Source organism: Eucyclogobius newberryi, unplaced genomic scaffold (assembly GCF_026437365.1).
Source record: "Eucyclogobius newberryi isolate DKJ021-1_F unplaced genomic scaffold, fEucNew1.0.hap1 SCAF_7, whole genome shotgun sequence".
In the NCBI taxonomy this organism is placed as follows: Eukaryota; Metazoa; Chordata; class Actinopteri; order Gobiiformes; family Gobiidae; genus Eucyclogobius; species Eucyclogobius newberryi.
Window position 1 is genome coordinate 12,356,964 of NW_027316389.1, and position 144,179 is coordinate 12,501,142.

Consider the following 144,179-nt stretch of genomic DNA (forward strand, 5'->3'; position numbering starts at 1 on the left):
AAGACTACACAGCGGTTGAATTCGCCTGATCCTTCACAGCATAAAGCGAGAAATCAAGTGCTGTAGGAACATGTCGGTGTAATCCCTCATTCGTCCAGGCGTGTTCCATAGTAGAAAAAGCTTCAGTTGTAGTCATCTGGACTCAGTTTGAAAAAGTAGACGTTTCGACTCTCATCCAAGAGTCATTGTCAATAACAGAATTTAGGTCGAGAACTCCGATATTAATACTGTTCTGTGGTAAGACCCGCCCATTGGGAGGAGCCTTCCTGAAGTAGAAAGAGTTGTTGGTTTCAACAGAAACTCCCCCCTTGTATCTACCGAGCTAGCCTATTATAGGTCAGGTACTCAGGGTGGTTGAGCCAGGGTCTCACTAAGACAAAGAGGTTTTAACAGCCCATTAAGATTCTGAATAGGCTAGCTCGGTAGATACAAGGGGGGAGTTTCTGTTGAAACCAACAACTCTTTCTACTTCAGGAAGGCTCCTCCCAATGGGCGGGTCTTACCACAGAACAGTATTAATATCGGAGTTCTCGATCTAAATTCTTTTATTGACAATGACTCTTGGATGAGAGTCGAAACCTCTACTTTTTCAAACTGAGTCCAGATGACTACAACTGAAGCTTTTTCTACTGCTGTAGGAACAGTTTAGAGACCATAGAGTTGTTCTACAAAGCCCCAAGCTTTAGTTACTTTTTATCTCTTGATAATTTGCCTCATTTGCGTTGTTAGATGTGAATACATAAATGCCTGCGAGTGTAGTTGTAATTATGGCACTAAAATATTTAAAGACAGCGTAGAATATAAAGGGCATGTGAAAGCTTCTTTAGTGTCTCAAACTTCGAATGACAATAGAGTTTTATTTAACTGCAGTTTTCTGGAGCCATAACTGCATTAATCAGATTTTTTATTTTTATCTCAAAGAAGTAAAAAAAAAAATAGAAATGTGGTCTGTTCTATTTTTTTTAATGGTGGAGGAGGACCACAAAATCCATCCTCAGAAAATGTGTATTGCTAAAGTGAATAAAATCTAAATTAATTTTGTTTATTGTGAAGAGCATTAATCAAAGAAAACATTGAAAATATGTTTTGTACCAGACTATTGCTCTCAGAGATAATGTCTTTCTCCAGTCCCTGCACTTTGGGCATGAAATGACATAACACATGGACTAATAATAGTAGTATAGTTGGCCCTCCCAGACCCTCCTAATCACTCAATGCCACACTCAACATTTAATCTAGTAGTTTTTTGGCCTCCAGTTCTGTTCTGGTTGTGACGAACAACTGCTACTGTACAGATTCAATTAAAGCTATAATTATATCTAATGTTATTGGAAATTATTTTTGTTATTATTGTGAATGATCTCAGTTTAAGAATAATGCCAATGTAAACTAAAAAGGCACGTGACAGGCGCACACCTGTCACAAGCTGAAGCTTCAACCCCCACAGTCTCACTGAAACCTGTGGGAAACACTTCAAGATAGTGTTCTTTTTATTAAGGTACACTTTATTTTATCTGTAGGGAAATTTGTTTAATGTCATTTTTTGTATTAACAGCACCCATTGCATTTCTACCATTTGTTCCTGTTGGAGGGTCGCGGGTGACTGGAGCCTATCCCAATGACTTTGGACCTTGGGCGGGGTACAACCTGGACAGGGGCCAGCTCGTCGCAGGGTTAACACAGAGACATAGACACAGAGACACTGACACAGAGACACTGACACAGAGACATAGACACAGAGACATAGACACAGAGACATAGACACAGAGACATAGACACAGATACACTGACACAGAGACATACACACAGAGACACAGAGACATAGACACAGAGATACTGACACAGAGACACAGACACAGAGACACGGACACAGAGACATAGACACAGAGACATAGACACATAGACACAGAGACATACACACAGAGACACAGAGACATAGACACGGAGACACTGACACAGAGACATACACACAGAGACATAGACATAGACACAGAGACATAGACATAGAGACACAGAGACATAGACACATAGACACATAGACACAGAGACATAGACACAGAGACATAGACACAGAGACAGAGACACAGAGACATAGACATAGACACATAGACATAGACACAGAGACATAGACACAGAGACATAGACACAGAGACATAGACACAGAGACATAGACATAGAGACATAGACCTAGACACAGAGACATAGACACAGAGACATAGACATAGGGACATAGACATAGACACAGAGACATAGACATAGACATAGAGACATAGACACAGAGACATAGACACAGAGACATAGACACAGAGACATAGACACAGAGACATAGACACAGAGACATAGACATAGAGACATAGACATAGACACATAGACATAGACACAGAGACATAGACATAGACACAGAGACATAGACACAGAGACATAGAGACATAGACACAGAGACACAGAGACACAGAGACATAGACATAGAGACATAGACACAGAGACATAGACACAGAGACATAGAGACATAGACATAGACACAGAGACATAGACACAGAGACATAGAGACATAGACATAGACACAGAGACATAGACACAGAGACATATAGACATAGACACAGAGACACAGAGACATAGACATAGAGACACAGAGACACAGAGACATAGACATAGACATAGAGACACAGAGACATATAGACATAGACACAGAGACACAGAGACATAGACATAGAGACACAGAGACACAGAGACATAGACATAGACATAGAGACACAGAGACATAGAGACATAGACACAGAGACACAGAGACATAGACATAGACATAGAGACACAGAGACACAGAGACATAGACATAGAGACACAGAGACATAGAGACATAGACATAGACACAGAGACATAGACACAGAGACATATAGACATAGACACAGAGACACAGAGACATAGACATAGAGACACAGAGACACAGAGACATAGACATAGAGACATAGACCTAGACACAGAGACATAGACACAGAGACATAGACATAGGGACATAGACATAGACACAGAGACATAGACACAGAGACATATAGACATAGACACAGAGACACAGAGACATAGACATAGAGACACAGAGACACAGAGACATAGACACAGTGAGATTCACTGCTAGTGAAGCACTGACTCAGATTTACAAATGCAAATTAACCCAAAAAAGCACCTTAAACATAATTGGATTGACAACAGACAATGAGTTATGCTATATATTTCATATCAGCATTCTTTACACAAACATGTGACACATTTACATATCTTTTATTTAAGGTCAAAATGAATTCCGGTTGAGCATATTTCAAGCCAAAATAAATACAAATGTATTGTCTTAACTTTACATTTTGATAAGCCGGATTGTGCATAAGAAATACCGAGTTCAAGAACAAAGAAAATAGCACAACAATCCATATTGGATTCAAAGAGAAATGGGATTTGTAATACATACCAGATGACAAATATTGAAATGTATTATATTTTATAATCAGGTTCCCCCCCCCAAGATTGACAGGTGCGGCTCTGCCTCCCCTGAATGCACGTCACTGCATAGACAATCAGACAACCATTCACAACTTTTGAGTTGCCAATTTACCTAACACATGCATGTCTTTGGACGGAGAGATTATGTGGTGTTGGCCCCATAATATCCTCTAACTGCTCTGCCACCGCGCACCCTAACAACAGTTAACAGAACAGTAATGATAAGAAAATTGCCAGCCCATCTCATAAACTGCAATGTGAAATTTTAATTATATCCTGTACCTTTGAATCATTTAAAGGCCTTGTGGATACTCTGAATAATTCAAAATACTACAAGTATCCAAAGCATCACAGACATATTTACCCTTGTCGTTGTACTCATTCATACAACGACTTTACACAGCACATTTCAAACATCCACATCATTTTTGCACCACACAATTCTGATACATGGATTCAGTCATGACCTACAAAAAAAGTTTAAATTTCTTGATGCCCACACAGTCCAGCAACTGCGGTTCTGCATGAATGTGTAAAAATGTGTCCAGCTATCCTGCCGGGATAGGAGCTGGTCTAACTGTTAGAGGTTTAGCAGTGTAATGCGAAACAATGCAAAGGTGGAAATGTAAAATAGTTTTCACACACCGCAGGACGTCTTTCTGCTCAGGGCTTTTAGTGTAATCATTAATCATACTTTTCTTCTGTCAGATCGCACAGAACATGGGCTTGGGCGGCATTCAAGCCAATATTGATTTATTGTACAGGTAACACACAAATAAAGTAAATCATCTATTACACAAGGCCAGATTGTTCTCCAAAGAAAGTAAATGTTGTCTTTCTTTCCCAAACAAGTTAGCAAAAAACATTCTTAACATTCTGAATACTGTCTGACTTTTACTTGTGTGTTTCTGGTCAAGATCTGGAGAAAGGAACTTGATATTGAAGGATCACATTTACAAAACAAATGTCCCTTTCAGGTTCTTCACATTCACTTTTAAATCGAAAGAATGCACTAATCCAGCAGCTTTCCTGACAGAGAATAAAATGTCTGCATGTAGCAAATGTGGCAAAGTCTATATTGAGCTAAGTGCAAGTAAGTAAAGTATTTTAAAGGAGACATCAGACAAAGGAGTAAAATTGATCTAAAACAGCTTAATAATTGAAACGGGTCCATTGACTGCAGAACTGATATGCACTGCCTCTTCATACGAGCTCTCCAACGTGTAAGAATCAATCAAACCATAAATATGAGGAAAATGATTACGAGGAAACAGGTTAAAAAGGTTAACATATCATAAAACTTGACTTTGCATAATATGTCACATCGCAATAAGTGCAATTTGCTTCTATCCTGTATCTATCATAGCACTTTTTAATGTTAAAATACACGCAAAGAATTCAGGGATGGCAAATCATACATTTTGTCAATGACGTTCACAATATACTGATTATGTAATCATAATCATCTCTTGATTCATGCTTGGCTGAAGTCGTGCCTCCTTCTCCCACTCCACCCTTTCATCTGCAGACAACTTCCTATATGTGTGTCAGCCTGCAGTCTTCTTCTACATTATCTTAAACAGCTGAGGAGAAAGTGTTCTTAGGTGAATTATTTTTACAAGGCGTGCCAAAAGTGGCCTAGAATCAGACAAAGATTTCATTCTTTCCGAGCCCTGTGGGCCAGAGGAAACCTTGGCTGAAACATACTCACAGATTAGCTTGGATCAAAGAGGAGATTAAGCAGGATGAACGAACACATTGATGCACCTAATTATTAGGCCCATGAAATTTGATTAATTGTTTTAGATACCACTGTCATCTGTAGTGCAGTTTGCCGAATGTGACTTTGTCCTGCGTTAGTGTGGCATTAGGTGTGTTTAAAGGTGCCATAACATGCTTTTTTTCACGTTTCGTAGTCTATCCTAAGTGTATAATTGATAATAATAATAAGGGTTGTGCAACACCCTTAACATAATAGTTAAGAAATATCACCCAGACCTTGGACCCCCTCACCAACCCGGAAATGCAAACGGCTTGGTTTGATATTCGCCCCCACCCTTGCGAAGAGCGATCTGGCTCCCCCGCCCAACCCGTGACGTAGTCTCAGAGAGCGTGTGTGCCACGCCCACCCATGACGTAGTCTCAGCAAGAGCGTGTGTCCCCCACACCGTGAGGGGGGATGATGACGCGTGCCTGTGGTTATGACGCAGTCTTGCACCCACCGCCCGTCAGTTTGGAGATTCGAGGAAAGGAGATAGTCTGTAATATAGCTAAAAACTGCGGGAATCAATCAAAAAAACCACTTGGGGTACATATATGAAGCACAATTAGCAATGTAAGAAGGTTAAAAGCTCTGAAAAGTCGATTTTGCATGTTATGGGACCTTTAAGGAAAAAACACCTTTCTTTCATTGTATTATTATTTGTTTTCTTTATTTTTTAAGTTTTTGGAGAAAAAAACAACACAAAAAGAACATACGAACATGTTACATAGTCCTAAACATGTAGTCCAGTGTAATTTTCCCTTTTGATCAACATCTATATATTTATCCTTTTTGAAATTAAGTTTTTTTGTTTTGTTTTTCATTTAGCAAATGCCAATTAATATGTGGGTCCAAGTTTTGACGCCCAGATACATAATAGTTCCGCACGAATATTGAACTACATTTTAATTATCCAGTGTTATTAAATGTACTATTGCGCTACTCATCTGCAAAAGCTTTGCACGTTAAATAATCACTAATATGCCATGACAGAGGATTCGTAACTTTATGTTGTAAACTGGGTTAAAGTGTGGCATTATTCGCGGCGCAGGGGAAAGCAGGGCACATCAAACACTCACCACTCTCTCTGTACAACCGAAGGTGACAGTGAAAGAACTGGAGCTGAATGAGAAATATCAGAGAGTGACACAGGAGCACACCACCAGTCTTAGTCCGTTGTTAATGTCCCACTACTACACCTAAAGACTGTCCTGGACGCTGGGGGCTCGGCAGAGAACACCAGCGGCATCAACCATGACTGCTCCCAGCTCGACAACTTCATGCATAATGAATGTCAGATCTGAAAAAAAAATAACACACATTATTAATATATTCAAAGCCTCTTTTTAAAAGGGGAAGCTGTAATACAGTGGGTGCCCATTTAAATTCCGAGCAGATGATTTTAGCTGTGTTTGTGGGAAGCAGCAGAGGAAGTGGCACTGTTTGTTTAACTGTGATGAGGATGATCGCAGACATACAAGAAAAAGAGAAGCTCAGTTTAATCTTCGGTGCAAACTGCTCATTGGAACATCTGCACAGTGTTTTTGCCATTATCTAATTCATATGTTATTTCAAGCATTGCTATGCTATTTTCACAGTAAACTGTTCATGTCTGCTATGCCGTTTGCCTGGTTGATATGAAACAAATAGATCTATGCTCCGACTATCTGCACATAATCCAACATACCCTCCTTACTTTAATTGTTTAATTCAATCTTGACAAAGTTCTGAGAGACATGCACATTTGACCAATCACAGTGAACAGTGAAGTAGAATGCTTTAGTTACATTCAAATGTCTTTAGTGCCATTTAAATGACTTTTAAATCACATTATCATATTATCACTAGACATTTTTTCCATGTTGCCCACCTTATTTTTTTTAACAATTTTGTATTTATTTTATTTTTTCCAAGTTTAAATCTATTTAAAATTCATATTTATGATGTTCTAATTATTACTTTGTTTGGTGGGCTAGTACAGAATATTTATCATAATTTTACATCAGTTGGGTGAACAAATGGCCAAACCAATGAAAAAAATACATTGAAAAGATTAAAAATAATATGCCCCACATACTACTTTCACAAAATGCTAGTGTGTGCCTTTCCATCCTGCCATGCGCTCTAAATGGAATACTCAACCGGATTATAACACAATCTGATTGCCGCCAAACATATGTATTATTCAGACCTTGACAGGGCTATATTATGTGAGGGAAATGAGCCGATGTGAGCACCTTAAGCCTTTTTGAGTAGCACTTTGCTGTCTCATCCTGTCAAAACACCATCTTCCCGCGCCTGCTAATAATAAAGATCATGAGAACCCAGAACGCTCTGTGCTTCTGCCGTGTCAGTAATTCCTATTGTTAACGTCAACCAGTCATTTTTTACCAAAACTAGTTACCCACAAAGTAGAGGTATTTCCTATGTATGCTCTTCAGTGCCACTCCAAGGATAACTAGTCTCTTGAGTGCTTTCTGTATTTGTGCCCTTTTGGGGACAAGGTCAGACTGTTTACAATAGCATTGTGACATCTCTCTAATGCTTCCCAAGGACACACTGATCTTTGCTATGACATTTAAGCAGGATTCTGGACGCATGTTGTAAAAACGTAACTTTAGCGGCTGTAATGGTAGATAATGAACTTTACATTTATGACAAGCTGGTGGAAGATGTCTAGTTTTGACATTTTAAAGTTTTGAGTTCTAGGACATGGGGCGTCTTCTCTCCAAAGTGACGTAAATACGGGCCATGGATGCGGAGATTCCCTGTGCAGCAAATAATAAAAGAAGAGTGCTCACTAGAGCTCCATAGACGCCAAGCTTATTGCGTAAAAGCTTTAAATCACAGCCATTAGCAGAGGCAACATGACACACATTATTAGAGTGATATTTCTGCATTATACGCAGTTGCTTTTATAGTGAATTCATTGCCTGTGTCAGGCAATTGTTATTATGAGCGCTATTTGCTGAACTCACCGAGCTAAGAGTAGACACGTGCAGGTGGTGTTCAGAAAGTGCTGTGACAGAAAGCAGGATTTTAAACATTTTTTATGAAACATCCAAAACCTGCTAATGTTATTGCTTTAGCTAGAATACTCCATAGAATGTAAAAAATAAATAAATAAGGGGTCTTTCTTGTGCTCCTGACTCAGCAGGTTGCACTTGTTAGTTTGTAAGTAATGCGCGCATGAGTTTGTAAGTTGTATGAGTTTGTAAGTTGTACTCACAAGTTTGTGCATGTGCATCATCTCAGCTCATGCTGCAGAACGTCTGATCTGAAGTGTGGTTAACATGAGTCCCTTTAAAATATATGAAATCTCAAATAGTTTGCTCCCTGTTTATGTCAAACTGTTTGTAAGTCTGTCTTTTAAATGGCTAGAGATAATAAAGCATGAGGCAAAAACATGGTGCGTAATCTTCTCATTGTATCCCATGTATTATTCAGACCTTGACAGGGCTACATTATGTGAGGGAAATGAGCCGATGTGAGCACCTTAAGCCTTTTTGAATGGCACTTTGCTGTCTCATCCTGTCAAAACACCATCTTCCCGCGCCTGCTAATAATAAAGATCATGAGAACCCAGAACGCTCTGTGCTTCTGCCGTGTCAGTAATTCCTATTGTTAACGTCAACCAGTCATTTTTTACCAAAACTAGTTACCCACAAAGTAGAGGTATTTCCTATGTATGCTCTTCAGTGCCACTCCAAGGATAACTAGTCTCTTGAGTGCTTTCTGTATTTGTGCCCTTTTGGATACAAGGTCAGACTGTTTACAATAGCATTGTGACATCTCTCTAATGCTTCCCAAGGACACACTGATCTTTGCTATGACATTTAAGCAGGATTCTGGACGCATGTTGTAAAAACGTAACTTTAGCAGATGTAATGCTAGATAATGAACTTTACATTCATGACAAGCTGGTGGAAGATGTGGCGTCTACTCTCCAAAGTGACGTAAATACGGGCCATGGATGCGGAGATTCCCTGTGCAGCAGATAAGAAAAGAAGAGTGCTCACTAGAGCTCCATAGACGCCAAGCTTAAGGCGTAAAAGCTTTAAATCACAACCATTAGCAGAGGCGACATGACACAAAATGACATTTCTGCATTATGTGGTTGCTTTTATAGTGAATGAATTGCTTCTGTCAGGCAATTGTTATCATGAGCGCTATTTGCCGAACTCAGCAAACTAAGAGTAGACACGGTGGTGTTCAGAAAGTACTGTGACATTGTATTAAATGTGAAGGATTCAGAACCTGCTAATGTTACTGCTTTAGCTGGAATACACCACAGTATGTAAAAAATACATATAAATAAACAAGGGGTATTTCTCGTGCTTCAGTAATTCACGCTCCAGAGTTGTTGCTCGTGCATCTTCTCAGCTCGTGCAGTCTGTTCTGAAGTGTGGTTAACATGAATTGTTTGCACCCTGTTTATGTCCAACTGTTTGTAACTGTCCACAGAGCAGCACAACAGTGACCATTGACCTAACTGTTTCTCTATAGTTGCTCTTTAGTCAGAGCAGGGCGGAAAACGATTAATATCTGTCTAGTTCTGATATTGGTGCATGCTGGACCTATATGTAGCGCTGGATCTTTATCTTCAACCTCCTATCCAAGAGCGCACAAGACACTGGTGGGCACCATTACTCCCAGCACCCCAGTCTAATGCCAACACCACTGTTATGACTATAAAAATGTGTCCAGTCAATAAAGCGTAATGTCACACTCATTCCTCTTTCTGCTCAGTATTGACCCAGCCATCTCATTCACAGGCCTGATTGGGGCACGTATTTTACCTTTCCAATGTAAAAACGTTGCCAACAACAACCAACCAGATACCCCCCGGTGCGAAAATCCAAGACCGAAATAATATTCTATAATTGTTGTTTAATTGCCATATCCCAGTCTAATAGCCTCTTCTACTAGTAATGATCCTTCTACACCGAAAGAAAATACATTACATGCTATCCCAAAGATCCAATAATATCCCTTAAAGAGTTCTAATACATCTTGAAGCTTTTCACACATGAACGGCACAATTCCGCGGCGCAGCTAAATCAATACGATATAAAGGACTTGTTCTTGAGTTGAGAAACCAGTGGAAGGCTATATTATTGAACAGGGTTACATGATAAGAGCAGCGGGGAGTGAAAGGTGAAAATGCACCCGAATAAGAGCAGTTATTTAAGGTTTCACTGAGAGAAGACGCAAATAGGGCAACGCTCTCTACCACCCCAGAATATGCCAGACACACGGAGGAGCGGACAAGTCGACAGTTATGAAGACTGATGAATGATGCAATGCCCCGGGCGGCGGAGGAAGATGAGTTGCAATTTTGACAGCTAGATGGACCAAAATGCCCTCGTCTGGCACCCAAATGTTGTCTTGTATCTTCATTTACCAGTCCATGGGAGATGCATTTGAAGTGTGCATTCAACCTGCTTCTACGGAAATGTATCCTCCCCATCTCCGAGCACAAAACACGTGTGCATCTGCTAGCCACAGATAACACTGTCCGAAAACTTTTCAGATGATGCACAATAAACAGATAAATCAATCTCGCCTGAGCTTAAAGGAAACATCAAATGAGGTAAAAGCTGAATATTGGACAATCTAAAAAAAAGATGGAGAATAAAAAGAATCATCCTTTTGTTGAATTATTTAAAATATTTATAACAGAAATTCTGCGGTTACAATGTGCTTACAATTGGCCAACAAAATACTTTGGAAACCCTTACTTCGAATTGTACAGCTTTAAAAAATATGAATATATACGAGAATAACTTGCATTGTATTTTTGTTGTTATTACACCATTTTTTTTTTAATAGTTATGAATGCATGTTCTCTCGTGAAAATGTATACTAAATCTAGGTATATTTACGTTATTCTTAATATACATAAATCTAATACTTAACTAATATTTTACAATGTCTTATCTGGTGCAGAATTCAAAACAATGTATAGGCATAAAAAGCATAAGCTACACTTGGTCATGGACTATTTTATGTTTTGATTTGTTAATGTAATGTGTCCAGTGGCCCAAATACCGGTAATACATGAAATTAAATGAATTTGTGATCAATAAAGTGATATATCATCACAACTAATCTCTTAGTTTATACCATGTGTTCCAGACTTGGCAAGAGCTGCCTAACTGCTACCACTTGTAGGAGTCTTACGCAGAGCTTTGCCTTTATTGACCTCCTTTTAGGGTGAGTGGCAGCATTCCTTTGGGTGCTGTTAGCGTATCATCATTGATTGGATGGGACTTGTATTGCCTCTGCGGAGAGATCTACTGTGTAGTTCTGATTCAGAGCTTGGCCTCCTTGTGTTAACATGGTGCTTCCATAATCCACATACTATTGATACATTACATGGAATGGTCACGTGTTTCTATAGCAGACTTTACATTTTAGTACTCGTTCCATGTTTTTAATTTGGAATTAGATTTCTCTGAGTGAATTCAGTAAATGACCCTGAGCTATATTTATACCCCAGCAGTATATTTGGAGCCACTGGTTGTTCTGGCAGTGTCTCCCGTTCCAGCCAATGCCATAACCTCACAACACAGTGTTTACTTTTCACCCCTATAAAACAACAGAGCACCTCTCTTAAATGGCACCCCTGAGCATTTTAATCCGCACTTTGTCTCCATCTTCAATCAAATTGAAACGTCGTGTCATGGGACATTGCCACTATGCGACAATCAGCTCGAGGCCACTATCACTGATTCTTTCGGCCCGCTCCGGTCCTGCGCGGGAGGTCGGTAGGTGGCAGTCGTGTCCTACTCGCATGGGAGGAATCTCTCTCTAAATCTCACACTGATGCACAGACGCGCGCTCCTGGCAAAGATTTCGATTATATTTTCTCGCTATTAATCAAACCGTGTATAAAAGGGAAAATATGTACATTTCACGTGATGCTGGGGCTTTGGAGAGAAGTTGAAGACGGAGGGGAAAGGCGCGTGAAGAGTTGCCTCCATCCCACTGCAGTGAGTGACGGACCGGTCTGACTCCGGGAGAGATGCTTGTCAGTGGGAGGTAACCTACATGATGGTCCCTTCTTGCACTTATCAATTCCGTGTCCATCCTGTCTTGCTGCCGGGGCTTTTAAGTGTCTATAGAAGCGGGGCACTGCGCGCAGAGGCTGCTCCGTAACGCGCACCGGAGGATGGTGTCCGTGCGTTGGACACAAGAAGGTAATTCGTGATCACATCGCAGTTGAAGCGGTTTGAACACACACTGCGGACGACTGGAGGGAAGGTAAACGGCGCTTCTTCTCCGTCTTTGTGGATAGAAACAGCTTTACCACCGGCAGCCGCGCTGGATGATGCGGGCATCGGGAGCGCACCGGCGATGAGACGTGATCTGTACCGTCCATACGAGGAGACGTGTAACAATTAAACCCTGCTTTGAGGCTTTTGGGGGATCTGCATTGGATTTTTCAACTCCTCCAACCTTTTTTTTTTACATGGCTTGGACGAAAGAAGGAAATTAACCACAACTTTATTTCCATATTTGAAGCATCAGATAGTGGATGTTTTACGCACAGACTTTTACAGGTAAAGGGAAAGCTATTTGTGGTGCGCACTCGGGTTGTGACGTGAAATCTAATCACTGATGAAATGGGGGGGGAAAAGTTGTACATTGCAAAGACCTGGTCGCTAACATAATGTCTTTCTGTTAGTCTCATTATAACTTTGCTTGAGCTGGCTGTCTGCTGCTTCCTCTGCTCAAAAAAGGACGTTGCATTCTGACACCATCAAATTATATTCCTTATTTTGGCTCGAAGCCTCGTCGGTTTTGGACAGTTTTTCACCCCCTTCACCGTGTGGCACTTGTGGGTTCCTCCCGTGAAAAGCGAGATGCGTCGTGATTTGTGAGAGTTCTTAGCCTACTATCCAAACTGATGTGTGGATTAAAAAAAAAAAAACGATGCATTTGACGAAAAACTATCGCTACGGATTCAGCGAAATTGCCTGAGATATGCGGATGTCTTTTTCTTCTTTTTTTCTTCAATGCCTTTTTTGGGGGGGAGGAGAAGGAGAGTGATCGTTCTCCGTCTCAAAAACCGGATCCTGCTCACGTCCCCGTCTCCATGAACAAGTAAGTTAGTGTTTAAATGTCTTGTGGAGCCACTCTAACAATTTTCTAAGGAAATCTTGTATTTTTTTTTTTTTCATTTGGTTTTAACCCCATCGTGTAAATGAAGTACATGTTGCTTTTGGGTTTTGCCGTGTCTTTCTTTGGTCCTTAACTGAAATAGCCTTGGCCAAATTACGCATGGTTTTAAAGAGAAGGGAGACGCGCGCGCTCGTGTGGTTCTTCTTGCCTTTGCCGCGAGCCCTTGAGAGCCCGGGCATCAGGCTTAATATCAGAGAGAGAGAGAGAGAGAGAGAGTATATTCCTTCTTTATCCTCTCCAAATATAGTTGTAAGGCTTTCATGTGTGAGACCTTCAACAGCTATACGGTTTTGAGTGCACACATCCACAATCTTTGAATCAGCCATATTCAGCGCGGTGCACCTGTTTGCTGTAGTAATGTTTCAGTAATATTTGATGGGAATTATTAAATATTTAGACAAATAATTTAGAATTCAAGGATGCCACTGCCGTCCCAGGCACCCACAGTGTCAGACTGTGTGTGTGTGTGTGTGTGTGTGTTTATATATAGTCCTTAGTTCCCACAGAAGCCGCTTGTACTCTGGCTCTGTAGCCTTGAAGGGAGCTGTCCTTTTGATGTAGTTCTGAAATGGAAATGTGCTCTTTTTGCACTGCTTTGCTCAGTCCTAAAACGGTAAAAGGACCTCCCACTAAAATGCAGTTTGTTTGTCAGTGTCAAAGCAACTGTTGAGGCAATGATAGCCAACAGTTATACGTGTGCATTTTACTTTTGATATAAGAATGTATTCTGGAATGATGAATAATTGCCATCTGGAAAACATTTGAGAACATGCAAATGACCAGTATGCTTATTGTGACTTTGGTCAGTTCATTTAACTATGTTGCTGTGGGTCATTTTCTTGAGATTCAATGGAATTAACTTTAATTAAAAAACACTCATGTCAACACTTTGTTACCTTCATATTTGTAAAAGACGCATTGAGAACATTTGTACGCACGTTTGGTAGGACTACTCATGTGTCTTGCTGGCTATATATTTAGTGAAAAATGTGATGCCAACATTAAAAAAATATATTTTAGGTATCCAGGGTAATGCATTTTTTATATTTATATATATATATATATATATATATATATATATATATATATATATATATATATATATATATATATATATATATATATATATATATAAGAATCCATCACTTATACTTGGTTGCAAAGGTTATTGCAAACTTGTCATCATTGCTTCTGATGTCAGTGCCAGGTGAACTTCTTAAAAACATCAAAATCATGATGTACCTCCATTGGCGGTGCAAACATAAATACAACTTGCTGCCACTCTAACGGTAAAATCCAAATAAATCACCTTCCCTACCAGTAATAGTGAAAATGCTGGCATCCTTCCTTCCTGAGGGAAAAAGCTGTGTGCATGATGGAGTCACATCACCTTGGGGAGACAAATTTGACTGCTGATTTTATGTTTTGGCCTCGCTGTGATAGATCCTCCCTACATATCCCCATGATTGCAGTTGTTTGTTGGCAAGCAGTGGATTGATTCATTGTAATAAGCCCAGGGACTGTTCAACCTCCTTGTTCCGACACAAAGCGCTCCATATGGACAGTTGTTCTTTGACAAGGGTGCTGCCACTGCGACTTATAAAAAAATCAATCAGTGCATCAGCATTTGTTTATTCCAGTGTGCTAGACTGACAATAGTTTGCCCCCTGGTGTGCCCCTATTGGTTTCCTCTGTAGATTTGAGGACGCGCCATGGAACTTGCTTTCTGCCGCTCACACAAAGCCCAAACCCCAACTCTTCAAACAGTAGGCGTCCGTCTTACGTCCATTTTTGCCAGCCATTGTTGGCAATCTACTGAAAATCAACCACAGCCACCATGAAGGAAGATTAATGAAGTTGTCAGATGGAAAAGGGCAGTGGTGCGATGGGGTGCCAGGGTCTTGTAAGGCGACAGCCTGTATATCTCCGGTCTCTCGTCTCTCCAAAAGCTTTTGTCAGTCCCATCAGGCTCAGTTCGGATCAGGGACAGATCTTTGGGGCATATAATAAAATGTTCTTTTTTTTTTTTAATCAGATTTATTTAGGACAGTATTAGCAGTCATTTCTTTCTTTCACCAGCACGGACTTGTATCAATAATAGAGCGAGCCTGAACTTTTTCATCTTCTCTGGGGTATTAGCTATCCTAAGGGGTTTCATTCAATGGAACGGAGAACAGTTAGAGTGATCTTTTATCTGGTCCCCCGGCTTTTGTGTTGGGAACTAGCAGTGCAATGTCGTAGGTCTAAAACATGAATCAGTGATATGGATAAATAGAAATAAAAATAAATACAAACCACTCACATAGGTGCAGAAGTAATTGGAGAGGTTCTTTAATTTGAAACATAAAAATAGACTAAATAGAATAGAAAGCGAAATAGACTGGCCACAGGTTTAGCCACTGAGAACGGGACTCTATAGGTTGATGTAAGCGTTTAAGATAGTCTATTTGACTGTTTTCAGCACACTTAAAGATGTTTTTGGCAATATAGTACTAGAACTGTTCATTTTATTTGTTTCAAGTGTTAGCAGTAATATCACTTGCATATCTTTTACAAGGTAGAAGGAATTCCTTTTAATCTCTATGTTTGGTATTTATAATTAATTCAATATCTTTAATTTAGTTTAGAAGGTGGCAGAATATAACCTTTTTTCAGCTTACTGCCAAAGATCCATAAATGTTTTATAAAAGTTACATGACTTAAAAGGATGAACTAAAACTATTATATAATTACACATCTCAAAACTGCTGATTATTTATGCATTTATTTTTGGATCCCCATTTTTTTGTAGTTTTTCCTGGCCGAGAAGGTGAGTCTAAGGACAGAGGACCCTGGGACATCGTCCCTCGCCACCACAGACATTGTCTGACTTCATCGCCACCACAGACATTGTCTGACTTCATCGCCACCACAGACATTGTCTGACTTCATCGCCACCACAGACATTGTTGATTAATTTCTCCCTGTGGCCCTCAGAGGCAACTGTTGTTGTGATTTTGGGCCTTACAAAAATAAATTGATTTGATTTGATTTGATTTAGTTATTACAACAGCAATAACTATGCTTCCTGGATTCTGACTCTGAAAAGAGGTTGTAAAGAGCAAAAGTCTAATTGCTTGCTTTGTTCTGTAGCACATGCAATCACAGGCTGAATGGGGTTCTTGGTAAATGCATACATGCCAATAATAGTAAAATGTACTTGAAACCATTATAAAAGGCCTGACAGATAAAAGGTCAATAGTTTGTTCATATAAATGCTTACAATTCACACCCAATACAATAAGTGGGTCCAGAGGAAGGGAATGCAATGTCAGATTCCCTGTTTATTGAGTCTTTTTTTTTTTTTTTGTGTGTCTTGTCACAATTCCTTAATGTCATTAATGTCAAAGCAGCTCATGAAAGGTGCACTGCCACTCTCTAACATGGGTTAGTAATGTGCTGATTAATTATACATGTATGCAGCGGTAGGGTTAAACAGTCACCTTGGGAAAAGGGCTTGAGTAAAACAGATGTTAGTAATCTCCTTTTTTTGAAACGTATTTGCAACAGATGATCTGAAGGCTGAGCAGTTTTAATGTTGAAGAACAGATTGAACATATTCTTGTGTGTATTGACTTGGCAGTACTACGACCCTCACTGGGTGGAAAAGTTTACAGCTACATTTAGCGTTTTATAAGGTTCTCAGTCACTATTTTGTTCTGGTCAAGGTTTCCCACCGTTGAGTGATGTCACATAAAAGGACTGAGGAAAAGCATGTAGTGGTCCTTTACCTAGAGACTACAGTTATTGTGTTCTTTGTGTTGGAAACTAGTTGTGAAACGCTGGAGCTTTAAAGCAAGAGTCACTGAAAGAGATTCATTAAATGTCTATATTCTTATTTATGTGTATTGTAGTTATGTGTACAAATTAATATCTAGTTTTGACAGTGATTTTTGAGTTTTAGAATCAAGTAGTAAAGAAGTACGTTTTTTGACAACCTCAGTCTTCATTTAGTCTCATTATAATCCTTGTTTACTGACGGATTACTTTCCTTACTTCAGAAAATACAGTATTTGTTGTCATTGTCATGTACTATTATGCATACTGTACTGCAAAACAAGGTTGTGTTATATGGTGACAGCTTGCTGTTGGACAGAAATGATTTACACCACAAATCAATGACTAACAACGACATACAATTTTTCTTCACAACGTAAATGTAGTCACTTCTTGACATGAATGCACTGTTCCGCCGCTACACCAGTTTGAAGGATCGTCCAAAACCTCCGGATCGTTCAATCTATTCTACTCTATCAACAAGACATGAGCAGCCAACATCTTAAGAAGAACATACACAAATGAATTCTATCTGCGCTCGCCCCTCTCATTAGTCATCCTGTGGCGCACGTCTGTCTTAACGTCGTGTCCGGTGAAGGAACAGCTGAGCAGGATGACCCCGGTGCATTCCCCAACTCAATGGATTAATCACGTTCCAGCTTCAACCCATCGATCTCAGGGAATAATCTGGAGGACATCATAAAAGTGCCATTCTGTCATTCCAGAGGCCACAGAGCATTGCTTATTCACTCAAATGCCTTTTCTCCATCTCGGGAGAGGGAGCAGACATTAAGAGCAAGCGGTATGAATTGACAAGAACAAGGAGGAGAAATACTAGCAATGTCATCGTCAGACATCTGATGATTTTGCGCTTTACGAGGAACGGGAGAAGATAAAACGGGTGATGAATGTATTCTTAGATTTTCTTTCCATACATTTGGCCACACATGGGGAAATTTCATTATTGTAACGCAGGTAGATACAGAGGAAAAGGACAGATAACATAGGAAGTTTAAAAAACACTCTTAATAGAAGAACTCTTATAAAAAAAAAAAAAAATGAGTTAATATTGAATCGACAAAGATTTACTCTTCATTATCACTTATCTATTTTTTACTATCTGCTGCATTCTTACTTTTATGTATTTATTTTCCCCGTGACCTCAGCAGAATGTCAGATGCTGCTAAAACTGGCAGTCGCAGCACCTGGGGCGGAGGCCTGACGTGATGGCACTATTAGTAACAGCTCATTTGAGAGACTGGCTCTGCACTTTCAAACTAATTCTTAGCTGTGTGCAGACACTTGCTGGAGGAGGACGCAGAATTCTTACATATGCAGTTGAGAGGAGTCATTCTCTGTACCTCGCGGCGATCACTGGGCCTGTGTGTGCGTAAAGTGATACTGGGCCCTGGAAACACATTAATTCCTGCTGCTAATTTAAAAGGTTAATGGGCTGGCATAGAGGGGCATGCTATCTCTCGCTGCCTCGCTGTATTTATCCAAAGTGTGCCCTCTGGAGGTGTGGATCTTAGTGCAAAAAGACAATATGGATTCAAAGAAGAGAAATGCTGTTTTGTTGTAAGGTAAAACCAGCTCAGTCCTGATATTCTCTCAAGTAAAAAGAGGGGAAAAGACACATTTGAATTGGAGAGATGACCTTTATGTTTTTGAACGGTCGCTTAGCAACAAAGCCTTGACTTGTGCATCTCCAGGCAGCACATAATCCATTTGCTAAGTTGTGGACACAAACCGTTATCAGCCGTCCTTGTCCAATTGTGGGCCAGTTTGTCAGTTTTGTTTGATAAATAAGAAAATGTCCAATACACAAAAATAATATCTTATGTCAAATTCTTGCTGAGAAAATACCAAAACAATGACAGAATGTTAGTGATGTCGGCAAACGAATGCACAAATTTAACAAAGTGAATTAAATAGTCAAATGTTAATGTGCAGTTTATACATTCTGACTGGGGGGATTTTCATCGACAACTTCCAAACCCAGATATTAATCGACACAAAAACTACTAACAAAATATTAACGTGAATAAGTATATACATACTTACATATTCAGATTTAATTTTTTCAGGCCAACAATGTAAATATAGACTGCCAAAGAGCTTTAGTCATCTTAACATGTGTTGCGTGCACTGCTTTTACCTTTTAACTTGCGCTGTGCTTTGGAGATGAAAAGAAAATAGCCTGTAGCTGTAACAGATACTTGACCTCCTTGTGCTTCTCCTTGTGGATAACAAAGCATTCTTTTCATATTGGGTTTTGTCCATAACAAATGGGAGAGTCTTACCTTGAGGGGAAAAGTTGCACGGATTAAGTCCCACACAATTGCCAACTAAGTAAAGTATTGAACAGAAATAGCCTTTCACTTTTTTCAAAATGTCTGATTTTAAGTTTAAAAATAAAAATAATACTAATATGTTCATCTAGAATTGAAAGTGTTCCACTTCCTTGGCAGTTTAGGAGCATCTGAATCTACAGGTAAGGGCCATGAGATGGGGCATCTAAGGTGCAGTCAGCACTGGAGAAGCATCAGCCGTGTCTGGAACAGTACCACTCCCCGAGGGGAGAAGGAGAAAAACATGTGAACAGCAGTGAACAGACTACAGGTGAACTCAAATATGAAATATTGCTGATATGAAATGTTGGAGGAAGCAGATGATAGTCCTCAAGCTGCCATATTCCCCCAGCATAGTTGCTCCCAGGCATATATATATTATTTGCAAAGCTTTTTTAAATATAAAACACAAAACATGGAACAAACGCAGAACACAACTAGAGAGTGAAATTCAAAATAAAAATACAAATAGAAATTAACTAGACAATAACAAAATTAAATCAATATTAATGTCATAATGGTCCAAAGTCAGTCAAATTGTCATCAAAAAGTGGAACTTTGAAAATAAAGTATTTCAAAGTGGAACGTTTTAAGCCTGGTCTTAAATGAAGAGACTGTGTCGGCCTCTTTAACATGGACAGGAGCTGATTCCATAACACGGGAGCTTGGAAGCTAAACACTCTACCTCCTACTGTGCTTTTAGAGACTCTTGGCACCACCAGAAGGCCAGCATTTTGAGAGCGAAGAGCTCTGTTTGGATGAAATGGTGCTATAGCATCTTTGAGGTAGGATGGGGCCATGTCATTTAAGGCTTTGTAAGTCAGGAGGATGATTTAAATTAGATTTTAAACTTGACAGGAGCCGGTGAAGGGACTCGAGCACTGGCGTAATGTGCTCTCTTCTTTTAGTTCCTGTTAGTAATCTTGCTGCTGCATTTTGAACCAGTTGAAAGCTTTTCAGAGAGCTTTTAAGAAATGCTGCCAGCAGTGAGTTACAGTAGCCTTATTTTTTTTAAAGTGTCATCCAGGTTTTTACACAAGCACTAAATCTGTCTACTTGATCGCTCTGATCGGGTTTCATTGATAAATACAGCTGTGCATCATCTGCAGTGGCAGTTAATGCCATGCTTTCTGATAATGTTACCCAACGGCAGCATGAAGAGTAAACAGAATTGGACCGAGCACTGAACCCTGCGGCATGGTGTAAGTTACTTTAGAACAAGGTGAGGAGCTCTGGTTTACATGAACAAACTAATACCTATCCCTCCGACACCTACATCACATTCTAACTTCTGCAGTAGAATGTTGAGACCAGTCCATCGACTTCAAATTCATTCAAATAAGTTATTGTCCTTTAGAAGGCGACAAAGCTGTTTAACTAAAACGCTTTCAAGGATTTTTGAGACTAAGGAAAGATTTGAAATAGGTCTATAGTTTGCCAACAGGTCAGGATCAACATTAGGCTTCTTGAGTGGTTTAATGACTGTATGTTTGAAGCACTGTGGAACATAATCGCTTTCTAATAAGGTATTTATTATATTAAAGGCGCAATGGATGATTTTTCAGCGATTTGAGAACGCAGGCAGAAGTGCACATGCGCACTCCCCCGTGTGGACTGATACAACACACACGTGCGTTTGTTTATTAGTGCGACGGATCGCATCGCATCTCTCGTCTCCCATAGATTTCCGTCCACTTCTGAATCAGCTCGAACTGTCTTTCTCTGTCTTCATTTTGCCCCGTACACTGAGGGAACTATATTATGATAGATCAATTAGCTCAATTCCGCTTAGACACGCGGAAATGTGGGACAATCCGCACGCAGCTGCGGGTGAGCGATAGGTGCGTTTTATGATTGATACGTGGCAGGACTAATCGGCCGTCCACGCCACGAGGAAATAAGACTCAGATTTATGCCAAAAAAATCGTCCATTCAACCTTTAAGTATGGAGTGTAAAATTAAGGGGAGAATGTTTTTCAGGAGTCTGCTTAGAATTGGGTCTAGGATACAATTTGACGTTTTAGAAGACATAAAGGGTGAATGTATAGCTTAAGTTTAACGTACACTTTATTGTCTCCGTAGGGAAATCTGTCTTCTGCATTTGACCCAACAGCTTGATCAGCAGCAGTGAACCTTTCTAGTGTTAGGAAATCATCAGAGCAGAGAGGAGCTGGAATTGAGGGCTCTACTGCTCTGTGACAGTTTGTTAGACTGGCTACAGTGCGGAAAATAAATCTAGTTTTATGTTTGTTAACTTCTATTCAATTTGAATAGTATCTGGTTTGGGCCTTAGTGGTCTCATATCATGCTTTTCAGAGCTTTTAACCTTCTTACTGTGCTATTGGTACCTCATATATTATGCCCAAAGTGTTTTTTGGATTGATTCCTGCAGTTTTTAGCTGTAGAACAACATCTCTCCCTTTCCTCGGATGTACAGACGGCCCTTTCTCCAGGAAGCACTCTGTACCTGTACCACGCCCCCATCCCCCCGGCCCCCGCGCTCGAGAGGAACCGCGGCAATTTAGGCTCAGTTAGCTTCAAACGCTACTTCTTTTGTTGCAACGCTGCTGCTGACATGTGCCGCTGTGTCATGCGCTGTGTAGGGCGCACGCCTCGGCTTCTGTTTACATTCCCACCTTCTCCACGCTAGGCTACGTTCCCCGCCCCTACGTCGATGGGCGGGGAAGGCGCACTCTTGCCAAGACTACGTCACGCGTTGGACGGGGGAGGCAGATCGCTCTTCGTAAGGGTGGGGGCGAATCTCAGACTAAGCCGTCTGCATTTACGGGTTTGTGAGAGATATTTTATAACTATTATTTTATAGGTGTTGCACATTATCAAATATACCTTTAGGTATAAATAGCATGATATGGGATCTTTAAGCAGAGCCGCTTATAGAAGAATAGGCAGATGTTCCATGCTTTAAGAGATTCTTCCGTGAGGGAGCGATGGAATAGAATCTCTAATTTTCTAACTCTTTGTTTATGTGAATGCAGTGTACCACGGGGAGGCTCCTTTTGGCCTAATGACCTTCTATTTTTATGGAGCTGCACCATCAAGAGCAGATTTCAGAGAATTCCTGGTCATCTCAACAAATTGATCTCTAAAGCTGGATAGCATTACATGTCACTGAATATAGACTATATTATTTCTTTGAACTTTGAAATAGATTTTCAGATATTGTCCTTTTTATTAAGGTTTTATTCTGTGCGGTTGAATACTCTTTAAGAGTAAACTATATGGTCACATTCTACCTCCAAGGCACTCAAACCGCTTTACATCAAGGAACCACTCACCCATTCACACACACTTTCACACACCAGTGTGCTCAGACACTGAGGGGTTTGCCTAAGGCAAGTGTCTTGCCTAAGGACACCATACTTGCCTAAGTATTCACCAGAGGCAGCTGCGATTGTACCGTCAACCTGTCGGTCAAAGGATCTGACCACTCTTCCTGCTTAGGGCAGCAGTAGCTAAGCTAAACTGAAATCTATGTGTAAAAAAAGTTTAGCAGTCCACATTTTACATGCTTATGTATTTGTTTATTTGTATCATCTGTAGTGACATCTGAAATATTTGTATCTGAAATTTGACTCTTAGACATTATTTGCACAAGGGATACACACAGTCTCTATTTGCCTTGAATCTGAACACTCAATTTGTGACAGTGCAGGCCAGAGCTTAGCGACAGTAACAGAGGCGCGTCGTACACTGCTGCTCCCCGCCCGGGGCTTTTCTCTGGCTGGTCACTTTGGCCGACTAAGACTATCGGTCAAATTTCGAAGTGAAAGGGATGTACCCTTTGAAGTCATATTGATGCCATCCCGTCAATATGACTTTCCTCAAAATCACACTGCAGTTGTCAAAAAGACTATGTTGTTTTCTTTCATGTTTCAAATTAAACAAGACAAACAGTTCTGTATTTACATACTGGTTAGATAATTGTAGAAAAAAGATTCTGCTGTAGTCATCTGGACTCTGTTTTTGGAAAAAAACGTTCCTCTGCAGATTTCAGATCGCTGCAGATCAATCTGCAGATTGAGAATGACTCTTGGGCTGGAGTCGACATGTCTTGTTTTTTTTCAGTCCAGATGATACAACTGAATCTTTTTTCTACAATGAAACACTCCTGGAGAAATGAAGGATTACACCGTCACTGGTTAGATAACTGGTACAATTTTATACATTCAAAATACATATGTTAAATGGCACACTGTGGAATATTCCAGGCAGATAACTTGTCTCCATGGAGACAAGTGGCGGAAACCTCTGCCAGAAAAGTTACAGTACTTTTTTAGATGATGATTCCAGTTTAATTAAATCAATATATAGTTCATAGTTAAGTTAACCACATTCTTTGCCAAGAGAGGAATTACAAAATGCATAACAACCGTGAAAAGAAAGCAGTTAGGTGAAACAGGATGAAACATGTACTTGTGATAATTCAATTCAATTTATTTTTGTAACGCCCAAAATCACAACAGCAGTTGCCTCGGAGGGCAACAAGATTGTACAAAGTTGAGATAAGAAAACTAAATGTTTTTTCTTTGTTTGTCCAACATTGTTTCAAAACCTGTGTAGCATACATATACATTTGCATATTCAAAACGGTTTCAGCATATTCCCCAGGAGGTCATGGCAGCAGACTGGATGGGGAAATTTAAATTTTCTGCTGCTTTCTTCAAAGACAAAATCATTTTGAGACATCAAGGCATAACATGATATCAGTTATTATTTTATTTCAGTTTCATTCTTTTGTTGATATTTTTTCTTGCATGTTTTTCTGATTATAAAAATAGCATTATAATAGTCAGTGATATTCAGTAGTGGTAGACTGCATAATATCACCATAGAAAACACTTGACATTTGAAGTTCCATATGTGAGCCCCATTCTGGAAAATCATGAACAATACAATCATAATTTAATGTATAGCTATTCGCATTTGCACACGGCCTTGTGCAGCGGAACTGCATCTCTTGTGCAGTGTTGTGGAGGGTGCAGACTTTCTGGAAATGAGCATTTCAGTCTAACTGCACAATCTGTCTCTAGATTTGCTCTTTAACTCCTAAATCCTGTCAGATGGTGAGGCGGCTCTCTTTCTCAGTGGGAGCTTGGTTGTCCGACAAGAGCCCCCTCTGCAGCACGAACACAGGAAGCAGACAGTAAGGCTATTAAAGATTGACACTCCCTAAGAATGGATAACAATTTACTGAATTCAATTGTTTGTATTAAATATTATACATATTAATTGTGTACATATTATGGTTACTCACATTGTTGATTCATATTCTATAAAGTCTGCAGTTGACAGAAGTAAGTGTTAATATAATGTTGAGAACATAAGAGATCTGGCCTGGTTCCTGATATGATATAAAGCAGTAGCTTGCAGTGACTTTTATGGATGGGCAAGTCGACTTGGGGTGTTATATATATTTAGTGGCTAACACCTACCTAAAACGTACTTAAAAGGATCATATTATTTTTACAATTATTCCATGATATTAGCTTTTATTATTGTACCATGTTCTACAGTTCCTGGTGCTTCTTTAGTCCCAGTCCCCATGTGATGCATGTTCACACAGAGTAGGGATTTGGGACTGGGACCAGACTTTGGGGACTTTTTTGGCTCCTGATCAGAGACAGATACAGTGAGGGAAATAAGTATTTTCACACCTTGCGATTTTGCAAGCTCTCTAACTTAGAAATGATGGAGAGGTCTGACATTTTCATTGTCGATACAGGTGATACAACGACTGCATCACTGCAGACACTGCACGATCTGCCTTTCAATCTCACGCTCCATCTTTCCCTCACTCGAGAACAAGACACTGAGATACTTAAACTCCTCCCCAGGAGAGGGACAGCCTTTTCAGTTCTAGAAGCATGGTTTCTAATTTTGAGGTGCTGATCCCAGGGGTTTCACATTGGCTGCAAGCCGACCCAGTCCATGTTGCAGGTTCAGGTTTGATGAAGCCACCAGGGCAACATAAACAGCAGAGATGAAATCCTGTGGTCCCCAAACTGGACACCCCCAACCCCTGACTGCACCTAGAAATTCTTCCCATAAAAATAATAAACAGAACTGCTGACAAAGGGTAGACCTTATGAAGTCCAACATGCACTGGGAAAAGGTCTGACTTGCTGCCAGCAACGCAAACAGGGTTCCTGCTCTGGTCATACAGGGACCGGACAGCCCCGAACGAAGGCCCTTGACAGCATACTACCAGAAGCACCCCACAAAGGACACCACGAGGGACATGGTTTAAAGCTTTCTCCAGATCCAGCACATGTGGACTGGTTGGGCAAACTTCCATGAAAGCTTGAGCACTCGGAGTGTATAGAGCTTGTCCAGTGTTCCATGGCCAGGACAAAAACCACACTCCTCCTGAACCCGCCGAGGTTGGACTATCGGTCGGACTCTCCTTTCCAGTACCCTAGAGTTGACCTTACCAGGGAGGCTGATTAGTGTGATCCCTTAGTCTGGCTTGTCACTTTGTTTGCCATGGGAGACCTTACAAGGGGCATAACAACAGCACAGCACCCAGGATCATCCGAGCATTCAAACCCCTCTACTACAGGAGGCGGTTCAAGGAGAGGCTAAGGATGATGATGATGAGGATGATGATGATGATGAGGATGATGATGATAAACTAAATATAGATAATTTGTTTTTGGTACTGCTATGTGTGAAAACACCTGCAGCGTAGGCTACACCTAAGTTAGATTATTAGCTACATGTAGCCTGATACTTAAAATGTGTTTTTATTGATTTTATTTTAAATGTTTAAGCTTGTTCACTGAAAATCACTAATCCTACACAAGTTTACACAAAGCTATAAGTTGAAAATAAGTGTTCTTCACTTAGTTCCACTGGTGTTCTCTACCGATACTCACATAATTCCAATGGAAAGAGTTGCCTTGTTCCACAGCACATCTCGTGGCCCATCCAATCCTCCTGTTAGACTCTGACCCTAATGTGTCACTCATCCTGGCACCTGCATGTGGCCTACAATGCCCTACTATGATCGTTTCGATCTGACAAGGATAGATTTACACTTGATTTAATCCACGTGTCCCTGTGGGGTCTGCTGCAGTTCCAGTCTGTTCCTCTGCTCGGGTCAGGGTCTGTGACAGTCATGATCAGTCCCTCTCTTTGTTCCAAATGAACAAAGACAAAAACATTTAGGATGGAAAATAGCTGTTTGAATCCCAGAAGATCAAGGCACATTCATTCAACGCTACAAACTGCAAAGTCATTGGGATTTTTTTTTTCAGAATTATTCTAGTCTGGTAAGGTACTCCATATGACATCTCATCAACAGAATCACTTTTTTTAAACTGTTTTAACATAGATCTTAGCTTTAGCCCCACTTGAGTAATAATAGCTCCGGAGTTAGAGGAATGGAGTTTGAATCCTGTTTTCCTCAAGTCATATTGTGTCTTTGGGTAAGTAATTTCATCAAGCTTACCTGTGTTAGAGTATTTTGTGATCAGAGTAGTAAAACATGTAAAAAATAGTATGAACAAATACATTTATTCAATTGCATTGTGCTGTTTTCTTGTGCCTTTTATGTTGCAAACCACTCGTGTGTAATGCTCAAATGTAAGCTATTTAAAAGCTTCACAATTTTAAGTTAAAATATCCATTGAAAATGCCATAAGGAAGTAAGGTCACAATAAAGACAAGCTAAACATAAACTTAAAGTGCTAAATAATATAAAGTGCTAATTATATATAAAATGTATATATATATATATATATATATATATATATATATATATATATATATATAATGATGAATCTCAGGCGTTAGCAGGGGAATTAGAGATGTAGCCAATCATGTTTGATGGGAGTGGGGGAGGAGGTGTGGTTAGCCTCCTGCAGCCTGTACAGACTCATCAGTATTAGGCTGCTGCACGTCTATCACGAAAGGAACACGCTGCATCATGTTTTTGTAAAGAGTGTTTCTTTTCAACTGTTTCTTGACTGAATGGCTGCATTTTAAATAACATATTTTATGTTTATTAGATTATATTAGATTAACTTCATTTTCCCCTAGGGGAAATTTGTTCTCTGCATTTGACCTATGCTTCAATACTGCTGGGGCATGTCAGGAGCAGTGGTTGCAGTGGGCAGCACCTGGGGAACCAGCTCCAGACTTTGAGCTTGACTTGGTCAGGACTACTGCAGCTGGAGGATTTTACCTATTGTGCATGTTTTGGGTTGAAGTGGGAAACCAGACCACCCAAGGAAACCCATCCTGACACAGGGAAAAACATGAAAACTCAACACAGAAAGAAGACCCAGGAGGTGAAGCCGCCAATTTCTTGCTGTGAGGTGGGAGTGCTGCTCTGCCGTCTTTATATTCTGGAAATAATAATAATAATAATAATAATAATAACTTTTATTTATATAGCGCTTTTCAGTGACCCAAAGACGCTGAACATAATAAAAAGGGGGGGGGGGGGTATTTACAGACAGGCGGGGACAACACGTACAATACACATTAATATACAGATAAAATGAACAAGACAGAAGAAGTAGAGAGAAAAAGATGGGGATGTAACAGGGGGTAGAAGAGTAGGCAATGGGGTAGAGGAGGCTAGGGGAGGGGGAGGTCATAAGCTTGGGTGAAGAGGTATGTTTTTAGGTGGGATTTGAATGTTGTGAGTGAGGGAGAGTGGCGGACAGGTTGGGGGAGGGAGTTCCAGAAATGCACCTGACTACTCATTGTCTTTCTTCATTTTTGATCCAATGAAGTACTCACACTCTGTATCCAAATATTCTACATAGTAGATATAGAACTTGTCTGTAGCATTTTTATGTTTTATCTAGTTGCTGTGCCTACACTGTAAAGAGTTTGCAAAGAGCAATGTTATAGCTGCACATGGGGAAAATATGTTTCAATGTACATGCTCCTAGAGGGGTGATACCTTCACGTTCATCATCATTTAAATATTGTATGCATGGCCTATCTATGGTATGAATGTGCCAATTAAGTCAACACTCATTTCAGTGCAAAATACACTGAACAAAAATATATTTTTTTTATGAGCTGAACTCAAAGATATTAAACTTTTTTCTTTATGCACAAAGGACCCATTTCTCCATTTTGTCTCTCAAATTTCAATTTTGTCTTGCTGAGCAATTCATATTAATAATTCATCTCAAGATGCTGATGAGACAGCATGAGTATTGCACAGGTGCCTTAGATTGGCCACAGTAAAAGGCCATTCTGAAATGCAACCATCACCTCATGTTGCAGCATGAAGGATCGGCATATACATACACTGTTTTTTGACCACCTCCACCAGACCCCACAAATAAAGCAAAACCAAGCATTTCAGAGTGGCTTTTTAGTGGACTTGTGTTGTTAAAATGTTGTGGTATGTTAACTGACACCTTTAAATCTTTCAAAATGAAGTCTTCTTAATGGTTCTTTGTTTTAAGTATGTAATGTGTGAATGTGAGCAACACACTATAATTTCCCTTGGGATCAATACAGTACATTTATCCATCTATAAATCTATCTTTCTACTGTATCCATCTCTCATGCATGTTCAATGACGTGCATGTTTTAGGTGAATTGGCAACTCTAAATTGCTCCTAGTGAATGAATGTCATGAATGAGTGAAAGGTCGTCTGTCTGTCTATGTCTCCGTTAACCTTGCAACAATCTTTATTTATTTTTCACATTGTTATATGCATGATCTTGAACTAAAATGTTACACACCACACAAATACAAATATACCACAACTGCATGATTCTATCTTTAGAAAAGTCCTTGATATGCCTCATGTGCTGTCTGAGGTCCCATGTTTTATGCTGGCCTGCCCTGGGATGTCCCTCTGTGATACAGTGATTATGTATAGTAACAGGGATGGAACGTACTTGCTTTATGTTGACTGCTAATTGGGCTCCTGTGTAACGACAGTGTCATATTAACGACCCACATCCAACTCATTGTAATATTCATGAGCTTCGAGCCTTGCAATTTTTCTGTGGGAGGATGTGATATTTTATAGGCTCAATCTGCTATGCCCCTTCAGTCTACCTAAAAACATGCCATGTTTTTTTGTTTCCAACTCATACTAGCATTAAAAAAATGTTATCCCTAATTGGCGCTGACGACAAGGATGTATTCTTTTCTGTGCTTTGTGGACAGTTTAAAGCAGTATATTTGTGTTTCATAAAACAGGTGGGACCCCCACGGTGACTGGCACAGGGTGCTTTTTTCTCTTCCCTCCCTCTGCCGTCTCTCTTATTTGCACAACACTAATGTGAGTATAAAAGCCAGTGAGGGATTCTTCCTGTACTCATTAGCTTCATCTCTAGGTGTCCTTTATTCTTTAAAATCCATGTTCTGTCCGTCAAGGAGCATATTTTCTTTCTGCTTTAAGGCACGAATGTGCTATTTTTCTTTCCGTACCGTGCTTGGATTGTAATGTAAATTCACGGTAAAAGGGGTCGTTTGAATGTGAGCTGTCCCTTTGGGCGAAATGGCGTTTGAAATCAAAAGAGGCAGAATAGAATTATGTTCATTGTATTGTGGACAAGTCAGATCACAGGAAGATATGGTTGGCTAACTCATGAGGCAAGGTGTTTTGAAGAGCAAACGGGCATTAGCCTGTGGGTCATTGGAGGTAGAACTGCTGCCAAGTGATTTTCTTATCTTGTGAATTAAGCACAATTGCCCTGCTTTTGAACTCCATCCTGCAAGTTTTCCAGTTCATTTCAGTTTTGAAGAGGAAGCCTTGAAGTAAATAATGCATAAAATCATGTTATAATATTACAATTGCAAACAAGAACTACTCAGATGATAACTGGTGAAGAAATTATTTTACTTTTACTACAATTGTTCTTCCTCAATAACCTTATCCCTTGAGAAGAAAATATATACATATATACTTGTATATTCCTTTTAAAGCGATGGCTTAATTCATTCTTAATTTTATTTTATCTTTACTTAAACAGGAAACGTCTCATTGGGATTAAAATCTCTTTTTCAAGAACGTCCTGGCCAAAAGTCCACAATTGTTACAGATTCAAATTCAAATTGTAAGCACACAGTCATATACATAATATGCCAAAATATTGATCAGTTAAAACAATTACATACTGATGATTCTAGTTCCTTGTTGTTTAAGATTAGACTGAAAGATTCAAGACAGTGAATCAAATCAATTCTCACACCATGTGTCCAACTTATGCACCGGTATTTTACGGGTGAAAAACTGTTCACTGTGAGACACTTTCACAATGATCAATATTTAAGTACAATTCAATTTACTGTATATTGTTTGACTGATATGTTAGTGCAATCTGCTGAAAAATATAAAATCATTATTTGTATTAATGAATCTTGATACCGCAATATATAGTCTCATTGTAGAATACGTTTCAGGTGCTGGCCTTTGTGCTGAACTCCTGTGTGTAAAAGGAACAAAAGCAAATATACATACTGTTTTATTTTCAAATCATATTTAATTTCTCACGCCATATATCCTGAGCGTAATCCAGTTTGTGCTGTGATGAGCAATTCATTATAGCCAGTTAAGATGACAGCTATCAATCACTAAATGAGCCGTATGTCATACAAAATGAATTGGAGAACAAATGTGAGATGGCTACTTATGGCTGTCAAAAATTCAAATAAGCTGAATGGATGTGTGTAAGGGGAGGAAGAGGTATAGCCGGCTAGATCCGCTTATTCAACACGCCGGAGAAAAGGAGATTCTTTGACTTAGGGGAAATCCGGTGTTCTTTGAGCGGAAATGGGAAGACAAATCTTCATCCATTTGTGTTCTCATTTGTCTGAACATCAAAAGGATCGGCTGTGGGATGATTGCGCTAGTCGTGGACGGTAACCCAAATGATTTGATAGCTCCATGCTAGAACACGCTTAGCACAAATGGGTCAGAAATCACAAGGTTTTATTGAAATTGATGCGTGGAGAAACTTTATGAACATCTTAAAAGACTCTTGATGTGATAGAAAATGTACAGTAATGAGTGTGCTGTGAAATAATAATAATAATTGGAAGACTTGAATGTGAATGTGCCTCAACGTTTTCATGTTTTAATCGTGCTGAATAAACGTGTGTCTGATTAACAGCTACATTCTATCATTTGAGGTTGGATTTGTAAACACATGCTAGAGTGTAATTACTGTTTTTTTGTCTGCCACATTGACTGTAATTAGAGATCCCTTGGGTACTATACATGCATAGTAAGTGGAAGGTATTGATGTTTGTGGTAACTTCACTTTTCACTCCACCAGACACAAGAATATATGCAAGAATATCAATGTAGATGTAAGTCTCCAAGTATTTCCTCATGCATTTTTAAATTCTGTGTGCAGACCTTTGTGAATTGACTCAAACCTTTGCACAGTCTTTATCTAATTACACGGCTAATCTATTGCAAACTTTTAATAAAGAGCCATGTGAGTCATTATGACACTAGGGATGTAATTTTTATTTGGTTAATCGATAATAGTGATTATCCAGGTCAAAATATAATTGTAAGAACTAAAAACTAATAATCATGACCGTTTTAGAACGAAAATTAAGTCATTTCAATTGTGATCAAAAAAGTACATATAAATGTATAGCACCACAATAACATTAAGATTGAATTCAAAACTTCAACCGCTTTCTTAAATTACTTTTTATTTCAACATGCATGGTCAAAATGGTGGCATATTACAGCGTTTTTGTTCAATTGCTTATGTTTTACTGTATTATTACAAGGCCCCCGGGGTTCCAGTTTGTGCCATCTTGCAGCAGATTTCAAAATGACATGGTATATAGTGCTCCATGACTTCAGAAATCAACTCTTCACCCTTGCTGTAGTAGACCATCTTCTGTCATCCACTGTTGCCCCATTATCACTTCTACTTTATTGGCTAATGCTTGACCCATTTGGTTTAAAGACAAATCTCACCTTGAAAGTGTTGAAGTGAGCCAAGAAAAGTGCCCTCCTGCACGCAGACTGTGGATTTCAAGATGTTAGTCCAGTCCATGGGCCCCTGCTGCAAGTTAATGCCCTCTTTACAGATGCCAACTGACGCTTTGCCATGTGCGACATTGGACTCTCGCTATCTTAACTGTGCCTTTGCTTGTCAAACAACTTGGTGGGATTGTAACACCTCTTTCTGCCTCTAATGTCTCTTGCCAGCTTATTTTGGGATTTTGAGCATATTTATTGTTGAATAATCAAAAGGTGCAGATGGAGAAAACACACATGTAGGAATAGGAAAATCTTTGGGGAGTATGGAGAATTAAAGGATTACTCTTTGACACACCGTAGGGAAGTGCCTCCCTCCTCGCCGCAGCTGAGGTCCAGTGTAATTTGCTGTGTTTTAAGCTCAACGCCCAAGGGTGTTGCAGGATTTAACGACCTAACAAAATGTGAAAGACTGCCTACTTATCAGGGAAACAGGGGTGTCATAAGAGGGGCTATGTGAAGAAGAAAAAAAGAAGATCTACTGCCCGGAAGATATGTCAAAAGAAATAGCTGAAGGGTTGTGTATTATTGACTGGAATAATAGTTTAGCTTTAGCTGCAGATAAACAATAGTCAAGAGCACTCAACTTACAAGCATATTGTCATTAGCATTCAGATAAACCAGTCATAAAGGTTCTTGACTCTAATAAAACACTTTAAACATGGACGTATAATTGTTTTATATATATATATGTATGTAGTTTAGAGATTGCTGTGTATACTGTAGGTATTGTTAGGTATGTATGGAGGTCAAGCGAAAGTAAAGAATGCAAAAAGAATTCCTCCTTGAATGTATTTTGCGAGGTTGTTACAGTGAAATGTTTGATTTGGAAGATTGAATGCTAGATGCCTTTCTGTCACACCCAACCTTGTACTATGACCGCACTGAGCGATGTGTGCGTATTGGATCATACAGACGCACATCAAAAATAGTGCAGTGTTGTTCCTTCAGTCAAGAGTGAAAGCTATCCCAAATATATTCCTCCACTGTTACTAATGTTGCTATTTTTACAACTTCTGACTCAAGCAAATATTACTCATCAAAGACATTTTCCTCTGCAAGAAATTATTTTTCTAAAGCATTGTTTATTATTTAACAGTGTACCACAGATCTGTAATCAAAAGAAATTACCAAGGCACTTTTCAGATTGTCTCTTTTGTCTTAAAATTTCTTGAGTTTCTTTTTTTGGCCAGACTTTCTTTTGCAACTCTCCCCGTCTCCACTCTGTTAAACACTAAGTACTGCCTCTTCATCTCTCATCTTCTCCCTCCTGCTTCACTTTTGGCACTAATCTCTATGCCCTCCATGCAAAGTAATTGGTCTTAGTGAACTGTTTATCCACATCCTTCACATTCTGGCAGCTTGTGTGTGATGCTGAATCCTGCATAACCTGTGGACTTTCAATCACACACCCTTTTCCGGCATTAGCCACAATACCCCGGTTGATTTTGGCTTTACTGTTCCCTGGATAATGATGAAAGATAAAGACTGAGCTGGCTGCATGGAGTATCGCACAAACAAGGCAGGCACAAGAGTTAGTGAAGAAATGAAGGCTTTTCTTTCTTTTTCCCCCCACAGAATGCAGCAGCATCAGCGCCTATTGTTAGCACATAGCGGGAGATAAGCGCTGATGTGTGAGTTAGCAGGCTTGGCTGGTATTCTGTGTGGCATGCTAACCCAGCCCACCCCTGCTTCCACCCGCCGCCGCCACCGTGTCACAATTAGCCAAAATAGCAGCAGACGTGATTACCGGCCCTGGTGGCAACGCAGTCAATCCATCTCCAATCACAGCAATATCCCGACTCCAGATCATTATCAGCATAATGAATATGGCACTCGCTTTGACTTAGTAGATTATGTACTTTGCCGGAATCCGTAGATAAATTGTGCATCACTTTGAATTAAGAGGCTAACAAGCTCATAGTGGCAGTTCAGGGAAGGCGGAAGAGACATTTTATGGGGAGGCTAAACTTAGCTACACATACAGTAGTGGCTGATTATGAGATTAGAGCGCCTGGTGTGTGGTAGACTTTACAAGGGTTCAATTCAGTTCCTTCCTATTAATATCTCACCTTCCTATTAATTTCTAATGTTTATTCATATAACCTCCCCGTTTATCATAACAAGAATATATGACGTGGTGCATAGCAATGCCTGGAGCAGTGAATATGTTGACCTGCAGATGACTGAATGAATGTTGCCATGGTGACCAGAATGCGTGCGTAAGATTGTACCATGGTACTGGAGATTTATGACATCTCTGCAGGAGCAGAGACAGAGACACACACTTTGAACGTTGGGAATAACTTTTTTTTTTTATCAAATTACTTCTTTGGGTTTAAAATTAACTCACAAAGCCTCTCTCAAGACAAATGCTAAAAAGACAATGCGGTTTTAGTAAACAACCATCTGATTATAGACTTTGTCCACAAGATAAACTTACTGTACAAAATGTTATTGTGTTCTGCAGGTTCATTTAACTGTTTTATAACTCATCTTGTGAATAATATTACCTCTGTAACTATGTGGCCTAATGTTAATGCTAAACAATGGCTGCATTATTCCGGATCATTCTCTGATCAGTGCCGACTCAGCACGCGTGCTGATTGGTTGAACAATGGCGCTAAAAACCAACCCCCACTATGGTCAAGACCAACTCAGTTCTATCAGGTCTTCAAGAAAGGAATGACCTCAACTCGAGAGATTAGGGCTCATCTCTGGCCTAGCAATGCTAAGCTAACCCACAGAACAAAGAACATTCCGGAGAGACATGCCTGCGAAATCTAACTTTTCTCTCCAATAAATAATTACTCTGTGCCCATTTTTTAGACGTAATTTAAACCGCATCATGTAAACTCAAGCAAAATACCCTTTTGCAACTTTTCAGGTCTGCAGCAAAACTTGGATCCAGGACAGTCTCTTCAGACCAGCTTAATCGGTGAATCAGTGAAACAGCTCTTTTTATCTGAGGAACGCCTCAGGGCCAAGGAGAAAGATGATCACAGCACCTGATCCAGTGCTTCTTCCACCATATAGAGTGGACATGCCCTGCCCAGCGAGTGGACCGAGCTGCCGCAGTCTCTCTCAGCGTGACCCCTGAAGGAACTCTGGAGGCATCACATGGACACAGCTCCCTGAACATGGACACACAGGCCCATCTGGATCAGGCTTCTTCTGGTTCTAGTCATTTGAATGCATTTCACAGCTGATAATGTCATCTTAGAATTAACTCACGCAACTAGATAGATCTAGAACAATCATGTCAAGCGTCTCCATCGTTATCGACTTATTTGCATATTCCGAATTCATATTTATCTGTTTAATTATTTGGTCAATAAATCATTATAACACGCTTGGTAAAGTGTTAATTCATTTCCAGAAAAGGGGTCAATGTCACGGTTACGTTCTCACAAACCTTCGGATCAACGAGCAAAATACATTTTTTAATAAATAAATAAATTTAGATATTTACTTTTGAATTGTTAAATGCCTAATCAATGGCTGATGCCCCAAATGGTTCTAAAAATATTAAAACAAACATACCCACACTTATGCAGTGTGTCATGTTTGAATGTCACCTTCTCTCATAAGTGGGAGGACATGAATAATCTTACAGAACTTGTACTATTAAGAATCCCCCACAAGAATAATCTATCATTTATAAAAAAATGTTTCATCTTCGCAGAATTTACATTTTACAGTCTAGTACTAACACAAATACAATAGGTGTACTTAAGTACATTTGAGCTTTTTATTATAGTACATTGTTTGAGTCTTGTGTGACGGTCAGAGATGTTTTCCGTGTTCCTCTTTAGCCTTTGGAAATGCTCATGCAGTGGGTGCACTGTGAACCATCTTTGTGACTGCACAGCATCCTGCTCTTGCTCTGCAGTAAAGGAAGCTTCAGCGCTGAGCTTTCCTCTGGAGATCTTCAGGGCCCTCTTTTGTACCCCCTGCAGCTGTGCAAACTGGTTTTATTACAGGCCACCAGGAGGACCCTATTTTCTAGACCAGGGGCCTTATAAAGCTTGCTTGCACACTCCGCATTGCTTAGGCCACCCTCTGCACCATTTTGGGGTATTTATAAAACCTCCACTAAGCGCAGGATTTTGCTTATCTCCATGAGAGCCTCCTTTAAGCTCTAGGCAAAGTCTGGAGACATGGGGAAGAGACAACACTCATTGAGAAGAGAAGAAGCGAAGAGAGTTTGAGGAAGTGTTTGATTCTGAAAATCATCAGAAAATGCTTTGAGATTATCGCATTAAACAGTAATATATATATATATATATATATATATATATATATACATATATATATATATATTAGTGGTGGTTGACAAGGGGCAGAGGAAAGCCGTTGTGGTGGACATTGCAGTACCATGGGATGGTAACATCTCGAAAAAGGAGCATGAGAAACTAGAGAATTATCAAGGCCTCAGAGAGGAGCTGGAGAAGGTGAAATTGAGAAGGTGAAATTGGTGGTGCCCGTAGTGATCGTAGCACTTGGGGCAGTGACCCCCAAACTGGAGGAAAGGCTTGAACAGATCCCAGGAAAAACATCAGACCTCTCGGTCCAGAAAAGTGCAGTGCTAGGAACAGCAAAGATACTGCGCAGAACCCTCAAGCTCCCAGGCCCCTGGTATAGGACCCGAGCTTGAAGGGAGATAGAGAGATCGCCCGCGGATTGGGAGGAAGAATTCTTTTTTTTTTCTTTTTTTTTTAAACCTATATGAGTTTTAGATTCATTCATGTCTTATAGAATCCCAGGGCCACACTAACATGAAGCAAACCTGTAACATCATACATATGTAATGTTTACCTGTCTCTCAACATGATCCGAACAGGCTCCATCCCACATTTACAGTAAATTATGTTCTCTGCTGTGGACTGATTGCACCTCTCTAATTAGCAGGCAGCTTGCTAAATGGCGGAAGACATGGCTTGATGTTCCGACAGTAAAATGTAGACTCCCTGCAGGGTATAATAATGTCCTTTATGCCCTCTTCTCTCCTCCTCCTCCTCCTCCCATTTCTTTTGCCCACTCTTTCTATATTAAGCCTTCTAGGTTAATCATTCTTAGAGGATGGTGGCAGTGCAGTGCCATAAGTGGCCCAAAACAGCAAGAGACTTTATGTTAGTATAGTATAATTTAGTGTGCTGCTTATCTATTATCTTTTGTTGGTGGAAAATATGGAGAAAATACCAATAAACACACCAATAGACAAAATTACCTGAATTGAAATTGAATCAAGTCTTAACCATCTAAACCCATTATATACAAGGAATAAACTGAATGCATCAGCAAGCCTATGGAAATCTTTCATGATTCATTGTTTGATCTTATCATTTTCTGTTGTTTAAAGGCGTAATGGACGATTTTTCGCCAATTTGAGAACTCCAGCGGAAGTGCACATGCACAGTCCCCCCGTGCAGAAGCACACAACAGCCTCGCTGCTACACATGCGTTTGTTTATTAGCGCGATGGATCGCATCGCATCTCTCGTCTCCGTAGATTTCCGTCTCTTCTGAGTCAGCTCGAACTGTCTTTCTCTGTCTTAATTTTGTCCTGTACACTGAGGAAACTATATTATGATAGATCCATGCGCTTAGACACAGGGAAACATGCTGCTCTCCTGGGGACGAGCTGACGAGGCTGCAGGTGAGCGGTAGGTGTGTTCTATGATTGATATGTGGCAGGACTAATCGGCAGTCCACGCCACGAGGAAATGAGAAGGAAGATTTGGGCAAAAAAATTGTCCATTCCACCTTTAACTAAACAATTTTGTGAAGCCTTGTTAAGAGACTACTGTCCAAGGGATTTCACTGAACTAAACTAGGTTTGAACTGCATCTAATTAATATGCTTTTGGATTTTGAGGCATCGCTCCTTTTAATTGAGCCTCAAATTCAGTTTTACTTCAGGAATTGCCTTAATGCTGCTCTAAGTATTCTGGTGGCTGTTTGGTCAGCTGCTTGTCTCAAGAAAATGTTATTGCTTAACTTGTTGTGTTCCACACTATGGTATAAACATATATGTCTTCAATTTATGTAACTACACACTTCTCTATAGAGATGGATTTTGTGGAACCATCAAGGCAAAACAGCATGAATCGTTTTAGGCCTGACCCCTAAAAGTGTCCATAGTGCCCCTTTGAATTCCCAGTTGAGTTGGAGAACTGGAGGAGAAACAAATTCAATTTCCAAGTTCTGGTTCACAACCCTTTAAATACCTCAGTCTTCATGGGTTGCATTTTGTCCAGTTATATTTAATTTATACTGTACATATGAATACATTCACACCCAACCTGCTTTCATTTTCACTTTTCCTTATTCCCTTCAACACCATATGCATGCATCCCTTAAATAAGCACTAAAAGTCAAATCAAATCAAATCAAATCAATTTATTTTTGTAAGGCCCAAAATCACAACAACAGTTGCCTCTGAGAGCCACAGGGAGAAATTAATCAACAATGTCTGTGGTGGCGATGAAGTCAGACAATGTCTGTGGTGGCGATGAAGTCAGACAATGTCTGTGGTGGCGAGGGACGATGTCCCAGGGTCCTCTGTCCTTAGACTCTCCTTCTCGGCCAGGAAAAACTACAAAAAAACCTCTTTGGGAAAAAAGCGTAGAAACCTGGAGGAGTTCCAGTGAAGGAGAGATCCGACTCTCACAGACGGACAGAAGGACACAAGGAGACTGGAGCTGGACCCACTCTTCAGGCAGAAGAGGGACCGTCTGAGTCGAGCTGGACCCACTCTTCAGGCAGATGAGGGACCGTCTGAGTCGAGCTGGACCCACTCTTCAGGCAGAAGAGGGACCGTCTGAGTCGAGCTGGACCCACTCTTCAGGCAGAAGAGGGACCGTCTGAGTCGAGCTGGACCCACTCTTCAGGCAGAAGAGGGACCGTCTGAGTCGAGCTGGACCCACTCTTCAGGCAGAAGAGGGACCGTCGGAGGCGAGCTGGACCCACTCTTCAGGCAGATGAGGGACCGTCGGAGGCGAGCTGGACCCACTCTTCAGGCAGATGAGGGACCGTCCACACAGGGCAGGGACCACTTCACCAGGGGAGGGGCATCTGGGTCCACAGGTCCTCAGGAGTGAGAGAAAGAAAAGAAGGCGGTGAACAGTTTGCAAGTGGAATCAAAAAATAAATATTGTTTGATAGCATAAGTAGTCAGAAGAAGAGGATAGTGCTCAAGCTGTCATACTTCCCCCAGCATAGTTACTCCTAGGGCAGCGTAGCTGAAGCTGTGGGTTTATCTTTCTGTTCCTAACTACTCTGACCATAAGCGATTTCGAAGAGGAACGTTTTAAGCCTGGACTTAAATGAAGAGACTGTGTCAGCATATTTAACATGGGTCGGGAGCTGATTCCATAACACAGGAGCTTGGTAGCTAAACGCTCTACCTCCTACAGTACTTTTAGAGACTCTTGGCACCACCAGAAGGCCAGCATTCTGAGAGCGAAGAGCTCTGTTTGGATGATATGGTTCTATAGCATCTTTGAGGTAGGATGGGGCCATGTCATTTATGGCTTTGTAGGTCAAGAGTAGAATTTTAAATTTGATTCTAAACTCGACGGGGAGCCAGTGAAGAGACTTCAGCACTGGCGTAATGTGCTCTCTTCTTTTTGTTCCTGTTAGTAATCTTGCTGCTGCATTTTGAACCAGTTGAAAGCTTTTTATGGAGCTTTTAGGACACGCTGCAAGCAGGGAGTTACAGTAGTCTAATCTAGTCGTTACAAATGCATGGATAAGTTTTTCGGCATCACTTTTAGGCAGGATTCTTCTGATTTTGGCGATGTTGCGCAAATGGAAATAGGCTGTTTTACAAGCTTGATTTATATGAGCTTTAAATGAGAGCTCCTGGTCAAATAAGACTCCAAGGTTTCTTACAGTAGAACTGGAGGCTACACTGACATTGTCCAGTGTGACTATCTGCTCAGATAGAGCGTCTCGTAGATGCTTAGGGCCAAGCACAATGACCTCGGTTTTTTCAGGGTTAAGAAGCAGGTAGTTTAGTGTCATCCAGGTTTTTATCTCCTTCACACAAGTACTAAGTCTGTCTACTTGATCGCTCTGATCAGGTTTCATTGATAAATACAGCTGAGTGTCATCTGCATAGCAGTGGAAGTTAATGCCATGCTTTCTGATAATGTTGCCTAATGGTAGCATATAAAGAGTAAACAGAATTGGACCGAGTACCGAACCCTGTGGCACACCGTAAATTACTTTAGAGCTTGGTGAGGAGCTCTGGTTTACATTAACAAATTGGAACCTATCAGATAGATAGGATTTAAACCAGCTGAGGGCTGTTCCTCCAACACCTACATCACATTCTAACCTCTGCAGTAGAATGTTGTGGCCCTTCTAATCTTAATTTCCAAAGTATTTCTTAACCTTTCCTAATATGTTTGCACCCTGTTTTGTTCTGTTGTACTTCATCCTGATGGGGAGGCTGGTGCTCCACTTCATTTGTTTGCATATAGGCAATATGTCCAGATCTGATGGATGGCTTCGGCTCTTTGCAGTCCCACAGTCACTCCGGGTTTACAACAGAATGTGCTTTGAGGGTCTCTCCAAGGACCGCATCCTCAAATAGAGAGAGATAAATAAAACGCCCCCACACACCACAAGCTACATACAACCCACTGACATGTAATTCCCTTATTCACGTGCAACACTTGCAAAGGACTGATTACATGTCTACCCACGGATAATGGCCATATGTGGGCCATTATACAGCAGAGTGTGCATATTTGGACTCCAATTAACAATTAAGAGAAGAAAATACAGCTTGAAAACAGAAGAGGATTGTAATTTCTGATCAGTGCAATCAGGGCTGTATTTTTGGCGTGAGCTATTATTATTTATAAAACATTAATTTGTAGGTTGATGAAAAGATTATTTGCTCCAGCACAAGAGCTTCATTGGAGCACTTTATTTCGATCATTTCAGACGGCCGGTACCTTGATGAAGTTCTGAATGCTAATTGTGCAAAGACCAATGCGAATCCTTTCCAAAAATCTTAACAAAACACTTACATTTCAGAATTGTTACCTGAGAGAAATAAGGATAATATAAGGATAGTTCTGCTAATAGAAATCTGGATTCCCAAGAAAGCCCTTTGGCAGTGCCACCGCTCCCATTGTACACATAACATGCAGTGGGAGTAAAGTGCTCGAGGGGCACCAACCTGACCAGGCAGTTTGGATTGAATGACATAATGGCTATTTGTGCAGCTTCAGCAGGTCTACTCTGTTTTTAGTTCTTTATCAATTAAAATTAGGACTTAAGTGTCGCCTCTCTCCATAGCGAGTTTGAGATATGCAGGGTCAGTTATACAAGCCTCAGTTTAAACAGATCAGGGGCACAGCTGGGAACAGTTTTGATCTGCATATGTATTCCATGAACCACAATGAGCCAAATGGTCTTTAAATAATGAACATTTGCTATTCATTTAATTACAACCCATGAATGAAAAAGAGAGAATGAAACAAGATGTGCAATATGTTTAGCTTTTTACAAATGTCTAAATAATGTTTTGATCAACGCAATAAAAAGCGTCAATAGTTTACAGCCAGCAGTGTTTTCTAGAGCCTCAAGCTGCTCTGCAGAAGAGCAGGAATTAAGGGACTGTGGGGGACATCCCTAATGAACTGCTTTATATTGCATCTAAAATGCACCTGAATACTGACATTTTTTTGTTGAAAACATGTTGGTTGAGGGCCCCAACATCCCACTTAGGATTCTGATTCATGCAATATTTACAAAAGTATGTATGTAAGTATGTATTTTAAAAAGTGACTTCAGAAATGGTCTTGACATACCTTTGAACATCCCAGGCAAAGCAAGACCATGTCCATCCAAGCTTGGACAAAATTTACAGAAAACAAAGCAAACATTTTTACAGAAAACCACAATTTGGCATGAGAAAGTAACACAAAAAATATACTTTTCATGTGTGAAAAGTAAACTTGTGACATTTTAGTTTTTCCTGTATGTTTTTTTTTTTTTAATGCTGCAAAATCAGAGCTCAATATCTATGGCAAAGTGAAATAAATAGCCATTTCAGGCCTCTCCATTAAGCATTTAGTGTCAAGTGGAGCCAGCGCTGCATCAGTGTGCTTGCAAACAGTGATGTGATGAGACTGCTAACATGGAGGCCACACACCGCCGCTCAAGTCAAATGTCTGCCAGCTGAGCATGCCCCTCACTCAGCCTTTTGTGCTTCTTCGGGCCACAAGCACTGCTGTCATTTACTCCCAGCTAATTTGTTTGGAAAGACAGACTGTGCTGGCTAATCATTAGTTAAGAATTCCCAACTAAAGAAGTGTATTTCAAAGAGGCTGAAGGTCAAGGTGGTCTGACATGGCAATTCCAAGTGAAGTTTTTTGCTTGTGTTAGCATTGCCTCGAGCCATAATCTGTCCTTGAAGACGCGCTTGCTAAACAGGAGATGGTGGCGTTTTGTAGTGGCTCAGTTCAGTGAAAAGGTATAACAAGCATATCCTGTTCAAAACGTTCAGAAAAGTCAAAACTCAAGTCAAAACTCAAAAAAAAGTAAAGAATCAAGTTAGAATTTGTAGCATTTGATCATTTTGTTAATGCATCCATTTATAGGAACACAAATGCGACAGTTAAATTGCTCATTTGATTTTACAGAAATGCAACTGTTTTAACTTGAATTATATGAATGTATGAATGAATTGTATGATCATATAATTGCACAACAGGCTCAGTTCAGGTGAGCATATTTCTTATAACGGTGTACTTGTCTCATGGAGGGTTTGTTTTGCCTAAATGGTTCCACAGTACAACATTAAACCTTGTTATTGGTCAGATCTGTGCCTACGGCTATGGAATATTACAGACGAAGTGAACCTTGAACAAGATTTTTGGTTAAAGCTTTCTTACCTTTTTAGAAACAGTGCTTTGGTGCATTTCAGTACTAGACTCCCCATAGGTTGTATTCAACAGGTATGGCATGATTCAAGACACATAGACACTTCACCAATGAAAACAAAAAGCCTCCTCTGTCTCTTGTTCTGCCGCATTATCCATAGCAGAACGACATGTGTGCTCTGCTGTTAACCACTCGTCTCGAGAGCAAACCCACTGTATCTTTGCAGTGTCTGTTTTGATCGATTTTGTTTTTCAAGGCCAAATTAAATGCAGCAGCCCTGGAGACATATGTGCATCTGTAAAACCGCGCAGGTTAAGGATGCCTCTGCAAGGTAAACGGCAGGCATGTGGCTGGGGAAATGTACTTCTTCGCTTCATTTCATCTTGCTCGCCCCTTCCCTTTCTCTTACAAAAAAAATGTGCCCTGAACCTGCATAGTGTTTCTTGGTCAGGGAGCACCAGTAGTGTTGTGATGGAGCGACTGCACACTTGTTCTATTATTGAATCTTCCATGCTTATGTAAACTGCCGAGAGATGACACCAACGGATAATGATTCACCAGCGTTCCATTGTGTAACAGGCTTATGCTGACGAGGAAATCAGAGGTGGGATGTCTTCAAGAGCCAAATTTGAAATCAAGCATAAAGCCCTCATTCATGCTTTGATAAGGAATTGAACAATTTATTCTTGGCAAGATCATTCTTTGAAACTTTTTAAAAATACATACATGTATCATTTATGCCACATCACAACCAAATAACTCCGGCTCTTAAGAAACTTTGCTCTGACCCACCACAGTGTATGACAGTGACATTTTTCTCTGATATCAAATGAGAAGGTGCCTTAAATTATGCTCAGATTCTATACATACAGCACTCAGTCACGGTCGTTTGCCAGCACTAACTGAAAGCGACAGCGAGAATTTTTGCTGCAGTGCTGTTTTCTACCACTAATGCAAATCGGCATTTTATCAATGCCCTTTTTTATTTCTGATGACTAATGACTGCCGCGCCCGCGACCCGGCCCCGGATTAGCGGAAGAAGATGGATGGACTAATGTAGCTAAAATATATTATTATAGCTTTATTAATATTATATTTTAACCTGATAAAACTCATGCTTATGTGATGTATTTGTACAGAAATGTGCTTGGTGCATGCTTAGGTTTCAGTTTCAGAGTTCAGAATCAGCACCAACTCAATATGACATTTGAAATCACACCATTTGCCAATCACGGGAATGTTTTTGTACGGAAGCCAGGCTGATCCACAGAGAACTTACAGTGCCAATTGTATTCGGTAAACAAAACATGTTTCAAGTGTTAGTGGATCTGGTTTGATCCTATTATAATCCTGGGAGAGATTAGATGCAACAAAAATACATTCCTATATGGAAAATATTGCAAACCACAGTCCTATCAGCCTATTTGTTGTATGATAAATGTGCTTTGAACCAACATATGCTTTTTTAATTGCATTACCTCATAGTCTTGTCTGAAGAAACCCACCTCAGTGAAAAATGGCCGACCAGCGCTTCTGAGGTCACACAGTGCAGTGCCACATGACCTGGCTGTGCACCCTTTGTGCCGCACCAAGGGGCCGATCCCAGCTGTTCTTTTCCTCTCCTGTTTGTGCTCCCTCCACATTTCGAGCACACACCACAGCCATCTTCTCCCTCCAATCCACACGGGGCGAGCACAGTCAGTTATCATGTTTAATTTGTTCCCCACAGCGTCTCCAGTGTTCTCCGCCAAATTATCAAAGCAGTTTGATCTAGCTCGAACACTGTGTATGCGCGCAAAACATCAGAAAACAAGAGGAACAGAAAAATGAAAATAGGAAACAAAGCATTACAAAGGGTTTATGCATGTGTGACAAGCCACGCTGTTCCGAAATATTACAATGTTATCTGATTTCAATAAGATGTGTCTTGTGTTGCAGCCTGTTTGCCTCTTTTATTAAAACTGAAACAATTAATCATTTATAACAACAAGGGTGTTGTAGTCGGCACTCCTGCATCTTGGGAAGGAAATTGTGGGTTTGACCCTCGGACAAGGTCATGAAAAATCTATTAAATATCATTCATATTCGTTGTACACATTGATTGGTTGACTTTGTTGGAGTTGTTTTATCAAGTTATCTCTTATGTTTTGCATTATGAAATGTTGAGCTAAGTGTGACCCGTGGATCTATATTTTGGTTTTAATTGTTTTGGAAATCAAAGGTAAATTTCCCCACCTGTTTTCATATATGTATTCTTATTTGTATTTGTATTCATATTCATATTGTTACTCCAGCTGAATAAGAGTTATCTGTTGTTATCTGTAGTTTTCTAGTTTTCTGTTTTTGTCTCAGCTCTTTTACTTAAATGTACACTGGAGACATGTTGCTATGTGGGCAGTTGTTGCTACAGTACAGACCACGTACTGTGTATGTGGTGTGAATAGCTGAAATGTTCTTCTTTTGCTATGTTTAAATGTATTTTTATTGGCAAGAACTAAATTCCAGAGAGAGAGAGAGAGAGAGAGAGAGAGAGAGAGAGAGAGAGAGAGAGAGAGAGAGAGAGAGAGAGAGAGAGAGAGAGAGAGAGAGAGAGAGAGAGAGAGAGAGAGAGAGAGAGAGAGAGAGAGAGAGAGAGAGAGATCCTACTGGTTGTCACCAGTTAAAAGATTTTAGGTGCTTTTCTTCAGACTGACTCAAAACCATAGTCCAAATTACTCTGCATTTCAATACGCATAGGCCTTTTTATAGGCCTACATTGATTTACTCATATAATATAAATTATTCTATCTATGTATTATCTAATATTACATGAATTATATTCAATTACTTAAAATATACAAAAACATTCTTACACAATGTCATATTGACAAATAAAAATGTGATTAGGGGTGTTGTACAATTTACAATTTGTACAAAATTGACAGATGCGCACTGAAAAACAACATTATAACGGCACGACGACCCGCTGAGCATCACATATTTCTGCACCGCATTTCAGCATTAATGTCACATGAACATGGACTAATGTCACATGGACAAATGCGAGCATCAGATGACTATCTCCTCTCACGGTACATGCTCGTGTCCGCACAACATGCTTGACGCAACTTTGACTACAAACAGATTTAGAAACTATACTCCACGCTTCACAGGCACCGAGCGCCACACACACACACACACACACACATACACACACACACACACATACACACACACACACACACACATATACACACACACACATACACACACACACACACATACACACACACACACACATACACACACACACACACACACATATACACACACACACATACACACACACACACACATACACACACACACACACATACACACACACACACACACACATATACACACACACACATACACACACACACACACACACACGGAGACATGTACACAGAGGGACAGAGCATGTGCGCAGACAAAGCAGACCGTGGTCAATAGCGTGCGCAGAAACACTTTTTTTATCCAGTAAAGAAGCTCAAATGTGGAACCCATCAAGCAGTTAATCTAATATGAAGAAGATGTAGCCTAAGCTAAAATAAAAACAAATACCATAAACTAGGATACAGTCGTGTGTTTTACATATTATTATTTACAATAATTCAAAAACAAAATTATTCATTTGAATTTTTTCACACAAGCATTTTCATTATTTCAAGAATTGTGACTGAATCATAGGTCCTGAGTCGGGATTCAAACCGAATCATGAGATCCCTGAATCGTTACAGCCCCTACATTTGATATTGAAATAAGTGGCACTGTGAAAACAACCTCAGAACAGAACCGAACGCTGTACTGTCATAACAGCTTTCATTCTGCTGAGTTTTCACCTTATTGCTGAAACCCTATTCCTTTGTCCAATTTTGTAAAACATAGTGCTTTTCTCACACCCATTAACCTTTCGACACTTCATGAACGAAGTAGTACATGCCAAGCAATGACCTGTCCTGAGTTTTAGCCTTAATAATTAAAGCCCATTGACTTTTCATGCTGGTTTTATTTATAGCTTAATTTAATTCAGCACTGGGAAGAAAGACAAAAAAAATCAAGTGCACTTTCGAGTCTAATTGATGCAGGTTTTAGTCTTGCATCCTCAGCATTCTGTCGGACGCTGGAGTTAACTAGGTGGCAGCTGAAGTGCAGAGAAGATGAAGGAGAAAGGAGGGGAGAAGGAGGGTGCACGAGTGGAAGATGAAGAGAAGGAAAATAAGGTTATCGCGTGGGGGTGCAAATTTGATTTCTTCTACAGTCATTGTTAGCTGGTGGCTTTGAGGCGACGTGAAAGCAGAGTCCATTTTCTGTGAAGGAGATTAGCACAGCGCTGGGTTTGTTTCTATTTGAGGAATAAAAAAAAGCGTCCCCATACAAAATCTACTCTAGCAGCCGCTCCTACCCTGGTCACTGATTTCTTCTCTGTATAGAAATGTAATCTTATTTTCCCCATTTGGAAAGTAAATGCACACATTGCGTTGTGGAGGCAATGGGATGAGGGAGGTTGATTTGGTGCAGTCCTGTCTGAGCAGCCCAGGTGATTTGCTCAGAGAGGAGCTTTGGTGCAGAGAAGCACTTTGCCGGAGCAACAATGTCATCTAAATTATGTGCTTGGGTAAAACCTGCATAGAAACAGGGCCAGAGTCCCTCCCCAGGTGCCACAGAGGGGAGGGGATTGCCTCACATGTGTCTGAAATGCCACTTTCTTGCATACTTTCTGTACCACTCTTATTTTTAGCATCTTGACTTTTTGCAGCAATGGGGAACCTCCCAAATGACCTGAATGTAAGGATGCATTTGACACCTTTGTTCATTAAGAGAAATTGGGAGCAGAAAGGCAGCCTTTCATGCACTCCCATGACAACAACCCAACACCAGGAAGGGGCCACGGAGAAGGAGCTTTACAAAGCTTATGGAGCCCCACTTCTCAGCCTCCCAATAACTCACTCTGTTCCTGGAGGAGTAAAGGTGTCAGCCAAGACATTCTCACTGCCGCCTCATTCCAACGGAGGAATAGAATGATGAAAGGAAAACACCAGAGGGGATGGGGGAGGACAAGTGGCTCTTTTAATGACGCTGGAGTGTGATGGGAATGCTGTTAATGAGGAGGGCTGGGATAAGAAGCTATGCAACCCACGTAGAGATAGACAAGTCTGGGAGGAGCTTGCAGAACAAGTGGGCTTAGCTCAGCTCAGGCACAGCTGAAGACCACTGCGCTGGGATGAATAGGGTTTGACTGTGAGGCAGGAGACTATAGCATTAAGAATGAGCAGTGAGTTTCATTCTCCCTTCTCTCAGAGAGACTGTGCCACCTCTCTGGTGGAGATCAGAAAGGTGCAAGATGGGAAGTGAGCAGCGAGGGAAAGAGAAGGAGAAAAGGAGACAGTAGCCCCTGGAGGCTCCATCTCCAGTCAGTAATTCCACTGGGGCTCTCCCCAGCGCTCCTCAGTTCCATCTCCAGATAAAAAATAAATAACCTCTTCAGACGGCCAGGGAAAGACACTCTTTCCCAAGAGCGGGCTTCACTTTCCATGTAGTTATCTACTGTCTCCTCTCTTTAACTCTGTCTTTTTTCACACACTGTCACTGGAATCATGAACAAAGCTGCTTATAAAGCAGCTTTAGTTTACTTTTGAATAGTAACTTTTCTTACAAATGAAAGTATATAGATACATTTTCCCTGTGCCTAAATTACATTGTCTTTTCATGACTGGAAACCATGTATTGGAACAATTAAAACATATTCATTATATTTTTGCATCTGCTTGTCTTCTTACAGGATACTTGCAATGCAGATATGTATATGAATTAATTTCAGATGTTCAGCTCACTAGCAGAAAGAACTGAACTTGCATGCTTGTAAGCTAAATAAAACCCCACTGTCTTCTCTCTTGTCACTTCAACACACTGCCTTGTGATGAGTCAGATTCTAAAGCACGAGACACATCACTCGCCTTTGGCTTCCCTCGCTGCTTTCTCCTTGTGGCTTTTCATCATTCTCATCACTGGTGTCAAGGAGCATAATAAAACATTGCCATTGTGCTCACAGTAAGTCACTTGTCTTCAGGTCTGCAATTAGGTACTTTTCATTTTGCTGCGTATGAATCCACCAAAGCGAGGCGGAGCGACGCTACCAGCTGCCCGAGCTAAAGGCTAGTTTGTGGAGTGTTGTAGAAAGCACACAGGCCGATGGTCTAGTCAGCGGAGACTCATGGGTGATTGTGCATGACGAGTTAGTGCTTCTGCCTGTGCTCTCATGCAAAAAGCAGGAACATGATGTCTTGCCTGTACAGCTCTGTTTGGTTTGTCAGCTGCACACTAGACATATTTTGGCTTACCCTGTCCACTCAGATATATGTCTTCAATGTGCGTCGGCTGAAATGCGTTGAGACAATGTAGTGTATGGTAGCTCAATCTTGCAAATGCATGACTTGTAACTTGTAGGTGGGGTGGAATGTGGAAGAAGGGTTATTTGGTGCAAACCTAAAATGGCATTATACATGGTAGGTTAACATATACCTTTTTAATCCCTTGTAAGAGACATTCATCATCTGTATTCGACCCCTCCTTCAACCAGTGCCACTGCAGCAGCCTGTCATGTCATGTCAGCGATCTTGTGCTCGACTTGGTCAGGACCACATTAGCTGGAGAATTTGTAGATATTTTACATGTTTGGATTGTGTTATATAATTCATCTTTGCTCAACCATTCAATTCAATGTTTATTTTCATTTGAAAGGCACGGTAAAGTAATGTGATGTAATGTATGTATGCATTTATTTATTTAGTCTACACCAGATGCTCTTTCTGTTGCAACCTGAAACATTACTATGACTTGAGTGTGAATGTGTGTGAAAAGCAGGACGTGCTGGACCAATTTTGACAAACTCTCAGGTTTGGGGACGACTTGACCAGGGCGCTCCTTTGACCTATGAATGGACCAGCTGGACCAGTTTTCTATTCAACACTAAACAGTTCATTAGCAAAAACTAAAAGAATTTGACCTGCGGAATCCATGTTTCCTGTAACCAATGCAGATCATTTTGAATGCAGCAGGTAGTATAGATTTTTTGTCTTACATTATTTTGTGGTGGCAATTTAATACATCAGTTATGGTAATGTAAGGAATCTAAATGGAATTTCAATAGTATTTCAGTTCTCTCCACTTGTATCACTTAATGGAAATCATTTTTTGTGCTTTTTTCCAATTGTTGTTTTGGCAGGAGTTACTGTAGTGACCAACTTGAGCCTTTCTATCCTTGGCCCCAACAAGTCAGCAAGCTATCAATACCTTACACTTTAGGAGTCTGAAAACTGAGAACATACAAGCTGAATTCAAGTCTAACTTGAGCAACGGAGATTCAGACAGAGCAGTGCTTCTAGTTAGCTTTAGCCCCCGCAGAAATGTTGACGACATCATTTAAAGCTATAAGTAAGACATCATTTTTATGAATTCTATGCAACCGCTAATTGTAATGTACAAAATAAGCATCACGTTCCATAAAATGTAATTGTCAAAGGCAACGTTTTGAGTCATACCATCACCACCAGTGCCTACCTTTACATTAAAGTATCCACATTTTAATCTTCCCTTTATTTTCTTTCCTTTTCTTTGGCACCCTGTCAACACTTCCTTGCTAACTCACTTATCAAACCTATCTCCTGATACCTGTAATGAACGCTCTGCTTAGCCCAGATATCACACTGTAAATCCGCTTAGCATCCTCAGCCTCCAGCCCAGGGACTGGAGCATCCTCCCTGCAGCATGTGCTTTATCGCACAGTCCATAGCTACAGCGCTGGTGACAAGTATTCTGGCTGATTATGCACATTGCAGAGAAACATGTAGATTTAAGTAGGCCCGGGTGAAAAATGGAGTTAGCATGAGGGAAGAGACATACAGTACATACATTGAAAAGCTTGTTTACCCAACGTGACTATGCAAAGCAAAAAAATCAAGTGCATCAGAAGTCATGAATAATGTATATCATATTTAGCTAAAATGCATAAATGAGCCCAAAAACAAACTATGTCTGGGGCTCCATGGCTGTCTGCAGGACATGAAATTATAATGATGCTACATTTCTACATGTTAATAATGGGAAGCAAATGTAATGTAGCATTTGTCCTTAGGGTAGGAATAGCACCATTAACAGAAGAGTGTTTCCCCTGGCATTGTGAACTGGACCCTAAACCACAGTATTTTTAGATGAGAATGATGCAATTTTACATAACTATATAATGACGAAATATAGTCCATATAGAGTTGCGAGAAAACCAATTTAGATCCCACTACCTGTCATATTTATTACGTCAATCTAACAAATACTTTGCTGGCAGAGGCGCTCTCACACAAATATAACATTCACAGCAATTCAGAGTACCTCTGCCATCTTATTTTTTGACACAAAAATTTTATTTTCAATATTTTATTCTTTAGCAACTGTTTAAGATGTGAGCGTCTCTAGATCAAGACTTAGTTCAGAAAGGTTTTACTACAGAATTATTTTAGTGGTGGTGTCTATTATTTCTATAATTGTTTCTTCTATATCAGGCAATAGGTAGAGTTACCTTGACACGGGTTGACTGTAACTTCCAACTGATTTAGAAGAAACAACCAAACTATTTCGACCAAAGAGCGGATGAATATTTTTTACATAATCTAGTATTTCTGTTATTTTTTCAAACCATATAAAATAACATATAAATAAAACAAAGACGGAACAAAAACAAGAGAGAGAGAGAGAGCGTACATACGTATATTGCGGTTGTTGGTTCAGTTTCATCAATTTCTGTAATGGACTTTCCATATAGAGGATGTATGCGTTAGTATCTCTATAGTTTGACTACATGTCTTCATATTGTGCTTCCTGCGTGCGGTCTTAATGTAGACTATATGTACATGCAAAGAGAGTGTTGCAATCTTGAGTTTAGTAGATCATTGCACAGTCCAAAAAATAGTGCGATAGAATATATTCGATTCAATTGCATGTAGTCTTAACAAAGTAAAAAACACTTTGAGTAATGATTTCATGAACATAAACTATACAGAGTTTTAATCTGTCCCATTGAACACAAATAATCCTCCAAAGCCTGACCACTGCTCAAAACCACATGTTTCAGTGAATCGCCAAAAAAAGATTGGCGATATCATATGACATTTGACTCGATCTTGATCTGTCGATCTTTAGATGAATTGCTCAGCCTTACACCACAGTGACAAACAAAGCTGTGATACAAGCCAAATCAAATTTGTTAGAATTATGACACCAATAAACCAATAAAGTGTGTGTATATTGTCTTTCTGTTTATTGTTCTTGAGTTTGTTTTGCTTGATTATGATTTTAGTTGACCTGCCAAAACTGACCGTAAATGGTTAAATGGCAAATATAGATGTTTTACAAGCCATTTACAGCCACATTTGCACCAAAGTGAAGGTGATATGAAACCCCTTCGATCCAATACATCCATTGATCTGTCAGCCTTTCTTATTATTGTCTATCACTATAAAAGGTTGTAAACTCTGAATCTATTCTACCCTCATAAAACTTGAAATTAAACTTCCGTGGTAAGTTAATAACTTTGCGTGCCTCCATTAAATTGTGTCTTTTGCATAACTGTTGCAACAGACCTCAAAACCTATTAATACTAGCGTGCACACTAAATAGGCTACTCTTTCTACCAGACTAACGATCGCACTGCTGGGTTTCCAGGCTACTTAGATTAGTATAGTCATTTTGATTTGTATTCACCAATAACACAGCCAGCATCTAACAAAGCACTTCCGTCTGAAACAATTGGGACAAGAAAGAAATAATTGCATCTTTCTATGTGTCATTGCAGGTAAGTAATTTAGTATTTGAGCTGTTATGCAAGTCACACACTCACAGTGACTCATCAAACGGTCCTTAGCACAGCAGATTAAAATGTGTAGTTCGTAAAGCTGGTCCCCCCCATTCGATTACCTTGCTTGTGTAGTTATCTTAATCTTATAATTGTAATTTATCAGTGAAGAAGGGCTCACCGGTTTTAGCCTTTGACTGACCTACAAGAAATAATTATGCTCTTTTCTATCAAGAACTGTGAGGCTTTTGTCAATAATGTTCAATTCATTTTTGGCATTAGGACTGTAGCTTGACTTCTGGACTCCTGCGTTTTCACTCAAAGCCTTTTCATATGAGGCGTTTGAAGGGGAACATTTCCCAGGTAATTTCAATTCTTTTCAGTCTTTCATCCTCAAAGCACCTATGAGTTCATTTTTTTTATCCCATCTGGAAATGGTTGTATTCCATTTTGAGGATATATACAATATTCATGCATGCATCATATTTTCAAAGCCAAGGACACTTACTATTTTGTTGGTGAAGGCCAAAAAAACACTTATTCTGTGACACGGTGGCACAGCGGTTTGTGTTTTCTCCTGACAGTAAGAAGGTCCTGGGTTCCACCACTGAAAGGAAATGGTCTCTTTTGTTTGTACTAAAATATATATGAAAGCATTCAGTTTTCTGGTCCACTCTTAAGTTAACGTGGAGTTGTTCGTTCAGATTTTAAGATTTTATTGATATGGATTTTTTGTGAAGGTGAATGGATACATAATTGATGCATCACTGGATAGTTTACTGGGTCACAAAGGCTAGCTTTTATTAAAGAAAGAAACATACAGGAGTTTGTATCAGACTGAGAAGACCACTGAAACATTTAATGGGGCTATATAGTTCTACAATGTTTACTGTATCTGCTGCGTTGTATCAATGAAATTTCCCCATGTGTGGACAATAAAGGATTATCTTATCTTATCTTATCTTATCTTATCCATATCCTTCCCCCATAGCTACCGCCTGGTGTCAGCACATTGTCCGTATTTTTTCAGTGACAAAAACTGTTTTTATCGTCATACTACTCCACACCTCTTTCACGCCTCTATCATCTGTTGGTATTGTGTATTGACATTATTGTTCAACAAGCTCAGGCTTTGAGGCATTTCCAAGACGCAAATGCAGAAATTAACAAGGCACAAAAACCTCCATAGTAGTTTCATTAAAGCACGTGAATTCATAGTACAGGACCTACTCTTCAAACATCAAAGTGCCGTTAGTATTCTGATGGATGTGTATTTGCGAGAAAGGATAGGAAAAAGCATACAAAGAATACTAATGTCTTCCACATGTCGATAACTGACAACAACTCTGGAAAACGCGTGTCCCTGATGTGAAAAGAAACCATTACATGACGAAATGCATTTTTACGAGGCCACATTTGTTCATTTCGCTATAAATTCCCCATTAGCCGCAATGTGCACTTTTAATAAGAACGCCCATTGATTTCCACTACCTGTGATCCCCTAATGTCTTATATGTGGAACTGTATCTCTTTGATCCTTCATAATGAGGCCTGTTTGGTTACCTATCACATGTCCCTTCTCTGTCCACATGTTGACGGCCAAACGCAATTACCTTCACCGCAGCAAACAAGTGACAACCGCGGCATGTATTACACCAGTCAGCTATGGCTTGCTGCGCATCTATTTCACAGTCACACGAGTTTGAAGGGACAATCTCGTGTCGACATTAATTAGAACAAAAAGACAACCTGGGTAGAGCCACGAGCCAGGCGGAGATGGTTCCTCCCAGGTTCTCCGCTCGTCTCGAAACTAGATTCGAGCATAAAGCCACATCTGTCAGCCATGCCTCGGAGCAGATCTCGCCCCTCCCCTGCTGCAAATCTCCTTGGACGCTAAATGCTAATTCAGTCAGCCACTTAATCAGACATATTAATTCCATATCTCCCGTGATTGCACTAATTTGGCTCTGCACTGCTGTCCGGGATGGTGCCTTCTTTGTTAGAGCATGATTACGTGAGGCCTGTTGAAACCGTGTTGTTGTCTTATTGTTTTTAAAAGACAAGAAAGGCTTGTATCCACAGAGCGTGACAGGGCACAAACATGTTATGGGTTTCAGGCAAATGATTCCTTACTGATTTGAAGATGTTGTGAGGACCTTTCCTCTTTCAAAAGATATACTAATTTGATTAGAGGTTATGCCGAATCTTTCAAATCTTCAAATTAGGAAGGAATCCTTATGCTAAAAACACTGTGTTGTGTATTGTATATTAGCAATAACCACCACATGTTATAATCAATTGGTTGCTTCACGTTATAGAATTTGATGTTGTCATAATCTCAGCTGGAGGGTAAGGCCTACGTAACTTCATGAGAGATTTACTGTTCCTTCAGGAAATATCCAAAATAGAAATCCACATATGTTGAGCCTTATCATTTAATATGAATATTACAATATTCACCTCATGGCATGAAGTCCTTTTAATAGACACAAATCATGCCTGGCACTACCTTTTGAGGCTATTGTGAAAAAATCATCACTTTTGTTCAGTTGTGTTGACAAAGAAGACAAAATTGTTCCAGTTTTTGTTTCATGCGGAGAGGTGCAGTAATTACAGAGATGTGAACCATAAACCTATTCTATAAAACACATTCTAACCTGACCTCCGGCTCAATTTTAAACTAGTTTTGTGATGTCATGTGAATGCATGGGTTTTAGGCAAATGATGAGAACCAAACTTTAGCTGGTGTAATTTGATCTAATAGTATTTGGCATATCCTTGGTGGTAAATGGCATTTCTGTTGTTCTGATAATAAACACAGCACTTTCATAAATGTGGGGAACTAATAGTTATTGTTATGTTGTGCTGGATCAGACAAGTGTTTCTTGGGGCTGCTAATTATACACAGATTTTGACCAACATAAAAATATTCCTTCTGTAGCCTGTTGAATTTGATCACATCAAAACATATAATCATTATTTACTGTTATCTCTGGACAACTTATTCATATTTAAAGATTTTCCCAAAGCAACAACATCAAATTGCTCTGTTAAAACCAGTATGCATATTGCAGTTTGCTAATTATGTGAAGCAAATTCCATCTTGGTGGAATGACGCACATTTGTCCATATTTCAAACTAGTCTGGTTATCTTTTACTCTAATTGGAATAGCATCATATACTGACAACAAAGGCGTTTCTGCATAGGCCCATGCGTGCAGGGATAAAGCTAAAGTACCACAAAAGCTTATTGGAAAAATAGCTCATACTATGGGTGGGACATGATTCAATTAAAATCATAATAAAGTCTTGATTTAGCCGCATTTTAATTTGATTCAGTTACAGATCGTTGAATTGAGAAAATCATAGAATTGCAACCTTTGTTCCAGATAATTGTATCTCATCTAAATGCCAACTTTTAATTTCATTACTTTGTTTTATCTTCTCACCATCGTCTCGGAGTCGCAATAAGGAATAGGTGGAATTGTGTCCAGCATTATCAGAGGAAGTGAAGATTTTATGGGACTATAAACTGCCAAATCTCCCTAGCGTTTTACAAGTTAAATCCTACTTTAGAATTCTACTCGTCCGTCCACTCTTCTTTAACTTCTCTGCCTCGTGCTGTGGCTGCGGCAGAGCGCTCCATCAAGCACACATGGATTTACCATTAGATAATGACAAATGGCAGGTGAGGCTGAGCTGATTTCAGCACTTACAGCTCCTTGGGGAAGCTTACACCCGGACTGGGTAGCAAACCACACGGACCACCCCTCCTCCTCACACACATAGAGATCTTAATTGAACGAGTAGCCGAGGCAGCCAATTGATTCAGCCTTACATGCATTTCTGGTCATTTTCAGTGAGTGATGTAGTGCGACCTTCGGGTCACATACACTGCAATGAAGAGCAGAAGGCAACGGCATTAGTCTTGATTTGTTGAACTTCCCTCAGACTTTATCTTTCAGAGTTCATGGGAAATAAAAAGGAAGGGGGAAAAATGGCTGAGTGGATCTTTGATTTCATGAAGACTCCCAGTAATACAACTCTAACCGATGTTACACATGATAAATGATGCCTGAGGGCCATTTATAAAAGGTAGTCTGTGGCACGAGGTTGAACGCTTGATCTTGGGGAAGGCACACAAGAGAGAAAATAAAAGTATATGTTTGAATAGACACTGATGCATTCACTCTTACACAATATATATGTTTTTTGCTATGAAATTTCATTGGAAATGTGTGTTTTTGTATCATAATATGCATGCTTAAATCAGCGATACATGTGTACTCCTTCTGGGAGTCAGCTCTATGTTCCTGGAGACCTAGGTCAGTGTTAGGGTTTGGGTTATATGCTCCTATAGTTTATGCTGTAAAACTATACGTTTATGCACAACTTTTGGGGCTGTGGCACCTGAACCAGTAGCATTATGCAAGTATTAGCGTAGTAGAAATAGGTACCGGGGAACATAGTTACCGGGGAACATAGGTACCGGGGGAACATAGGTACCGGGGGAACATAGGTACCGGGGAAACATAGGTACCGGGGAAACATAGGTACCGGGGGAACATAGGTACCAGGGGACATAGGTACCGGGGGAACATAGGTACCGGGGGAACATAGGTACCGGGGGAACATAGGTACCGGGGGAACATAGGTACCGGGGGAACATAGGTACCGGGGAAACATAGGTAACATAGGTACCAGGGAACGTAGATATTGGGGAATGTAGGTACACACCCCTTATTCTGGGCTACATTGGTATTAAAGTCCTGATTGGATTTAACGTTTTATTTTGTTTTTTGCATTGATTTTAATGTCAACCCTCCAACGAGCTGGGACAAAGTCACTGGGATAGGCTCCAGTCACCCACGTCCCCAAACGGAAACAAGCGGTAGAAAATGAATGATTGAATGATTTCAATGTGTGTTGTTGGCAGTTAGAATTCCTGGCTTAAATCACAAATCACAAAAAGGCTGTTTTAGACCTTAGAACTTAAATGCTGAATATATATTAGCAGAAATCCCAATATTTTCAGTAGCTGGTGTGAACATTTTGAGAACCACTGTTTTACCACAAACCAAGACCAATTTTTAACTCTCACAAAAGCATGTGAATAAAAACAAATGTGTTGACAAATGCAATGTATTATATTCTACAATTCAAAGATAAAGACATAAACACAATTCCCATGTGTCCAATAAAAGCAAAAAATACCAACTGTATCTTTCTCGGAGAATTGCTTTCCAGCCAGCGTACATGGGTTTGGCGTAGGCTTCAATCTTTTTGACCCAATCAAAAATAACATACATCATTAGATTTTTTTTGACGTGTTTGAAAATGAAATGCGGGAGTGCTTTGTCAAAGTGGGAGGAATGCCAAGGGGTGTTCAGTGGTGGGATGTGTTATTGATGTTGTTGATTATAACAGTGATGATAATGATTAGAGCTGCAAAGCCTTGTATTCATCACTACCATCCTCTACTGTGTGGGCATCATCTGTCAAGTTTACCCCAAGCCAAATTTATCAACTTCGCCCTGCCAGGGAACGGTGTAGTTATTGTGCAGAAATTCTATTTTAAGATATAATCTGCAGAGTTTGCAAGTGGATGCACAGTGTAAACAAGAATGATTCAAATAGCCTGATAATTGAGTGTGGATATTATAATGTGGATATTATTCATATTCTGGATTTGCCATTCCTCAAAGGATCCTATTCCTTGATTTAGTGTTGTACTTGGAAAATTATTTGATTCATTTTTGCTCAGACTAAGCGATGCAACCAATTACACTAGCACTTCTAGCACTTCTAGCATCTTTGCGGATTTGTCTTCCAGACCTTCCTATGTAAAGTTTGCATGCTTCTCCCCAAATCTGCATGCCACTTCTGCCACTCCAGTTCCCCCCATCCATCAAAAAAATACACAATAAATCCTCCAGCTATGGTAGTCCTGACCAGACTCCCCTGAAAATCTGGGGATGGGTCCCCCGCGCTGTGGTGCGAAGGATGGGTCAAATGCAGAAAAGGGATCAAATAGGCCGACCATAACCTTACCCTTAAGTTCCTGTAATCACGATAAAGCTATTGCACCTTCAGACCTTCAGACTTACTAAAAATAATATGTGATATCCTTCCCAAGTGGTTTCCAGTCTCACACTAACATTTACAACAGTCCTTTGCACTTTTTTTGACCCTCGGAACCAATTTGAAACACTAAGAAAAAAGACACTTAGCACCTTCCAATCAATATGAGTAACTATTTTTCAATAAGAAAAGAGTTTGCTTCACAGGGCTGTAAATCCATTTGTTTTCCAGTATAATTCTCTGGAGAGTGCCATAACATTGCGGCCGATGCTTCCAAAGCGCCCTTGATTTGATTCTGTTCTGCTTTATATCACTCTGCCATTGTTTGGGCATGTAATGGCCAACGATGCGTCTGCCGCGTTCTATTGGCATTACGCTCGCAGTCATCTGGAGGTAATTCGACAGTAATGTGAAAACAGTGCTTGGCCTAAATGAGATGGAGACCGGCAAATGTTCAAGCCTTATCTTGAAGAAATATATAAAAAGCAGGGGCCCACACAATTTGTATGGGCCAAACAGCACACTTCCCTAAAGAAAAGGCGAGCATGACTGCAAAGCGTCCTCTGTATTTGCTTTTGTGACCTATAATTTATTCAGCAGGGTCTGTCCTTTAGTGCACACGCATGTTTTGTATGTGCTTGCCAGATCTTATGTATTCCACTGTACCCTTGAGTTAATCCCACGGGAGTATGCTGTTCTTGACTTTATAACACTCCTCTTGTTAGATAGAAATCCTCCAAGGCTTCAAAAATATCAGCATCAGCAATAAAGTGGTGGGCCTGGGGAAGGTGGTCGAAAGGCAACGCTAACAAGATGACTCAATGATGGTTTAGAAACAGCAAAGAGAATTTTTTAGTAGTAACTCTTAGCTTTTAGTCCTAAGAGTTTAAAATAAGTGCGTTTTGGGTAGTTGAGTAGCTTTCAAAACGGTGCATTATTCATTAGCGGTGTGCAGCAGACATTGAAACAGTGGTTGCGTAGCGGGGTAAATTTGTATTCTGCTTTTTGTCGTATAGCTAAACCTCTTTTTCTGTTTGTTTCACAGGGCAAGGCGGATGCTACAATGAGCTTGACCGAAAACCCTTAGAGCTTGGATTGAATTGGCAGGTAAAAATACACAAGACAGATAACCCTCTGTGATCATTCCACTCTCGAGTTGCATGCAATGTGGTGAAAATTGGCCGTCGAAAACAACAAAGAGGGGTAAAATGGAGAAACATCTGGCAATTGTTTGTCAATTCAAAAATTCATGAGATCAATTTAGCTCAGCAAAGCGTTTGACTCCAAATATAAAGCAACAACATTTTTATTTTCTCAGGTCAAAAATTGTGCTTGTTGTAATGCTAAATCAGTCTCTGGATTTGGAGCAGTTTGGAGAGACAGATCGAGGCGATAATTCAGGGACTGAACTGGTTTATGGATTTGCGGGTACAGATACAAGACATAAAGGGTTCAGCTAGGGTTATCAGCTACGTACTGGGGGCATTGGCTACCACCTACGTTTGGTCTCTGCACATTATAGCCGCTGATATCAATCTCCTGGAGTATTGTATGATTACACTATATCTATAGAAGTTTAGCAAAATACTAGGTTTCTTAAAATAGATTTGTGTGAAATATGATCAACTTGCACTATTTTCTGAAATGCATATCGGCCTATAAATAGTACATGATAGAGCAAAACCTCTGTATGTGTTGGAAAAGCCCCAAATTATCATAAAACTAAGGGCAGATCCACACCTGAATGTCTAGACATTTTAGAACTTTAAAAGTGTTATTTTACTTTGTTTGTTCTGTGAACTTCTGGTTTCACTCAGAGGGCTTTCGAAAGAGTAACGTCTGTTTTAGTGTTTTGGGATCTGGGAAGGAGAAGATAGATTATCACTGATGCTGATTGTGGGTACATTTGGTGATTGTTAGGGCAAAAAAGGCTCATCTGTTACATCGTGGCCAGTACACTAACTTCATTATAATTTTACAATTGATGAAAGCAAAAGCACTGCACAGGTCTCCGCAGTGGCACAGCAACACAACCACTTAAGGCTCTGTCCCTCATTTAATTTCATTTATTTTGAAAAATGCCGTTATTGACTTTGTTCAATTAATATTCAGAATCATCCAGCCGCTAAATAGCAACAATATATGTCAAACCAAACGCCACATGCTGAAAAAGGATTTGCTATTCACCTGAGTATGGTAACACACACACAGAGGAAGCGCTCGATTTAGCAATTAACCTTTGCTACTACTGACAGAAAACATACACTTTGATTATTACCAAGTTACATGTTTAAATCAGGTGTTTTGGCTCCAAAGTTTGACTGCTGACTCACTACGGTCTGGATTAGATAATCAGGAAAAATAGACCGATCAACAGGCACATGTGAGTTGGTTAAAACAAGTTAAAATGATCCAGCAGCGTCCTTATGCAGCGTCATAAGTTCAAATCTGGACTCTGAAAATCTCTCTCATCCCAATTTCATGCTAAAACTATCTCTTGGTTGACGGCACAATCAGGGAAAGAAAATGACACAACTATAATGGCAATGGCAAAGTGAGAGAATCCAAGACACTGATGACATCATGAAAACACCAAAATACAACAAATAATAATAACACCAATTTGTTTCACACATATTCATAATCACCTAGGGCAGAATAATGAATACTGAATACTATTCTAGAATAGATTTAGTTTTATTCAGTAGTATTAGTCAGTAGTATGACTCAAACATCATAACACCAGAAGAAGCATGTGCCCTATATGTACCTGCTGCATACCATACCACAGTTTGAGAACCACAAATATATAAGAAAGAGCATGTCGCATGTTCATGAACATGGTATTTGCATGTATCACCCCTGGAGCACTTGGAATCGCTGCTCCACAGGCAAAACCGAGGTGGGAAAAAGCAAAGAAACACATTTTCTCGCTTGTGCTGCTTATAACAGTCTCAGTTGGAATGTTGAGGAGCATTTTTTCAAATAGGAGAATATAGGTTCATAACTGCTCTTCATGGATCAGAAGAGATTAGACCGATAACATAATAGATCCATGGATAAGACACACTTTTTGTTATTGCCTTGTCTTGAGGATGAAAGCTGTATGCCATGCTGTGGGCTGAGCTATTTATTTCAGGTAGTTAGCAGCTGGCTAATGCTAGTTTACATATTATGCGTGGCTACACTAATAAAAGGTTAGCCTACTTGAAAAAAGTTTTAACAAACCTAATTTCCAACAGTCTGTGTTATATTTTAGGATCAGACACAAAGTCCGTGCTCTTGAGAGCTTTGAGGGCTTGTCTACGATGCAGCTTGGATGTAAATGTCCGCAAAACTTTATTGTGGTAAGTTGTCGCTGCATTCAAGTGTTGTCAGTGACTCGCCGCTGTAGATTAGGATCAAAGCCCATAACTTTTCTCCTCTTGAAGCGTCAACCCTTTTCATTTTCAGTTTTATGCGCTGTTTTCATATAACAGAGTTAGGCAAGAGCATACTGTTACGTCTTCAAAATGGAGGTGACAATACAAACGTCACGAATATGTAGCTGCTTTTGTTATTTGTTGCGTAGTTTAGCTTATTTAAATATTGTTACACAGGGGAGTGGAGTGGGAAGTATCCTTTAAGTCAGGTTGCCTAAAGGACACAGAGGAATGTAAATGACAATGTTTTTAGTTAGTTAAAGTGAGACATGGGACATTCATTTGAAAATGATGACACAAGTCTTAAACCTTTTATGATAAAGACAGGAAATCACTCTCTGGCTTGACTTCAGCTGGTTTGTCATTAGTATGTCATACAAGATAGTTCAAAATGGACCATCTGATTTTGTTTTTCAGGGCAGTCATGGGCAGGAGAAAGACAATAATTCAGTTTGCATTACTATGCATATAACACATTGTATTACTTTGTATTAATTCATTATTATTATATTAATATCAAATCAAAGCAGTGTTTTGAATTACATATCCCACGTTATCCCAGCCAGGAGGTACAGGCCAGTCTAAAAAAATAAAGAAGGTTGTGCCGGATATGGCATCCAGCAAATTTGGCCAAATTAAATATGCAAATCATTTTGCACTACAAAGTAGATAATGTGTTGTTAAACAAGCCAAAAGGAAAGAAAACAAGTTTGGTAGAATTAGCAAGTTAATTTGGTTGCAAAACGATCTGAATTAATTAAATGCGTTACATCTTTTACTACGCAAAGTTCCTGAAACAGGAGGTCCCAACAGGGCAGTTCCTGACCCCAGTTCCTTATGTACTAAAGATGATTGAGTACAGAGTACTTGCTGCAGTGCAAAATGCCTATTGCCTTATTGTAACAAGGCTGTGGTGCAGCTTTAAACCCAACAAATGAAACAACTAACCATTATATATTTTTATTTGAGAAGACAATTCTTTCAAATAAGCCAAGAGTCTGTTAGTGTATTTTTTATTTAGCAATAGTACAGATCAGTCCAACACTGTCTAATGCCACAAAAGAGAAAACCATTAGTGTAAGCATGTTCTTCTGTCTTCCCTGTAGTATGTCTGGATTAGTCTCCCGTCTCTCTGAGGAGACGGATTAAGTTGGTAAAGCACAAAGAATGAATGGCTATACACTGCACAGTATTTTTTCTCTCTGTTGGAGTTCTCAGCCAGTTCCGAACATAATGTTTCCAGAATTAAATCACATCATTAGATTCAGTTGCAAGGCCAGCATATAGAGAGAGAATAAAGAGGGGCAAGTTTGTGTTTTAAAGCGTTTATTCCAGTTATCCTTGCCTCTTTAATGGGTTTTCAAAAATGAAAACATAGCAGTGAAGAAAAAATGTCCAGGGGGAAAAGTAGACAGGTTTCCGGCACTTGTGCTGAGGTTGTGATTTCTGCTCTGGACAGGTGCAGCAAAATAAGGTCAGCTTCAAAACATCCATGGTGACCTGGAAGCTCCAACTGAATTCAAAGCCGTGCTCGGTCTTTGCTTTGGAGTGAATTCAAATGAGTTATTTTAGCTTTATATGGAGATTTTGGCAGCAGGACTTAGCAAATATAAATGTTGAATTAAACAAAATTGGCACAAATGAGAGTCATATTTTCTGTTTTAATATGATATTTTACTTCACTACGTTTACTTGAACATAATTTGAAATGGTTTGTAAATTAAAACATGATTTGCTGTTCAAAATAGTTTCAATGTAGACATTTTTCAAGAGATTGTAAGGCAACCTGTTATGTGCAATTACCAGGGATAGTTTGGGTTAAATGGAGGTGATTCAGAGACAGACCTAGAAAAACCCCAGTGAGAACCACAAAGAAATGCTGGTCTAGGAATTGAAGTGTGTGTAAAAGTCTCCACTCTGCCATTGTTCAGCAGGTCTTATGTTAGAATTTAATATTATATTGTTATATTAATGTTGCTCACAGATATTAATGGTTATATTTTCTTTGCTTTGCACTTAGAACACATTTTTTTTTAAACGTATTGAACAAAAATGAAAAAAACTAAAAGGTAATTTGAATAACCATTATTGCATGTTTCCTCGCTCCGCTCTTGGACTTGTGAACACATAATATCTATTGTTTAACTCACTACAACAATACTACTATTTGCATTGTCCATTACTGTATTTTGTAAGATCTGTTTTTCCCCCCTTTCTCAATATGGATAATGATGATGATGATGATCATGACAACAGCAATACTTATTACTACTGATGCTACCAAAAGGCCAAAACACATTGCTAAAAACATTCCACTGACCTTTTCTTCAATCGATACTTAATGGCTTTAAAGTACCCATGAATTCCAGTCATAAGTCTGTTCAATAATACAATATAAATAGTCACTTAGCACAACGTTTGCAGAAATAATTACTTTGTCAGAATGGGAGAACAATATTGCTCTATGGTGGCATTGGGTCCAGTTAAAAACGCCTCATTGTGGCCTTATTTTACGATCATAAAGAGCAATTGTTGGCTGTAATGACTCCCTGTGGATGGCTCTCTATGCCATTACCCCCAACAATAACAGCTACCTGCCGTAAAGAGTGCTATTTTCTTCACATCGTACAAAGAAAACAAGATTTCTGAAGATGGTGTATAGCCAAAGATAGATTTAAGTTTGCGCACTATGACCTAAGGATAATCTTTTTTTTTAAATCCACCTAAAAAGAGCTGCTGCTTTCTAAGACTTCTTATCTGATCAGTTCATAGGAGCTGCATACCATGTGACAGCGCAGACGCACTATGAAGGCGTTTGTGAAGTGTAAAAATAAGTAGAGTTATGCCCCCTTAGCAGTGCTCTACAACATCCTGGCTTCAAAATGGCAAAATCGCTCCAGACATTTACCTGTTGAGAGCTGGAAGGTTGTTGTTTTTTCTTTTTCCTTTCCTGAAACGGTAGAGCAAACTTGCAGCATGCGTGCGCACAGAATTCTGCCTCTGGTACAAACATTGGTGGTACTGCTCATGCATGTAAGCGGCACGCGCGGGGCCCTGCTTGTTCGGTGACAGTCTGTGGCCGTGTGAGGGAGTTGTGAGTTGAAACCACTGTTCCTCAAGGCTGACGGCGCAGTTTGTCCGAGCGGGCCATATGCTCTCATCCGCCGTGACTCATTTAGCAATATGCGCCGGAATATGCGCGAACCACCCAAGCCACGACCGAACAGCAGTAAGAAATGTCACTGTGTTCATTTAGTTTAATGCAGCCTGTTCTATTTTTTTGTTTTTTTTAACTCACCCAGCAATGATGTAAAATGTTTCACAGAAGATGTCTTGTGACTTAATGCATGCTTGTCTACTCTCCTATCAGTGCAGCTGCAAATGTTTCAAACAGAATACATTTTTACACCGGAAGTAGCTTATGGTTCATATTAGGATTGTCCATGCATCGTGTATTGTGTATTATGTATTGTGTATTGTGTATTGTGTGGATATAAACTCAAATACTTAATTTTACTAATTTCTGCAGATTCTTGGTATGTTGAAGTTGCTTTTCTTGACAGAAAATGTGTCACTTGGGGAACCTGTCTAGACCCTTGATCTTGATCAGGAGTGTGATTAAGGATGGAGGTGTTTACTTACCATCAGTATTAGTATTTTTTAGTCTTATGCTAGCTATTTTTACTTTATTTTATTTTTATCTTTATCTTTTTTAATTTTATTTATTCTTTTTCCTCCATTCCCTATAAAGATATGAGAGGAGTTTTGTTATTAAATGTTATAATTTTTTTTAAACTTCCTATAAGTTATCTGTCCTTTCCCCCTGTATCTACTGCGTTGTAACACCGGAATTTCCCCATGTGTGGACAATAAAGGATAATCTTATCTTATCTTATCTTATCTTATAAACATACCAGACATGTTTGCAGAGGATATTGTAAACCAGTCTAGACAGAAAACACACATAGAGGAAGAACATGTCCTAAACAAAAAGGACCGTCTTCTGTAAACTCTAAGACACTTTATTGTTGTATTGTTCAGTCTTACAATAAAAACAAATTAAAATATTTCATGAAAGGCATTCTAAAAAAAGATATATCTGAATATATTTTTGGTACATAATCAGAAAGGGGTTTATTGCCATTGTCAGTGAACATAATTAACAAACTCGGGACTAGCTTTGGCATCAATGTGCAAACAACTGTTCTCCTCAGCTGACACTGCAGTCTGTCTATGCCATATTATGCCCTCATCATTTCTAACTCTGCTACGCTGAATCACACTGAGCATTTACGATCAGAACATCACAGAGGAATCAGCCAGTGACTGTTTGGCTTCTTGAAAACTCGCGCTGGCTTTGAAAACATATCTGAAAGTGATGATTGCCGGCTCTCTTTAAAAAGCTAAATGGTCTTCATTTGATTCGACTGGATGAATAGTTGCTTTTGCCTTCTTCAAAGCTCTTTTTATGTGATTGTTTCTCTTAATTTATTCAGCCTTTATATCCCACTCATTCAACTGGAAGATTAGCTTGCTTTGTGTCAAAGCAAGTTACTTTTGATTTTGACATAATTTTGTTTACACAACACTTTTTCCTTTATTTTATTCTATTCAGCACTCATATTCGTTAAAATGAGAAGGCTTTGTATTGATTTTACTAATGAACATAACTGCTGAATTAATTGCCTTTCCTTTGAGTATGTATCCATGTCTTTGCTCCTTGTGGCTAATTCTTTACTATTCCCTGTATTAATTAGCACTTTTTGTAATGTTGGGTAATTAATACACATAGAGGAATGGGCTAATTAGGTTCAACTATTAGCCACTATTCGGTAAAAGATGTTTTGTGTCTTTCTTCCAAATTAAATAATCTACTCTTCCAAAACTGTGGCGCAAAAAATGTGTTTTGTGTTATCGTTTTATAAGATTACACATTTAAATGAATGGTTTATTTGGCATTGCACGTAAGCCTGTCCGTACTATCAGTGTCTTTTCAGGCTAACCTTCAGCACAACTCATGGCAGAGCATTATGCATCAATCAAAGGTCACTGCAGTGTCCTTCCATGTTTCAACAGCAAACAGGCGTTCAAATTAGTAGTGTAGGTGACTTTTCACAATGCTGACATTTATATTGAACTTCTGAGGTACTGAAGAATTTGAATTTATTGTACCTTGCTTTGCTTCTAAATTTGTATTACTACTATGGGTTGGGACCAGATCTTGTGCACACACATGAATGATCACTAGAATGAGTGATGTGTTTACATTAATTTGGACAAATATATTTGTCCAAATTATATATATATATATATATTATATATATATATATATATATATATATATATATATATATATATTTATATATATATATATATATAAGTATAAGTAAAAAAAATTAGGTCACTAAATTGTGACCTCAACAACACAATTTATCAATTTAAATTCTAAATGTTTTTGTAACAACCACTATCACAACAGCAGTTGCCTCAATGGGCATCAACGAAATACAGAAGCAGATTTAACATTGTTCTCATGAATTTAGCAAATGGTTAACTGTCTCAGCATTGTCCCCAGGGGCCTCCAGGTCTACTGGTCAGGGTTGTGAGCTGGGGCATCTTAGATGCTGTTGTCACTGACACAGCCTAATTTGCTATATTTGGGTACGATAAGTACTGCAATATTATTGTGATAATTTGCTCTCACCCAAAGTAGCACTTTAATAGATTAAAAACTAACACCTTTTTTACATATTTAATTAGCAGTGTGGTATAAAGTATAATTAGTATTATCATTAATTATTTTGACTGTGGACTGTGTTCAGCGTATACTATATACGCTGAACAGGGCAGAGGAAATCATTACAGGATGAAATGATGTGAAGGAAGCTTTTGAGTTTTATTATTTTAGTGATATTCATCTGTGTTCATCACTCTTTCTTTGCTCTTTACATACTTCAGATCAGTGCAAGGACTGGGGATGTGCTGTATGATGTGTACTTTCACAATGTTTCATTTGACATAGCTGATTTCAAAGCATTGCTGTCCATGCTCTTTTCTTCTTGTGCAGCACAAACACAGGCTAAGGAAAAACATCATTTATGTCTAAAATGTTTGCCCCTGTGATTACAGTGGGCATTATCCTGGCCTTTCTTACACCAACAAGTGCACCACAGTCACCTCCCTCTCTAATACATAGAATAATTACAAATGATGGTTATTTAGTCAAATGAGCAGTCCAACCTGTCATAGTCAGTTTCTCAAATTCATCAGCCGTTGTGCTTTGGGGCCAGACACTCCTTGGTGGTATAAATATGTTTTGGGGTGTGATTCAGTGAGCCGTATAGGTTGGAATGTATTTCAGCTCTGGCAAAATCTTAGTTTACCTTCACCAAATGGACCTGAAAGAAGAAACAGACTCCAGCAAGAAAAGTTACACATTGCGCCTCAAACTCAAGCTGGCAAAATGAGTTTTCTGCTTATTGTGATTCCAGACATTGGCTATTCTCTATATTTTTCACATTTTTCAACATCACATTGTATTTAAGGCACATTCATCTGTCTATCTTCTATCTACGATACCTGTCTAACTGCACCAGTCCAAAGCTCCACATGACTGTGAGAGAACTCAAAGCCATATAGTCAGTAATACAATATACCGGAACAGATTTAAATTTAAATGCATTTTTTGATTTACAACCCTAAACCTCATATTAGTCTGTGGTGCAGGGGTGCTGTGGTTCACCACCCCAGCCTGATCTCGGGGTCAGGCCGAGTGACGAATGCTCACAATGACCTCCAGTGACACCCAGGTTATGATAGGAGTATTACAGAGCCTCCATCCTTCATCTGCGGTGGGTAGTTAGCAGCAATTTTCTGCCCAGGCTCGCAGGCTGAAGATTGATTTTATTGATACCCCTTGTCCAACATCATATGTCCTCAGCGCTAACACATTTTTCTCAAAAATGTCATGGATAGCACAGTCTTTAAATGCTGCTAAAAACACATGCTCTCAGCTACATGCTCTTTCTATCTTTCACATAATGGCAGTTCAAAGAAAGTACAAACTGATTAGGGTAGAAATAGTTCTGAGAAACGTTTACCTTGCATACACAGAAGAAGAGAGGGCAAAGCATTGCAGTTTAATTGAAATAAGGAGAGTGCGGTTCCTTTTGCACTGTGCAATACTTCTTCCAGACTTTGAGGAATATCTGCCATCAGTATGACAATCTGCAATGTATGACAGGGGGTCAATTGATTAGGTCAAATAATAATGAAGATGTCGCATAATAGACCGGCACAAAGGGCAATTTTTCATATTGCTGTATGAACTTTTGCATTGTATATCTTCACTAAATCCATTATGAGTATTCTTATTTAGACAGGAGAAAGTGTGTGCCAGTCAGGTAAAAAGGAATAAAATAAATGTGTGTGTAAAGCATGTAGGGGCAGCCAAATTCTATTTTTGTTGAGTTTATATAACAGTATTTTACTTCATGGGACGAATCTTTTAAACCTAAAAAAAGCATGTAAAATGCTTGGTTAATGAGAGTGTCATAAACCAAATAAAAGCATAGTAAAAGTAGTAGAAGCAGAGGATAGTGCTCAAGCTGCCATACTTCCCCCAGCATAGTTGCTCCTAGGGCAGCGTAGCAGGGAAACTGAAGGTTTTTATTATCCTAACTGTCCTGACCATAAGTGATTTCAAAGAGGAACGTTTTAAGCCTGGTCTTAAATGAAGAGACTGTGTCGGCCTCTTTAACATGGACAGGAGCTGATTCCATAACACAGGAGCTTGGAAGCTAAACACTCTACCTCCTACTGTGCTTTTAGAGACTCTTGGGACCACCAGAAGGCCAGCATTTTGAGAGCGAAGAGCTCTGTTTGGATGAAATGGTGCTATAGCTCTGTCTTTGAGGTAGGATGGGGCCATGTCATTTATGGCTTTGTAAGCCAGGAGGAGGATTTTAGATTTGATTCTAAACACAACAGTGGTTTGTGCTACCGGGGCTATGCCAAATATTGAACTCTTCCCAACTTTAAATTACTTGTTTTTATTTTGTTTGCTCTGGGTTGAAGTCTCTCAAACTTTTGAAAACTGAACAGTGAAAAATACAGGTCTAACTTTTCAACACTATATAATATGTATGTGGATTTGTGTGGTGGGTAGGATTTCTAAAAAGCGAAAGCTTCCACCACACCTTTCAAGCAGTGTATCTTTTTTTGGAAATATATGTTGTAAACTATGCCATATGCAGGTTTGAAATAAATAAATTAATAGCTAACTAAATGTATTAAGGTTGTGGGACAGTGGGTCAACTGTGTAAACATCTTTAACACAGAAACAAGTTCATTAGGTCTTCATGTTTGAATAATCTTTTGGATTTCTTCAGAGATCAAAGAAGTTGGTGCGACAGTTGTGTGACATCCCAAGGACAGAATGGTTCTATATGAAATCCTCTTTGTTATGCAACAAAACATACATAGGAGAAACAGAAAGAGCATTCAACATGCAAAATAGGAACATCGAATGGAATAGAAACCACCAAATCATGCACACAAGCCATAAAGCCACAAGCAGAACAACAACAGCTTAAGTCATTAAGCTGCAAGCGGAGAACCATCTCATGGACTGGGCCAATGTGGCACAATAGGAAAAATGACCGTTGTTGGATCAGGAAGGCCATCGAGATCTGGATGAGCGCCCACCAGCTGGTAAATGGGGATGAACCAACTTTTTCACATCTGGGATACAGTTCAAAAGATGTCGGACAGCAGATGGCTCTGTCGTCCTACTGCTCCAAGTAGGAAGACCGCGCCAACATCAGTTTAAATCAGCTGAGCAGACATGTCAGAGTAAAGCTGAGGACAGAGTAAAGCGGAGGTAAAAGCTGACTTTTAGCCAGATTTTCATATATTAAGTTGTGCTTAGTCACGCTCAGTCACCTCTAGTTGTCTCATAGTGTTACAACTGAACGACTGGATTGAAAAGTGTGGACAGCAACTAAACTAAAGTTGAATTTTAAGGATGATTTTTTGTTCATGCTCCGGTGCAGTGTCATGTTTACTGACACTTCCACACACTGAGCCCAGCGGCCAATGACAAGGAGCGGAGAGGAAACACTGAACAGCTGCGTCTGAGCTCAAACTTTCTGTTTTCGTCTTTTCAGAAAGAACAATGCACAAACAGTGACAACAGCGAGACATATGCTTAGTATTCCTGCCTCTGAACACCAGATTGATAATATAGAAAGGGCACGTGCACTACTTTTGAGCTTAAAACCAGAGCTGAACCAATAAACAAACACTCACACAATTCACCCCAACTCCTCCTCCAAGTCTGCCTCGTAAAATATCCAAATGACACGGGAAACACATCCAGCTTCTTTAAAGTCCATTTTAGATCATCCAGAGTAAGTTAGAATCACTGCAACTTTTTTTTCTGCAGTCATGTGAGTTCGATTCCCGACTCCCCCATTTCACTCTGCACTGTCCTGTCAATAAAGCCTACGGCCATAAAATAGTCAGGGAACGCTACAGCCTAAATAAAGCATTAATACATCGTGCTGTATAGTTAATATAGATTTTAACATTGTTTTTGTGTATTATTGATATGGTATTTGGTCGTGTAGTGTCACAGTGGTGTAGTGTGGACCTCAGTCTCTATAGTCACACTCACAAAAAGGACATTCATTGAAGAAAAAATATTTAAATTTACTATAAGATAAAAAAAAAAAAAAAAAAAAAAAAAGGCTGGTAAGCTATAGAAGAGGGAAACTTTAACCTGGCACTAAAAATAAGAAAACACACACTGGCGGCTGTTTTTTTTTTTTTTTTTACTTTAGTTTTTACGTTTTCTGTTATTTGTACTCTTGTGAGTTAAGTACTTTGGTCAACTTTGTGTTTTCTCTATGGAAAAAGTTGGATTGCGGTTAATTTATTTCATTCTTTGGCACAGTGAATTAGATTTTATGGTGGCGTATCAGACAAAAACAAAAAAAGGATATAATGTAGGTAAATAAGTCGGCGTAGTCCCTCATGTGGTTATATGTAAATAAATACACTAAAACAAAGATCTTAAAATAAAGATCATTATTTTATTTATTTAGGTTTTAACGCATGCAGCCCATCATTATCATATTTTCATATAGTCAAGAAAAGTAAAAATTGAGCTGACAAAGGTCGATGTTGGTAAAAAAAAAATGTCATAGTAACCATACAATACTTTTTGTTAAATAAGGCTAACGACGAATCTTATTTGAATACTCACTGTACTGAGCATTCAAGCCTACTTGTTTTATGTATATTTTTCAACAGCGTTTCCTTTTCTTTTGTTGTACATAACAGTGCAATGATCAGCTCAAGTTCTCCCACATCAGCACACATCCTGCTCTTTATACTCCTGTCTGAAGCCCATTAGTGTTTTTGTCTATCTGCAACATGCACTCTCCTGACACATCTCCACAGTGCATTATGGTACAACAAAGCCTCTAAACCGCTCCTCTTTTATCCAGCATCCACACAGTGACATCGACCTCACACTGAGCTGTGAGCTGATTAAACTAAATAACAGGAAACATATTGTGTTGTTTTGATTACACAAACAATAAAATGATGGTTTTTTCTGCCCGCCTTTCTCCTCTGCAAACAGGGAAGATCCGAGCAATGATTATTACAATTAACAGTGCGGGAGAAAACGTATATGTACCAAGTCAAAGGCACATATTATCAAGGAATGATTTATCTGAATTACTGGAAATAAAAAGTGAACTGCAGTAGAATTACATCTGAGCCTGGGATAACATTAGCTGTTATTCACTGACCAAAATACAAAATATAAATATATATATCAAACAAAAATATAAATATAGCAAATGTTCCATCGTGTTAAATATTTCTACAATTGTTATAAGATTAATATTTGTTTACTTACTTTGGTTTATGAAATATCTGAGAGAAATTCTATCTTTAAGGACTTAAATCAGTCTGGCCACATGGAAAGTGTATTTTTTTTTACTATTGTTATGGCAAAATAAGGTCATCAAGATCATAGTGTTTAGTTTTTTTATTTTACAGTTGAAATTAGTCCTCTACATTTCACCCATAGTTTAATGCCACCAACCAGGTCCGAATCTCAAACACAGAAAAATAAATAAATACATTTTTGGTCCAAACAGCAAGAAACAGACAATTTAAATTGCTTACCAAATGTACACAATACAGAATCCAATGCGCTATATTTGCATGTTACATAAACCATGACGACCTACAATTCCACAAACTATTCCACTAACATGACCCTGATACGCAGCTTCTCAATGGGTCAACTTTATCTATATGAATTCTATCACGCACAATATTTGAGCAGATGTTTTGGCAAAAAATGGGGCTTGCAAATGCACTGCCTCATTTCTGAAAAACACTTCCTAATTAATATGCATGCAGGGTTTTTGCTGGTGAAAATCGGTGTTTGTGAGACGCATCAAATTCATCGGGGCATCTTGTTAGGGATGAGGCAGACAGGCTGTGAGTGAAAGGATGTCAGGCTTTGGGCAGAGGGAGCAGCTGTCAGTTTGTCTCACTTGGCGATTGGGCCGATTCAAAGTACTTGGCACGTCTGTTTCACTTGGCTGCATCGAACAAAAGACGCTGGGAAAGAGCAGCAGCGAGACCATCAACAACGCTGCTCGGGCCCGCAACACCGCTCCTCCACCGCTCCTCCGCAAAAAAAATAAAAAATAAATCTGTATAAGTGAGCATCTATCTTTAAACGACTCTGGTTGAACATGTTTATAGCTTTTGATGTAAAAAGCATGGTGGGATTAACTGAACGCTTAATTTGCATGAATGGCAATTTGTACAGTGCGTCTCTGGGGGGAAAAAACAAATACCGTATTTTCCGGAGTATAAGTCTCACCTTTTTTCATAGTTTTGGCCGGGGTGCAACTTATACTTATATTTAAACTTATATACTTGATATTATTTGATATTTTCACACTTGCAACAGCATTTCATACTCCAGGGCAACTTATTTATGTTTTTTTCTTTCTATATTATGCATTTTTTGGCTGATGCGACTTATAGTCCGGAAAATACTGTACACAAAAATGAAAACACCTTCTCTGTACTTTCTCTATATTATACAGTATCTGGCAAAGTATCCTTGCAGTCAGAAAGTTACTGTATTCTGTATTCTAGTTTAGAAACAGTAGAAGTATTTGGTGTATTTTAAAATAGAACTTAGGAAATGAGTGCAAGGCTATAGGAAAGGCAATAAGAGTAATAGAAGTGATTATATTTTTCTGGAAGTAGCATGTACAAAGTCAAAGCTGGGGTAGCTGTTTTTCACACCACGGAAGGAGGAAGTAGGTACAGTAGCTCTCAATAGTTTCTAGCCCTCATAAACCCTTTGGCACATCGTTTATATATCCACATGCATTATGCACACTGTTAGAATAGGTTTTTACAGATGGTGAAGTGAAACTGGGGAGGACCACCCCAGCACAGCCAATCGGAGCGCTGCTTTCTGCCCTCACTTCTGGGTTGACAGTAGCCTCATTTGTGCCACAAACTCCTGCCTTTACAATATACTCTGGCGGAAAACACAGAATGTACCAATTGAAAAAACAACAGGTACCCCAGTGTATGTACATGATAATGTCACAGTTTTGCTATAATATATGTGGCAATCGATACATTGCACATTATATTCTACACTATCACTATTTGGAAAGAAACAAAGTCATTTTTGTTAAACCACCACCTAAACACACTTTTTAGTAAGCAAAGCAGTGAATATGTTGCATGAAAATATGTTGCCTTTCTCTAAACAAGCAACAAAATCCAATATATATATATATATATATATATATATATATATATATAATATATATATATATATATATATATATATATATATATATATATATATTAGCACACCGCTAATGTCTGTTTATGTATGTGTGTAGTTTGTGAGAAACTAAAATCTCCAAAAAAAAGTAATTTAAAATAACTGACTTTCTGTGTCGAAATAGTGTTTATTACCTTCTTTGAATTAATTAATGATGGATCATTTTAAGGCTTTAACGCTGAGTCACACAGAGTCTTAACTTCATATGTTTACGTACTGTTGCTAACAAGGTTGCTGCTATAGGAATAAAGGACTAGCTGTAAATAAAAGACTGTATGTCTATTTACTATTCATATGCAAACAATGAGGATGCTGTGAGCCCGCGGGACATGCACTGCAGCCACACACACACACATATATATATATGAGAGACCTATTTAGAGTTATATCTTTAGTAAATTGCACAAGCTATGTAAGAGTTATGATTGGGTCCAAAAATATCTTCCCAATGGATATGTAGGCACATTGAACACAAAGTGTACAAAAACAAACTGGTGCATGTGTGTGTGCTGTGAATGAGCAACTATCTGCAAAGTAAACTTGTCACAACACCAGCACGTTTGGAAAATAATATATAAAGTATACAAATTAGGACCATGCAATAAATACAATTTGTAATTGTCAATTATATGCTTTGATAATTCTTTATTGAGAGTTCTACGGTTAATCACTAATGTAAAGAGCAGACCTCTGACTTGGAGGAAAGACTCATTTCTGTGTGAAATGGAAATAACTACAAGTCTGTACTGTTTTCTGTTCAGATGTTTTTTTTTTCAGCCTTTATATCAACTCTTTTTCCACTTTGTTTTTGCAGTATTTTCTAAAATCAGGGCCAAGGTGAACATATTCAAAGGTTTGTGGATTGATACCTGAGGCGCATGTAATGAAAGCAGTACAGCTTATCGATTGTAATGTGTAAAGTACAAAAACAGGTTTAGAGTTAATTTAATTTAATGACGAGCATAATCCATTGTGTTCAGCTTTAGGGCAATGCATTTTCTTCTGAAAAAAAACCCCACAGTTCTTGTTAAATCTGCTAGTTCTGGCCGATAGACTTTGAATATTGAGAAAACCATTTATCATGTTGATGGCCTTTCTTGTCTATTGTCTTAGAATTCATACAGTGGTTTATATTTGGAGCTGCTGTGAGATTGTGCTGGCATTATCCAGAAGTGACCTGATTTGATTTAGATCTCATTACGTTCTCCCTCTCCAGCTATCAGTCCATCTTCATTTCTGCGTAGCTGCCTGTTCCGACCCGTCTCTCCGAGCTCAGACGTACACGCCGACCTTTCTCCATCACACGTAGCTTCGCCCGCTTGTCTCCCATCTCCTCTCTCCGGCGCGCTTCGTGAAAACCCCAGCGCTGGCCATCATCTTCACCAAAAGTTCATCATTAGCAGCCACTCAAGCATTAACTTTGAGTAAGGAGAGCCCACAGAGTCCCATCTCACTCTCCTCACCTGCCAAATGAAGTCATGAATATAGCCGGTAACAAGGCTTGACATGAAATGCTTGCTGACCGCAGAATTGGGGCAGAAAAAAAAAAAAGAAAAAACGTGCGTCGTGCAAGGGCTGCCGGTGACGTCACTGGAACTATTTCTGGGGGCCGGACTTGGAGCCCCACAAGAATTCGCTGTAGCCTTGCTAAATAATTAATTTGGCCTTGCTGCTAGGTTGATAATGCGGAAAATACGAGTAATGGAAAATGCAGTGCTGTGAAATGTTAGAAAGAGTACAGCAAATTATAAAAAATGCCTAGTGCAATTAGTTAAATAATACCACTTTGATATATTTTGCTTTGTGGAAATATTGTCTAATTGCAATTAGATTTGACATTTCTTCTTTCAGCATTCACATTTGAAGAGTAACACACATCACTTTATGATCGAATCCAGAATCCAAGGAGATTTTCCTTTTTGCTTATTGTGTTTTTTGCACTGCAATTTGACATTTTGATGATGCTTTTCATGCCTCTTGCCTTGTTTTGTTTCCTAGTTTTATCAGAAATAGTGCTCTAGATTAAATGTCAAATAAAAGAAAAACATACAAAATATCAAAATAGTGTTGTAAGCGGATTTTTGCTCTGTACTAGTGTCGATGTTTTTTTTCTAATTCACACAATTTCTAAGATACAAACATACAGTGAGTTTAGGTCACCATGCGAAACACCATCATTGCAAATAAAGTTAGAAGTGCTTTAAAGTATGTTTAAATATGTAATAATATCAAGGTATGTGCTAGCACTGATGCTGTGGGACAAGTTGTACATACCTGCGTTATGCCAAAACTTTACATTTGAATATACAGTTCTTTCTTTTATTGCCACGTATTAGCTGTAAAGTCCATCAACTATAATTTCACTTTGATATAGTGTGCACATGTTCTTGTTAAAAATGCATTATCCTCGAGTGGATTAACGTACACGCAGACTTGTATGGTGTGAATATTACATGTATTGGCCGAGTCCATTTAAAAATTGCCAGGAGAGGCACTTGACCCTTTGCTCTGGGAGTCAAGGACTGATGCGTGTTACATCATTAATAATGACGATGCGGGAGGGCTGACTCTGACAATTCGTTTTGGAGGTTTTGTTTCTATCGCTGCCAAAGTTTGTGCCCATTATCTTCAAGTGCTTTAATGGCACATTCTCCCAAGGCTTATGGGAAACAAAGTGAAGGATGGTCAAGTCGATGTACTGTTACTAAGTCTTGATGTCCAGAGGATTGTGGCACTTCAGTTCCTTTGGAGACAGGCTGTTCTATTGGGGCGACTGTGGCTTTTATTTATAACTATGGTGTCAATAAAGGCTTATAAAAGTGGGTGCATACATGACTATACTTCCAATACTTCAGTGACTCTTTCTTTTGAGAGTTTATGCAATTTTGTGTCCGTAACACAGCATTATATAATTAAGACTGTTTAAAACTGAACCGGAGACAGGTCGGAATAGAGGTTATGCAGATGACTTCACAGCTTTCTTATTTTTTAGCAAGAGAGTCAATTCTGAGAAATTACATTTTCTCCTCAAAACAGAACTAAAATGTGATGGAACAGCGAGAAAAATCAAAACAAAAATTTGCAACTTTGCTAAATATTTAGTTTGTACTTGACGTCTTGAAGTAAATCAATAAAATACTGATTTATCTCTGATAAATCGACTTTGTGATTGTACATGACTTAAACATGAACGATGAATAAATTAATATTACATCTCTTCATAAACATGTTCGGTATATTGGTGTTATACTTACATGTTTGTTTTGTAATTAAATAAAAAATTACAATATTTAACCCAACTATTTATTTTGTATGTAATTTCCATTTAGCAACTCCAACTAGCAACATATTATGCATCATATTATACATTTATTTTTTCGCAGTTGTCATGTTTGCACATTTAACTCGGCAAGTTTCTGCCTCCTTTCATAATTCCCAAATTTAATTACTTATCTCTCTTTGTAGTCTGCTGTCCCTCTAATCTGGGTCACACCTTAATTATTTTTGGACAAGATAGAGGAAGCGGTTTAAAAACGAGCATCTTATGCATCCTTTTCTTAATTTAATTCCCTTATCTTCTTATTCTATCCCATTCTCTTTGTGCATTATGCAAATTGACTTAAGCCGAGTTCTTTGTCTCTGAGAAAGTAGTGTTTTTTTTTTAGTGAACCATATTTTTGTGCATTTGCGGATTTGCTTTTCTTACTGATTCATGTTTCATACCTTGGCCTTCAAGGGTTTTATCTGTTAAGAGCAAACGGTTTAAACAGATACAGTGTGTCCTTATCTGAGGAGAAGTAATTCACAAATATTAAATGGACTGTCATTTTTGTTAATGGAGTGCAGGCTATCTATAGAAATACACTCATGTCACAATAATAGGTGTGAGCTGCGGTTGGAAGTAATAGTGGAACATGCTGTATCCTCATTATAACGCGCCAGCCTGCACAATGCTCTATTATGTATGTATAACTATTTTGTCCTCCTATTTTAATTCAGAGCAAATTCATTTATAAGTTCTTAACACCCGCCAGCCCACGCAAGGGCGAAAACCTGACTTTAGACATACTATTTTATTTTCTTTGTCCATACCAGCAAGCTATACATCATCATTTTAAAGATTACTTACTCAACAAAACACATATGTCATTGATTTGCAATTAATAATCAATTACCAATAGTTTGTGATAAAAATTAACTTTTCATAAAACATTTCTTACCCTTATTCCGGTTCTGACGGATGCACCAGTAGCTGTACTCATTCTGTCCATAATAATCCAGATGGGGAGCTCACTATTCAGATGTGTAAAAGCAGTAAACACGCACCGTGTTCTCTGATCGTTCTAGCCTTTTGGATGCGCATTTCGTTAGATATATGTATTATTATACTAAAAATATATATTATTATTATTTTTTATTTTTTTCACCTCTATCGGGAATTTCATGGTCACTCTCATGTTTACACATTTTCACGTACATTGTTTTTAGCAGTTATAATAGGCATTTGTAGTCTAAAAAACATCAACATGTATTTTGTATCTTTGTATCCAAAATCACAACAACGGTTGCCTCTGAGGTTGCTCATAGAGGAGCTAAAATTGTAGTATAAATCAGTTTGGCACAGTTGGCACATATTTGAATAACTTGTTCCGAATATACTTTTTGATACAAAAAGGTCAACAGCACCAAAATGCCTTTTTCTAGATATCTGAAACTTTACACTGTTGTCAACAAGATAAGCAGTGAATAGTGTCACACAATGAAGTATGTCTTAGGACCTTATTGCTTAGGACCATTACAAATTGACAATATTCAGGCGAGACTAAAAAAATGATTGTATTTAATGTTTGGGCTTCTGTAGTGTAAGTTCTGAAGCCCTGACAGTGTTCATATGCACATCTGCAGAAACTAGAACGCCTAGGCTCTCTAATGATGCATCACACTGTGGGCTGTACAATCTTCTTTTAATAAGCAATGCCATTTGGGTATGTCTAACTATTGTGCACGAGGAAAAATAGGTTAGTGTTATCACGTTAATGATGTCATATTTGGTGTTGACATTTAGCGCTATATGTGATGCCTGGCATGTTCCCTGGTTTTGATTGGAAAGACAATGTTTCTCCTCCTCAGGCTGCCGGCGTTCAGAATTAAAATGTTGTAATTGAAGAATTAATGGAGTCAGTAATCAAGCAATTAATCCATAGTTACAGTAATAGCATGCATATTCTTAACAACGTGTTGTGGCAGATCATAGTTTTACTGCAGAATAGAAAGTCGCTGGAGTAACTTTTTGTATATTTTACAAGAGAATACACGGATGGGTTTATTATGGTAGGCTATAAGAAAGTGTGAAAGTGCAATTGCAGTATCTGTTTTGCTTGATAAAGAAATTACATGAAACAATATTTTAAAAAATCCACCAACAAGGACAGTTCCTATAGAGCTTTTCTGCTGCTTTCTGTGTGTTGTCTGCCTTCGCAAGAAACAAATATAAATATTCTTCATAGAGGGAGCATAAAACATTTGAGGATAAAGTAGAAAATGTGGCACTTTATACACGCCCTCCATGCCCTTGAACAAGTCACTTCATCCACAACTATTATCATTCTAACATCGTCTTTCTAGGAGGACTACAGCATTCGTCTGTGCACTGCAGATAGTTCACCATTGTCATATTTAAAAGTAAAAACTGAAAATAAATACATAAAAGATTAGGATGTTTTATGATCAGGCAATAATTATAACCTCAAAATAAAATCAACATTTGTATAATCTAAGGCACTTCAGCAATGTTACTTGTTGCTTCTTGTTGAAATACCAAAGGGCGTCCATCTGAAATATCCTGCCAAATATTGTGTTTAGAAAAATAAACAGATACAATTTCAACATTCTTTTCACATTTAAAGTAAACATGCATGGAAAATACAAAAGCTGTTTATTTTGGATCAAAATTGCATTATTAATTCACCAAAGACTTTCCCAAGAGAACACCTGCTTTTAGGAGGTTGTGCAAGTTTGTTTTCTTCTATTTTTCTATGTGTGTTCTTTTGGTGGCACAGCAAACAAGAGTGTTTATCAGTCATTTCTCTGAACGTTCCGACAGTAGCTTCAGAAGCAGAGGCCACGCTAAGTTCACTGTACTTTCTTTCATGTTCACATTGCTTTGCTCGCTCTGCTCCACTTTCCCTCCCACATCCACTAACATTCGGGTCAGGTAGATTAGAGATTCTATAAATGTTTCTGCCGGCTCCGAGTGAGTGCTGGGATTCACAGAAGACCTATCCCCGTCTTTCACACAGACAAAATGGCTGCCTTTAAACTAGGCACTGTAATGGATTTAAGTGGAGCGAGTCAGGTTAAATGTATTAAGTTAAAAAACTGCTTAATTTAACTTTTATTTGACAGTTTCTATTGTGGCAGCAGTGACATTTCATTTCTATTTGTTCACAACCCCTTCTTTTGGGTGGAAATTGTATTTACTAATGCAATTTAAGATGAATAGTATACACAATGTTTATCTGGTTTATAGCAGCATACCTAAGTAACAATCATCTTTATTTATTTATTTTTTATTGGTGGGGGATATGAAATGTGTAAATTAAAACGTCTATTCTAACCTTTGAGACTTAACGCTTATCCACTATTTTACAGCAGTTGACACAAGCCAGCTGTTTCACAAAGGAAAAAATAAGGATATATTATGTTTTGAATAGCTGTCAACAGAAACTTAGCGCATAAACGCTTACGTATATTTTCTCACCTGTCAACAACGCTATTGCAACCATACTTGTGTTTAAACTCTACACTGCATAGACAAGTAGAAAATATTCCAGACAGAATTAACCACTAAAGGCCTATCCATCATTGTTGAGCGGAGTCATAACATCAGCTCTCCTGTGCGCAGTAAATCTTAATCAAAGTTGACGTTGTTTGTATTCCAACAGTTTCCTGGGGCACCATACGTGTTCCAAAACTCACTTCCATTTAGACTTGTTTTACATTCTCCTCACATGCGTGCCTTTGAGGAACAGGAGTTGTAATCAGGTATTTCTGGATCTCTCGGTTCGATTGACGGAGTGGTGGGCGGCGAGCTGGCTTATTATTTATGTCCCCCTCAGTCTCTAATATAAATCACACTGTGCGGCAGCCAAAGAAGCTTTCCTTTTTCTTCCCTTCTTGTCGCTCCTACAGAGATATAGCAGAGAAGTTGCCGGTTTTATTGTGATCTTGTTTTATGCCACTGAGATGGGAGAGCACAAGGAGGACAGTGTAGCCCGAAAACAAGAATTGATGTTCGGCACTACATCAAGGTTGTGGTTTGTATGCGTGGGTGCCAGTGTGTGATTATTAGTAGCTAGCACATGGAGTACGGAAAACTAAAGCAGCTGCTTCGCTACAGTGGAAGGTCTTAGAGATAACGGTTTAGTGTTGGCCCACAGGTGTGAAAAAAAAAACTACTTTTGCAACAACACAAAAATAATGACTAGAATTTGTGCTGCACAAACTTGACAATCTGCTCACTGGAAAAGAAAAAAAAAAAAAAGATTCTTGACAAAGGTAAAATTAAGTACACTGATCTATTGTATTCCCAAAGTCTCTGAAGGTTTTATGCATCTGTGCAAACATGAAGTCATGAGAAAACCATACAATACAATAACCTATGGTCACATGAGAGGGTTTAAAACTATGCCTGATCATAAACATTGTATATTTTACAAACAAATTAATAAAGTTGTTTCACAAAAAAAAGAAAAAATGTATTGCAGTAAAAACAACTGTTTCATTTTACAAATAAATTTTTCTTGAAATAATAGCGTTTGTTGATAATGTTTTAATCAATGTCACATGTGCCACAAGCATATTAAAAATATATATTCGGTACAAAATATATTCTAAAATTCTGCTGGTCATGCATTTGCTTTAAACTAAATTAGTTTAATAAAAAGAAGTAAACACTACATTATAAAAAAGATACTTTGCAGTGATCTAATATTTTTTTTCTGTTTCTTTTCTGTCTTGCAGCGTGCCCACATCCTCTTTCCAAAAAGTGGAAGACCCGTCAACGAATTATGAATGTTAAACAAGATGACCTCCTCTCAGCAGCAGCAGACGATGCGAGGTCCTAGGTGGAACCGGGCCTTGACCGACCCTTTGTTCGTGCTGCTCTTGGCCCTTCAGCTGCTGGTGGTGGCAGGGCTGGTGCGCGCTCAGACGTGCCCCTCTGTCTGCTCCTGTAGCAATCAGTTCAGCAAAGTCATCTGCACTCGTCGAGGCCTGCGGGAAGTACCTGATGGCATTTCTACCAACACACGCTACCTGAATCTGCAAGAAAATCTCATCCAGGTCATAAAGGTGGACAGCTTCAAGCATCTCAGACACCTGGAGATCCTACAGCTAAGCAAAAATCACATACGGAAAATTGAGCTTGGGGCTTTCAATGGACTGGCCAATCTCAACACCCTGGAGCTCTTTGATAACCGCCTCACCACAATCCCAAACGGGGCATTCGAGTATCTGTCCAAGCTAAAGGAGCTTTGGCTGAGGAATAACCCCATCGAGAGCATTCCCTCCTATGCTTTCAACCGCGTGCCCTCACTACGACGCCTGGACCTCGGAGAGCTCAAACGACTCTCCTACATATCCGAGGGGGCCTTTGAAGGGCTAAGCAATCTGAGATACCTAAATCTGGGAATGTGCAATTTAAAGGAAATTCCTAATCTTATTCCCCTTGTAAAGCTGGATGAACTGGAGATGTCCGGGAACCAGCTGTCGATCGTCCGGCCTGGCTCTTTTAAAGGGCTCATACACTTGCAGAAACTTTGGATGATGCATGCCCAGATTCAGACCATTGAGCGTAACTCTTTTGATGACTTACAGTCATTGGTCGAGCTAAATCTGGCCCACAATAACCTTACACTTTTGCCTCATGACCTGTTCACCCCTTTACATCGCTTGGAGAGAGTTCACTTACACCACAACCCCTGGAATTGTAACTGTGACATTTTGTGGCTAAGCTGGTGGCTAAAGGAGATGGTACCGGCTAACACAAGCTGCTGTGCAAGGTGCAGTTCACCTACAAACCACAAGGGACGCTACATCGGCGAGTTGGACCAGAACTACTTTCACTGTTATGCTCCTGTTATTGTGGAGCCTCCTGCAGACCTGAACGTGACCGAAGGCAGTGCAGCAGAGCTGAAATGCAGAGCCAGTTCACTGACCTCTGTCAGTTGGATTACACCAAATGGTTCAATCATGACGCACGGAGCGTACAAAATCAGAATATCCGTACTAAACGATGGAACACTGAACTTTACCAATGTCACCATGCAGGACACTGGAACTTATACTTGTATGGTGAGCAATTCAGCTGGCAACACTACGGCATCTGCAACCCTTAACGTTTCTTCGACGGAGAACAGTAGCTTCAGCTATTTTACCACAGTGACGGTGGAAACCATCGAATCACCACACCAGGAAGGGGTCACTACAACTGTGCATCAAAGAGTTGGCCCTACAGCATCCGCCGGCATGTGGGAAACTGTGTCCCCAACCTCTACCACCACCACTACAGTTCGGACGCCCATGTCAACACGCACTACTGAGAGAACCTACACTATCCCTGTCACGGATATTGATGGTGCCCTGAACGGACTGGATGAGGTCATGAAGACAACCAAGATCATCATTGGGTGTTTTGTGGCGATTACGCTAATGGCAGCGGTCATGCTAATCATCTTCTACAAAATGAGGAAGCAGCACCACCACCAGAATCACCACGCTCCGACGCGCACCATTGAGATAATAAACGTGGATGAGGACTGCGTAACAGGAGGTCCCGGTATGGAGGGTCACCTGACTTTGCCACCTCTGGAACATGAGCATCTAAACCATTACAACGCGTACAAGACTGCTTACAACCACGCCACCATCAATTCTATACATAGTTCCGCGCACGAACCTTTGCTAATCCGAGCCAGTTCAAAAGACAATGTTCAAGAGACCCAGATCTGAAACTCGTTTTTTTTTTCTCTCTCTCTCTCTCTCTGAAGACTTTATCACTAATGACTGATGGGAATTACACCAAGAACATGCAAAAAGATCAGTCAGTAGGACTCTGAAGAAGATACTCCGTTTTTGGAAAGCAGTAGTTGGTGATGTTTATTCAATGACTTTGGGAACTAGGGTATGTCTACTGTTTCAAAGTGTCTTTACAAAAACAGAAATTATTTATTTAAGGAAAAACTGTTGTGATTAAATCAAGAAAAACTGTATTCTGCATTTATTTTTTCAGCACTTATTCCATGTGTTTTCATCCCATTCTCGCTCATTCTGATGGGATTGGTTTGCTAATATGCGTTCAAACTCTTCAAGACATCTGTTGAAGAAAAAAAAAGAATCCTTGAGCGTTCGTCTTTTTTTTAATATAAGCCACAGACTTCAGATCAGAGAAGATAGTAACCTAATTTCCCCTCATGTATCAAAGGAATAGCGCACATTAGTGTTTTTTCTCAAGCTGTCGGTTAAGTGACGAAATCTTTTGTGACCATCTGTACAACTGAGATCAATGAAACACTTTATTTTACAGTGCGTGGCAAGGCTGTTGAGTGATGGAATATGATCATCATTTAATGTTTAATTATAGCTGCTACGTATGCATTAGCTGATCGGTTGTCATAGCCCTGAATGTAATATTACGTATGTTCTTTGTTATTTCATTTGTACAATCAAAGTTAGCAAGTTACATAGTGTTTTAGTTTTATTACATTATATTGAGTAACCACGAGATGCAGTTACTTCTGTCTTTGTTTTTCCAATGTATATAAAACATCTGATGTCCACTTGGATTACTTTATGTTAGGATGGATGTTTATGTGCATTCCAAGGCAACACTGTGTAACTTGCACATTTTCCTATTATGACTTCACATTTATCCCACAGATGGAACCATTTTTAATGAAAATATAGCTAGTGTAAAGTTTATCTTAACTTTATGGCAACAGGTTCAAGCATAACAAACATAACAATTTGTGACATTTTATTGTGTGATGTAAGTTCAAAATGTTCATGAAGCTTCATATTAAACCGAAATTTTAGGTAAAAAGTTACACAGTGTTGCATTATAGCCCTATCTTCAAAGGAATAAAATTAAATTAATAAACTGATGGAATAAAGTTTATAATCAACTGAGGAAACTGAGGTATTATGAGTAGTCAAGAAATGCATATATATATATATATATATATATATATATATATATATATATATATATTATTATTATTATTTTTTTTTTAACTAAAGAATATTTCAAACACATTGGAGCCAGTGGACTTTCACCGGCTCTGATATGTCCAATGTAATACCATCTGCTAATGGATTCACCTTTACCTCCTCTTACTTTGTACCATTGCATCTGAAGGTAATTGCTTTGAAACCACCTTTTTCACGCTGGGTAGCCCGTTGCCTCATCTCTCGTAGAGCAAACTCCTGAGCTGAAGAAAGACCTTAAACCTTTTATACAGTCGTCTGAGCTGCCTGTCATCTCTGTGCCACTTTTCCACTCGACCAAACGCCTGGCAGCCTCAACATTCACACTGCCTGCCCTGCCAACCACCGCATTTGGCCTGGAGCTCACTACAGCTTATGGCCGCAGAAGGCTATTTTTTAAATTTTTTTTTTTAGGGGTGAGCGATGAGGAATCGGGCACGGACCAGATGTTTGAGTTGCACCTGCCTTCTCCCCGATTCTCTTAGCAACAACATTTACATTTTAATTGTTGTGCCCATAGGCTGGACACGGCTCTGCAGGCGACACATATTCTGCAAAGTGGTTTAAATCCCCCGCTGTGCCCAAATGGTGCCAAGGCCCTGTAAATACACAGGTTAGGCTTTTTTACAATATGGGTGTTTTTTTAAGAATTAAAGGAGCAGTATGTGTTCACTTTTATGCTTTTCCCCACAGCAGTGGACCTTGTTTGCCGAAATAGAGAGCAAAAAAAGTCAAAGGAGAAATATGTTATAAATGAGACTAAATGTAACTTATACATCAATCGAGTTATTCTTATTGACACTTAAATTATACAATCTGACATTAAGACAAGTAAGCTTGTGCAATAGACTTATATGATATAAAGGATTATTTTTGGACAATCCCTACCCAAGCTAACCGCTCACACAGCATCTGCAAGCTTATATGTTATTTAACATTGAACACTGCAAAGTAGAGGTGTATGAAGTACCCTACATATTACCTATGTACCATACATTTTAAAAAATCTTATTTTGGTGGCGCGAGATGATACTATAAATTTTTTGGGTGCGTTTTAGGGAAATTGGGTCAGATAACACCATAAACTACAACATTTTTTGAATCTTTTGACATCAATTTAATTGGTTAATGTATCAGACTATTATTAAATATATTTCCAGACCATTTAAAAAAAAATAAAAATCAAGCATCTTTTTGCAATGGTACAAAATAAAGAATAATCTTGACCATGTTTTCCCCTCGTCTAAAAACCAGGCAAATTCCTTGGCATTTCCACATAAATCACCAATTTCATTTCAGGTGGTTTGCTCTGAAAGGTGTGCATTTTACTACTAACAAAAATATGTTTTAAGTTTATTTTAGATATAAATTATTATTTTTATTTGATTTTATTATTTTTTTTTTGTCAGTGTTGTACCTTTGTGGAGTTTGGCACATTTGTAAACCTTAGAGGGAACCAGGCCAGAGTTGTGTGTTTGGTTTCTGGTGGTTGGAAGCTTGTCATTCTTCTGAAACATCAGAAAGTCTCAGCCATTTCTCCCTTTCTGCCTTTTCTTTGGAGGTAAATTGTCTGAAAATGTCAATGGTAAATTTGTTGCATTTTAGTCAAGCTGTCTGCTGTATGTAAGATATCTAAATATTTTTATCTATTTCTTTTTTCCCACACATTCTTTTCTTTCCAAGAGGGAATGCTGTTCTAGTGATAGATTTCTATAAAAATAAATAAATATATATAAAAAAAAATAATAATAATAATTTTAAAAAAAAACTTTTTGGGGAAGTTTCATTTTACATGTGCCAACAATCTTGAACAAGTGAAAAACACACTGTAAAAGAATACAATTGATTTTCATGTAAACATTCTTTCATGACCTTTAAAAGATATGGAGACCGATTATAGCGACCAGAGTTTGTAGTTCATACACAAATATGGTTCAAATAAACTATTGTTGTTTTTCGGTATTGTCTGTCTCTTGTTTTTCCATTTTGAAATGCCTTTCATATATTAATACTATTTATGTTTTGTGTCACATGGGAAAGTGCTGGACTACAGTTTCCTTTGTATTTTCAAAAATGGGGTGATTTTAATATTGCAAGCCAGGACAGTGGTACAGTTTTGCACATTCACCGAATAGCCAGTGCTATCAGTCTCAGGAAGGGCATCCAGAATAACAACCTAACTCCCATGCAAGTTGCTTCAACAAGCTTGCAATATCTTGACAGTATAATTATTTTTTTTGTTGAAGCTCAGGAAATTAAATATGAATAATATATTTCTGCTCTTCTCTATCGATATTAATGTGCATCTATCTAGAATTAGGCTATATTTATACGGTCATGTAAATCACTCAACCCCAACATGCACTGGGAACAGGTCTGACTTACTGCCGGCAATGCGAACACAGCTTCTGCTCCGGTCATACAGGGACCGGACAGCCCTGAGCAAAGGGCCCCGGACCCCGTACTCCAGTCCCCAAAGGACACCCCGAGAGACACGGTCGAAAGCCTTCTCCAGATCCACAAAGCACATGTGAACTGGTAGGGCAAACTCCCCAGAAGACCTTTAGATGATTTGGAATTGACCCAGTTCCTTTAGTTTAGTCAAAAGAACAGTTTTGTTGATGGTCTCATGTTACCATTCATTATAGAGGACATAACAGTGACAACCTCAATAGACATGACATAAGCCCATTGAATTTTGCATTAAACATTGGTGAAGGGCGCTGCTTTCCAAGTCATGTCAGGTTGCTTTTATTAATAGTTGACTATTGAAAACAAACCCCTGGGCCTGTTCGCCCAATCTCCACTAATGCATGGCTAAACTGCTCATTTTTTTCATATTTACTCTGCTCCTCAGGCAGGCTGAAATAAATGGATACTTTATGCCAAAACAGAATCCATGCCTGTTTTCCTTGTACATAATAGGTATAATTTGTAGAATTAGTTACGCCGTTACTACTGACTGGCACTGTGTAAGGTTGAGGCTGCAAATGCAAAAATCCATTCCAGTTTTTCCAAAAACAATAATTGAAATATTCTAACTGTTGGAACTATTTATGGAACCATCCCATAACTACTCAGAGCTGAAGTATTTATGGTTTTCAGCTTCCTGTTCATATGCACTATTTTCAGCAATTTTCTCAATCCAAAACATATTTTATTTTGTTTTGACTTGGCAATGGTGCCTTTCCATTACTAGCTGTTGTAACAATATAAATAGTCCTAGAAGTAGCATCATGCAATATAGTTAAAGAAGTAGGGTTGTTTTGTTAGTATAACAAATATTGATTGCAGTATTGATTGCATGTATTGCAGGATGCCCATGAACCAGCGAGTAGAATGTTTGAAATGTCACACTGCCTTGTGTAGGACTATTACATTGTCTTCTATACATGAACATGGCATAAATGTGGAGAAAACACAGTAAAAAAAAAAAAAGTATGCCGTATTTTCAATGAATGGTCTATTTTTTTAAATTATTTTTCATACATAAGGCGCAACGGACTATAAGGAGCATTAAGCGAAACAAAACGTGTACCGCACAAAATCCCAACAAGGTCAGTAAGCACAACAAGAATTAATCCATATATAAAGTGCACTGGATTATAAGGCGCACTGTCGTTTTTTGAGAAAATGAAAGTGCACCTTATAGTGTGGAAAATACTGTATTTTTTGGTCTTACCGCTTGTTTGTAATTCTTTCCGATGACAGCAGGTCTGGGTGATCCAAAGATAAGTCGTAGGTGTGCAAACTGCAGTAAAACGTACACTGCATGTGGGGAGACGTCACATCAAAGCAGGCCTATCTCTGAGAAAGAGCTAATCACCTCATTTGTCTTACTGCTCTTTAAGGCTCTTAAGCCCGCCGGTGTCAGGTTATGGTATAATGGCGATTTATGACACCAGAAAAGTGTGGGGCTGCAGGTATAGTGTTGGTTTACCCTGACTGATAGAGCACATACAATATTTACCTCTCACTACTGTACAGAGGAGGTGAGCAAGACTGCACTCTTCTATCTGAAATTTGGAAATGTGTGTTAATTTCTTACCATAGTTTGAAGACAAAGCAAATGGATGTTTGAAATTATTATTATTTTCTAATTATTAATATTTAATTAAAATTAATAATTAATTGTAAATGAACGAACTATGGAAACCCTAACACTAAGAAAATAACTGCAGGATGAACCAAGGAGCTAAAAATGAACCAAACAGACTCTTTTACTTCTCTTTAAATTTCATGGGACAATGCCTGTGGCCAAACAGTCTACTTATCACAATGTAATATTAATACTTCAAAGCAACTAAATTCAGTTTCCTTTGGACATTGAAGCGGCTAATGTGAGGTCAAGACTTACCTTCTTTCTATTTTACTCCCAAAGCCTCTAATCCAAACAGTGGAATCACAACAACTGTGTTATCTTTGTAGCACAGCATCACAGCAGTATACAGTTTCAAGATAAAACTAGCAGTAAAGCCTACAGGGTCAACACCTTCACTGATAGAGGATATATCTAATACTAGTATATTGGAATTGGATTCTTATGTTGTTTTAAGTTCCTACGTTTGAAAACACCCGATCTACGTACTGTCTATAATCTATTGTCCCTGTAGGGTAATTTGGTCTCAGCAATTGACCCATCATTCAACCCACGCCTCCAGTCCTAAATAAATAAAACTGCAAGCTGTGCCTTTTGCTTCCCTTCTTGGCCCCGCTTCTCAGCAGTGTGCTGCTATAGCAGGCTCTGCTTCTGAGAAACCATCTCAGACCAATTAAGTGTTTGCAAAATGGCTCAAGATGCATCATATATTTATTATATATGTATTTTTGTTCTAATAAGTAAAATCCCTTCTTAAGACGCATGACAAGCAAGTGAAATGCTAAAAAAGTAAAATATAAAAAAACATCTCACTAATTTTGTGAATGATGATGAATGATAATGAAATCATAAATGTTAAATGCTAAATTGTGGCCCTGCAAGGTAATATAGAGCCACACCCTCTAGACCAGTGGTTCCCAAAGTGGGGGTCGGGAGATAGTTTCAAAATTAAAAAATGATGTATTGAATCTATTTTTTAAATTGAAAACAGGGCCTTATAGTGAAATTTGTTCACCATAAACTAAAACAATATGAAATTTAAATTAAAACAAACCTAATTTTTAAAGGCTAACAACTTTAATTTATTACATCTATTTAATTGAAAAGTTTGGCCTGCTCTAGATTGAATCTTATTAATCTTTGCTGCTGCAGTTTCAAATTGATTCGACAGAGTAAGTTCAATGACTTAAGTTACTCATTTTGGATTTGTTTTGTTTCATCAACTATAACACCAAGTTCTCCACAACTCTGACTTCATTAAACCCAGATTCCACCGAAATGGAGTGGGAGAAAAATAAGTTATATGCTGCATCTGAGGATAGAGAGAACCCTTCAAAATGGGGCCATGTTTTGCAAATTGAGCTTTGAGTGACAGCTGAAGGTGTATGCAGAATGGTTTATAGGCCTCAGACCCAGGCCAGATAGAACGTGCTGGATGTAATTTTTTTGTTCTCTATTCTTCATCGATTGCTATGTTAGCCTAAGGGATCATCTCAAAATGGGTTGAAGCTGAAAAGACATAATATTTTTCGTCTTGGGGGGGGGGGGTTGAACCTACATTTCGTCTTTTTGTTGCTTTGAAGCTTCAATACATCGTTATGGCAGTCATTGTTTTGAAATGCTAAAAAACTCTCAGCAACGAGCATTAGGCCAACAATAGGCAGCGGGTGCGGCGCGGAGCACGGGGAGTGCATACGGGGGAGCACGGCGCGCAGTGGCCCGTGTGAGGGAGCACCCACCCCGCTCCCCGAGCTGGCTACAGCGCGCCGTGGACCATGTGGATTGATTAAACAAACATGCGCAACAGGTGACATTATTTGGAGAATTCATAACTTCTACTGATAAACATACCAAAGGGTGTTCAGAGATGTTCACTAGAGGTGAGCAGGGTCTATCAAGCTACTATCGTTTTATCAACGCGTTAACATTTTATTTGAAGCCAGTCTTTCGTCTTTTGAGGGGGGGAGGGGGTCCAGAGAGAGACGAAAAAAATTACGTCTTTTCAGCTTCAACCCATTTTGAGATGATCCCTAAGGGTAATTTTGTATAAGTATGTTTTTGTCTGAGTTTAAGATAAGATAAGATAAGATATTCCTTTATTGTCCCACATGGGGAAATTTCATTGGTGCAACGCAGGTAGATACAGAGGTAGATACAGAAGAACAGATCACTTATAGGAAGTCTGAAAAACACTTTCAGTAGAAGATCTCCTATAAACAAAAACTCCCATAGACAAATAAATAAATACATAAATACCATTGCATGTGATCCCGACAGTAATTGCACATGAATATGTGTCACGACAGCACATAGATTGCACATGAATTTCACAGTAATTGCACATGAATCACAACAGTAATTGCACATATGACGGAATTGCACATGGTTAGGTCAGTATTGCGAGTGTTTAGGACTAACAGTGTTTGTTATAAAGTCTGACAGCAGCAGGAAGGAAAGACCTACGAAACGTCTCCTTCACACAGTGAGGGTGAATCAGTTGTTACATTAAGAGGTCAAGCAGGCAGAAGACAGCAGTTACACCTCAGTATACCTATATTTTTTTGTTTGCTATCATGAAACATAATAGAAAACAATATTAAATAACTTCTGCATTTTAGATTTAGTTGTTTTATAAAAATCTTTCTCCACATTAACAGATATTGCTGTTAACAGAAATTACCTGGCTGTTTGTTGACGGGAAACAAATGTACAGAAGAATTGCTGACTGCTGTAAACCTCTGCAAAATCTCAGTATTTATAATAAAGTTTAGCAATACTTACTTCAGCCAAAATGTTCAAGTATTGACATTTGCTATCCCACGTGGCATAGCATGTACAAAGGTTTTTAAGGGATGCAAGGCTTCCTCTATAAACCTAAACCCTCCTTCTCGGCAAGGAAAAACTACAAAACCCTTTGGGAAAAAGTAGAAACCTCAGGGAAAACCACAGTGAAAAAGAGATCCTTCTTACACAGAGGGACAGGCTGCAGATTGCCCTGGACAAACTCTGCCATTTACAGACTGTGGAACCAGAACCACTCAGGAGGAGAGAGGGTGGTTAATCTAGTAAAGCAGTTCATCCAGGCAGGTGAGGAGCCGTTCATCTAGAGTAGAGAGCGTTCCTCCAGGCAGTAGCATCCAGATCTCCAGTTCAGCTTCGGCAGTGTCTGAAACGATACCACTCCCCGAGAGGAGTTGAAGAAGAAAGAAGAAGAAATGTGAAACTGTTCACAAGGAAACTGTGATATTGATGGGCATGGATTGAGGTTTCTGCGCCTGTTCCTGTTGTGTTTCACTAAAGGAACTGAGCAGCGGGTGTAGTAGACTATAGCACAAAACTATGGGTCACGGACATGGCGGACTGGATACGGCATTTCAATTAATGTAGTATTTTGAAGACACTCATTTTGAAAATAGCTGAGTAGCGCTGCACGATTTGATTGACAGGGTGGAGGGCCCTGCCAGTATAATGGTAGAGGAAACGCTATTCATTTAATCTAAATGCTTGATATTTTCCATATACTTTTTAGAGTTTTTTTTATTTTTATGACATTTATGTAACAAGTGTGATGCAGTAAAATCTGCTAATGATGCTTAGAACGGCGATGTTGGACAGTAATGATCAATACTGGTAAATATAACCATTTCTATGGAAATTTGACTTTTAAATTCATATTTCTGTATTGTATTTTATTAAAATGTTACTCTGCTTTTTCACAAATGCATTAGCCTCTATGTGAAATGATAAATAAATGAAACTGTGCAGTTCCATAACTACATGTCAGTTTTACAATTAATCTAAGATATGATCCATTTTGTGGTAGATTTCTCCTAATGTGCCAGCTTATGTATGCCAACTGCAAACGGTGCCAAAAGACTCACTTACAGTCTTTGGCCTTCTGTGCACGCTAAATCTGCAGCCTGGAAGTTGGCATCCAGGCAAATTATGCTTAGAAAACAAAATCAAAGTGCCCTATATATAATCCATTTCTCTAATAAAAGTATATATTTTTGAAATCACAGTTGCCTGGATCATATTGATTCATATTGTCAAAATGACCTGCAGAATATTACTTCGTCAGCCATTCACCATACACATTTTCAGTGATCAATTCATCTTTGTATACAGTATGTGTGTGAAGAGGGACCCAAAATAATGAGAATCCATATGCGCAGAAGGAGCACAAAAGATCAGGGCGACGTCCAAACTCCGATGTCCTTTAGCAACACACCATAACTGTATCTATAGTATTGTAAATTAAGCTTAATAATGGGTAATTTTGTATTTATTTTATGTTGTATACCTAGGCATGTCAAAGCTCTCACTAAGGTCTAAAATCGCAACACTGGTGAGTCCATACTTCAAAAGAAATACTCATGATCTCTACTTGTTTTGGTTTGTGTTGACAGTGTGATGGAGAAGTATTCTGTTCCTTCCTCGAGTAATCCATGATGTCCCTGATGCCCTTACATATGCTTAGTGGGTTATTGTTGGGAAAGTGCCCCATAAGCCCAAGAAGCTTTGCCGGTATCTTAATTCTAGTCTTCCTCAGGCTACTCCGACAGTATACATCAAGTTCAGATCTAAATCTTTGTCAGAACAGACTCGCTTGTAAACGCTATACCAAACAGGCACACTTTTGCAATTAGAAAAAGTTTGAAATTCTGATGATTTACAGCTGAACTAAAGCCGTAACACCCGACTACAGGATATTTTGCCTGATTTATGCCCCGATTTGCTTCTACCTGACATATAACTTGACTTCAGATTTTTTTAGCTGCTGCGCTCTTTGTGTTTGTGGTGACATATCATAACCATCAAACATCACTGCAGCAACAGCCTATAAATCAGAGCATCAGATGCAAACGGAGTAACGGACACACCGAGACAAAAGTGGGCAAAAAGATAATGATTGCTCAACACTCGTAAACTGCTTTGTTCTGAGCCGTGTCCTTTTATCTAATAGCATTTGACTCTGAAAATGACACTCAGTCCACAATACATAACGGTGAATCTAGTTTTAGCATTGTATGTAAAAGGTTATGTCTGTTTAGGCTGCGTGGATCGGTGAAGCTCCTATACTTTTTGTGCAAAATATTTTGCTGATTCACGTATTACTATAAAATTTCCGCACAGTTTTGAGTTGCATATACATTAGAGGTGCAATGCTCTTATTGTTTTAAACATTTTATCATATCAAAGTGACTGATTTACTCTGGATTATGAAACAGCGAGCAACCTTTAGCTCTGTAGTGTTGGTGCTCGCAGGATCATGAGATTTAAAATCCAATGTAAGTCTGTGGTCTGCACTTTTTCTCTCATGTTTAAAAAATGTTCAAGTCAAAAATACTGTTGTGTGTTCCAACTGTAAGTAACTTAGATGAAGTAAGAGTGAATAGACTTTTTATCTTTTATTGAAATAAGGCAGTATAATCACACAAAATAACATATATTGTTGCCAAATATAAATGAGTGCCAGGTTTTCCCAGAATAGTTGTCTTTGGGAATGTTGCAGGGCTGGTTTTTCACGAGACAGCAAGGTGAAACGATGGACACTTCGCCCCAAAAATACATATTTACCAAATGTGCACTGCTCCGATACATGATTGTGCTGGTCACGTGACTCTGACAGCTGTTCTTTCACCGGTGTTTAAAAAAAAAAAAATAATTATTATAATTTCATTAACCAACATTACATGCAACCATGCCAGTGTTAGCCAGAAGGTTATTTTTAATCTGTAGTTTCTAGACAAATGTTAAAAGTCACCCTATTGCCCAATTTTCCCACGTGATCGGCAGTTTTGTTGTAATCACACTTCTGGTGCAGCGGGAACCCCGTTGGTTTAAATGGAGAATGAGGGAAAAGTCTTGCAGCTAAAATGTGCTATAACCTAGATTGAGTTGTATAAAATATCCAATGTTTATATGACCAACAAGTCAACAATGCACAGATTCCCTGGGCGGCCCGAAAAGGGCTTTTTAGTCTGTAGAACTATGTTAACTAATACAATAGAGTGTCAAACTGGTGACAAATCTAGCCCCCCAGACGTTTTAATCTGGCCCGCCGAACATTTCTAATTTATATCTAATAATTTCCGATAGATGTACTGTATAGCGTTTTTATCACTAGAACTACACGTCCCACAATCCTTTGCAGCGCAGCGGCCGCTCCTCCCCCGCGCTGCTCTGCGGTGCTGTGTGTATCCATGGTGCTGCCGGTGCAAATGCCGACGAGCGTCACGCACTTTACAGACTTGAGCAGAGGTCTGAGTGGGGAAAGAGACGTGTGGTTGTGGAAAACACGCTGAAGAAAGAAAGGAGACGGTTTTGTGGAGCTGCGCTAAAAGTGGAGCTAATGTCGAGCTAACAACAAGAAAACTAACTTCTGTGATGATGCTCTGTGAGGAAAACATACAAACCTGTACAAACCTGGACAGATCAGGAGCCACAGGTAAAAACACAGGTCAGAGTGTATTAAGGTATGAACATGACTGTGTCCACATGAATAATTTGTCACTAAGATTAAAACTATGAAAATAGCGAGCTCATATTGAATTTGAGCAAAAACATTTCGTGATATGAACATTTTACATCAGAAATCACATCAAAAGTCCATGTTCCTGTTCCTGCTGCTGCTGCATGAATATGGACTCAGTCTTTCACCTGCTGCAGATTTGTGCAACAGTGTCCATAACTATTACTAGGCTGTAAAAAAGGTATTTATTTCCTATCTTTTATTGTGTTTTATTTTTTACATTTTATTCGGCCTGTGACCCAGCCGGAAAGTCGAAATTCGTCCCGCGGCCCAAAACGAGTTTGACACCCCTGCAGTAGATCCATAATGGCGGCACCCAGACGGGCTTCCGGAATAAGGTCAATACAATTACAGTTGTGATAAGTTCAAATTCATCACTCTAAAATCATACATTACACCTAAAGACCCACACGGAACAAACAATCAACAACTAGGGGGATTCCGTCTCAAACCTGAGTGAATTGACAGGGCTTTAAATTAACCACAGAACAGCAAGTCTGTCTCCAATTTATAACTATAAATCTCAACCGGCTCCCACAGTTTAAAAAAGGTGTTCAAGATAATTAATAATTTAATGATGGTCACATCCTAAAGAGTTTTTGCAACTTTGACACTGCACAGTACGAAATGGTAAATGTGTGACACTCAGCGGTTATAGCACTTTGGTCCCACAGACATGAGAATCTGAGGACGATATCCATTTGGTGAAGGACAGGGTTGTGTATCAAGAATCACCTGTCCTTCTCATATTTAGCTGCTTTTCCAAAGTAAGAGAACACAAGCACAAATAAATGCATTTGTCCCTCCACAGAAGGAAAATGTTGGCCAATTTTTCAATAAAACCTAAAATGTCAAAAATTTCCTCCATTTAGGCTGAGCTAAATAATATATCTGTTTGCCGTAGCCCGACCGACCCAGTAAAAAACTAGCCGACTGAAAAAAATATCAGTATTTTTCCATAATGACGCCAAATTCAAAAAACGCTTTGCACGACACATAAACGTTAACATTTTCAGTCCTCCATATTCAATATAGAAGTATGTGGTTAGCCTCTGTCTGTCCATTGTTCTTTCCACCGCTCACGTCGTTCTGCATCATGGTGTCGCTTCATATTAAATTTGACCTCCGCTTTGCATTCTGGGACATAAACACACACCCAGCAGCGTAATCACAACAAACATGGCGGCGCCCTTGTCCCCCACATGTTCCCACTGCTCGCCTTTCCTACCAAAATAAAGGATAACGGTGTGCAAAAGGTCGATTGAAATATCTCAAAATCGGGAGATTTAGTCTCCTGATCGAGTTGATCGAGACGTTTTCTGTCATTGACTGTTGAAGCCTGACCCCTGGCGGTCACTCCGAGTCAAAAAACGCAGACGATTTGGATCTTTTTTTTTTGCCTTCAAAGGAAAAAAAATAAGAATTTATCTACCGACTGACCCACTTGAAAAATGTTGGGTCGGGTTACAGCAAACATACAATTTATTTGGGGCAGCCTTATAAAATATATTATGTTAATATTCATATTCTAGAAAAGCAAATGCATCAATAATAAGATAAGATAAGATAAGATAAGATATTCCTTTATTGTCCCACATGGGGAAATTTTATTGGTGCAACGCAGGTAGATACAGAGGTAGATACAGAAGAACAGATCACTTATAGGAAGTCTGAAAAACACTTTCAGTAGAAGATCTCCTAAAAATAAATAAAAAACTCCCATAGACAAATAAATAAATAAATACATAAATACCATTGCATGTGATCACGACAGTAATTGCACATGAATATGTGTCCCGACAGCACATAGATTGCACATGAATTTTACATGAATTGCACATGAATTCCAACAGCAATTGCACATATGACAGAATTGCACATCAGTATTAGGTTAGGTCAGTATTGCGAGTGTTCAGTACTAACAGTTTTTGTTATAAAGTCTGACAGCAGCAGGAAGGAAAGACCTACGGAACCTTTCCTTCGCACATCGAGGGTGGATCAGTCTCTCACTGAAGCTGCTCTCCAGAGCGGAGAGAGTGTCCTGCAGGGGGTGACACTCATGGTCCAGCATAGATGTGAATCTAGCCAGGACCCTCCTGTCCCCCACCTCCTGCACCGAGTCCAGAGCACAGCCCAGGACGGAGCTGGACTTCTTGATGACTCTGTCCAGCCTCTTCCTCTCCCTCTCTGTGATGCTGCTGCTCCAGCAGGCCACACCGTACAGGAGGGCCGATGCCACCACAGAGTCGTAGAAGGTCTTCATGAGTGGCCCTGTCACTCCAAAAGACCTGAGTCCCCTCAGGAGGTAGAGCCGACTCTGGCTCTTCCTGTACAGTGCGTCTGTGTTATGAGTCCAGTCCAGTTTGTGGTTCAGATGAACACCCAGGTACTTGTATGAGTCCACTCTCTCAATGTCCCGTCCCTGGATGTTCACTGGTGAGGGGGCAGTGGGGTGGCGTCTGCGGAAATCCACCACCATCTCCTTGGTCTTCCCCGCGTTGATGAGGAGGTGGTTCCGCTGACACCAGTCCACAAAGTCCTGCGCCAGTCCTCTGTACTCCACATCATCGTCGTCCGTGATGAGTCCGATGATGGCAGAGTCGTCAGAGAACTTCTGCAGGACACAGCTGTCCGTGTCATGTCTGAAGTCTGCAGTGTAAAGGGTGAAGAGAAAGGGCGCGAGGACAGTGCCCTGGGGCGCCCCCACACTGCAGGTCCGAGTGTCAGACACACAGTTCCGGGCTCTCACAAACTGGGGTCGGTCTGTGAGGTAGTCCAGGATCCACTCTGCCAGGTCATACTCCACACCAGCCGTCTCCAGCTTGTCCCTCAGGAGCAGCGGCTGGATGGTGTTGAAGGCACTGGAGAGATCGAAGAACAGGATCCTCACAGAGCTGCCAGGCTTTTCCAGGTGAGAGAGAGAGCGGTGCAGCAGGGAGATGACGGCGTCCTCCACTCCGATGCCAGACCGATATGCAAACTGCAGCGGGTCCATGGCTGAGCTCACGGTGGAGCGGAGGTGGTCCAGGACCAGCCGCTCCAGTGTCTTCATCAGGTGGGACGTGAGAGCCACTGGCCTGAAGCTGTTGAGGTCTTTGGGGCGCGGTGTCTTAGGCACAGGTACCAGACAGGAGGTCTTCCAGACCTGTGGTACCACCCTCAGCTTCAGGCTCATGTTGAAGACATGCTCCATAACTCCACACAGTTCATCTGCGCAGGACTTAAGGAGCCTGGGGCTGATGCCATCAGGTCCTGCTGCCTTCCTCACTTTAATCCTCTTCAGCTCACTCCTCACCTGTGCTGCTGTGACAGTCAGTGGTTGGCAGGGGGACCGTGTGCTGGGGGGATGGGTGAGTCCAGGCGAAGTGGGGAGCTGATGGTCCGGGGCAGATAAGCGAAGAGGAACAGATGCAGGGCATTGTCCAGCTGTGGAAGAGGGAGCATGCAGCTGTGCAGGGGGAGGGGCGGGTGACCGATCAAACCTCAAGAAGTGAGCATTTAAATCATTTACCCACTGTAGATCCCCCTCTGTCTGGGCAGGGGGGATTTTGAAGCCCGAGATGGTTTTCAGGCTCCTCCACACTCCCTGAATGTTCTTTTGCTGCAGCTGCTCCTCCATCCTCCTCTTGTAGCCGGCCTCAGCCTGCCTGATCTTCCTCCTCAGCTCCTTCTGCACAGTCCTCAGCTCCTCCTTGTTCCCTGACCTGAAGGCTCTCTTCTTCTCCTTCAGCAGAGCCTTCAGTTCACGGTTAATCCATGGCTTGTTGTTTGGAAAACACCGCACCGTCCGGGAGGGAACAATGTTCTCAAAACAGAAGTTGATGTAGTCCGTGATGCACTCTGTCATGGTGTTGATGTCCTCCCCATGTGGGTCATAAAGCTCAGTCCAGACAGTGGTGCTGAAGCAGTCCCTCAGAGCCTCCTCACTCTCAGTAGACCACATCCTCACCTCACGGGACACCACAGGCTGCCTGCGCACGATGGGTTCATACACAGGCCTCAGATGTACAAGGTTGTGGTCCGAGCTGCCCAGGGGAGGGAGGGGGGAAGAGGAATAAGCCTCCTTGGTGTTGGCAAAAAACAAGTCCAATGTTCTATTCTCTCTGGTGGGGCAGGTAACATACTGGGTGTATGTTGGTAGGACAGAAGAGGGAGAAGCGTGGTTAAAGTCACCAGAGATGAGGAAGAGAGCCTGTGGATGCTGTGTTTGCAGCCTACAAGTGCAGGAGAGCAGTGCTTCACAAGCATTTTCAGCAATGGCAGACGGGGTCACATAGACTGCGATCAAAATCACATGTGAGAACTCCCGGGGCAGATAATATGGCCTCATGCCAATAGCCAATAGTTCAATATCCTTGCTACATAGCTGCTCCTTCACTGTGCAGTGTTCGGGTTTGGACCAGCTCGTGTTCACATACACCGCGAGACCGCCTCCTCTTTTTTTCCCGGATTCTCTCGTTCTGTCCGCCCGCAGCAGATGAAAATTGTCCAAACCTACAATAGAGTCTGGCATTTCTGCTGTTAACCAGGTCTCTGTGAAAATCAAGACGCTGCTGTCCCTATAAATCCTCTGGGACCGCATGAGGCTCGCTATTTCCGTCATTTTATTTTGAAGGGACCTCACGTTACCCATGACTACGGCGGGAACCGACTTCCTGTTTTCTCCTCTCTTCTCTCGGAGTTTACGTCCAGCCCGTCTGCTTCGTTGCGTTTTCCTTAGGATGTCCGCCGGGATAACGTGACGATCTCCGGGTAAGACGACTGTTCTCCGCAGTTTCATGAGTTCCTCCTTTGTGTAAACGCGGTACGGCGCCGGGCGGGGGGCGGGGCCGGAGCCGGGGGACTCAGAGCCAAGACACATCGCAACGACACGACGAAAACACTCAATCCAGCCGAATAAAGTCAAAACAAGTTAATTTAAAGCGATTCCAGTGCGTGTCCCGATCGTTCGTGAAGTTCCTCTTTCATATAAACGTGTATATCAACGTGTACCGACGACACGCCGTACTTTAGCGGCGGCCGGAGGGCGCGGGGGGGGGCTGGTGGGCACGCTCGGAGCTAGCTCACGTCACAACAACACAACGAAAAACGCTCAAATCCAGCCGAAAAAAGTCAAAAACAGTTGAATTAAATACACACAATTCTAATTATTATGTGAAATTATTTCGATCTAAAAGCATTGCAGTTTTCTTTTAAATTATGGAATGATGTCATCCCAATTTCAGTTGTGGTAATATGGTAATACACGGTGTATTTTCTATTACTTCCAGCACAATTCAAGCCTTCTTGCTCATGTTTTGACATTTAGTTGGCGCACATCCAAAGCTCTCTTATAGCCGACATATTGTTTTATACTACTGGGCCCGCTGAAACTGGCAAGCACACATTTGAAGGTCAAGTCTTAAGAGGCAAATCCTCCTAACTGTGCCAATTCATTAATCTAAGGCCATGCAGGAACAAAGTGTATTTGGATGATAAATGTCCAGATTACAAGCTTTCACCACCCCACAGGCATAGCATTTAACTCTGGTAAACTCTTCCTCACCTTTTATTTGTACCTTTAGAATAGATGACAGAAAATCTTTAATATTGTCCTTTTAAAATGGTTTCTCTGAGCAAATATAAATCAAGGATGTTTTCTGTTTAATTTCCTTTTGTCAGTTGCTGAGTGGTTGATGAGGTGACCATGACTGGCCATGCAACCCGCTTTATTTAGCTCCATCAACACACTTCCCCCTGTATTTCAACCATAATTTACATGCTTTTTTGCTGAACTGTAAAACATCTCCCCAATAAAATAATATATGCCATTTCAGATCTGTTTTCGAACATATACATTAACAGTTTTAGTGTGTCCTGCAGATCATTACGTTTTTTTCTGCCTTTGTTTCTTTTTGGCGTAGGCGATCGCAATAATTTTACCTCTCAAAACTGCAGCATCTCAGAGGATGAGTTGAGAAGTGTGTGTGTTTTTTGTTTTTCCTCCAAACCTACTATAATGTAAATAGGGGCATGGCCATTTAGACCTATTGTGCCCATCAGTGATTTTTTTTATCCATCTTTATTGAAAATAAAGAAGTAGTCTTGTCTAGTATAGATCGTATGAGGATTACAGAAATGGTGAGCACTGGGTTTCATCTCCCTCCAGATATCAGCCTTATATTTTTTTAGAATTTGTGGAATTTATTATTTATTGTTACTCCAGTGCTTTTTGAGTTTGATACATATAATTTAGGCTGAATATGAAGGTTCCACTCGCCACCATAGATTAGGGAGTGGTGCAATCAGGTCTATAATCAGGTCTATATGGAAATTGTGACATTGCTCCCTGATTGAGCGTAAACATTTAGTTGTGTAAACATTAAATACCACCCATTAATAATTCCCAAGAGCTTCTCAAAGTGGGGGGGTGCGAGGTATTTGGGAAAATGTGCGCACAGTACATGCACAAGTACAAAAGAAACAAAACCCTAAAACAAGCTGGCACTGGCTCTGTGTTTTTCTATGGGGAAAATGAGTTTTTCAAAAGTAAATTTGAAAGCTCGGATTGACCAACCAGGGATCCTTCAAACGATCCATAGCTGCCCCAGAAATGTGTGGTGCTGATGGTAAATGTACAAATACAACAACTCATGCTCTCGATGTGAATTGACTGGGATACGCTCCTATGCTCAAATCAGGTGAAAAAGAAAAAAAAAAGGTTGGGTGCTGCCCAGTGGTCGAGTGGTTAAACATTTAACATGAAAAGCGCATGGGTTCAAAGCGGAAAGGAAGCGAATGCACACGCATTGTCTTTGCATATTCATTGGATATGCTTTATATTGCCAAATGAGCGGTCGGTAGCAGAGCAGGTTTTAAACACCTAGAACTCGCAATTTTTTGTCCCGTTGGCTTTATTAGACAGGACAGCTTAGTGTGAAATGCCGCTTTAACTAGTGCAAATCCATAGTTTAGACCTTGGGTGATCTTGTTTTAAGCCCGGTTTAGGTTTGGTGGTACTCTAAAGGCAAAGTATTTTCTTTGGTGGTACTTGGTGTGAAATGTTTGAGAGCCACTGTTCTAGGTCATTTAGATGGGTTTCTGGCAAGGGTATAATGTATTTGTCTTTTCTCATTTTTGTTTGTATCTTTGACCGTTTGATTGGGTTTAATATGCCGTTATATGGTACTTGTAACTTTTCAAATGCTACTGGATTAATTGTTTCACCTTTAGTATTTTGCCTATAATATGATATATAATAATGAGATCAAGCACAACATTCAAAGTTGTATATTTGTATAGATTTGTGGATTTTGTTAATTTATAGTGGCAATAAAATTGGTCACATTTTGTTAAATTAGTAAACTGACAACTCTCTTTTTGCACATTTTACTTTTTTCAATTATCCCTATGGTGGTCACTCTGAAAACGGTGTGTTTGTAAAATGTGCTATATAAATAAAGTGGATTGGATCGGATAAACATCATTGATCTGACTGGTGTTTCTCCTGCCGGTAAGGCCTATGTCTATATATTACGAGTCCTGTAATGCCTCATTCGCCCAGGAATGGTAGGAAATATTAAAAATGATTTGCGGATGGCAGTTGAAACGTCTCCATTTCAAAAACAGCATTCAGATGAGTATACCTTTGAAACCTTTTCTCTTCTTTTCAACGTATTAGGTAATCTATTGTAAATGCACGCATGTGGTGACAGTATTGTGTTTTATGACTCTCCCTAGTGTGTTTGCCGTTTTCTATGTAAACAATGGGATTATGTACCTGTGGCTGAGTCTAGTCCATGGCACTGTCCAAGGCAAACTAATTAACTGATGCATTCCATTTCATCAGAGGCCTGTGAACCATCCATCACAGGCAGGGAGACAAACAAAATCCGGTACTCATGTAAATTAAAGTCCTGGAGTGACTCTGGCATCATTCTCCCTCACTTATTCATTTATGTTTACAACTTTTTCTTAAGTGAGGTGCCAGATTGTGAACAATGAGCTTCAGGGCAACCACTGCAATAGCCTTGATTCAAAAAGCAATTATATTTATTTGCAAAAATGTACCAAAATACACTGCCAGTAGCCTCCCAAGTGTATTAGGTGTTCACAAGATGGTCACTTGTACTTGCTTGTTTTAAAAACAGGATTTGAATGTTTTAGGAGGCCAAGATTAAATAGCTGGTTTACAATGAGTTAAGCCTATTAATAGTTAAAGTAAGTAGATTTGTAATAAGATAACTAGGCTCAGCGTCAGTTTGTGTATTAAAGTAGTCTTAAAAATACTACACGCCAGCTCAAAATGGGGAGAAATTGATATGTAACTTTTAACTTTTCTTATGTAACTTTTAACTTTTCTTGTGTAACTATGTAACTTTTCTTGTGGATGGTCTGCTACTTGCGTGTCTCAAAGAAGATGCCCACTTTACCTAGAATCCTAAAACTCCTATAGTCACAAATCTGCCAGACTAGCCACGCCCCCTGCTGCTCATTTCCGTATCTATATTGCTTCACATATACTTATGTTCTTATGTTCCAATTATTTTTGACTTGATCCAAATGACCATGATCCATGATATAATTTTCTTGTTTGATATGGCCATTTTTTTTGTTTTTCCTGGTGTGCTCTCTCTTTTCTGCCCTTATTAGTCTTGTAGTACGTTAGTTTGTTTTTCACATTCCTTCTGATTTTCATTTTTTCCTTGTACTGAAACTCCTCCCCGTTTCTCCGATGTATGATTTATTGCGTTTATTGTTTTACATGGTATTTCGTCCTTGGGGTGTACGAGCACCTGTCTTAACTTTGTATGAGGTTTCCTTGAGGTGTTGAAGTTTTGTCTCTTTGTATCGCTTCGGTGATCCTCTGTATGTATGGTGTTGTGATTGTGTCTTTAAACTCATTGTCCAGTCCCACTCGGTTGGTTTTTTTGCCTGTTGTTAATTTTAGGTTTGCTTTTTACTTGTAGTTTTCCGTTCTCTATTGCCCACTTCGGGTATAAAGAATGTTTGAGTGCCTGTTGGATGTGTTCCCTCTGCTTGTGCATTTGAATAATGTTCTGACTTCGTGTGAAGTGAGACTATTTTCTTTATTATAGAGTTGCACAGTGACATTAAAAAGTGCTTGTGCAGGTGAAGACAATTCAGTATAATAAAATTATCTGTGCTGTTTATCACCGTGATTTAACTGAGAACATTAACTGTACAGAGCATTTTGCTATCAACTGTTGTGCTGTAATTGCAATGCAAACAGAAGAACACATGACAAAGATTCAAACAAGGGAATTCAAGGATATCTTGTGTGACCTGTAAAACGTTAACCCAATTTTGTGTTATTTTTCTATAAAATGTTCTCTGACTCACATGGCCTCTTCATAAACAAAAGTCTAAACTTGTTTGGTGTGGTAAATATGACCCATGGGATTCAGATCAGCATGTTTGAATATTGCCCTTTGAGCAAAACAGCAATTTAAATAACTCTAATATGGGTTGATTCTAAGGTCAAATTTCAGAGAAAGAGAAATGCACTGTTCTTATTACGTGTTTATAGACCTTTCTCCACCCTTGTCACTGACTCTAGGATCCCATGACAAGTGACGTTTGCAGGTGGCAAAGTGGATAGAGTGCACAGCACAGCTACAACAGTGTTTGCACGGCTAATACAGGTCGCTTTTACTCCTGAAACTCATCTTGTCTGCCCCGTGAAGTGTGACTGTTATTAGAAAAGAGCAAACACATGCAGCTTTGTGTTTTCTAACTTTTCATTGATTAAACAGTGTCATGTGATCACTTACCAACCAAAACAGTTTTATGTTTGATGTGCTTTAAAAATAATTGTTATTACATGTTCAAATGCCTGCTACTGGGCTCTAGTCATGTCTTTCTACGGCGCAGACTTTGCAATTCAGACGCAAGTCCAGTTGTAACAGCTCCACACTATGACACTACGGTTTCCAACCAGAGATGACTGGGACTGACTAGGCACGAGAGAAAATCAGTAAAGTCAGGCTAAAAATGTGTTCTCAGCTCTAAATCAGAGAAACAGCTATTTCATTTATAGCTTTTTGCCACCCAGTAGAAAAAGTATGTGATGTCACAGCGCATGGTCTATATGTCCCACAGGTGGAATGGGTTGTGTTCATGTGACATGAATCCAGACCAAATCAATATGTGCCACCTATAGCGACAGAGAGCGACTGATCTCTGAACCTGTACTGTATGTCTCCTCTTTCTGGCACTCAAATCCACAAAAGCGCCATTGTCAACCATGCAACCGAGAGTATGTTCTGCACATGCACACGTGCGTATCTCGATGCCTTCTGCTGGCCGAAAATGGCTTTGAAATAATTGTAGCGTCTAAATATTATGACAAGTGTGATCATGCAAAGACTAATCATTAAATTACATAAATTAATAAAGCAAGTTTTTGAAATAATTGAAATTGCAAATCATTTCGCAAATTGTATGCAACAAAACATAATTCAACCTTGAATTAATGGGTTTATTTAATACTATTTATTTATATCAACTGTTCCACACATTACAGATATGGTTGTTCTCCACAAATGACCATGTGCACATTAAAAAAGCATGCTGTCAGTTTCCCATCCATGATGTTTTGTTTTTCAGTTCTATATGAGTCCTCGGACGACGGGGCACTCAGAAATCCACTCATTGTGTGGGTTTTGTTTGCTAATCATTTGCCTGAATTTTTTTGCTTCCCTCTGCCAATGTTGGAGCTCTAATGTGAGGTTGAGGAACACTAATTAGCCGTTGCCACTAGTTTCATCCTGCCTCCATCCATTTTTTGCTCCGTGAATGGCCTTCCTTCTCATTACTGTCATTGTATAGAAACTGGAACATGAGTGGCAACCAGTGACTGCAAAGCTCACAAGCCTGCCACAGACTGCATATCTTGCTAATTATGAACTTACATGTGCTTATTGTATGTTGGCCATACAAAAAAATGCGTGGGTGACGACATCGGACTGGTGAGGTGAGGTGATCTTTTCTGTCTCCAGCTTGAGACAAAAGTGCAGAATGTGTCGCCAAAGGAACTCTCCAAACTCCAAAGGCCTTCTCGTTGTCGGAGGGTGCAACAAGAATGAAAGCATTGAGTGGACCTGTTAAGAGTAAAACAAAATTATTTGTATTTGAGTCTGGTGAGACATATATGTACACATTGATCTATTTTACAAACATTTATAGTTAAAAACAAAAAAAATATAATAATGGTTCTTAATTACGCGTAAACAAGCGGGGGCGCGATTAGAATTTGTTTTTTGAATGGCACAGTTGTAATTCAGCCACTGTTCCATCTCTCTGCTGACATTTGCTTTAAAACCTCCATTTCAACCACAAAAAAAAACCAAAACGATGAGCAACATGATGTGAGAGATGACTAAACAGAGAAAAAACAAGGATGCTTCAGGAGCTAAACAATCAAAGCTGATGGATTTCAACCTCGGCGAAAGGCTGACTCTCTCACAAGCTACAGATACAAATATGGCTAACGGCTTTTGCAGGGACACCTCTGGAGGCCGCACAGACAAGCACCCTCTGCGACGCAGACGCCCCAGGCCTCCATGGGTCCCCTTTGAGTCTGTGACTGGCCAGGTGCGCAGACCACGCACTACTACACACACATTATTTAGACATTTTAAACCCACATTTTGTCTTGGAAGCATAGGCACATCATTGTTTGCACATGTAAAACTTAATGACTAGGCAATGGCCAAAGCTTTTTATCGGTGTAGTAAAAATCTTGGATAATAGCGTCCCACAACACATGAATTTGAAAATGAAAACACATTAGTAACAAGGGCTGCACAATTATGGACAAAGTTGCTGTATGTGGTACAGATGTAAAGTGCTGCGATAACAATATTATTGCAATATTCAAACGTACTTTTTGACACCATGATTTCAGATGTATTAAAACAAAAATGTACATGCCTTAATTTACTAGTAAACTAGACAAAACCAAAAGTAATTCAGGTTAATTTTACATAGTAAAACAAAATAAAATAAACAAACAATACATAAATATACTTATTGGTAAAATTTCCCTGCTGGGATTTGCATAGATGGTTCAATTGATTCATAGATAATCATGCATGAATGTATGTACTGTTATTACATGTTATCAAGATTTTCTGTATTAGTGGGGAAGATAAAGTCTTCTGTGGCCAAAATCAATCCATGCAATCTGCGCCTGCCCTTTCTCGATCCCCCACATGTACCCATGATTCAATGTCTCTGAAGCAGTGTAGAGCAGCATATTGACAACCACGCTCCCTCCATCACTGCACCACAAGCAATGGCCCCAATCTGTATTCACTCGAGCATCCTACTGTACCGGTAGTTTGTTGCAGATAAATGCCAGTTGTCCAAAGAAGTCAGTTTATGGCATGTGATTTTGTGAGACAAGGGGGAAGATGTAATCAAAGTGAAAAGTGCCAGCGTTTCATTGTGCCTTTTCAAAATTGACAGTTTTTTTTCTTATTATCTATTTATTTTTTCCCCTCCAGCTGATTTTGGCGTCAACGCTTGGCCAAGAAAATACAGGCTTTGTGTTTGTAATGTTATTTGTTTTCAACATTTCTACCATAAACCTGAAAGTGTTCCAGTTGGAGCCTTTTAGATGTGGCGTTAGATTGTCTAACAGCATGTTTGCAGAATAGATTTTAGGGCAATCATGGTCATGTATTGCGAGGGTATCAGTACCACCAGTTTCATTTATTCAGAAAGTCCTTTGTGACTGTTTAATAATAACAGTCTAAATGTCTAGTGTGTCAGTCCAAACCAAAAGTGACTGTAAAAAACTTTTGGAGAAGGACAAATATGCAAACACCTTGAGACAGGCTTTGGCTACATTTAAAGGAAAGTAGACACCAGATGATTAAGAATAAGAAGAACTACAGTGATACAGTACAGTCCTTTAAGTCAATAGCTAAACCACTTTCCTATTTAAGTGGTCATTTATTAGAATAATTATCTTTGACATGTTACTGTTATGACCGCCATCTATTCAGAAATGTGACATGGGGGAGAAGTATGAAAGAGCTATGTCTGAGGTAGATAGCTTATAGGCACAAGTGGTTGCTCCTATGTCTGAGCAAAATCAATGGACATTGGGGGGATAAATACGCCAATCAGTCAGACAGTCAGCCATATTGAGCGGGTGGCAACAAGCTCCAGGGTCATAACAAAGGGAGGCAGAGGAGATTATGTGACAGAATGGTAGTTACAGGTGTTGCCACAGCTTGTAATAAGTGTGGTCACTATAGGGTTAGGTCACTCAGGGTCATATACAGTCCCTCAATAATTCTGAACAAAGTCCAAACTTTATGCTGCTATGGTGTTATGGGGTAATCTTTCGAAAGGGTGTTAGTATCCAAGAGTGCTAACCCACTACAGATCATTTATAAATGAGGCTCACATAGTTTTCTATGATCTATAATGTTACAGCATTTGAACCAGTATTCTTCATAAATACCATGTGTTGGTCAGCACTCTTGCCCTTGGATTCTCTGGTCCATGTACACATTTTAAAACCGGGGTGCTCAAAGTGCCACATGCGGCCAACAAACTTGGCCAAGCTTGGTAAATGAGAACAAACCAGTCTATACCCCCATAAACACAATCATTAAAACAATGTACCGTATTTTCCGGACTATAAGTCATAGTTTTGGCTGGGGTGCAACTTCTACTTATATTTATACTTATACACTTATAAGTTGCTCCGGAGTATATGTGATGTATTTAGTTATTTTGACACTTGCAACCGCATTTCATACTCCAGTGCGACTTATATGTTTTTTTCTTCTCTATTATGCATTTTTTGGCTAGTGCGACTTATAGTCTAGGAAAAACGGTAATCATGAATGCAGATATACTATCAAATATGACACACGCTTGGCCCTAGGCACAAATGTATATTACATTTACCAGGCAGAGTTTGGGCACCAATGCTTTAAGACCAACTCAAGCCATTCAATTGACCAAAAACAAATATATTTATTTGACTTGGGATGGTCCCTAGAAGTCAGACCTTTTCTTTTGCACATCCTCAGATATCCATGTTGAGTTATTCAAAGGCTGTCACCTGCTAATGTACAAATGACAAACCGCGTTACCATCTGTGCTGTGTTCCTACATTATGCATCTCCACCATTCTGCCTGTGTTCGTCCTCGCTGTGTGCCTGACATGTATTGGAAGATATCTGGATGTTACCCAGGCATTAGCATTCTGATAGCCCCCCTGAGGGACCCATTCTGTGGTCAAAGTAATGGACACCTGGCACCCCCTCGTCCTGCATTACAGACACACACAGGTGACTTTGCAAACTTAACACATCAGAACTTTAGAAAATATTTGAGCAACTCCTTTTACAAGAGGTTATTTCAATCAGCTATTTCACTTTGATAAAACATCCAGTATTTCTATCCAAGCCACACATAATGATGTGTGCTTTATAATGGAACATATTTCCCCAATTATGATGAAATGCAATATCTAAAATCTATTGTGGAAGGTCATGACAGCCTACTTTTACTGAAGAATAATGCATTAGTAAAATCCCCAAAGGCACAGCTTAACACACACAAAAAGACCTTGAGAAATTCTTGGTCTTTTTATAAGTTTTACTTATAGTAATTGCTATAAAAAGGTGTGATCATTTGTTTAATTATTTAGCACCACTTTAAAAGGCTAGGTGTTCTTCAAAAACTATTCTGATTGTGGTAATAACAAATACCATAGTATTAGCTTTTTTTGGACTTTGCAATTAGTACATCGCTTTATTAGGTTTTGGCTAAGTTATCTTCAAGTTTGAATGTTTAGTGTTCATTTGCAATATAATGTAGTGTATATTTGGTTTAATGAATGCCTGTTTGAGCCATTATAAATTACTGATATGTATCTTAATTAATCTAAAGTTGAGACTTGTGAAGCCCTCTTTTCGGAAAAGGACATTTTAAAAATAAGTGTATTATTGTCACTACTATATAAAGTGTATTCCCTTTATAGCTTCACCCGTGTACATATTCCAATGTTTTTTTAGAAAAATGTTGTATTTTGAAGTAAACAGGCTACAGGGTGAAATGCTCTTTTATCAGTAGTATAGCCTTTGGCTTTTAACTCTCTTTGCTATATCTGTCATGGCTTTGACAACATTTCCAATGCTTCTTTGACATGGCCTTCCAGCGCCATTGGCTAACTTGAGGAATCGAGTGGGGTAACATGGTACAATTACACGAGCCAATGGCAGAAACACACTCCATAGACTCAGAGGGACCCCGGCACCAGCAGACATGAAAGAATGTCTATCCTGACGACAGCAACTTTGTAACGATTATAGTTAACCGTCAATATTGAACCGTATAGGCTAAGCTTTTGGCACTTTCATACATATCTATTGCTAAAGTCCAAATTGCCAACATTTTTCTATGCCCTGTTACTAAGCTTGATTCTATGAAGTTTTTTTTTGGACGCAAATACATACTGTAACCCTTCTATACAAACCAATAAGACATTTTCCAATGGGCTGCCAATTATATGAGGAATAAAACAAAAGATTAAGCCAAATCTTGTTTTTTTAATGAACATTGAAAGCTATGCCCTGGCAAAAAAAAACTAATCTAAATTATTCTATGCAACAACATATTTTTTTCAAGTCAAAGGGATACTCACAGGCAAAGTGGTTGAAGGGTTTATCCAAGGACAAATTATCTGTCAGTTGGAGCTGGGATGAACCATCATCCTTCGGGTGGGAGGACACTTTATATTCAGCCACTGCCGCCATATGTACTAATCCTTGTTTTACCTGGCGTTTAATTAACAATGGCTTACTAGAGGGTCATAGCACCCTAAGAATGTGTGATTTCATCTGATCTTCAGCGGCTAAGTATGGTTTCTCCTTAGTACTTACATGGGAGCCACAGGGAATACCAGGTACCACAGTGGGCAGCTGTGGCTGCAAACTGCCGTTGTATCCATAAGTAAGACACTTCACCCACATTGCCTAGTATAAATGTGGTTTGTGTGAGTGATTGATGATTGGTGGTGTTCTTAGGGGCCAATGGCGCAGATTGGCTACCTTGCTTCCATCAGTCTGCTCTAGAAGTAATCATGTGGGACAATTCACTTAAGTAACTTTATCTGCTAGTTATTCTTTCCATATGCTGCACCGGCCAAAAGTTTTGGGAATAATGGTGTTTAAGTATAACAGCGTTATTTTCATCAGCAACAAGTAATCAATTTTTTTCTGCTTTAATACTGTAATAGTTACTGTCAATGTGACACAGCTTGTTATTTTATTGTGAGTCGCAGCAGTAATTCATCAAACTCTGCTCACTCTCTATCAGAGAAGCTGCAAAATTGTATTAGTAGTTTCTTTGGGGAAATAAACACAAGTAAGATGAGGATTGGATTGAGAATGTGACCAACCGAAGCACCGGTAGACGGGAGTTTACAGTTTATATCTATGCGCGCGCACACACACACACACACACACACACACACACACTAGGGTTTAGATGCAAAAATAAGATAAATGTTGTCAAACATCAATAAATCCTGCCTTACTGTAGGATGAAAGCTCTCTAAGTTTGCATTTATATTCAGTACCACAGACAGGTATTGTCAAGGGAAGCAAGTAAGGTTTTTATGTTATAGTACATTTCAATTCAATGGAATTTTGAGGTCCACAATCTCTTGTGTTGTATCAGAACACACACACAATCACAACTGTCATTTGCTTCCCACTGAGCAGTAATCCGATCCTCTAAACATCTCCCTTGGACATCCTCTTCTCACAGCTTCAATCTATTAAATGCATACTTGGTGGTCACAGTCAGTGTTCATCACAAGATCGTGCAATTTTCTGCTTAATTGCTATTAATTTTGCATTGTGCCATATGTTTTACCGTAGACAATTGTCACATTTGTCAATGAGATGAGGTTTAACATACTATAGAATTAGGGTTTTGGTGTAACTGCTATATCTGTGCTGTGTTGCAACATTCAAGTGCCAGTGTTTCTCTAGGGCTCTTACATTCACAGCTTAATGTGATCAAACATTGATGATTTTTTTCTTTAGTAAGCGTCTCTCATTGGTGTGGACAGCTCTTATTGTTTGCATATTTCAGTACCACAGACAGCTCCCGCTATCTCTCCCCGCCTGCATCATGTGGGCGATGAAGACCAGCAGTGACTCACTCTAGTACCAGTCTATATTTAAGACTAATTTGGCCAAAAAAAAAAGAACTTCCTTGTTGACGCAATTATCTCTAATATGACACCTGCCATTCGTAAAAACATGTAGGTAAGTCAGGGTTGGTGGGCAGCCCTCCCACTGATCCATACCCTTCTGAGGTCGCAAGGGCCCTTTATCACTGCTTGTAGTTTTAATTATTATTATTATTATTATTATTATTATTATTATCATCATCAATATTACTAAAACTGGAAAACCAACAAGGCAGTTGTGGATGTTTGAAATGTAGTTTTCCACACTTGCTGCATGCATTCAGTACAGCCCAAAACATCCACATACTGTTATAGGTGGTGTAGTACAAATCTCACAGATCAATTGCCATCAAATGACCACTTTTTCGGAAAAAAAGCTGGCTTAATGTTCCACAATATTATCAGTAAACATACTCTAAACTTTCTTTTTGATGTACAATGACAATGGTTATGACAAATCATATATTTGTCACAAGCCCCGAAACACAAACATGGCCACATGATGGCTGCCATTTTGTTTGACAACAATGGAATTTCCCCATGTGTGGACAATAAAGTAATATCTTATCTTAATGTCTTAAAGGTGGAATGGACGATTTTTTTGGCACAAATCTGAGTCTTATTTCCTCGTGGCGTGGACTGCCTATTAGTTCTGCCACGTATCAATCATAAAACGCACCTATCGCTCACCTGCAGCCGCGTGCGGTTCGTCCCACATTTCCGCGTGTCTAAGCGCATGGATCTATCATAATATAGTTCCCTCAGTGTACGGGGCAAAATGAAGACGGAGAAAGACAGTTTGAGCTGACTCAGAGGAAGACGGAAATCTACGGGAGACGAGCGATGCGATCCGTCGCGCTAATAAACAAACGCACGTGTGTGTATCAGTCCGCACGGGGGAGTGCACATGTGCACTTCTGCCTGCGTTCTCAAATCGCCGAAAAATCGTCCATTGCGCCTTTAATATCTTATCTTATTTAAAGTCATTGGTGGTGCTCATTTGCGGATCATGCCAGTTTACAGGCTGCGAAATAGACGGGGGCCCGGGGCCCGTAAGCCGTCAAATCGCCGGCGGGCCCGGGGTTTGAATTAAGAGGGGGCCCGCCGTGCTCCTGTATCGAGATTTAACTAGTAATTTGGCCATATTTGGGGCATTTTCGACAGACATGCCACTTCGCAGTATTCTCGCTTCTCATTGGCCGAGCGTTGTCCGTGATCTACTTTCGATGAAAGCGGGCATCTGATTGGCCACTGCGTTCTGTCGCGTTCAGGTGTCCTCGGAAATGCCCGGTCTAATTTTGCGCCAAAAGTTATATATAGGTTGGCGGGCGTCAATCTCTAAAAAGACTGAATGCGGACTGAGTAAAGTTGTTTGCAACAAAAGCTGTATGTCAATGTGGAAGTATCTTGAAGGGGGAAAACCCCCACCACCAAAAAGACAAAAAGTTACAGATGAACAGAAAAGATTATGATTATGAGAAGACTGAAAGGGACAGGTAGTATATGGAGTGGTGGGACACACCTTTCCCCTGGCATCAGTCTGACAAGGAGGCAGGATTGTTGTATTGCACGGTGTGTTCAGCCTTTCCTCAAAAGGGATACAAGGCACAGGTATTTATTTGACAAGCTTTGGTATTCAACAGAACTCTTACAAGCTACTATTTTAACAACACTGATACTTGATTTGTTCCCTGACAAGAAGATTATGATTCAGAATATTTATTATTATAAAAACATATAAGATCTTCTTGCAAGCCGCTAACCCTAACCCTATCTAAATTCCTCGAAAAAAATCAAGATTTAACTAGGAATTTGGCCATATTCGGGGCATTTTCATCGCTTAAGTTTCTTTTTGACAGACATGCCCACTTCGCAGTCTTCTCGTTTCTCATTGGCCGAGCGGTGTCCGTCGATGAAAGAGGGCATCTGATTGGCCGCTGCGTTCGGTTGTGTCCGGGTGTACTCGGGAAATGCCCGGTCTAATTTTGCCCCAAACGTGATATCTAGGTTGGCGGGCGTCAATCTCTACTCAGTCCACTATTCAGTCTTTTTAAAGTTGTTTGCAACAAAAGCTGTGTCAATGTGGAAGTATCCAATATTTTGTATCTAAGAAACATTACTATATTGAATTAAACAGTATTGAAAGATCATGATCTCTGGTTTATAGGAATTCAGTATTTGTGCTCTTCCTTCCTATCAAATAAAAGATAAAAGTACTTTAAATTGTTTTACATGCTAATAACGAGGTTTAAAACAACAAATTTATCTTGTTCTTATGACGGCGCGATGCCGCGCGCGCTTGTGGGCCCCTGAAATTGCTGGGGGACCCCTGACTTTTTTTTAGATAGGGGGCCCCCCTGGCCCCTAATTTTGAAAATCAATTTCTCAGCCTGGTTTACCTTTTAGTGGTACGTACCACGTGACCACTCCGACCAATCAGAGCGCGAGTTGCTAGAGCAGAGCAGAGTGAGCCAAAACTAAAGATTAAAAAGCCTTTTTTAAGAAAACTGAAGGATTTTGCACTAGAAAATAGTGATCTGAAATAACACAAATCTGATTTTGTGAAAGCTGTAGGTGGCCTGTCAGCCAAACACGAGTAGTTTGTTTATTCATTGCACTCAATGGGGAAAATGCTTTCTGAACTGTGGAGGTTTTTTGCGACAGTGGACAATGGATTGGCCACTAGTCCAACTCATGACAAGTTTAAGCTTGCGATACACTATCCAGATGATTTAATCATTTAATTAAGAATTTAATCCATGATTTGTCAACATGTGTACATCATCTTATTTTGAAGTGTCACTGTTCCTTTTTATGTGACAAATTCTATCCTCTCCTGGAGAGATGCTGGGCTCTGTCAAAGTTTACACAAAAAATATGAATGGAAGATCCAAACAGAGCATTCATCAGTGCTCCGTCTTTTATGCCCTGTCAACATATCAACATTAGAATTAGTAATTAATCAGCCCTCTCCCAGGATGTAAAGCTTGTGTGTCAAGGCAAAATATGCATGACAGGAATGAATGGTGTGTGGTGAGTTCATATTTTGTTGACACAACTTAAACCACTGTAAACACACGCCCACATGCTATGTTTTGTCAAGACAATGCAATACTTAAATTAATTTCCTGGAGATCTTATCCATTATTACAAGTTGTCTAACCTAAACCTAAACTCTAGCATTAACCTAAATTAACCCAAAACTGTAACCTGTTGATCCAATAATTTTAGGTCTCCATATAGCAAAGTGTTGCAATGTGATGAATATCTACACATACACACAGATGGAAATTGTTTAGTATCTTATCTTAAAAAACAATGCAAACAGCGTATTCTATTTTCAATGGCAGACGTACTTTTCAAATGTTAGTATGCATGGGACAATCACACGCTGACCGCGGCTTTGTCATCCTATTGTGGCTCAAAACGTCAACATTGATTTATGCCAATTCATATTTTCAAAATTAATCTTAATTTGTAAAAGTATTGAAATTATTTTTTGTAATTATTATAATTATATGGCTCATTTCATTCAGTATGACATGGGATCATTTCATTTCAATCCCATCCCACTTGTTGATCCATTTCATCCTTCCACCCACACTATTGCCTTGGAGCAGTGATATTGACACGACACAACTAAATGAAACCCAAAATGCTTGTGGTCTCAGTACAAAGCCGGCAGCTCCATCACCCCAGTGACACCTCGGGGGAAGGTTGTGCACATGAAGAAAAGGCAAAGCATTTTGAGTTTCCTCCTGACAGTCTCCACAACCCACCACAGTCTGTGACATTTAGGTTTTAGCTTCCCCTTTTTCCATCATCTCCAGCGCCTGGGGTCATCCTTGGGGTACAATTGTCTACAGCAGTACTGACCAGTTGGTACTACAAGCAAGTTGGCTTCCTGGTAAAGCCAACAAGTCTGGCACTTTGAAATCCCAGTGGAGCCTTGGGATATTCAGAATAATTTCAGGCTCAAGGACAGCAAATTGAATCGTGGTTACATCTTGTTCTGAACGGATGTAGATATTCTAGACACAGATAGGGCATTTTTTATACACCTATGCCTTGGAGTGTCATCATTTAAATACACATTTCACATTTCTTGCACACTGTCAACCTGGTAAGTCCGCCAGAAACTCAGAAGATCTCCAGCTTTATTGCATATACAGCGTATTATAGACAGAGCAGAGCAAGTGTCATCTGGTTCCTGTTGTACAATCTATAATGAGATTCCTCACAGGTTTTTAATCAGTGATCTGAAGATGGGATTCAGTGCTTTATGTGGCGATGTAACACTTTTTTTTTCACACTCCCCTGCTGCGCAACAAAAATTAATTATGCCGAATCAGCATATGTGATAAATAGGACAGAACTTCCTGAGGGGGTCGTGCCTCACAGGTGGTGAGAACTCCGAGACTTTGTACATGCAGCAGCTCAGCGGGACCTATACACCTAAAAGTTTACTTTGTTACATGTTGCTTTGAGTAAAACATGTTTTTGCAGTTATTGCAAACTACAATTTTGGTGAAAATGATACTTTGCCTCTTTGGCCTACACCTGGGTTATTTTCAGACATGCAACTTTTTTTTTTAAATTTAAACAATAGCTTTATAATGAGATTAATTCAATATGCGCTTGGTCAATTGAGGTTCAAATATTAGAAAATTTCTAATATTTGAACCTCAATTGACCAAGCGCATATTGAATTAATCTCATTATAAAGCTATTAATGTATTTTTTTTTTAAGTCTATGAAGCGATTACATTTTTAAATCTAACTTAATCATCGAATCTACTTCGTTTTGTGCTGCTTTAGTGTGCTGCAACTAAGAGTTTAGTTGTTCCTAGCAATTGGCTAGGTTTTTTTCTTGTTCACATTGTTCACATAAGTGTTTAATTGTTCAAGTACCATCAATTCAGAGTTTTGTCAATATTTCAGATTTTTTGACAATATGCCTCGCGGTCGAACTCATATGTTTCAGTACAGTGGACTGAATTTTTGAGTGATCCAGACAATTCATGCCAATAGATGGCATAGGCATTTAGTGCTCAGGTAGTTTACACAGACCGTAAACGTACGGCCCTGACAGGGGCTAAAAACGTCCCTAACACACCGTGTCACTTGGACGCCCAGGACGCACGTCTACATAGACTTTTAATGTAAACTGGATGTTTTGACCCTGTAGTAATGCATCTTAAGATGAAAAACAAGCAGAAGCATCTTGAAATCCCTCTGTATTTTCACCTTTATTGTAGCCATAATATGTTATTCACTGATCTCCTCATGCTGTCTCAGTCATCATGTATAGCGTATTGGACCATTGTTCCTCAGGGGATGCTCACAGGCAGCAGTGCTGACTGTAATGACTGTAATGGTGCATACAAATGTTGTGATCTTTCAGTGGCCGCACTTATAAAACACCTGAAAGATCATAACCATGGTAAACACAGGAGCCCTGTGAAACCAATGGTTCTGTGGGGGGCTTACACCTGCAGCAAATCAGGCACCGGGGACCTTGTTGCAGGATATACAGTAAGTGTATCTTACATAAATATGAATAGTAATAAATAGACAAGTTATGTAATTGTATTGTATGTAATTGTAATTGTACTGCAGGGACTGCAGGTGGAAAATAGTAGTAGCTATATCTGGTACTGATTCTCTTTATGTAAGATGATTTTTTCCCTGACGATTAGAGAATAAACTAAGAGATTGAGGTGTGAGGACAGTACACCCAGTCACTAGTTGCACAATGTGAACAATGTGCCGTGGTTCTCTCTCTACCCAACCTGATTTTGGGATGGTGGTGAGACGTGACCTAACCAAATCTAACGCGTTACTGATTTGAAAAAGTAACAAGCACTAGATTACATGGGTACACAAAACTAACGCGTTACGCTCCTCGTTACTCAAAAAAGGTTATTTGAGAACTCGATCATGTTACCAGCTAACGCGTTACCCCCAACTCTGCTAATAAATGATATAACACTTAAATCAGCTACAATAAAGGTGCCAACAAGCTTACATGTATATTATTTAATCAATTTGTGGCCATTATATATATATTTTTTTTTTAAATAATCTGCTGTATTAAATAAATGGTGGGCAGGTTTCCTCTCACAGGAATATTTGCAAGTTTAAATGATATGTAAATTATATGTTCTTTTTACTGATTATCGTGTTTAATTGTAAAATTGCGATATTTATCCTCACAATAATCGTAACTCTCAAATTTGATACTGTGACATCCCTACTTACGACAAATTGAAAATAACAAGAGCTGAAAGAATATTTTCTTTCTAACACAGGTAGTATAAGAACAATTTGAATAAAGTTATTAGACTCTTACATGATCATATTTGATAGATAAGACAGGGTAGAATACTCAATTTAAACTTGTGTCATCTTGCAGCTAAAGCTTTGCAAAATTGTTTTGATACCCCGACTATGTATTATGCTATTCTTGTTAACAGTGACAACTGTGTACCCTTGGACACAAATCCCCTATTCATATTGCTTGGAAGGTTGAAAGAACTGGGCGAATGGCTACAATATATTAAATATTGACATTTTGCCTCCAAGTTTCAAGTCAATATGTGGTAGATTTATCAATTTGTTCAGATAATTACTATGCAAAATTACAATAGATTTTAAAAATAATTTGACTGTAGAAGTTTCAATACATCAGATTATAGATGTTTTAAAACAGTGTTTCGCTTCTGTAGCTCACACTGAGTGGTAATCCAATCCTCTAAACATCTCCGTTGGACATTCTCTCCCCAACACTTCCAGTCACCCGGATGACGGCATGACGCCTGTCAACTGTTCACCACAGGCTTCTGGATTCCAGCGCTTAATTGCTATTAATATTGCATAATGGAAGCTGTGTTGACTTTTAGGCTTTCTCTCAAGTACAGGCCTAGAAGAAGGCATTCATTAAATGGTTGGACTTAAAGCTGTCAAAGCAAATTATGATTTCGGGGTAAAGTTGGTGCTCAAAGTTAGTTAATAAGCCTGAAGCAAGCTTAATGTTAATATTTCCTGCAATATGATGTCTTGTTTTGTTTTGTCAACACCATTGTTTTAGACATTTCTGTGTATTGCTCTGGGACTCTTAAAAGTAGAAACATCTGTTTCTTCAGGTGGGCCCTAATCGTTCGTCCAGTGAGACATTGTTAGTGTTACTTTTATAAGTTATTTTTATATGGATGTTTATGTGCTGCTTTACACACTCCATGCTGGTTGCATGCACTTTTAATGAAGCCCATCCTTCCGGTCCCTTTGTTGCAGCCACAATCTTACTATATTATCACAAGCTTGACATAGGGTTTAGCCAAAAGGCATTGTATGTAGTAGAGAGGGGCAAAGCGTAAAGTTAGAGACACGCCAGTATTTTTTTTAAAGGTTTTAAAAAATATACATTCAAGAAAAGTCATGGAGCATTTAAACTGTACAAGCTGTACAGCTGTTTTCAAACCCAAAAGGTGAATGTGATTGAAAGAAAATCAAATCAGCCCACTTGTTGTAGATCCAACTAACTCAGTACTTTGTTGTTAAATAATGTTGAAACAAAGATACTGCAGTGCCTCCATTGATCTCTGAGGTGTTGCATCAAAGGAACGTTATGCACCATCAGTTCATGTGCTTCCATTCTGTGATTGCTGAGTTTAAGATGACATCCCAACATTCTATATTCCAATAATATTTACTTCAAATGGGGGATTGCTAAAATGTATTATAATACAAGAAGTTAGCAACCTGGCTCACGCCAAATTTATATGAGTCTCAGAGTTCTACACATGAATTAATCTGGACTGTCTCTCGCAGCAAGCCATCTGGACATAAAAAAAATACTTCACACTGACTTGTCGAAGTGTCACAACAGCAGAAGAAACTACTGCCATCTTTCTTATCCACAAATGTACAATGTGCCATTGTGTACAAAACATTTCTCCTAAAATAGGCCGAAGTGTGGCGTCGGAGCCGCCATGTTTGTTTTGGTTTAGAATTCAGCCCAAACCACAATGCTGCTCTGTGATTGGTTCCAGTCTCACCTTCAGGCCCTTAATGCCATGTGATTGGCCTGTTTACCACAGATGCGGACTGCAAATTAATCAGTGATGGATTCTCAAAAGTTTATGAACTCACACAAATTTAGAGAATTCATCTTGCTGGTAAGGCTAACTTGGACTTTATTCTCTGGGTCCTGACTCTCAGAGCGTGCCCTTCAAAAGCCACAATCACCATGCCATAAGCACATGAGCAGCTTGTGACTGTTGTTGCTTGTGCTCTTTAGTATTTCAGATCAGATGGACGGTCTCACTCACAGAAATCTGAAATGCAAAAAAATACATAGGCCATTATTTTATGAGGGCGGTTGCTGTCAAACCTGTGCGTAGTGTTTCAGACTGACATAAAATAAATAATTTGTCACCACCAGCACTGTGTCTTTGTTCACAGTCTCTGGAGAGGCTAAGAACGCAGGTGAGGGAACACTCATTCCTCTCGGCACAATTGCCAGGAGCTAAAGGCAGAATTTAAGGGTCTACTCAGCCTTCTCTCCTTCCATGTTCGTTTGTAATTTATAAAGGAACTGAGCAGCCCAGTCAAGTGACTAACTGAAATATGGGACTTTGAATCCAATTTGTCTTCCATGTGCTTAGAGTGCACTTCATGATGTGTGCTGTCTATTGGCTCGGCCCTTCTCCATTCTCTTACCACTGTTTTATTTAATAATAATTTAGTTTTGCTTACATGCTGTCTTGAACATTGCCCCTTCCATCCCCAGGTATACATCCTAATCTCCTACACTGTGCACTCACATGTCAGATCATAGCCACTTCCTGTGGCTTCACTGCTGTCACATGGTGTGGGGACACAGAGGACAGTCCCTGTGCCACTGTGCTTTGACCTCCGGGAGTTGGCTCATGACAGCATTGCTATGGTGTGAATGTGAAATAAAATACAACCTGGAAACAGCCCGGGTATAGTGTGGAAAGTCCACAGAGACAGAGCAGGTGCTGAGGGCAGGGATGCAGCTGGATACACAACTGACTGTGAGATGAAAAACATTTACGTTTTCTGCACAAAGAGACTATTGTGGCACACAGCAAACAAAACATTATTGAAGTGCTTACATTTGCATTGCATATTTCCTTGTTTTCTTTCAAATATATTTATTTATGTGCAGGGGTCAATACCGTTCACCCCTGCACATAAACTAATTCCCCGTTGACATGATGTTGCATTTAAAGACGTACAGTAGATTCATTAACCATGATTCTTTGAAGGTAATGAGTTTTTCAATTCAGTGCTGAAAGCCAATTTAATGTTTTTTTTTTTTTCTTCATGAGAGTATTTGTGTATTTTTGTGTTGCCTGCTTGGATAAAACATCCATCGGTTCAAATGTTACACAATGTTTTTTTGGATCAGGAGTCATGATGTTCCTGTTATGAAGAGTCTCCAGACAGACGTCCTTGCACTGAACTTCTAAAAGCAAAGCAAAGTGCTGAAATGGCTCCATAATGACAGGGACAATGGAACCAGATATGACTTTCTGTGCTCACAGAAGGACTTTATATTCTGTGACGAGTCAGCCATGTCCATGAGACCAGAAGGGCACATGTAACACGCTCTAGTTTCAGATTAAAAAGTTTATTGATGTTATGAAATATTCACTAATGTAAACCCGAAGTATCTGTGATTGCTCATGTTTCTTGAGGACCGGTTCTATGAATACAGATTAGTTTAGGAAATTCATGAACATAAGCTCTGTTCACCTCATTGGCCTTTGATAATACTCATTAGTTTAACTACTGTATTTTGCGCACGGAAAGGCGCTCCAGATTATTTAGCGCACCATCAGCCATTTGTGTACCATGGGCACTGGTCCATACATAAAGCGCACCGGACGATAAAGCGCATAAGATAAACAAAACAGACGGATAAGTCAGAGTCAGTTGAGCTTTATTAAAGGCGTTCAACTCATTCAGATCAACATTGTTCAACATCAAAACACACTCTGCTACCGCTAACAGACACGTTAGCATATCCAAATAAATTCTCAGTCAAGATCACTTGTAAACACGTAAAATACAAACACAGAACACACTCTGCTACCGCTAAAAGACACGTTAGCATATCCACAACAACTACCAGCCTCGTTAAGTTGCAACATGTAAAATACAACACAATACGCTCACTTTTTCAGTTCATTCCTCGTCCTCAAATCCTTCAAATGCCGCCGTGTACATCCCGCATAGCTATGACCAGACGTCCCGATTTACCTGGGACAGCCCCGATTTTTTATGTCTAGTGTCCCGGTGCATTTGTCCTGGTTTTGCACAGACTTTGTCCCATGTGTCCCGGTTTACTGTCTGCTGGTGCGCAAATGGTAAACGCAGCCAAAGTGCTGATAGTGCTCCGTGCTAAAATCTCTTTGGTCATGTGATCCCGCATTCCGGATCCACGTGGCAGTTCAGTGATGATTCCGGCCTCTGACCACAGTTGACTGATAATTTAGCCCGTAAGGGTATTTCTTGCGATAATATAACAGATCCAATGGTCTCTTGGCAGGAGCCAGGAGCCAAGATTCTTGGGGTCTTTTATTTACCGGTAGGTGTCTGCGTTGTGCCTGACTGAAAATGTTGCGTGCGCCGCGTGTAGGTAGACTACTGTTCCCAGAATGCTTTGCATACATGTTTGGACTTCCGGTTCCGGAGTACTGTAAAGCTGTCCCAAATCTTCTTTATACAGCGTGTACCACACAAAATATCTTCGCGGTCAGTAAGCACAACCAAAAATAAACCATATATTAAGCGCACGGACGGCTTTTGAGGACGTTAAAGACTTTTACGTGCAGAAAATACGGTAATCTCCAAGCACCTTCAAATTGTTTGTACAAATCATTTTAAGACACTGAAACATATTATGTTATTACTACTAATATAATATATATATATATATATATATATATATATATATATATATATATATATATATATATATATAATCAAACATATGCATTGTCAGTGATCTCCCCAGGATTTTTTAAAGGGATGGTAAATATGCCTCATACAGGGTCGCATTTTCCTTCAAGGATGGTTTAACATACCTTCATTATTTCCAAAGGTACACGCACCCTAAACATACTATTACATGGTGTATAAGCCTAAACATACTATTACATGGTGTATAAGCCTAAACATACTATTACATAATGTATAGGCCTATCCACCATCAATAAATGTTAATATTGGCTACCCAAAAACATAATGGAAATGATAAATAAACACAAAGACAGTTATTTAAATGTATTACTAATGGACACAGTGTAATACACAATAATGAAAATGTGTACAGTTTTAGATGATGGCAGTATCATGCTGAAATCATTTGGATACATCAACTCTTCTTGGCCTTTTCATCAATTGGACACAGGCCTCATAGTCAAGATCATCAGGGTTATTTGGACCTTCAATTGCCAGGAGCATCAGGTTATCTGTCATGGAATTAGACATACACCCGATGCTATTCCTTAACACATTGAGAACACAATTCAACTTAGAATATTAAACGACACAGAAACATCAGACATTTGTGTGGCATGCATGGGAGAAAACGCGGGGACTGTGTCAGCCAGGCCGTTGTAAGGAGCCTGGCTGACCCTCCTGCGTCTCACCCCCGCGTCTCACCCCCTTTTTTCCCATGCTGGTTGGTTTTATTAGATATTCTGGAATAGGCGGGTCACATTTCTCATTGGTCAGCCTCACATCAAGGCACTTGGTATTTTTCCGTAGAGATCAAGCCTTGGGTAAACATTACCCAGACTCCTCTGGGTTATCACCCCCCCTAGGGTAAACATCCTTTGGCCCATCTTTACGACCCCTTCACAAACAAATGCTGTCACACACCCGTTCTTCTCTTAGACTAATGATGCAGATAAAATATCACTATTATGCAGATAAAATACATCACAGAAATATAATCATATATTCACATTTTATCACATTTCCCTCCTGTTTATCAAAGCATTAGTCACTGTCTCATATGCCAAACACATTACTCTTTTCAGTTTTCAACATGTCTTTCATATTGTTGTTAAAATGACACTTTTACACACAAAAAGTTTATGCACAGTTCTCAACATTGAACACAGTTCTTTTCTCTCGGCCCACAACATTTCTACAGCATTACTGTCCTAAATTTTGAGTCAGATTGGTCAATCTCTGTAATTTGACGAACAGACAATTTATCTTGTCTATAATTTGTGCGGTGTGATGGGAAATATAGAAGTACAAGCGGAAAGCCCTCAAACCCGCTGCTCTCTGGTCAGTCAGTTTGACTCGTCAGGGACCTCTGGACACCCCAATAGAATCAAATACGTAGTATCAGGTGCTACTGGGACCAGATTGTCCACTAACCTCTCGACCTTGACCCTGCGGTATGGTTCTGGGTGATGCTGGTCTTTGTTATGACCATGGCTGGCCACAAAAGGGATACATAGGCACAACGTCCCACAAGTGTCCCCCCATCACCATACGTCCTCTCTTGGTTTCTTAAGAGACCTCCTCCCGCTGCTCGCTTTGCTCACACCTATTACACATATGAACTGGTACATTTCCCATCTCAATTCATAATCTCATTAACATTACATGTAGTTATGTTGTAGCAGATAAAGAACTCTCTTAGTTAGTGCAAACAACTGTGGCTGTATAATATGCCATTGTGTTTCTTCAGCTTCTGTCATGTCAATTATACATTGTACATTATCACACATCATGCATTTCATAACCTTTCAAGTTGATCACTTATTTTCTTCCCTCTATTCCAGGTCTGTGTATGTTTCATTTCCCGGTATACACAGTTGTGTATGTTGATCGATTGTCCCGATTGTCCCGATTGTCCGGTGCATAATACAGGTGTTCAGCACCCATATTACCGTCATCACTTGTGATGATGATAACTGTTGATTCTTTTTCCACAGAGTATGGTACTCTGCGCACCGTAGCCTCTGTCTCTCGTTTATCGTAGCAGAGTATCGTACTCTATCGTAGACTCTGGACAAAACTCATACAAACGAAGTCCTGCGTCTGCGATGTTATGGATCTGCCGCTGTGTTGTCCAGACATTTCTCTCACTTTCCCATGAGAGCACCCATGTTCTCGTCCCTCCAATGGTCAGTGTGAGGACGACACGGTGTGGCTCCGTCCACTTTGCTCCGTCCACCTGGCTCGTCTCTGTAAACACCACATCTCCAACACGTTCTGCTGCGGTAATAAACAAAGTCTTTTCGACAGTTCAGTGTATTTCAAACAGTTTTCTTGTTTACAATTTTTTTTTTTTTTTAGAAATTATTGATTCGGAATGTTTGTTTACACGTACATATCCCTCCTTTTTGAGATATGGCTTTGCCCATTTCTCAAACTTCTACATTTAACCAAAATTCAATAATCCAGATAGTTTACAACGTTCACTAATCCAGGATGTAATCAAGGAAGAGATGGAATTGCGTCTGTCACTCCACTCCGCAATGTCACCTCTTGACCTTTCACAGTTCAGTGGTCACATCCCTGGCTGAGCCCCCCCCTCCACGGCGCTGGGCCCCCACCCTGTGTGTCTGTAATCCGACACTGCCTCTGCGATCTGTAACTTGTAAATCTGTTTTATCACCATTTGTTTCAAACTCCAAATGTCTCAAACTCTAAATGTTTCAAACTCTAAAAATCTGGTGTCCACGTGTGCGCGCGTATGTATGTATGTATGTGCAATACAAATACATCAAACAACACTAATTATCTCAATAATTCCCCCGTTGAGCTGGCCATAAGGGTCAGTTCACAACTTAGAATTCTTCATCATAATTAACAATTTCACATCTCCTCTGTGGGTGTGGCCTGAATAAAGTCACCCATCTAATGTAATATGTGCTAATCTTCTATATGTGCTTCAGGTGAGTTTCAAACTCAATCTCTCACACCTGCTCATGTGGTGCTTTACAACATTGTGTATTAGTTTGTTCTAGCAAGTCTATATGTGTATAACCATCAAAATGATCCTAAACCTTCCCCTTGTACATAAGGCACATCATTTTATCAGTCTAACCATCTCTTGCCTCCGTCCTGAGTCCTATAATGTTTAAGTCCTATTATCACTGGTTTTCATAACTTCTATAACGTCTAAATTTAGATGATATTGTCTAATTTAAATCTATTCAATTCTTGATTGAATCTCAACAATCCTTCAGGTAATTCCTTTAGAATGTCAAATTCTTTCGCTGTTAATTTTAACTTTTCCCTATTACTCATCAATCAACCCTCCCCCTGAGGTGTTGCCGTTGATACTCAAAGATAACAACATCTGCTCCATCCTGAGTCCTCCAGATTCTTTGCCAGTCAATAGCCCCTGTTATCTCTGACTATCTTTTATGACTTGGTGTCGTTTGCCTTTAGTTAATGACCCATTCATGTCTTTCCAAGGAGGACATCGGACGTCACTATTTAACTTATTCCCTCACTTACGTCTACATCGCAATACGAGGTTTCCTCATGATAATACAAATAAATAAGTTACTGATATAACTTTTACTATCACTTTACTTACTACCCATTCTACTCCTATGTCCAAAAACATCAGTAGTCACTCATTTACCCACATTATCACTCCCAGGCCCGTGCCTGCATTTTATTCTAAATTTAAAAACACTTCTGTCTTTTTGTCCTGTACTTTCATCTAGTCATGCATTAAGTCCAAAAAGATAATTTTCCGTCAAGTCCAATAATAAAACAAAACAAAACAAAACGTAGCTTTGTTCTGTGCACTCAAAAAACACGATACCATAAAAACACAACTTTTGTCTTCTATGTCGGGGACAGGAAGTGTCCTGTCTGTGATCATCACATTCCCCCAAAATATTGGCCATCTATAAAAATCTGAATTCATCTTCATCTCTTATCAAATTTAATGAAATCTTTATAATTGATTGTTGTCAATCAAACAAAACCCTTAAATTTGTTCTACAGACTAAAATTTAAACCAGCTGAGTTTAGCTTTACTTATTTCATCAGTTCAGAGCGTCCTCTGAACTGCTTTCTCCCCATTCTCCTGTCTTGTTGACCCCCCTTATCTCCCCCTCTCTGCCACGTCATCTGAGCACCCTGGAAGTCTCCCTCCAAAATCCTCTTATGACTTTTCCTTTGTCTTTTTACAGTTTGGGGTGATAATTTTGGCATTATGTGGTCTCGGTCGTCTGAGAGAAATGCTACTTGCTTTACAGTCACGGTCAATGTCAAGCTTCTAGAGAAAATTCCATATTAGATTCCTCCGGACATAAACGTGGTGTTTAAGATTCACCCGTGACTGCAAATTTTAGATCTCTCAGAATAACGCCTTGTGACCCTTGTATGATTAATTGTGATTCACACTTGTTAGTTAATCACTATTAATCCTCATTCACACATTCACACTTCTCTCTTACTTACTTCGCTCGTGCACAGCGCTTACATTCACACATATTTCCTCAGTAATATTAAACTGGGTATTTCCTCAGTAATACCTAACTGCCTAAAATATTTCCTCAGTAATATGAAACTGGGTATTTCCTCAGTAATACCTAACTGCCTAAAATATTTCCTCAGTAATATGAAACTGGGTATTTCCTCAGTAATACCTAACTGCGCATAAAAGCATACAATATTTTTCCAGTAAATATCAAACTAATGCATAAAAACGTTTTATGGCTAACTCTTTTTCACACACAATGTTTTGTCTGACCTTCTTTGTCGCCTGTGTTCTCCTGCTGCTTCGAAACGACGCGCTCTCCTCGCGGAGACTGAGGTGCGATGGGCGGCCACGGGAAAAGTGGACTTCCTTTTAGCTGTGCACAGACTTCACCGATTCACCCGTCAATCTCCGCGAAGGGGCTGCTTGTCACTGTGTCAGCCAGGCCGTTGTAAGGAGCCTGGCTGACCCTCCTGCGTCTCACCCCCGCGTCTCACCCCCTTTTTTCCCATGCTGGTTGGTTTTATTAGATATTCTGGAATAGGCGGGTCACATTTCTCATTGGTCAGCCTCACATCAAGGCACTTGGTATTTTTCCGTAGAGATAAAGCCTTGGGTAAACATTACCCAGACTCCTCTGGGTTATCACCCCCCCTAGGGTAAACATCCTTTGGCCCATCTTTACGACCCCTTCACAAACAAATGCTGTCACACACCCGTTCTTCTCTTAGACTAATGATGCAGATAAAATATCACTATTATGCAGATAAAATACATCACAGAAATATAATCATATATTCACATTTTATCACATTATCCAGCATCTTTGTTGACAGGGAATTCCTTGACTTGTCTTTATTCTCCATAAAGTGGTGAACTCCCTCTCACAATATGAAATTGTGAGATGACCACATTGAGATAGTCTCAAAAGGATACCCTAGTGAGGCCACAGTTATTTTATTATTTGGTTTACGGATCCGCCGCACTTAGATTATTGATTTCTACAATAACAGCACACTTCACTTAACCCTTCATGCGTCAATTTTACCAATGCAAAACACGCTGAATCTACTGTTACACGCTCCTGCGCGCCGCGTCTCCCCGCCCCCTCTTCCTGTGGCGCCTTTTGGGAAAACCCCAAAGAAAAAATCGTATAAATTATATTTCACCCGCCTGTTCAATATATTTCATTTAAAAATCCGTAAACCAAGTAATAAAATAACTGCGGCCTGAGAAACAAATGTTTCATGTCAAAACCTGTAATTGTCAATTGCCTGCGTGTAGAGGTATAAAGCTATTTATTTCTTATATTTTTTATTGTTTTATGTTTTACGTTATGGTCGGCTCACGACCCAGCCTGAGTGTCGAAATTCGGCCCGCGGCCCAAAATGAGTTTGACACCCCTGGTTTAGACCTTAGACATGCTGTCAGAATGACAGAAGCAGTACACATGCTTTCGTCTCGTGAGAATCTCTCGTCTCTTCTGTGATTGGCCGAAACCCCATGCGGGTTGTTTTTGTTTTGGTCCTTACGGGTAGTGAGAAGGCACCGTAATATCTTGATTGGTTGCTGCACCTTAATAGATCCATGGCTGCGCCGCGTCTTGCGGGGAGGGTTAGCTCCGCGGCTAGCTCCGCCGCTAGCAGCGCCTTACTCCCCACGCTAGCTCCGCTGGCCACGGCGGCACCCATGCCGGGTTTATGGGATGGTTTATTTCCCCCCCATGTCAAAACGGATGGCGGGCCATTTTGATTTATCATGTAAGGGATGGCGGGGGCGCGAACCCTGAATGTACGTAGCGAGACCCCTGATTGTTTTACATTTCTAGTTGTTTTTGAACAATGTCTTTGTCCAACAGGAGTTTGATGTAGTGTGTATAATTTTAATACATCAAAAATATACTTATTGGAGGGAAAATTCTGTGGGGAATTCACAAACTCTAAAGAGAAATTAAGAAAGAGAATCAGCCTAATGTGTTTATCAGTTTAAAATAAAAATTCAATACTTACTGATTTGGATCTGTAGAAGTTTGCTGTCACCCCAGAGAAAAGGAATCCTTAGCCCCAGTTCCCTAATGTTGGATGGTTCTTAAGTCTCTAGAGAAAAAGGCAAACTCTACTGAAGAGCTGTTTCTAAAATTTGTTTCATACCTTGTAATGAAAAGACACTTTTACAGGGTTTCTGTAGGGTTGGACAGGCCGAATTTAAGACTTTTTTTAAAGACCTTTTTAAGAAATGTTTTGTTGTTGTAAATGTAAGACCATGTTCATGGTCTTGTTCATACATAAATGTTTTTTTTGAACCGACACCTTAACGTGGTGGAGGGGTTTGAGTGCCCGAATGATCCCGGGAGCTATGTTGTCGGGGGCTTCATGCCCCTGGTAGGGTCTCCCAAGGCAAACAGGTCCTAGGTGACGGGTCAGACAAAGATCGGTTCAGAAGCCCTCTATGATGACAACACAAACAAGGCAGTTTACGTCGCCCGGATCGGCGTCACCGGGGCCCCATCCTGGAGCCAGGCCTGGGATGGGTGCTCCTTGGCGAGCGCCTGGTGTCCGGGTCTTACCCCACGGGGCCCGGCCGGGCACAGCCCGAAAGAGCGACGTGGGGCCGCCCTCCCGTGGGCCCACCACCCGCAGGAGGATCCATAAGGGGCCGGTGCAGAGAGATCTGGGCGGCAGTCGACGGCAGGGGCCTCGGCGACCAGATCTCCAGACATAGAGACTAACTCTGGGGACATGGAATGTCACCTCGCTGGGGGGGAAAGAGCCTGAGCTTGTGCGGGAGGTTGAGCGATACCGACTAGATATAGTCGGCCTCACCTCCACGCACAGTTTGGGCTCTGGAACCCATCTCCTTGAGAGGGGCTGGACGCTCCACTTCTCTGGTGTTGCCCGCGGGGAGAGGCGGCGGGCTGGTGTGGGCTTGCTGATAGCCCCTCAGCTCAGCCGCCACGTGTTGGAGTTTACCCCGGTGAACGAGAGGGTCGCGTCCCTCCGCCTTCGGGTGGGGGACAGGTCTTTCACTGTTGTGGCGGCCTACGGGCCGAACAGCAGTGCAGAGTACCCGGCCTTCTTGGAGTCCTTGGGAGGGGTACTGGACAGTGCACCGACCGGGGACTCCGTTGTTCTACTGGGGGACTTCAACGCCCACGTGGGCAATGACAGTGACACCTGGAGAGGGGTGATCGGGAAGAACGGCTTCCCCGATCTGAACCCGAGCGGTGTTCAGTTATTGGACTTCTGTGCTAGCCACGGATTGTCCATAACAAACACCATGTTCAAGCACAAGGGTGTCCATCAGTGCACATGGCACCAGGACACCCTAGGCCGGAGGTCAATGATCGACTTTGTTGTCGTGTCATCAGACCTCCGGCCGCATGTCTTGGACACTCGGGTGAAGAGAGGGGCAGAGTTGTCAACCGATCACCACCTGGTGGTGAGTTGGATCCGCTGGCGGAGGAGGAAGCCGGACAGACTTGGTAGACCCAAGCGTATTGTGAGGGTCTGTTGGGAACGTCTAGTGGAGCCCTCTGTCAGTAGGGTATTGAACTCGCACCTCCGGGAGAGTTTCTCCAATGTCACGGGGGAGGTAGGGGACATTGAGTCCGAGTGGACCATGTTCTCCGCCTCCATTGTTGATGCGGCTGCTCGGAGTTGTGGTCGCAAGGTCTCCGGTGCCTGTCGTGGCGGCAACCCCCGAACCCGGTGGTGGACCCCGGAAGTAAGGGATGCCGTCAGACTGAAGAACGAGGCCTATCAGGCCACTCTGGCTTGTAGGTCTCTGGAGGTCATCGACGGGTATCGGCAGGCCAAGCGAGCCGCGGCTCGTGCTGTCGCAGAGGCAAAAACCCGGGCCTGGGAGGAGTTCGGGGAGGCCATGGAGGAGGACTATCGGTCGGCACCAAAGAAATTCTGGCAAACCGTACGGCGCCTCAGGAGGGGGAAGCAGTGTCTTACCAACACTGTTTACGCTGCGGGTGGAGGCCTGCTGACCTCGACTGGGGATGTCGTCGGACGGTGGAAGGAATACTTTGAGGATCTCCTTAATCCCTCAGTCACGTCTTCCGAAGAGGAAGTAGAGACTGGGGACTCAGAGGCTGGCTCATCCATCACCCAAGCTGAAGTCACTGTGGTTGTTCGCAAACTCCTCGGTGGCAGGGCTCCGGGGGTGGATGAGATCTGCCCTGAGTACCTAAAGTATCTGGATGTTGTAGGACTGTCTTGGTTGACACGTCTCTGCAACATCGCGTGGCGTTCGGGGGCCGTGCCTCTGGACTGGCAGACCGGGGTGGTGGTCCCTCTGTTCAAGAAGGGGGACCGGAGGGTGTGTTCCAACTACAGAGGGATCACACTCCTCAGCCTCCCGGGTAAGGTCTATTCCAAGGTACTGGAGAGGAGAATCCGACTGATAGTCGAACCTCGGATTCAGGAGGAGCAGAGTGGTTTTCGTCCCGGTCGTGGAACACTGGACCAGCTCTATACCCTCCATCGGGTGCTCGAGGGCTCATGGGAGTTTGCCCAACCAGTCCACATGTGCTTTGTGGATCTGGAGAAGGCTTTCGACCGGGTCACTCGGGGTGTCCTTTGGGGGGTGCTCCGGGAGTACGGGGTCCGGGGCCCTTTGCTCAGGGCTGTCCGGTCCCTGTATGACCGGAGCAGGAGCTGTGTTCGTATTGCCGGCAGTAAGTCAGACCTGTTCCCGGTGCATGTTGGACTCCGCCAGGGCTGCCCTTTGTCACCGGTTCTGTTCATAATTTTTATGGACAGAATTTCTAGGCGCAGTCAGGGGTCGGAGGGTGTCCGGTTTGGGGACCACAGGATCTCATCTCTGCTGTTTGCAGACGATGTTGTCCTGATGGCTCCATCAAACCCGGACCTGCAACATGCACTGGGACGGTATGCAGCCGAGTGTGAAGCGGCTGGGATGAGAATCAGAACCTCCAAATCCGAGGCCATGGTTCTCGACCGGAAAAAGGTGGCTTGCCCTCTCCAGGTGGGTGGGGTGTCCTTGCCCCAAGTGGAGGAGTTCAAGTATCTCGGGGTCTTGTTCACGAGTGAGGGAAGGATGGAGCGTGAGATCGACAGGCGGATCGGTGCAGTCGCTGCAGTGATGCAGTCGCTGCATCGGACCGTTGTGGTAAAGAGGGAGCTGAGCCGAAAGGCAAAGCTCTCTATTTACCGGTCGGTCTACGTTCCTACCCTCACCTATGGTCATGAGCTTTGGGTAGTGACCGAAAGAACAAGATCGCGGATACAAGCGGTCGAAATGAGTTTCCTCCGCCGTGTGGCTGGGCGCTCCCTTAGAGATAAGGTGAGGAGCTCGGCCACACGGGGGGAGCTTGGAGTAGAGCCGCTGCTCCTCCACGTCGAGAGGAGCCAGCTGAGGTGGCTCGGGCATCTGTTCCGGATGCCTCCTGGGCGCCTCCCTCGGAGGTGTTTCAGGCATGTCCCACCGGGAAGAGGCCCCGGGGAAGACCCAGGACACGCTGGAGAGACTATGTCTCTCGGCTGGCTTGGGAACGCCTCGGGATCCCCCCGGAGGAGTAAGAGGAAGTGTCTGGGGAGCAGGAAGTCTGGGAGTCCCTGCTCAGACTGCTGCCCCCGCGACCCGGCCCCGGATAAAGCGGCAGAAGATGGATGGATGGATGGATAAATGTTTTCTAAAAAGGCTTCCGTTTCACAGAAATATGTCATAGAAAGTAGAACATATTACCCTTGAGAACTAAACAGAAAAAAACAACTTAATAAGAGCTCAAAGATGGGCAGACAAGGTTTTTTAACTGTTTTTGTCTTCATCCACAACAGTCCTCATGTGACTTGTATGATAGATGTGAGGTAACCGTATAGAGCACCCACAGTAACTCAGCTTCTACAGATTCAGTCGATCGAAAAGTTGTTAAAAGGTGTGTGATAGCAGATGTCTGGTTCGATCAAATGTAAGACCAAATCCTGAGATTTTATGGAATGTTTTTGTTATTCAAGGCCTTAAGTTTGGCATGCTGACTTCAAGACTTTTTAAGATACAGCGGAAACCCTGTTTTATGACCATATCATACACACCTTTGCTTCGAAAGCTGTGACAGGAGCAGTCCAATGATTCACATTTGAGAAGAGAGTGTGGGAAGGGAGTTGAATCGGGCTCACGTTGCACCGGTGCAGGCATTCTGTATCATTAAAAGTAACATGAGGGGCTCTGATTGTACGCCGTGCAGCACAGTCTGCTCCCTAACCCTCTGAAAAGACGTTGATCTGAAGAAAACTATTTTATGAGTCAATGTGAATTTTGAAAAAACTGTTTTTCGTTCATTCAAAATACATTAATGGGCTCAGGTAAGTTGTTTTGCCACAAATCCACAGTCAAAATAAGCTCACGCAATGTACAGCCCAATGTTTTTATTTTGTAGCAGAACACTAGTTTGCAGGTCATGTTGGGTTGAGTTAAAAATGCTGACCACAGTTTTGCATCTCTGTGTTAAACGTGTCTCATTAGGATTCTTTCTCCGTGAATATGAGTCAGATTGTGTCAGACATGTTTCAATTTAACACACAGAGAAAAGGTCTGTTCAATCTCAGCCGCCCCCTCTGGTCGGCCTCCCTCCACGTCTTGAAAGAAAAGAAGCAAACCTAATTTTAAATGATTATTAATATTTCACTGATTCATTTGTTAAAACGTGTCATTTCTCGGGTTCAGATCGTACATGTTGTCACCAGCTTAGTACTTTTTCAAACTGAATCAAAAACGTAGTCTAAATCACATTGCATTTCAATACGCAAGTTAAGTGGTGCGTAATCCCTCATTCGTCCAGTAGTGTTCTATTGTTGAAAAAGATTCAGCTATAGTCATCTGGACAATACACAATACGCAGCCTGACACAGGGCGGGTCGGAGCGGGCTGAAAAAAATAGATACCATGGTGCGGGGGTGGGCTGGGGTGAGTCAGAGAACCCCGAACCATGCATCACCCATGGTGAATTGTCAGTGATACTGTAGGGGGGCGTGGCTTTTGTTATCTGTTATCACTGTTGTCTATGCATCTTTAACTATACGCAAGTAAACCACTGATGTCCACTCCAAACTGTCACCCACAAGTGAAACATCACTGGCAATCTAAAGAGCTTAAAAACTAGTCTGTGCAATAGATTAGAGTCAGTCGCTCTACTTGTCTCCACCACAGCATCCATCAGCTGATCGATATAACAACACGAGTCACAAGAGCACATACACCGAGTTAAAAAGAGCATCATCAACTAAACACACATTGCATTGTGTCTTTTATGTTTCTCATAATCAGGTTAATCGTAGTTGCTACTAAGACACCTATATACAGTAAGGGAAGTAATTATTCCCTCTTAGAAATTATGGAGGGGTCTGAAATGTTCATCGTAGGTGCATTTGACAGAATCAAAAAATAAATTCAGAAATCACATTGTATGATTTTTTAATAATTTATTTGCATGTTATTGCTGCAAGTATTTGAACACCTTAGAAAAACAGTGTTGATATTTTGTACAGAAGCCTCGGGTCAAAACGAGGTCAAACGTTTCCTCTAGTTCTTGACCAGATTTGCACACATTGCAACAGGGATTTTGGCCCACTCCTCCACACAGATCTTCTCTAGATCTTTCAGGTTTCGGGGCTATCGCTGAGCAACACGGAGTTTCAACTCCCTCCAATGGTTTTCTCTTGGATTTAGGTTTGGAGGCTGGCTATGCCACTCAAGAACCTTGATATGCTTCTCACATAGCAACTCCTTGGTTATCCTGTCTGTTTGCTTCGGGTCATTGTCATGTTGGAAGGCTCAGCCATGACCCATCTTCAATGCTCTGATTGAGGAAAGGAGCTTGTTCTCTCTCGCAATACATGGCCCCATTCATTGGCCCCATTAATTCTCTCCTTAATACAGTGCAGTCGTCCTGTCTCCTGTACAGAAAAGCACCACCAAAGCATGATGTTTCCACCCCCATGTTTCACTGTAGGGATTGTGTTCTAGAGATGGTACTCTTGGTATTCTTCCTGCAAACACGGCGGGTGGAATTTATACCAAAATGTTCAATTTTGGTCTCATCTGACCACATGACTTTCTGCCATGACTCCTCTGGATCATCTATGGTCACTGGCAAACTTCAGATGAGCCTGGACATGTGCTGACTTAAGCAGGGGAACCTTCCATGCACTGCATGATTTTAAGCCATGACAGCGTAGTGTATTACCTCCTGTGTAGTTCTGGGCTGATTCTTCACCTTTTTTATCATCATCTATACCCCACGAGGTGAGAGCTTGCTTGGAGTTCGTCATCTTTAGCCTCTTCTATTTTCTAACAATTGCTCCAAGAGTTTATCATTTTTCACCAAGCTGCTTGCCAATTGCTTTGTGGAGGTCAAAATGTTTCTTGTGCCTTTTGACAGATTTTTATTTATTTTTTAATTATTATTCATTTTTAAATATTTGTTAAAAAAGAGAATCTGTCCTTAAACAGACATGGAGGTTTAAGATTTAACGTTCTGGTTGTATACAATAGTGTCTTGAAACCCTGGAGTGGTAGACACCCAGGGCACTCTAATACTAATCAGGTACTCAGTGAGGAGGGATTAAAAGTTGGTATACAATAGAATGTCGATGGCCCATTACAGGGCTGATAGTAAACAAAGAGGGTATTTTCAAGTGAAACTAAATACTCCCTACATCAGGAGGTCCTGCGCGGAGGGCAGGGTTTACTCAGCGTAGGATAAATATCTGAGTTCCCGGACTCGATTTGCAGATTGAGAATGACTCTTGGATGGGAGTCGAAACGTCTTGTTTTTTTTCAGATGACTACAACTGAATCTTTTTCTACAATAATGGAGAATAAAAAAACATATATAAGTTGCATTGGAGTATAAGTCCCATTTTTGGGGTATATTTATTTGATAAAATCCAATTAAATGCAATTAAAGATAATAACAGATTAGAGGACATGATGGTTTGTAGGTGTACGTATGCTAACGTATCACCTTCAGCTACATGATGCATAGATTACGAACGAGTCGTAAGTGTATGTTAACGTAACATATTAACAGTTATTCAGATATCTATAGCATAAAGAACATGCTAACAAGTTTACCAAAGCATCAGCATTACCCCAAATCACTAAATCCATTGAATTATTCTTCTTCTGTCACTTCTGCACAACTCTGCAAACTCCGAGGTAGATGAAGTGACAATTCTTCTTCTGGGTCGCTTAGAGCCTCGAGCGCCCTCTTGTGGTTGCCACTGTGAAAATAATCAGCATGTGAAATACAGTTGCCAATGTGAAAATAACAAATACCGGTATATCACATATAAGTCGCACCCCGGCCAAACTGTGACAAAAGTCCGGAAAGTACGGTATGTATTTTTTTTTTTACTTTATTCAAGCAGGAAGTCCCATTCACATTAAAAGTCCCATATCATGCAAAATTGACTTTTCAGAGCTTTTAACCTTTTTACAGTGCTATTGGTGCCTCATATAATATATATTATGTGCCCAAAGTGTTTTTTTTGTATTGATTCCTGCAGTTTTTAGCGAGAGTACAGTTTATATCCTTTTCCTCGGATGTGCAGATGGACGGGCCTACTCACTGCAAAGCGTCATAATTACTGCATGGCCCCCCCTTCCATGCCGGTGTCAGTCCTCTGCGCTGGAGGAGAGATGCAGAGACTTTGCGCTGTGTAGCGGCACATTCTCGGCCCCTGTTTACATTCCCACTTTCTCCACGCTGAGACTACGTCACGGGGCGGGTGGGGGACACACGCTCTCGCTGAGACTACGTCACAGGGCGGGCGGGGGACACACGCTCTCGCTGAGACTACGTCACGGGGCGGGCGGGACACACACGCTCTCGCTGAGACTGCGTCACGGGGCGGGCGGGGGACACACGCTCTCGCTGAGACTACGTCACGGGGCGGGCGGGGGACACACGCTCTCGCTGAGACTACGTCACGGGGCGGGCGGGGGACACACGCTCTCGCTGAGACTACGTCACGGGGCGGGCGGGGGACACACGCTCTCGCTGAGACTACGTCACGGGGCGGGCGGGGGACACACGCTCTCGCTGAGACTACGTCACGGGGCGGGCGGGGGACACACGCTCTCGCTGAGACTACGTCAAGGGGTGGGCGGAGGAGGCAGATTGCTCTTGGCAAGGGTGGGGGAGAATCTCAAACCAAGGCATTTGCATTTCCGGATTTGTGAGTGGGGTCCAAGATATGGGTGATATTTCATAACTTTTATGTTATTCTTATCCAATATACCCTTAGAGTAGACAACGAAACAGGAAAAATAGCATGATATGGGATCTTTAGGAGTTACCAGGCCAGGTTGAACATTAACAACACAGTACAGAACATCGCAAAATATTACGTTGTAAAAAATGATTGCAATAATGTAACCCTTAAAAAAAATATGGCTAATAAAAAAAGAATAATCTTATCTTTCACTTGGAAACACGATCACTGAAAGCGTGTCATTATTTGATAACTTACTAAGCTAGTTTGTACTAAACTATCATTTTGTATTCACCAAGGAGGATTAATATACACAGCATTTTATTACAGCTAGATGCGGCTACGATTTTTGTTGCAAATTGGTTTACTCACATAATGAGAGAGAGGGGGTAATAAAAAGGAGCTTTGTTTTGCGTAACCTGGATTTTTGTTGAAATTCTGCTGCTCTATGAAGGGCTGTGCTGGAGAACAGATGCTGCGTGTGAGTTTTGAGAACAAAAGGCTAATTGGCCCTGTGGCTCATGCAAGGGAAAAATGATGCTGGGATAAAAGGAGGCTTGCCCTTTGATTTTTCAATTCAGAAGGTGAATAAATCCCAGCCTATTACATATTGAGGTTTTATTTTGCCATTAGCAGGAAGAGTTGGCTTTTTTCACAATGTAGAGGCACAGTAAGGCACAATTTCACAATGACACATAAAGAAAGCTTACCAGGCCATTAAGTCATTCTTGTTTCAAGTGTTTGATCTTGAATCTGTCATGCGCTTAAGCTACCTGCTTAATCTGCCAATTTCAACAATATGTTACAATTGCGGCCTAAACTAATTCTCAGAAATTTGAGCTGAAACACAAAAGTGTGACAGATTGTCATTCTTCTTTAGAAATAAAAAGTGTATTGCTCTTAATTGTAGAAAAAAGTTAATCCAGGCTACATTTCTGCTGGATTGTTGTGATATTATATTATATATGCATTCTACAGAAACAATCTTAAAACCTCTGAACTCAGTTTTTCATTCAGCATGAAGCTTAATTACAGGAAATAGATACTCACTGTGAATTCTCTAAAGTAAAATGGCAATCATTGGATGCAAGAAGAGAACAGCACTGCATTTAGTTTTTTTATTGTTGGCATTTTCCCTATTTATTCAACATGTTTGCTGAACTTCAGATCAAGTGTCACCGCTTGATATGTCAGGACATGTTTAAGTTATGATATGCAGTACCATGGGATGGTAACATCTAGAAAAAGGAACAGAGAAACTCAGAGAGGAGCTGGAGAAGTCCTGGAGCGTGAAGGTATCGGTGGTGCCCGTGGTGATCGGAGCACTTGGGGCAGTGACCCCCAAACTGGAGGAATGGCTTGAACAGATCCCAGGAAAAACATCAGACATCTCGCTGATGACGGCATACCTCTAGCTGCAATTACGTAAGTTACCTTGGCAATCTGACAAATATAGCCATTGGCATACATGGGTTTTGGTTAACAAACATTTTGAATTAGATGTAAAAATGCATTTTGTCATAGACAGTGGAAATGTGTACACGTATTCTTCAGATCACACTGAAAGTATAAGCCAATGGGGAGATAACTCTATCTCGAACCGTGCGGTCGTGGAAATTCTCTCATTGCAATGAATGAAGAAGTATTAAGTTGGTACTGTTTTGGGGGGGAGGGGTGCTGTAGTCAAAAGAGGCAGCAGGATTAGAGGTGGGCTCTTCACAGTGGCTCGTACCCTGCGGTTGCATGGGCGACGAGGGCTCTTAGCGGCACACGCATTTTAAATATTTGTTTTAATCCAGTTTCACAACGTTTTTTTATTTTTATTTTGCCAGAATTTCAGTTCACTTTTAAAATGTTTCAGACCTGTTATTATTATTTTATTTTATTTTATTTTTTTAACACATACATTACCCATTTCAATTATTGAACTAACTCTTTTTCTCCCTGTACATTTCGGCCCAGTAGTTTATATAGTTGTTTAGATTATGCCTCATGCCTTTCTTTTTGCTAATTTGCAGTGGATTATAAATTTAAATCTTGTCTTGTCAAGAGCATAAGCCGCTGCCTATTGTTGGTTTGCTGCTCATTCGGCTAATCCGTGGTTGACAGCTCCAACTCACAAAGACTGCATGCGTGGGTCTCGCCCTCTCCCTTGAACAAATCACTTCCACATTATTTTTCCTGACATGCTACCTTAGACACATTACCTGAGATAATATGCAAATTACAAAATTAAATTGTGCCGTTTTGGGGTCGAGTAGATAGCATGCATCAGGAGTTATAATACAGTGCTGACAATTTTGTGTATGTCCTTCCCATGTCTCATCCCCATTTCACGCTGCTGTCTAATAAAGACTAAAAACATCCTCATCATCATACATTGTTGGGAGACCATATTATTTGAGTTTGTTTAGTTTAGTTAAACATAATTGTTTTCTTCCTGCTTGATCACATGTTTTCCTGCCCCTCACACAAACATCATGTTCAATAATAAAGCCTTCTCCATTCACACTACTCATAATTATCTGCAAATCATTTGTTTACAGCTCTGATTCCCCTGACATTACAGGTCAACCCACTCATCAAACTCTGAGTGAGTGAGAATATTGGTTTATACTGGGATTTACCTCTATATTATTGGAGAATGAGGCTTTTGGAGTAGAAGCCTATGAAGAAATTACCTGAAGGCCTACTAACACCACTCTTGTGATTTGGACAATTACTGCTGGTATATCTGGATTAAAAAATGCCCCTAAAGAGGAAAAAAAAGAAGGACTTTAACACTGCCACTCAAGGACGTGATCTCATTGAACAACATAAGACAATTAATGGGAAATTATTGAAAAAAACAGGAAAACACATACAATGGCTTTTTGAAAATGCTCATGGATTAATTCCACAGATAAACAGTTTGGAATCACAAAAGTTCTGTGTTACTTAAAGGCGCAATGGACGATTTTTCGGCAATTTGAGAACTTGATGCGCGGACTGATACAACACACACGTGCGTTTGTTGCACCCCTGAAAACAGGAGAAATAATCACGAGAGTGATTTGTACTTGTTTCCCTCTTGCAGGGGTTTAATGGGATGAAAGTTAACACACGTATACAACATTTCAAATGTCCGACCTTGGAACAACAACATTTACCAAATAATTTCACATAATATACAGAAAATAGCAAAATAATCTTCCACCACATTATCTGTACTGGCCCAAAATGGCGGAGCGCAGGTTCATGGGCACAGAAAACGTGGTGTCTCAACTTTCAAAGTACACATATAAAAACTTAACTTAACTTACTCAAAATAACTTATTTCAATCAAAACGTCTTATTTACAGGTGACAAGAAAATGACAATCTGTAACATTTACCTGAAAACAGGAGAAATAATCACGAGAGTGATTTGTACTTGTTTCCCTCTTGCAGGGGTTTAATGCAATGAGGAGAAACGGCACGGAAATCCCCTAGTGGCGGGTAAAAGACATAAGCAATGGATCAAGAACACA

The 144,179-nt window shown here is 40.1% G+C and overlaps 1 protein-coding gene across 2 annotated transcripts; it reads left to right on the forward strand.

Annotated features, from left to right (window-relative positions):
- Window positions 1-13,031: 13,031 nt before the first annotated feature.
- On the forward strand, window positions 13,032-87,023 carry LOC140349154 (leucine-rich repeat-containing protein 4C-like). Of its 2 annotated transcripts, XM_072435385.1 has the most exons (3): window positions 13,033-13,363; window positions 60,513-60,574; window positions 83,819-87,023. In XM_072435385.1, the coding sequence occupies exon 3, from the start codon at window positions 83,870-83,872 to the stop codon at window positions 85,805-85,807; it is 1,938 nt and encodes a 645-aa protein (XP_072291486.1). In that variant the 5' UTR covers window positions 13,033-13,363; window positions 60,513-60,574; window positions 83,819-83,869; the 3' UTR covers window positions 85,808-87,023. The 2 variants fall into 2 exon arrangements, with proteins under 2 accessions (XP_072291487.1, XP_072291486.1); XM_072435386.1 differs by lacking the exon at window positions 60,513-60,574 and having other exon boundaries at window positions 13,032-13,363.
- The last annotated feature ends 57,156 nt before the right edge of the window (window positions 87,024-144,179 follow it).

Excerpts from the sequence above, each read along its gene's own strand:
- LOC140349154 (XM_072435386.1), top strand. The coding sequence starts at position 83,870 with ATGTTAAACAAGATGACCTCCTCTCAGCAGCAGCAGACGATGCGAGGT.